The sequence below is a fragment of the Onthophagus taurus genome, chromosome 3, assembly GCF_036711975.1.
Source record: "Onthophagus taurus isolate NC chromosome 3, IU_Otau_3.0, whole genome shotgun sequence".
Lineage (NCBI taxonomy): Eukaryota > Metazoa > Arthropoda > Insecta > Coleoptera > Scarabaeidae > Onthophagus > Onthophagus taurus.
Window position 1 is genome coordinate 10828459 of NC_091968.1, and position 144179 is coordinate 10972637.

Below are 144179 nucleotides of genomic sequence, written 5' to 3' on the forward strand. Positions count from 1 at the left end.
AGGTGCTCTCTGACTATCAGTCTGGGTTTCGAGACGGCCATTCTTGTGAAACTGCATTACAACTGATTATATCCAAATGGAAATATGTATTGGATACACGAAACAAGATTGTATTGGCTGTCTTTTTAGATTTCAAACGAGCCTTCGAAACGGTAGATAGAGAACGTTTGCTACATAAGCTACGATGTATTGGAGTTGGAAGTAGGACAATTATGTGGTTTAGAAGCTACCTTAACGATCGAGTTCAACAGGTAAAATTTGGGGATGTGCTATCTACAGAAATAGAAACAACTTATGGAGTTCCACAAGGAACGGTACTAGGTCCGTTACTGTTTATTATATACATCAACGACATCGTATCCGTCTGTAATGGTGAGGCCCTAATAAATCTTTTTGCTGACGACACACTTATAGCAGTTGAAGACAGCAGCATCGATTCAGCTACAGATAAAATGAATGTGATCTTGCGTAACTTGGAAAAATGGCTAATAGTTAATAAAGTAATTGTGAATACGGATAAAACTAAAGCTATGGTTCTCGGTCAGTGCGAAATTAATTGTTTTAATGAGGTTTCTTTAAATAGTGATGTGATTAAGTATGTAAATATTATAAAATACCTAGGAGTATTTATTGATAAAGATCTCAAATTTAAATACCATATCGCAAATGTTATTGATAATGTTAAAGATAAAGTGAATTACTTTTGTAGAATTTGTAGGTTGTTATCTGTAAACGTTCGAATTGTGGTGTATAAGTCATTAATTAGCCCAATTTTTGAGTGTTATCCTACAATTGTTTATTATGCTGGGGAATCGGAAATGCATAATTTACACATCATACAAAATAGGGCCATGCGAGCGGTTTTGGGTTGTAATATGTTTACTAGAATTAATGATATGTTAGACGCATTATGTTTTTATTCTGTGAAAGAGAGATTGTATATGTTAAATATGTGTTTTGTATATAAATTGGTTAATAATTTGTTACCTCGATATTTGCAAGTGTCAAAAGTATCCGACATACATACCTATAACACAAGATCTCGCAACAGTTTGTATATTAGTCATTCATACTCGCAGGATTGTTTATTTTTTAGGGGGTTTATTTTGTTTAATAATTTAGACAACGAAATTAGAAGTCAAACAACTATTTCAGCATTTAAGCAGAAATTGTTAGAAACCATTAGAAATAAGAGAATAATATTATGATTGTAAACTTTATTTCACGAATTGTTAAATAGTTTTTTATTTTGTTTTATTTTATTTTTGCTTTATAGTTATATATATATATATATATATGTATCTACATATTTAATAAATATATATTCTATTCTATTCTATTCAAGCTATTAAATGATGTCAAAATTATGGCTCATCGTCTAACTTTCTGAGATAGCGGGAATTTTATGTTTTTCTATGGCAGTTATGCCTCCTAGCGGTCGAATTACGAACTTCAAAATAATTTCCAGCTATTTCTCTTGCCCACTTTGTCTCTAAGGATTTTTTCCCAAACCTCTAGGCCTTACCGTTGTCGAGATCCGCACCCTTAACGGGACACCTGTATTTATTTTAGAAAACAATCCTTTTTTTTTCAATTTTTTTAACATCAACGCTAATATATTTAAACATAATAAAGACAGTGAACCTCTGATGATCGAAGATTTATCTTTTATCTGTGTGGTTGTTATAGGTTGATGTTTTGCGGAGCTTATTCCGCCTTTCTTAGGATTTTTAAGTTTAAAACTTAGTTTAGGGTCTTCCTCCAAAAGTTCCGAAACAATACTAACTGTCTTCAACCGAAGTAGTTGGTAATAAAAATTGTTAATTTTTCGATTATCAGCTGGAGATGATGCTAATGTAGTAGTAGTAACTTCTAAGGTTGCAGCTGAAGGTGATGCTAATCAGTGACATGATTATCAACTGGACTGAGCGTTCCGCATAGTTCCCGGGGAAAAATGGGGAAAAAAGTGATACCATGGTGATGCCAATAGGTTAGGCAACCAACAGTGACCATTGCAGGCAAAAGCGACCGGCCACACGGCAAGGTTAATGCTATTGCGGGGCTGATAAATGCGCAAGTAAGAAAAATACCCTTCTACTGACCTGCTGTACCTTTGTCAGTGACAAAGTACCTGTTTATAAACAAGTTCCAAATTTCGACGAAAATCATTTTTTTAATAATATTTTAATAATAATATTTATAACATTACTTTATTCAGCGAACACGCAGTCCAGTTGATAACCATGTTACTGATGCTAATGTAGTAACTTCTATGGTTGTTTCTTCTTCTTCCCCGCTAGCGGACATTGCTACAACCAACAACCCACGCGCCGTGCAGAACTCTATTGGGGTTAGTTTCACTACCCCACCGCTAGGTCCCCGTATTTTTTAAAATTTTTTAGTTACCTTTTTTGAAAAAGTCACCTGATCTAGTTACTTTTTCCATACCAACCAAATTTACACCCCCCCAAGTTTAAGTTGGCACCGCTCCCTATACCTATAACATTGGAGCGTGAAGTCACAGGGGGATTAAGTTCCGGTCCAGAACTCTCGTTTCTATACTACTCATAGGCCAGCAAGGCAACTGAAATTGTGTGTGAGATCCACCTAGAGTCCTAGAGTAACCATCATACATCGAAAGTATTCAGATGGTTTTTGGTTTCCCATCTCTGAACCTGACCTTTTCACTTTGTGACGGTCTTTCAATCAAAGTTTTTTTAAGAAAAGGATATAAGCCTTGTTTATAGATATTTATAGTATATCTATAAACAAGGATATAAGTTTGTCGCTGGTGGATTATTAATTACATCAATAACTGATGAAATCAGATTGTATTTGGCTTTATCATTCTGTACATTAGAAATTGAAAATCTCAGGTTTAGAGACCCAAAAAGGTGGAAGCCGCACTGTGGACAAATTTTGTGTATCGTTTACGTCGTTATCTGGCATTTTGATTGAAATCTTTTTTAATATAGAAGAAGTAATGATTTAAAATTTGAAATATATATTGTCTGATTGATAAGGAATAAAAACATTTGTCACCCACCCAAAAATCAGTTCTTATGATGATTACTAATTGGTTAGTTATAATAGTAGGTTCCTTCTTCTCTTATACGGTAGATTTTTCTTTTATATAAGGCAGAGTTCTTCTTGTCGTATGTGATATATTTGTTATTCTATGTGTAGATTTTTTTATTCTGTATTTGTGGAAGATTTCTTCTTGTCGTTTCTTATTCTGTGTGGTATATTTCTTCTTCGATTGGCGTATAATATTTTCTTTTTAAAAATAGTCGGGGTCACGAATTATAGAGTTTATTTATTAGTAACTCTATATTAATAAATAGTACAAATAAAATTTTAAAATTTATATTGGAGTATTTGATAGACTAATAACGATCGAGTTGTCTGCGAGGTTTTTCTTAATATTCTTTTCTCTCTAATCATCTTGTTAATATTGCGTGGATAATGAATATCCTAGTATAAATTGTAACCTTCTGGGAAACAATAAGAAATATAAAGGAACCTCACTTTTGAAATTATTTAATTGGGTACTCAAAATTGTTTATGATATAGTTAAGATATAACAATTTGATTTGTGGGGATCATTTGTGGAGACAATTTTTTTGTTGTAACTCAAAGCTACTTGGTGAAGATGTTACAACCAGATTATGACCCGTAAAAGGGTTTTACAGGTATCGTCTTTCCGCATAAATTATTTATAAAAATATCTGTTACCATGTTGCTGTTTGTAAAGAAACCAGTTTGCGCGGATAAATCTATTATAATTCACCCACATGGTGTGAGTAAGCAACCTAACTTTGGATAAAAACATCGTTTAAAAAAAATTAAAGAAAAACACAAAACGTTTTAAGGAAACTCAAAAATATTTACTATTTTACCTAAATAGTTAATAATTCGCAATAATAATCTTAATCCATTTTAGACATTCCAATAAAACGGTATATCGTCTCTAAAAATGTAATCCGCGCTTTATTATTATAAGAAACGACCTTGCCGAGATTAAATACGTTTTAAGTAGGTTTTCTTATCTTTATGGTAAAAGTCTAAATTAAACTAATCTTTTTTCGAAAAGATAAAATTTAAATCTCACGATTAATTATTTAAAATAAATTTAAAAGGTACTATTTACAAACTTATTTGATTAAAATCTTACGGTACTTTCATTATTATTTATTTAAGTAAACAATAAAAAAATCGTTGCGTCGTTAACCTTGACAAGATATTTATTAACGATGATACAACGACGTCAACCCACGTTAAATAAAAACCTAACACCTTTTCATTTTCTAAATTCAATAAAACGTGAAAAACGTTATTTAATATTAATTGAAGTTATAAAATTTAATTGTACCCTTGAGTTAGTTCCATTTAAATTTTTACAAAACTTTTAATAAATTTAATGAAGCTGGTAAATTGAATAGAGTTGAAGTTCCGGCATAGTTTGGGTTATTTTGAAAATAGAGACCAGGTCACAACTACAACTGTGTCGAGATAAATTTGAAACACCTCGGAATAAATCCGGGAATGTATTGTGACTAATCAAAGTAAAACTTCTTTTTCAACGTTTTCTTTTGAATCTGATTGTATAAAAAGGCTATGCGAAGAGCGCAACTCTCGTGAATTAGCGATCGACCAAGACAGAGAAGTTTGCGTCATAAAGTTATTAAACCAGATGTGCTCTTAACCGAGATTTTGGGGCGTTTGGTCCGGCGAAATAATTCCGGATTTAAACTGAACATTTCGGTGGGTGTTAAAAAAACGATTTCGTTTCATTTCCGGTTGATAACGAGGCGACGTGCGTCGCGACGCTAACTCTTTTAATGCTGGTAAGGTTGCGGCCTTGCGTAGAATGTTGCCGTTGAGACGGTGTCACTTTCGATTCGGCCCGATTTTCAATGAAATCGAAATTAAAAAAGAATAAGAAAAAAAAAATATCAAAATTATTTGATTTTGAAAAATATTTAACCTAAATTAGAGTTTTAGAACTTTGTACGTTATGATTTAAACAAGAATGATTCTAAAACACCTTTTCGCCAATATCGGAAGTGTTAGGAGAAAAAAAAACAAGCTTATAGACAAATATCTTCGCTGCTGGTAACGACCAAGCTAACACTTCCATGAGCATATAAAAAAAATAGATTTTAGGTTTGATTATCGGATATAATCATATCCATATAATAATTGTGAAGTACCTTGACGTCGTATTTTTGATAGTTTGTGGTCGATAAATGTTCCGTGTTGTTTGTATTGAGGACTGCGTTAAGGATAGAAAAATAAAAGTTGAATACGATGCTGGTAAAATGTTAAATCAGTTAATAATATGTTGCCCCCGGGTTCTGTTATTGGCGTGGTGTTTTGAAATATTGTTTTTAACGGTGTTCTGCAGTTCTGAATACTTACCTTGTGGCTTATAACATTTTGGCACAGGGTTTTAGCAACAATGGAGAAGCTGCATAGTTTCTTCTTCTGCCAATTACATCTAATCTTCTTCAAGTAGTATCTGCTCCATTAGCACGATTTTATATATTTAAAAGTTAACGTTGCTTGTTGAATGTTGCTTGCTGAATTTAGTGTTTTGAAATATTGTTTTTAACGGTGTTCTGCAGTTCTGAATACTTACCTTGTGGCGTATAACATTATTGCACAGGGTTTTAGCAACAATGGAGAAGCTGCTTTGTTTCTTTTTCTACCAATTAATCTAATCTTGCTGTACTAATCCTGTGCCATCAGTATACAGTTATGTACAAGCCGTTTTCAGTCCTCTGCAAGCAGTATTTAATTTTTTGTAGTCTGTATTTAGCCTTGTGCAAGCAGAATTTAGTCTTCTGCAAGAGTCTTTAGTCCTCTGCTAGCAGTATCTGATCTTTTACAGTCAGTATCTACCCTTGTGCAAGCAGTATTAAGTCTTCTGCAACAGTATCTAATCCTCTGCAAGCAAAATTTACCTTGTCTTCTCTAAGTAGTATTAAGTTTTTCTATTTATAGTATTAGGTCTTTTACTAGTAGTATCTAAGCTAATTTAGTCTGTATCTGTCCTTCTGCAGGCAGTAGCTATACCTCTCCCAACTGTATCTAGTTATTTTCTAGTCATACCTTGATGTCGTGTTTTTGACAGTTTGTGGTCGATATATGTTCTGCGTTGTTTGTATTGAAGACTACGAAAGATATAGATGATGCTGGTAAAATGTCAAATCAGTTAATTCTGCAGTTCTGAATACTTACCTTGTGGCTTATAAAATTTCGGTACAGAGTTTTTGCAACAATAGAGAAACTGCATAGTTTTTTTCTGCCAATGGATGACATCTAATCTTCTTCAAGTAGTATCTGCTTCATTAGCACGATTGTATGTATTTAAAAGTTAACGTTGCTATGTTGATAACATTGATAACCATACTATGATACAAACTAATCTAATGTCATTAGATTTTTGGGTAGTAGGCTTCGGTCGATGTTAAATTCTTGTAAAATACAATATGTCAAAGTATAACAAAACTGAATAAAACCTTACAATGAATTTCCGGGATGATTGACAGCTGGAAGCAAAACTGATCGATCCTAATATTCCTTCACGCTATAATTGAGGTTTCTTCAGGGTATAATTAGGGTTAAGAAGAAAACCGACATTCCTTCACGCTATAAGTGGGGTTCAAAAGAAAACTACCTGTCTTGACATTCCTTCACGCTACAATTGGAGTTCAAAATAAAACTGACCTATCTTAACATTCCTGTACTCTATTATTGAGGTTTCTTCACGGTATAATTTGGGTTTCAAACGAAACCTGGCCTATCCCAACATTCTTTCAGGGTATAATTTGGATTTCAAAAGAAAACTGACCTATTCTAACATTCCTTTACGTTATAATTTTGGTTTCAAACGAAAAGTACCTAACTTAACATTCCTTCACGCTACAATTGGGGTTTTAACAGAAACCTGACATATGCTAACATTACCCAAGTGGGAAATCATTGGTCATTTTTTTAATCTTACTTTATTAAAACACATTCTTTGATATTTTGCTTGAATTGCGTAGAACAGGCAAAATAAATTATCATATATGCATCGACTTAAAAACAAAACAGTTTTGTAAATAAAACTAACCTAACTCAACTTTTCTTATCTGGAAGTCATTGCTCATTTTTGTAAATCTTACTATGTTAAAACACATTCTTTGATAATTTGTTGGAATTGCGTAGAGCAGAAAAACAAGAAAAGACATATAAGCTACTTTTTTGTATCTCGTTTAGTTTCAAAGAAAGCCTATGTGGACAACGAATTTTGTACTTTTACTTAATCTTGTATTCGGAGTATCTAGTCTTTCATATGCAATATTTAGCCTTTCAGAAATAGTATTTAGTCTTCTGCAAGTGGGAAATAATCTCTCACAAGCAGCATTTAATCTTCTGGTAGCAGTATTTTATCTTCTATAAGCAGTATCAGTAGTTTTCTGTAAACTGGAAGTAGTCTTCACAAATCTTCGTTTATCAGTATTTAGAATTCTATTTGTAATATTTTCTATTCTACGACCAGTATTTGATCTTCTGCAACAGTGCCTGAATAGTCTTCTCCAAGTAGTATTTAGCATTCTGAAATAATTTCTAGTAGTCTCAAGCAGTATAAAATCTTCTATAACAATGTATGGTCTTATAAAAGCAGTATTTACTCTTCTGCAATAGGGAGATAGGGAAGGATATTGTAGGAGAGTGAGATATTTAATGACTGGGATCGGCAATAGAAGAGTGTAGATAGGTGAAATGTGGAGAGAAATGAGGGATAGAGCCAAGGACATACAGAGGAAGGAGAGAACGTCACAGATACAGGAAGGAAGATATAATGTAAGGTATGGTGAGATAGTGACAGAGGAACTGCCAAAGTATCTGTTGATGGAAGGATACGAGAAAGGAAAGAGATTGGTGGCCAGATTCTTTGATAGTTTGCTGGAATTGCGTAGAGCAGGCAAACAAGAAAAGACATGTAAGCTACTTTTTTGTATCTCTTTTAGTTTCGAAGATAGCCATGCGAACAACGAATTTTGTACTTTTACTTCTTGTATTCGGACTATCTAGTCTTTCATATGCAATATTTAGCCTTTCACAAATAGTATTTAGTCTTCTGCAAGTGGGAAATAATCTCTTACAAGCAGCATTTACTCTTCTATAAGCAGTATCAAGTTTTCTGCAAACTGGAAGTAGTCTTCACCAATCTTCGTTTATCAGTATTTAGTCTTCTATTTGTAATATTTTCTATTCTACGATCAGTATTTGATCTTCTGCAATAGTGCCTAGTCTTCTCCAAGTAGTATTTAGCATTCTGCAATAATTTCTAGTCGTCTTAAGTAGTATGAAATCTTCTATAACACATGTATAGTCTTATAAAAGCAGTATTGACTCCTCTGCAATAGGGAGATAGGGAAGGATATTATAGGAGAGTGCGATATTCAATAACTGGGATCGGCAATAGAAGGGCGTAGAGAGGTGAAATGTGGAGAGAAATGAAGGATAGGGCCAAGGACATACAGAGGAAGGAAAGAACGTCACAGAAACGGGATAGATAGTGATAGAGGAACTGCCAAAGTATCTGTTGATGGAAGGATACGAGGAAGGAAAGAGATTGGTGGCCAGATTCCGCTGTGGCAATGAAGAGAGAGGGAACAGGTATTGGGCGGACGATGTGGTGAGGTGGTGTAGGCTGTGTGGAGAGGACTGGGAGACGCTGGAACATATGCTGAGAGGGTGTAGCGAACTAAGAGAGAGGAGGCGATGGAATGGAGGCAGATTTTGGGAGAGAGGGATGAGGGAGGTGATTGGGACGACGAGGGTGTGGAGATGGAGGAGGCGGGTAGAGGGTGTGTACATGTAGTATATTAAAGAAGAAAATATTGTAAACATAGTAAAGAATAAAGCGCTTATTATTACTCTTCTGCAATAGTATCTAGTCTTCTTCAAGTAGTATTTTGTCTTCTATAAGCAGAATCTAATTTTCTGCAGTCAGTATCTAGTCTTGTCCAAGCAGTATTTAGTCATCTGAAACAATATTCTAGTTCTTGGCCATCTGTACTAATCCTTTGTATTACAAGTAGTATACAGTTATCAGCAAGTCGTTTTTAGTCCTCTGCACCAGTATCTAGTCCTCTGCTAGCAGTATCTAATCTTCTATAGTCAGTATATATCCTTGTGCAAGCAATATTTAGTGTCTAGTTTTCTCTAAACAGTATTTAGTTTTCCATTTATAGTTTCAAGTCCTTTTCTAGCAGTATCTAAGCTGTTGTACTCTGTATCTATCTGTTTTAATTTTTTATTAATTGATTTTAGTCTAGTGTTGTTGGTTATTTAGAATACTTACTAGTTAGAATACCACATGTTTGTAAGTGGTTGGTTGTGGGTATAGCACGTGATTTTTATTTTCTGATGTGCACGGGGTTGCTCTTTTGTTTTTTCATTGACTTATATAAGACTGTAAGTTTACTTTGATTTAATTTAGATTACCATTGTCGGTTATGTTGTAGAACCGTCAGGCCCGGAGGAAGCATTCAAGTAATGCGAAATATCGGCATGATAATACAGTCGTCTTATTCACTTGATGCTACTCCAGGAAGTAAATTAATTTTGTCTTTTAGTACTTTGTATCTACCCTTGTGCAGGCAGTAATTGGTCTTCTGCAACAGAATTTAGTCCTTTGCCAGCAGTATCTAATCTTCTGCAAGCAATATTTAGTCGTCTGTACTAGTAGCTTGTCTCTAAGCAGTGCTTAGTCTTCTGTTTGTAGTATCAAGTCTTTTGCCGGCAGTATCTAAGCTTTTGCAAGCAGTATTTTATCTTCTACAAGCAATATCTACACGTCTGCCAGCTCTATCTAGACATTTTCCACTATTATCTAGTCTTATGCAAACAGTAAATAGTCTTCTGATAGTATAATCTAGCTTCTTATCCATGTCACCCGATGCCAATACCACCATGAATAATAATGTCCATAAAGATTATTTTGACTTACATGTAGACGGTGATCTTTCTTTTGAAGCCATTACTCTCGATTTCTGTGATTAACCCCAAGTTTATAACAGATTATTAATGACCCGATCCTTTATGCATGCCACAACACTAACACTGCTAGACTAACACTTCGATTCTTGTTCTGGGTAGCACGAAATGCTTTGGAGCAAGCGGGTGGGGGGTTATCCCAAAAAGAAAAACTCAACGTTGAGTTCTAGAATATCTCAATTTTATTAATACGATTAAGAATCTTTTAAATCGGTACAAACTCAATGGCGTTATCGTTAAAAACATGGAAGATAGGATTATTACATGATCAATCGTCGATTGTTTGTAAGATTATTTAGAATTAACTTCCGTTATTATACATGGTTATTTTCGTTTCCTACTTGATATAGCTAACCAAATAATTAATATTTTTATTAATTGTTGTGATTCTTTGAAATCGTCTCTACTTAATATTAATACGTTTAATATTGTTTATAAAAAGTACAGTCACTTTTGATTTGTAATGTATATTGAGTAGGTTTTGCGTGTCAGGGTCCGAGAGTTTGAGTACTGTGTAAGGTGGCGCTCGGGTTCTCCTCCACAACAGTCAGGTGCAGTGTTGCCGGCGACTTCGAACGAAAACGACGCGCGTTCTTTTCAAATTTGAATCGTTGCGGAGCGCGCCGATTCTAACTTTATAATACGAAGCTTTTTTTCTCAAAAATCATAAAAAAAGCTTGTGTGTTTTCGAACTATGTGAGTGAATACTTTAATTGTGTTATTTCGGATTTCAAACGTTTTATTTTTTTGGAGATTTTATTAAAAAGAATAAATCTTGTACAAATTTCTGAGAGGGTGAGTTATCTATATTGATAGATTAATATTTTTCGTATTAAATAATTAAAAATATCCTTCGATGTCACTTTTAATTTTAAATAGAAGATTTAAACTGACAATTTTCCAGATAATCGCCTCAACCTAAATGACTAATCACCACAAATTCCCAAACTACCATTTATAACGATTTATCTGGAACGAGAATCTAATTTGTGTCCTCGATTTTAAATTTCACAAAATTTTCGTTTTTATTCAAAATGTAGTCAAGAAATTTAATTGGATTATGTTTAAATCTCAATAAATTAATTTTAAACAATAAAAATGAGTAGTAAATAATAGTTAAAAAAATTTACCGTTAAAAAGAGTGGGTGGCATTGTTTTATTGCTACCTGAGAACAATTATCTATCTTGTAAAACCGATTTATGCGATTATATAATAAACATTATCTGCTCTAATCGTGTACCTCAACCTCAGGTGTGCGCCTACATAAATAAATAAATAAATACAAAAGAATTTTGTGTTTAAATTAAAAATTTAAGGAAAAAACTAATTTATAAATTGAAAGTGCATAAACACGTGTCAATCAAAGTCCAGAAGCATCTCAAAGTTATGTTCACGATTTTACATTTATTTATAAATTGAGAAAACACCTGGTCAATTGAGGATAATTGTTGTAATAAGTTAATTGAAACGTCCGTATGGAGATTTATGCGACTTTTTATGTGTTTTTCTCATTTTTCTTGTCACCAGGTGTGTTTATACAAAGAATTTCATTTCTAATTTATTAAACACACAAATGTTTCGAAAAATAACATTTATACTTACCTGGGTAACTAATTTTTCATCTTCTTAGCTCACAAACAGCTTTTTTAGCAAATTTTTTTACTTAAAAATATATTTTGGCATTACAAATGTTAACTTGACAAGCAATTAATACCAACTTAATTTCGGTAAAAATAAAAATATCCTAAAAGGGATGATTTTGACGTAAGGAATGGTTTTCGTTGGTTCGCAAATTAACATTTAATCTTAGCCGGGTAACTAATTTTCCATCTTTTTAGTTTTTACGCGAAGAACGTAATCACATAAATAATACTTAAAAACGTATTTTGACAGAAAAATTAGCTTGACAATTAATACCAACTTAATTTTGGTTATAATAAACATACCCTAAGAGGGATGATTTCGATATAAAAATAAATAATATTGTTTTAAAAAATAAAAAAGATGGAATTAAGTTTTTATTCAGAAAATATTTAAAATGAACCTCAAAATTATAATTTATTCATCGATTTTAATTCATTAAGTAATTTCGCCAACTTAAATACGTTAAAAAGAAGAAATACCTAGAATTAACGATTTTGACGTTTCATTAACCAACCCAACTCAATCCGATGGAAATTGAAAATGATATTTATTAATAAATGTTATATATTCAACTCGAAACGATTTCATTACGATTTCATCATAATTATTAGATGGATTATGTTCATAATAGTTGTCAAATGTCATTTATTCGTAACTGTCAGTCACTATGACACTTCAAAATGGTTTCAATACATATCTGTCAAGTTAACATTTCAGCACATCGTTTATTTATTTTTTGTAATTCGCGACGGTAATGAAAGCTATAACAGTACTCAAACGGGTGCTGTAATGAGACTCCTTACAGCATCCGATGCTGTAATGAGATTTTAGTAACATTTTACGGAACCAGTTCAAGTTGGTGACATTGGGTCATTAATTTTTCTAGTTGTCAATGTGACAATTTTGGTCTTTGGATGTTTAAACACGCTCTTAGCATCGACTACAAGGTCCACAATGATGAAGACATTGAACTCTGAGCAATTTCTCTTATTTTGGGAGGTATATATAAAAAAATTTTTTCAGGTGAATACAATTTGTTTTGACAATTATTAATTGTCAATTCAAATTTCTATTTTCAAGTGTTACCAACTGCTACATACCTATTTCCCTACATTGTCAAAATTTATTTTATTTTTGTTAAAAAAAGGATAAAGACGCGAATTACAAGAAATAGCATAAAAAATACGTTTCATAAGACTTAAAGCACTCATTCATTAAAAAAATCGTGGCTTCGCCACTCGTTATTCAACTTGAATTCGTGCATTTCAAGCGTGTCTTACGAAACTTCTTTTTTAATATACTATTTCAGTTTAGCATCTTAGTAAGAATTTTGTTAATAACTATCTGTCAAACGTCTCAAAATGTCGTTTAACCCTTCAATTATTATTATTGTTATCGCTGCCGGGCCAAGGAGAGAGGCCTTCTCGTCACTTGGACCTATAAGAGCTATTGTAACTTAAGTCGTCCAAAGGTTTAGGGCTTTATGTCGGTAGGTGTCAGGCGAACTTTACAGAAGACTTTGTGTCTTAGCCGACGCATTCACATGCAGTAACCAGAGTTACGAAACTACTATGCACTGTCCCACATAAAATGCAACATAGCTTAATGGTACAAGCAGTGGGTAGTTTTGCAAAGGAAAAGTTTTGCTTGGAAAAAGGTTTTCGGCCGTCTTAAGAGACCCACGGCTAAACCCGAATGTTTCTGGTTCTAGTGTTAGTTCTACTTTTCGTTCAATAAAAATATGCAACATTAATGATATTTTCTGCTAACTAGCGCTACCTACCACCTACCAGCCGTCTTAAGAGAGGTACGGCTAAACGGAATGTTTCTAGTTCTAGGTCTAGTGTTAGTCTAGTTTTATTTGTTATTCAGCGCTAGATTGTTGTATATTTTTATTGAGCTATAACGGACATTGCGTTCCCCGTATTGATCCGTTATATCGAGGTTTTACTGTAATGTCAAATTATATGAACATGTTGCATTTTATGTGGGATAAAGTAAGTAGGTATGCCCTGGATTCTATGGCAACAAATTTTTGTACACTTGTTCACTTAAGATGCAGTGAAATTCACTGTATGTTCAGCAGTCTCTGACTCATCGTTGCAAAGTCGACAAGTTTGATCCTCAGCTTATCCAATGTGGAAGAGGTGTTACTTTAGGGGCGCCTGGCCGGCCAAGATGTCTGAGGCATAAAACCTCTGGTTTTATTTTGGACGGAATTATCATACGCTTCGCCTGTCAGTAACCTGGAAGGCCTCCCAACTATTGATTATCTGCTTGACGTGGCTTCTTTGTAGTCCACATCTGTTAAGCAAAAAGGGCGTTTTTGCTGCCTCTTTGGTCAGCTTGTCCGCCTTTTCATTGCCCTCAATGTCTTTGTGACCTGGAACCCACCATAGAGTAACATCCCTGCTTCTAAATATGACCTTATACGGCTGTCCGAAATTATATTGTCGGTATAAGATCCGTTTTAAGACATGCTAACCGCTGGATATGTGCCAGCTCTTGTTGTACTGTCTTATGTTTTGATTTTGGACACCAAACCAGTGAGGCATAGGCGACCATAGATCTGATTATTGCTACGTAGGACTAGTGAGCCATTCGTGGTTTAAGACCAAAGTTGCATCCAAGGAGCTTGCGACAGATCTGGTTAGCCATGATGTCCGTTTTCCTCACCGTAACTATGTGGGAGTTTCAGTTCAATTTACTGTCGAGTATTACCCGTTGGTATTTGACTTCTGTTTTAAGGTTAATAATTCTGCCTTCAATGGAGAGTGCTCTCAATTGTAGCTTCCCTGTCCGAGTGAAATCGACTATTTCGACTTTGTTTGGATTAATTCTGAGCCCTTTTGCTTCTGCACCAAGTACCATGTAACCATAAAAGTTGAGTTAAATGTTCCTGGTATAACAGTGTGGGTTTGGTATTTATGCGGGTGGTATCGTCAACTGAATTTCTTTGTTGGAACGGTGAATGCAGAAATGTATCTAGAACTGCTCTAAGTTAATACGTAGCTCTAAGAGCTCACCCGCAATTCTTTCGCAAAACATGCTGGTCCATACAATGCCAATTATGTATTGATGAAGGTGGTACACATAAACTGTTTTGCTCAACATTAAATTACGGTTTTCATCCAGTCATTTGTTTTATTAATGTCGGTTAACTCACTTTTGCTGCATTTTGTACAGTGCATATGACTGATATATATTGTTAATTTCACACTACAAGATTATTTCATCCTATAAGACTAGTTAACAGTAAACACTGACTAGTTTGACAGCAATAGGACATAGTTATAGTGACTTCTTTCAATTCTTCATCTTCTAATATTTAGTTTATTGTAGTTTATGCAAAGGTAATAACTTAAGTTTTCTCTTGATGTTTGTTTAAACATTCTCTGGTATAAATGTGGCACAAAAGTAACTAAAGCACGTTACACGTAGCAGTCGACTGCTATGGCGGCAACTACGGAGGAGCGTGGTTTGACTGTTCCCGTCAAAATTTGCGTGTAACATATCTATTACCATAGTATGGACTGCGAGCAAAGCTACTGCCAAGGCTAGAAAATTTTCTACTTTCGGTATATCACGTAAATTTGACGATTTACACGCCAATTTGATGCTAGCAGTCAAACCACGCCCCTCCGTAATTACCGCCATAGCAGTCAATTGCGACGTGTCACGTCGGCTTAACTAAAAAACTAGTGCTCACTAAATGTCCACTAATATCTACTCTGGATCCAACTGTCTTTGAAGCATCAGTGTACCAAGCAAGGGCTCCTCTTTTAAGTTGAGGCTCACCCTTCTCATATGACGGTATAAGAACCGTTTTAATTTCAATCAAGTGGTTTAGACGTGGATGCTTGAGGATTTCGAGATGTCCTCTGAGGCTAGCCTGCATCCACTTGAGTGAAGAGCATGTTTTCAGTGACAACGTACTTTTTACAAATTATTATAATGTTATTCGTAAGGATAGGGATTTTGCAGTGATTAATCGTGGGAGGGGCGGTGGAGTTTTCCTTGCACTATAACATACCATATCATTTGACATTATCGATACTAGTCATCTTCGTGCAACAGTACATATGATAGATTTAGTAATCTATAGGTGTCTTATTAATGACAAGTCATTAAAGTCATTAACTACTGCTCTTGAGGCTATTATAATTAACCATTTATTTGTATTTGTTGGAGATTTCAATCTTCCTGATTTAATCTTACCTACTAGTCAATATTCAATTAAAACCAGGGCTTTTATTGATTTTTTAAGTGTTCTTAATGCCAAACAGTACAATAACGTTAAGAATGAAGATGGCAGAATGTTGAATTTGTTGATCTCTAATGCTGACCTGAATTTTCACATAATAAAATCTGATAATCCAGTTGTACCAGAAGATTCTTATCAGCCCAGTCTTGAAGTGGAAGTTTACTACTTTACACCTACTAATCAACAGCGGTTCCCATCTTCTGATAATTTACGATATGACTTCCATCGAGCAAATTACCCTGCATCAAGTGGTTGTTAAAAAATGAAATAAACGACAGTTACATTAAGTATCTTAACAACATGCAAGATACCATCAAAACAAATCCGTCCAGTATATGGAATTTTCTCCGAGCTAAGAAACGTACCACAAGAATACCCTGTAATCTGATTGATAATGAGAGCAATGTTCTTGCTGATCTTCAAGATATTGTAAATGCTTTTGCTAACATGTTTTCTGCTGTTCACACTGTATCTACCGACCGAACTTTCACTGAATCTGATTTCAATTCGTTGCCACACTATTTTCATCCCATTACAGAAGAGGAGCTAATTAAATTAATGGCAACGTTTTCTAATAATCATACTGCTGGAGATGATTTCTTGCCAAGTTTTATAGTCAGAGACTGTCGTTATATATTTGCTTGCCCTCTTAAATTTATTATTAACTTGTCCATTACGTTCTGTGAATTTCCTGAACGATGGAAACGATCAAGAATTGTGCCTGTTTATAAAAAGGATATACGTCCCTCTCAAACTATAGACCAATTTCGATAATTTCCAATTTTGCTAAACTATTTGAAATGTTATTATATTTTTTTATGTACATCAGCACACGCCCCTTTGTGTCAGCTTCCCAGCATGGTTTTGTTTCCGGTCGCTCTACAATTACCAACTTGGCTACGATTTCCGAATTTATCTGTAGCACCTTGGAAAGGCGTGGGCAAGTGGATGTTGTATACATCGATCTATCCAAAGCCTTTGATCTGATTGACCATAGAATTCTCTTGCATAAATTGAGCTCTTTCGGATTTGTCTCTTAAGCAATTCAACTGCTGGCCTCTTATTTGCAACATAGAAAATGTTATGTTGCTTACAATGGATATTTTTCTAATGAGTTCACTCTTACCTCAGGGATCAAATATGGGCCCTCTATTATTTGTTCTTTTCATAAATTACTTACTTCTAAAAATTGATTGTCGGATTTTGGGGTATGCTGATGATATCAAGATCTTTGCCGAAGTCTCACTTAACCTTAATATAGATAAATGTTGTGTTCTTACTTATAGCCGATGCTCGTCACCATGCATATATCCTTACAATATTGCTGACAGCACTTTAAGTCGTGTTGAGGAGCACAGGAATTTGAGGGTCCTATTAGATCCAAGTCTTAATTTTAAATCACATATCAATAATGTGTGTTCGGAGGCCTTTAGGTCCCTAGGTTTTGTAATGCGTATGTCTAAATATTTCACAAGTGTCAGCTTATTCAAGACCTTGTATTGTGCTTACGTTCTGAGTAAGTTGAGAATAAGAATAAGTAAGGTAAGAATACGCTTGCCTGATTTGAAGTCCCTTATATGCGTGTGAGTTGTTAAGCCTTGATCGAGTCCATCGTAATTCTTAAAATTTCTGTTTTACAAATCTGATGGAATTTACCCTGAGCGAGGTTACCACAAAATGATTTGCTTGCGCGACACAATATGGTTTCCTTGACGGACAGAAGAAACGCGTTTTATGAAAAGTTTCTACAAAAGCTTATCGAATATAACATCGATTGCCCTTTCATTCTTGAGCGACTAGGGTTTGTTGTTCCAAGGAGTAACTCAAGATATAGCTGCGTATTCGTCATTCCTTTTGCCAGGACAAACATTATGAGACTGGCGCCAACATACACTGCCGCAACAGGATTCCAAACAGTCAGTGTATTTTTATTTTCTTTATAATTTGGTAAATTGTTAATTTCTTGAATTTATGTAATTTCTTTTTTTTTTCTCATATACAGTTACATATTATTGTATTATTACATTATTGAAGATATATTGTTATCCTTTCTTGGGCTATGCCTGTTGTGTAATAAATGAATATTATTATTATTATAAGGCACTTGATGTGATACCGAGTAGAGCTTCAAGAGCAGCCGTTGGGCAAGATTTCATTGCACCCGTTATCTTTGTTCAGTCCTCCCAACATAAATTTCTAATTTTGCACTAACTCCATCTTTTATTAGCTAACTGTTCCAAATGACAATATTTAAATGAATACAAACATTCTAATAAATATTAATATCTCTTTCTTCTTACCATATCTAGTTTGCTGATCTCTATATTTCATATCGAACCTCTTCTAGATTTTGATTTCTTAAATATCAAATGTCAACTTGACATTTCAAAACGTCTTTCATTTATAACTGTCAAGTTGACACTTCAAAACGTCATTTCATAAAACAATTTCTAAAACAATTTAATTTTTAAACTAACAATTAATTTTCTATTGTAACAAACTTCCTGTCCACATAATTCATTTCAATGCAAATTAAAATCTATATCGTTGTAATTAAAAACGGTGCGGAGTGTGATTTACGGTTGCGAGTGATTTAAAGATTTTTGAGACCTCGACTATCTCTGAAAGGTACTTAGGCAATAAATTTTATTTTTGCGCTCTACTCAATTAATAATTAAGAACAATGTACTACAAATAAATAATTTATTGTTGCGATCTCAACTTGGATTATCCGTTAACTAGATAAATCGAAATCTCTTTTTTATTATGTACCACCGATAGGTAATAATAATTATTATAGGTGCGGTAGTAATTTTCTGTGTGCGTGGGATGTTTGGTCATTGATTAAAAAAAGAAATAGAAACCTTTTTTTTTCTGCGAATCGAATTTAAATTTTTAATTCCAAACCATTAATAATAATCAAAGGAAAAGATATCGTTACAGCTTTAAATTTAGCGTTTAAATTAATTTTTTATTTGCACGCAGCAGCTGCGTGGTATCTTTGTATCGCATTTCTAAAATGTACAAACCGTTTTAAACCCTTTTTAGAGACACAAAAGAAACGCAATCTAACCACAAAGGAAAATACCTATCGATTTACTAAACCACAATCGATTCTAATTAATTATCTACATCGGTTTTCAATTAAACCACAATACTTGTCTTAGAACGAAAAGATTAATTATTAAAATTTATACGAACATCATTTTGAGTGCGTAATCGAGATGAAAATAAATACTTTGAAAAGGAACAGATGTTATATTGTATTATTTTGTTTAAGAGAACAAAAAGAGTAGAAGGAAATTGAGCAATTCATAGTGCTATTGAATTACTTCGAGATCAATTTAATCTTAAGAGACGAAGAAAATTAATTTTGAATTGTAATCATTTTTGTGTATTTGACAGCTGTCAATTTCGAAACTAGCAACGCCATCTATAAAAATTTATGTATTATTAATATGACAATTAAAATTAAATTTTTAATTTAAATGAATATAAATAACCTGTTTTATTCGTGTTTTGAAAGCATCAAAGATCCCATTTAATCTTTGTAATTTTGCAATTTATTGAAAGCTTTAATTTGAATGTGAATAAAACGTGAACGTTTCAAGCTCGCGGCGACTTTTCCTTTTTAAATCATTAAGTGGTAGGTTAGACGTCAAAGTGTGTGACTTATTGCAGGTTTGTTTTCCGTATTTGTGTACTCGATTTATGCAAATTTATCGGGTTGTGCACGTTTCTCGCGTTTGAGGTTATTTTAAAACGCTTTCGTTAAATTACAAAATATAGAATTAAAAGATTGCAGGATTAATTAAAGTAATTAGAAATAAGTTTTTTTACATACCTTCACATAAAAGATATTGTTATAAATAAAATTTGATTCGAAAATAAATTTAGTTGTTGATGTGTCAAAGTCATTTCACTTTTATTTATATAAATATTAGTGAAGTTGCAGTTTTAAATAAATTTTAATCAACACAATTTAATTTATTTTATAATTTAATTTACACCTGCAGGATTAACTAAAATAATTAAAATTACGTTTTGTACATACCCCCAAATAAAAGAAATTGTTATAAAATTTGATTCGAAAATAAATTGTCTTGTTGATGTGTCAAAGTCAACTCTCACTTATATAAATATAAGAAGTTCCAGTTTTAAATAAATTTTAATTAATATAATTTAATTTGCTCTTGTAAGTAATTAAAATATTTAAAATTAAGTTTTCGAGATACCCCCTCATAAAAGAAATTGTTATAAATAAAGTTTGATTCAAAAATAAATTGAGTTGTTGATGTGTCAAAATCAACTTCACTCTTATTTATAAAAATATGAGTGAAGTTGCAGTTTTAAATAAATTTTTAATTAACACAATTTAATTTACTTTATAATTTCATTTACACCTGCAGTATTAACTAAAATAATTAAAACTACGTTTTGTACATACCCCCAGATAAAACAAATTGTTATAAAATTTGATTCGAAAATAAATTGACTTGTTCATGTGTCAAAGTCAACCTCACTTATTTATATAAATATAAGTGAAGTTGCCGTTTTAAATAAATTTTAGTTAATATAATTTAATTTGCTCTTGTAAGTAATTAAAATAATTAAAATTAAGTTTTCGAGATAACACCACGTATAGTTTGTTTTTTTACTATAATACTTGTCAATGTAAATTTTTTAGGGTTTCTGTTGGTATTATCTAGGACCCTTATAAAATTTATGTTGTTTTCCTGATTTTTAGTAACATTTTCAGTAACTAAATAGTTGAGGTTAAAATACTAATAAATTTTTAGATAAATACGATTTTAACGAAGTACATATTTGTTGTAAAAACGTGCTAGAAAGTAATTAAATAGAACAAAACATCTTTTCTAGGTGTAATAAATGGCAAATAAACGATTTGCCAAATAAAGAATTTTTGAATAACGAACGCTCAAAAGTCAGTGTGACATATTTATTTCAAAACATGATAAAACAAACTTCCTGTTAATTTTGCCAACTTTACAACAATTTGGCAGGTATTATAGAAAAAAAATGAACTATAAAAGAAATTGTTATAAATACAATTTGATTCGAAAATAAATTGAGTTGTTGATGTCTCAAAATCAACTTCACTATTATTTATAAAAATGAGTGAAGTTGCAGTTTTAAATAAATTTTTAATTAACACAATTTAATTTACTTTATAATTTCATTTACACCTGCAGGATTAACTAAAATAATTAAAATTACGTTTTGTACATACCCCCAGATAAAAGAAATTGTTATAAAATTTCATTCGAAAATAAATTGACTTGTTCATGTGTCAAAGTCAACCTCACTTATTTATATAAATATAAGTGAAGTTGCAGTTTTAAATAAATTTTAATTAATATAATTTATTTGCTCTTGCAAGTAATTAAAATAATTAAAATTAAGTTTTCGAGATAACCCCACGTAAAAGAAATTGTTATAAATAAAATTTGATTCGAAAATAAATTGAGTTGTTGATGGGTCAAAATCAACTTCACTCTTATTTATAAAAATATGAGTGAAGTTGCAGTTTTAAATAAATTTTAATTAACACAATTTAATTTACTTTATAATTTCATTTACACCTGCAGGATTAACTAAAATAATTAAAATTACGTTTTGTACATACCCCTTGATAAAAGAAATTGTTATAAAATTTGATTCGAAAATAAATTGACTTGTTGATGTGTCAAAGTCAACCTCACTCTTATTTATATAAATATGTGACGTTGCAGTTTTAAATAAATTTTAATTAATATAATTTATTTGCTCTTGCAAGTAATTAAAATAATTAAAATTAAGTTTTCGAGATAACCGCACGTAAAAGAAATTGTTATAAATAAAATTTGATTCGAAAATAAATTTAGTTGTTGATGTGTCAAAGTCAACTTCACTTTTATTTATATAAATATTACTGAAGTTGCAGTTTTAAATAAATTTTAATTAACACAATTTAATTTATTTTATAATTTAATTTACACCTGCAGGATTAACCAAAATAATTAAAATTACGTTTTGTACATAACCCCAGATAAAAGAAATTGTTATAAAATTTGATTCGAAAATAAATTGATTTGTTGATGTGTCAAAGTCAGCCTCACTCTTTTTTATATAAATATAAGTGAAGTTGCAGTTTTAAATAAATTTTAATTAATATAATTTATTTGCTCTTGCAAGTAATTAAAATAATTAAAATTAAGTTTTCGAGATAACCCCACGTAAAAGAAATTGTTATAAATAAAATTTGATTCGAAAATAAATTGAGTTGTTGATTTGTCAAAATCAACTTCACTCTTATTTATAAAAATATGAGTGAAGTTGCAGTTTTTAAATACATTTTAATTAATACAATTTAATTTATTTTATAATTGAATTTACTCTTGCAAGATTAATTAAAATAATAAAAAAGTTTTTTACATAATCCCACATAAAAGAAATTATTATAAAATTTAATTCGAAAATAAATTGAATTGTTGATGTGTCAAAATCAACTTCACACTTATTTATATAAATATTAGTGAAGTTGCAGTTTTAAATAAATTTTAATTAATACAATTTAATTTATAAAAAAAGATTAAATTAACAATCATGTTTATTAAAATGAATAAATAATTCAATTAATGATTTCAAAATAAATTATAATGAAATAATTTTGATTTAAGACTATCTTCATTGTATTGTAAATTTGACAATTCTTTGACAGAAAGTTTCTTAACCAAAAAGATTATTATTTATTATATATAAAAAATAAATAATCAAATCGTTATCTAATGATATGTTAATGTTGAAACAAAGTTTTAGCTTTCTAACGGCTCGGGTGTCCACAACCCAACGTGAAATTACGCAACATTTTGACAAAATGGCAGGTGTTTACCGGATTTTACGTGGCATTTCACGAATTAGTCGCATAATCGGGCGAGATATGATCGCTTCGGTGCTTTATTTTCCATCCAATCCCATTCAGAAAATAGAAAATAACATCAAGCATATAACATTCTAAGAAATCCTCTTTCAATTCAATTTTAGCTATCGACGATCAGGTTTTTTCCCTTTCAATTTTCCATTCGAAAACGTAAAGAAGGGAGTGAACAAATAAGAATTAAGAGTATACATTGTTTCGTAGTACAAAGAAAACTACATGGAAGCGTATAAAGAAGTGGAATAAGTGGTTCTTTAAGCATACTCAACCACGTTTAGCATTATCCTTTGGAATTGTGACCTACATCTCTCTGAATATCTTTTCTGGTCGATTTGCAAATACGAGGTTTTATTATAAAGTATCTTTTTTGTATTTATTTCAAAAAATTAATTTTGACAGGTTCAAAATTTTGACATAACCTCAATTTTATTTATTTTTAGGTTATCTTTTTTATTAATCCTTATTAACACGTTATCGTGTTCATCTTAATTACATCTTGTACTTACATACAAGTGAAAGAGAAACTTAAAACAACAACGTCGACGTTTAGTTTTCGTCGTAACGTTTCAAGACATTAATTACAATAAATAATCAAGCTTCGTCGTCGTCGTGTTCAAACGGTAGAATTCATTAATGAAGAAAACGAGCCGTCCTTATCCGGTGTTGACGGTTAGTTGCCTGGCTGATGACTTTATCTTACAAGATTATAAGGCGTGTTCGAAGAGATTGTAACCACTCAATGATGATTAATTGTTAATGGTACCTTTTTAAAACGTAAATTGTTTAATTTCAAATCTTATTCAATAAAACTGATTGTTTTTAAGGAGTTGAAATGAACGTCCGGCGCTAATTCGCTAGATGGACAGTAATCGTTTTCGATTTAATAAATACTTCCTTTTATATTCGTTTTCTTAAATGAATTCAATTAAAATTGATTCAAGTCCATCTAAAATATAAAAGAAAAAAGTTGAAATCGTTTTGAATCGATCTAAGATGTAATTTTAAGATTTACGGCAATTTTCTTATTACAAACCAGCCTTCAATTACCATTCCAAGTTCTTCTTAACCTCTTTCGACCAACCTTTCAAGAAAACTGCACGCAAAGTGGTATTATCTTCCATGACATTTTATCTTTCCACACGATCCAACTCTGGGAAGTTATCAATTATGAGAAAATTATTATACATACAGAAAACTTTGATAATAATAATAATAAAGATTTATTTAAAAACAATTTTTGTTGAGATACTAAGGAAATCACGAAATTGCAATAAACCTCCTTGCTTTAAGCATTCAAATCGTTAGTCCATTTCACTCCCAGCGGTATAAAACACAAATTGGATTATAATTCGTAGACGAAATAGATATATTACGGTGTATTTAGTTCCGTATATCTTTAAAAAAATCGATTCGAGTTGTTAGATTCGACTATTAATAATAATGCATAATAATAAACTAGTTGAAGGTAGCTCAATTCCATTCAGATTCGAAATTTATGGACGCCCTCGTCTCTCTCTTTACCTGCTAAATTATTCTTAACGCCTACGATGTTTCTACTTACTACCTTAGAAAATAACCTTCAACGTCTCAATAATATACGAAATATTTTATTAATTATTTTTACTTTCTCACATCTTTAGGAGTTATTAAGAGGAATTTGACACAATAAATGTCAAATATGACAGCTTAAAACGTCAGATTTGATTACACTAAAAATAAGTAAGGTTATGTACATTCTAATTGTCAATTTAAAAACAAGCGTCTCTAATTAAGATAGCTACGATTTAAAAGTTAAAACTAAGTCTTCTTTTTTTCTTGAATTTTATCGATGATTGATGAGTGAAAAAACTTATTTCTATTCAATAATCTCCACAAGTAATTTGTCAAATTTGATAGACAGTGCTACCACGCACTTATAGCGAAAGTTCTCTTTTTATTGAAATTATCAATTTGTCAATGATAACTGATTTAAAAAAATAAATTATAAATAACAGCGCATCTATCAATGATGAGTTACAGAAAAGATTATACTCAGAATAAAACAATTTATTTTTTTATTTAAACGTCAATTTTAACGATGTCGGTAAAGTAGTATTCTTATCATAGAGTTGTCAATTTAATTTATTTTATAATTTAATTTACTCTTGCAGGATTAATTAAAACAATTAAAACTAAGTTTTTTACTTACCCCCACATAAAAGAAATTGTTATAAAATTTGATTCAAAAATAAATTAAGTTGTTGTTGTGTCAAAGTCAACCTCACTCTTACTTACAATAAATATTATTCAACTTACAATTTAATTTATGAAAAATGATTAAATTAACAATCATGTTTATTAAAATGATTCAATTAATGATTTCAAAATAAATTATAATTAAATAAGTTTTATTTAAAACTATCTTCATTGCATTGTAAATTTGACAATTCTTTAACAGAAAATTTCTTAACCAAAAAGATTATTATATAATCAAATCGTTATTTAATGATATGTTAATGTTGAAACAACGTAAAATGAGTTACAGAAAAGATTATTCTCCGAACAAAATCAAATTATTTTTTATTTAAACGTCAATTTACACGACGTCGGTAAAGTAGTACTCTTATCATAGAGTTGTCACTTGTGACGTTTGAAATAAACTTATTAACTCGATTTAATTTGTTGAATTGTATTCGAATTAACAAAACGGTTCAATGATAAGTTTTCAATCGGTATTCACTAGCTATTATCCTTGGATTTTTCAAAGAATCCCGGCGAAAACCTAATGGACCGAACGGTGTTCGTATCAACAAGCACGATCTCGTTACGCGTTGTCGTTAATTGGAGCTGGAATGTACTGGTTGTTTGTCGTTCAATTGCCCTGTCAAGTTTTCAAATGGTGAAATACGGTTTTACTGATATTACTTAATCAAAAATAGCAAGAAATTTCGATTAACAACAAAAAATTATTAATTTGACCACACATGTTGATTATTTTTTTTTGTTTTAAACCCAAAAAGCGTGTTAAATCATACTACTTAATCCTTCTCAAGCCGTCACACAGTAAGTTTTATGTTGATTTTTTTTAACGCCCGAAATTCAAACTCGTTTCAAAAGAACTTTGCCGACACGAAATGAAACACATGGTAGAAAAAGATGAAAATGAAGAAAAAATGTGAGATGAAGTGAATAGGGGGGATTGTTAATAAGAAAGACCACTTGTTTTTGTAGTCTGAATGAAATGGTTTAAAAAAATAAGTTAAAAGAGATGAAATGTTTTTGATTTTAGAAGATAAAAATGATTACACCAAGAAAATGATTTGCCTGCGAAATATTTGTGTGGGTTTGAAATGTCCCATTGTGGGTTTCGTTTCGTTTCGTACCATCTTGCATAATTTATACGAGTTTAGAAGGTTGTAGTGACAGGTTCCCACTTGAAAATTAATCGCCACCTCAACTAATTATTTGGCGCCAAGAAAATTCTAATCGATAATGATGTTTAATGAGATGACAACGACAAAGATACACAAAGGTGGACGTTATTACGACTTTTAACCTTTCCATTATATCAACAAAAACCAGCAAGCCTCGTCTTAATTTGCTTAATTAACCAGGAGATTTTCTTTCGCTATTTCTAAGATAATGTTTTTTTTCTTACTCTTTAAACAGACTTGATTAAACATTCGGTTCGTTTTAAGTTCATCTCTATTTATTTTATCCGATTTCGTTGCTTACGTTTTCATTTTGTAGGATATAAAAAAATATTCAATGTATTAAGTGAAGGTAATTTATCCATTCCAACCTAAATTTATTATCTTGAATTAATCTCGAAATTCTTACTTAACGCTATTTCATTAATAATAAATAAGTCGATAATAAATTTTTATATTTATAAGCTCGACTCGTGTTAATTGCTACTAATGGATTTTAAAGTATAAATTTACCATTAATTTACTCTCTTTTTATTTAGAGAATGTAAAGTAATCTAGCGCTGAATAACAAATAAAACTAGACTACACTAGCACAAGAACTAACACTAGACCTACAACGAGAAACATTCCGTTTAGCCGTACCTTTTTTAAGACGGCTGTTAGGTGATAGGTAGCACTAGTTAGCATAAAATATCTCTATGTTGCATGTTTTTATTGAACTAAAACTAGATTCAACACTAGACCTTGAACTAGAATTATTCGGGTTTAGCCGTCTTGAGAGACGTGCGGCTAAATCCGAATGTCTCTAGTTCTAGGTTTAGTGTTAATTCTAGTTTTACACTAGCACTATCACTAGAACTAACACAAGACCTAGAAGTAGAAACATTTGGGTTTAGCCGCACGTCCTACCGCAAATGCAGTAGTAGTGGTGGAACGGATAATCGGCAACTATTCGGTATCCGGGGCCTATTCATCATTTTTTTAAATCCGGCCGGATACCGAATAGTTACCAAATATCCGGCTTTGGCCGGATATTAAAAACCAATTACTTAGTACTCCACCATTCACAGGAATTAGTATCTCTTTTAGGTTTTGGAATTTTCATCGATAACTTTCAAAATTCGCTATAAAATTAATTTCTTGAAGGATTCTTGTGGAAATATCACCCATTATTAATTAACTATCCTCTTTTTAATGCAAAAAGCCGTTTTGAAAAGTCACTATTAGTTCTTGAGAAATAATCGTCAATTATTTCGAATTTGACCAACCCGTTTGGAAAAATAACTTTTAGTTTTTGAGAAAACAATATTTGAAGTTTTGATAAAATTTTGGATGTTGCAATTTTCATCGATAATTTTCAAATTTCGCTATAAAATTCATTTCTTGCAGGATCCTTGTGGAAATATCACCAATTATTAATTAAAGTATCCTGTTTTTAATGCAACAAGCCGTTTTGAAAAATCACTTTCAGTCCTTGAGATATAAATTTTAGAAATGAACGACAATTTTTTCGAATTTTGTAATTTTCGCCGATTAAGTTTTAAAAATTTGTATAAAATCGATTTCTTGGAATATAAGTATGAAAATTTCCCAAAATGTTAATAAAAGTGTCCTCTTTCCAATGAACCAACACGTTTCGAAAAATAACTTTTAATTCTTGAGAAAACAATATTTGAAGTTTTGATAAAATTTTCGATGTTGCAATTTTCATCGATAACTTTTAAAATTCGCTATAAAATTAATTTCTTGAAGGATCCTTGTGGAAATATCACCAATTATTAATTAAAGTATCCTCTTTTTAATGTAAAAAGCCGCTTTGAAAAATCACTTTTAGTTCTTGAGAAATAAATTTTTGAAGTAATCGTCAATTATTTCGAATTTTGCAATTTTCGCCGATTAAGTTTTAAAAATTCGTATAAAATCCGATTCTTGGAATATGAGTATGAAGATTTCCCAAAGTGTTAATAAGAGTGTCTTCTTTCCAATGAACCAACCCGTTTTGAAAAATAACTTTTAGTTTTTGAGAAAACAATATTTGAAGTTTTGATAAAATTTTCGATGTTACAATTTTCATCGATAATTTTCAAAACTCGCTAAAAAATTAATTTCTTGAAGGATCCTTGTGGAAATATCACCAATTATTAATTAAAGTATCCTCTTTTTAATGTAAAAAGCCGCTTTGAAAAATCACTTTTAGTTCTTGAGAAATAAATTTTTGAAGTAATCGTCAATTATTTCGAATTTTGCAATTTTCGCCGATTAAGTTTTAAAAATTCGTATAAAATCCGATTCTTGGAATATGAGTATGAAGATTTCCCAAAGTGTTAATAAGAGTGTCTTCTTTCCAATGAACCAACCCGTTTTGAAAAATAACGTTTAGTTTTTGAGAAAACAATATTTGAAGTTTTGATAAAATTTTCGATGTTACAATTTTCATCGATAATTTTCAAAACTCGCTAAAAAATTAATTTCTTGAAGGATCCTTGTGGAAATATCACCAATTATTAATTAAAGTATCCTCTTTTTAATGCAAAAAGTCGTTTTGAAAAATCACTTTTAGTTCTTGAGAAATAAATTTTTTAAGTAATCGTCAATTATTTAGAATTTTCCAATTTTCGCCGATTAAGTTTTAAAAATTCGTGTAAAATCCGATTCTTGGAATATGAGTATGAAGATTTCCCAAAGTGTTAATAAGAGTGTCTTCTTTCCAATGAACCAACCCGTTTTGAAAAATAACTTTTAGTTTTTGAGAAAACAATATTTGAAGTTTTGATAAAATTTTCGATGTTACAATTTTCATCGATAATTTTCAAAACTCGCTAAAAAATTAATTTCTTGAAGGATCCTTGTGGAAATAACAGCAATTATTAATTAAAGTATCCTGTTTTTAATGTAAAAAGCCGCTTTGAAAAATCACTTTTAGTTCTTGAGAAATAAATTTTTGAAGTAATCGTCAATTATTTCAAATTTTGCAATTTTCGCCGATTAAGTTTTAAAAATTCGTATAAAATCGATTTCTTGGAATATGAGTATGACGATTTCCCAAAATGTTAACAAAAGTGTCCTCTTTCCAATGAACCAACACGTTTTGAAAAATAACTTTTAATTTTTGAGAAAACAATATTTGAAGTTTTGATAAAATTTTCGATGTTACAATTTTCATCAATAATTTTCAAAACTCGCTATAAAATTAATTTCTTGAAGGATTCTTGTGGAAATATCACCAATTATTAATTAAAGTATCCTCTTTTTAATGCAACAAGTCGTTTTGAAAAATCACTTTTAGTTCTTGAGAAATACATTTTTGAAATATTAGTAAATTTTTTCGAATTTTGCAATTTTCGCCGATTAAGTTTTAAAAATTCGTATAAAATCGATTTCTTGGAATATGAGTATGAAGATTTCCCAAAGTGTTAATAAGAATGTCTTCTTTCGAATGAACCAAGCCATTTTGAAAAATAACTTTTAGTTTTTGAGAAAACAATATTTGAAGTTTTGATAAAATTTTCGATGTTGCAATTTTCATCCATAATTTTCAAAATTCGCTATAATATTAATTTCTTGAAGGATCCTTGTGGAAATATCACCAATTATTAACTAAAGTATCCTCTTTTTAATGCAAAAAGCCGTTTTGAAAAATCACTTTTAGTTCTAGAGAAATAAATTTTTGAAATAATCGACAATTTTTTCGTATTTTGCAATTTTCGCCGATTAAGTTTCAAAAATTCGTATAAAATCGATTTCTTGGAATATGAGTATGAACATTTTCCAAAATGTTAATAAAAGCAATCTCTTTCCAATGAACCAACACGTTTTGAAAAATAACTTTTAATTTTTGAGAAAACAATATTTGAAGTTTTGATAAAATTTTCGATGTTGCAATTTTCATCGATAACTTTTAAAATTCGCTATAAAATTAATTTCTTGAAGGATCCTTGTGGAAATATCACCAATTATTAATTAAAGTATCCTCTTTTTAATGTAACAAGCCGCTTTGAAAAATCACTTTTAGTTCTTGAGAAATAAGTTTTTGAAATAATCGTCAATTTTTTCGAATTTTGCAATTTTCCCCGATTAAGTTTTAAAAATTCGTGTAACATTGATTTCTTGGAATATGAGTATGAAGATTTCCCAAAGTGTTAATAAGAGTGTCTTCTTTCGAATGAATAAAGCCATTTTGAAAAATAACTTTTAGTTTTTGAGAAAACAATATTTGAAGTTTTGATAAAATTTTCGATGTTGCAATTTTCATCGATAATTTTCAAAATTCGCTATAATATTAATTTCTTGAAGGATCCTTGTGGAAATATCACCAATTATTAACTAAAGTATCCTCTTTTTAATGCAAAAAGCCGTTTTGAAAAATCACTTTTAGTTCTAGAGAAATAAATTTTTGAAATAATCGACAATTTTTTCGAATTTTGCAATTTTCGCCGATTAAGTTTCAAAAATTCGTATAAAATCGATTTCTTGGAATATGAGTATGAAAATTTTCAAAAATGTTAATAAAAGTAATCTCTTTCCAATGAACCAACACGTTTTGAAAAATAACTTTTAATTTTTGAGAAAACAATATTTGAAGTTTTGATAAAATTTTCGATGCTGCAATTTTCATCGATAATTTTCAAATTTCGCTATAAAATTCATTTCTTGAAGGATCCTTGTGGAAATATCACCAATTATTAATTAAAATATCCTCTTTTTAATGCAAAAAGCCGCTTTGAAAAATCACTTTTAGTTCTTGAGAAATAAATTTTTGAAGTAATCAATTATTTCAAATTCTGCAATTTTCGCCGATTAAATTTTAAAAATTCGTATAAAATCGATTGCTTGGAATATGAGTATGACGATTTCCCAAAATGTTAATAAAAGTGTATTCTTTCCAATGAACCGACCCGTTTTGAAAAATAACTTTTAATTTTTGAGAAAACAATATTTAAAGTTTTGATAAAATTTTCGATGCTGCAATTTTCATCGATAATTTTCAAATTTCGCTATAAAATTCATTTCTTGAAGGATCCTTGTGGAAATATCACCAATTATTAATTAAAATATCCTCTTTTTAATGCAAAAAGCCGTTTTGAAAAATCACTTTCAGTTCTTGAGAAATAAATTTTTGAAATGAACGAGAATTTTTTCGAATTTAGCAATTTTCGCCGATTAAGTTTAAAAATTTGTATAAAACCGATTTCTTGGAATATGAATATGAAAATTTCCCAAAATGTTAATAAAAGGGTGCTCTTTCCAATGAACCAACCCGTTTTGAAAAATAACATTTAGTTTTTGAGAAAACAATATTTGAAGTTTTGATAAAATTATCGATGTTGCAATTTTCATCGATAACTTTTAAAATTCGCTATAAAATTAATTTCTTGAAGGATTCTTGTGGATATATCACTAATTATTAATTAAGGTATCCTCTTTTTAATGTAAAAAGCCGTTTTGAAAAATCACTTTTAGTTCTTGAAAAATAAGTTTTTGAAATAATCGTCAATTTTTTCGAATTTTGCAATTTTCGCCGATTAAGTTTTAAAAATTCGTGTAAAATTGATTTCTTGGTATATGAATATGAAAATTTTCCAAAATGTTAATGAAAGTGTCCTCTTTCCAATGAACCAACCCGTTTTGAAAAATAGCTTTTAGTTTTTGAGAAAACAATATTTGATGTTTTGATAAAATTTTCGATCCTGCAATTTTCATCGATAACTTTCAAAATTCGCTATAAAATTAATTTCTTGAAGGATCCTTGTGGAAATATCGCCAATTATTAATTAAAGTATCCTCTTTTTAGAATTGCTTCGTTAGCTAAACCAGCATCAAAAAAGTTCATTTTGTATCTTGGATCCAATAAGTTGATATAGCTATATTCTTATTAATTTCATTTTTATTCAAATATAGCAATAATGTGGCAATAGGGGATGCCGAATATCCGGTATCCGGTTTTTATCACTACATATTACATAGTAGTTTTGTAACAATGGTTACTGCATTCACATAATGCGAGTTATATGAAATTCCCGGTATAATAATATAGATTTAAAAAATTTATAGGTTAAATAAACTGTCACATGTCATTCATGTCAAACACATTTATCTATATATTAATTACTTAGATTTTTTTTAAATTTATTTATTTTTAAAATTTTCTTCGTTTTTATTACTTTTATTATAATCAAATAATAGTATCAGTAATAAATCAAATATTAAATATTAAAATTTAACGAATCGGAGGGAATAGGTAGCGCCATCCATTGATAAAAAAGAAATTGAAATATAACAATATATCAAAAATCTTAATTAATTTATAATTAATTAAATTCTTTTAGTTAATACGTCACAAATATTTTTTTCTTCTTTTAAATCGTTTTTTAATCGAATTTAATTAATTAATAAAGATAAAATAAGTTATTCGTTTTAAAAATAAGTAACTAACTTCGCAGAAACGCTAATTTGACGTTTGAGTTGTCAAATTTGTGCGTGATTTAATTCTTGATGTTTATTTTCGTTTTTTCCAACCTAATTAATTATTAATCGGACTACGAAATTAATCTTATGTAAATTTTTGAAACGTGGGCATCTAGATTAATATCTCAACGATTATCGTCTATTAATAATAAGGTAACTTGCTCAATCGAAAACGTCTATATAGCTCAAAAATTAATGCTAAACAACATCAACCTATAATTTTAGTTTCTAATACAAATCTTGTTATTAATTATCTTTTTTCGTGTTTTAGTATCGACCAAAACCGAAGTAACAAAGAAAAACCATGACATAAGGTACGATTTTTTAATTTATTTTCTTACATAACTAACCATATTATATCATAAGTCAACTTAAGAACCGTTTAGTACTTCACATTGGAATAAAAATCCTTTTAAGCCAACCAACAGTTTTAAGTAGTAATAAGAACCGATTATACGCGCATCTATGCATCTGTTCCCTTTCTAAATGGGACGATTCCCAAGCCTCGCACAGAGTCACTTCTTGTAAGTAAGAAAAGAGAACTCGAGGCGAGCATATTAAACACGGATTGCTTCGTAATAGAATAAGAAAGAAGAAAAAGGAAGGATGATAGCCACCAGTGGAATTGACAATATAAAACTAACGAGTACTTGGTCGTTTTAAGATTTCCTACACGCGTCCGCGCATTTTTCAACCACATTAGAATTTAAATATCATTCATCGTTCCAAATGTGTTTGTTGTTGATTCAAAACACGTTTTGTACATTCGTTTAAACAAAATTGACGCAAAAAAATAAATTAAATAAAAGATTGATCATTTTATAGCGGATAATAAATAAATGGGTTTTAAAGTTTTGTTGTGGAGGAACGAGAATGTAAATCGTGATTTAGGTCAGGCTCGTTTTTGGATTTTTAATCGCTTCGGGGCGATTGTCGTTCGTTTTCTTACTTGACTCTTGTGTTAATGCAGAAAATGCAGTAAGATTTCATGGAATGATAATATTCTTTAATTTCAAATTTTTTTGTTTAGGAAATAATAACCTTCCAAGTCGGTTTTATGGTTCATGGCGTCTTTGACATTTTTTAAAAGAATCTAATAATTAATCCCTACTATTAATTTTGCGATTCTCAAAGTGCAATAATGATTTTGTTAAAAAGAATGCCGCCAACTGGTGCGTTTACCTTGGCAAATTAGTTCAGCAGTACGTCAAGAGCGCGAGAGACTTTTTGATCGCGCAATCCGCTCACCCATACACATGTCACTCAACGTTATACCATTTTTGGAACGTTTAATTACGATTCAGTAGCTTAACAGAAACGGTCATATCGCACCATAATTATTAACCAATAATAATTATTTAACCAATAATAATGCACCAAAGTTGTATCAGCAACATAGCAAAATATATGTTGTTTTATGTGGACACTCACGAAATTAATGATACTATAACCAACAAGAAGATGCGAGATCGAGGCTAGTTTTGCCTAACCAGTCCATTCTTTTACTTCTGACGTTGATTTTAAGGCTTTAAACAACGGCCTACGAGATTTCTAGTGTTTTAGTAGTTTAAAATGCAAGCGACAATGCTTGCAGAATACAATATACTGCGTTTAGAAGATTGAATAGTTCTGGAGAAATGCTAGATACTGTTTACAGATGACTATAAGCTGCTGGAAGAAGACAGTTACAACATGTAACTAGATACTGCTGGTAAATCACTAGATACGACTTGTAAACTTCATATTTTTGATACAAGATGAGATACTGTTGGTAAAAAACTAGATATTCCTAATGGAAGACTAGATATTACTAATAATTGATGGCAGGGTGCAATATAGTGGTCTTAGAAGGCTGGATGTTACTAGAAGAAGACTAGATAATGCTGGCAGAGGATTAGATACTGTTGCCAAAGACTAGATATTGCTTGCACAACACTATTTGCTGCTACTAAAGGCAAGACACTACTTGAAGAAGACTAGATTCTGTTGCAGGAGAGTAAATACTGCTTGTAGAATACAATATATTGGTTTCAGAAGGCTGGATAGTACTGAAATAAGACTAGATAATGCAGATAGAGGATTAGATACTGTTTCCGAAGCTAGATACTGGTTGCGGAATACTGCTTACTGCTTGTAGACGATCAGTTACTCCTGACAGAAAGCAAGATACTACTCGCAGAAGACTGTATATTGCTAGAAAAAGTCTAAGTACTGTTTATGGAGGAATACCACCTTCGTCATCCATCTCCTCCTCTCCGCCTTCCCCCCAGCACTTGCAATAATTATTTAATTATTTAACCAATAATAAATCTCATTTCTTCCCTGAAATTAACTGAAAAACAAAAATAGAACCAAGTTTAATCATATTTTTCTCCAATTAGTAACCACTCAAGTAATAAATTTCGTTTAATCAAGCAATTTGAAAACAAGTTCAAACCGTTTCAAACGATTTTAAATGATCGTTAATAGAGATAGTAAACGTTGAAGGTGTTATAAATGTCTTATTGTAAGAAAACGTTCAAATTAACGAACATAAACATGTCCAATTTCCAATAACAATCAGTTATTGAGATACTATGCGGAAATAAAATAATAAATTTGTGCGAAATTCTTCATAGCAATCCGTGCTATTTAATTATAAGGCTATTTTAAAACGTGATGTGACATTCGAAATGCTTGGTATCGCAAAAAAGAATTTCGTTTCTTTTGAATGAGATATAAATACGAAATGTAAATAAAATAACGAAAGGTTGTTGCGAATTTCTCGGCCGATTTAGTTATCTTAAGTTTTGAGTTAGAGAGAGATTATTGGAATTCGAATTGGAATAATAAATATTGGGAACGAACAAACGGCTTTTCATGATTGGAATGTGCATCAAGACACGAGCCAAACTGAAACCGAAACGTTTATTGTTCGATTATGTAAATATGTTTCTCTCTCCGCGGGCCCCGTTTTCTCTTTCATCGTATTCGAGAGAATATCGCTTCGGGTGTTTTATTCGATAATTAATATAGATTATAAACGTTTCGGGCCATCGATTGTACAAAAACCCGTTTGTTATTAACGTTTATTAGTGACGTTTAAACAATTCTCAATTAATTATTTGATTTTCACACAATTTAGTAATTAATGATTTCTTTTATGAATAAGCTTAATTTTTTTTTGTAATGAAATAAGGTTTAAGAATTAATTCGTTACTAGCTGTCAACGTCAAAAGAATGATGGTTGCGATGAACCAATCGGATTGCTTATTCAGAGTGACGTCACATTCTAGCGGGAAAATAGTCTTATTTAAATTATTTAAAATAAATAAATATAAAAAGTTACAATTGCTTTATTTCGTATTATCTGAATTAAAAATTATAGTATATTCTTAAATAGAATTTTTTTTCTGGTTTAAAATAGGTAGTCCCCAAGTAGATCATTTAGGAGGTGATTTAGGTTTCTATCATTTTATTTTCTGAGTCCTAGACCGAGTCCAAAATAATGGACTAAAAGTTTTCTGTAAGCAGTATTTATTTCTCCGCTTGGTCTCGTGGGACATGTCTGGGAATGGGGTGAGTGGATATTTGGAGGAGATGTGGCAAAAAGGAAAATAATGTTTGAGCGCTTGATAGAAAGCGTTATGATGTTAGGGGTGGAGACATGGGGATAGAAGGAGCAGGGGCTGTTAGAGGATGTATTAGAGGTGGGAGTTGGGGTTGACTAGGGAGTTTCGCGTTATACACTGGAATATGGATGTGGGAATGCCAGAGAGAAGGACAAAGATAAGGAAGAGTAGGTATAACCCAAAATATGGGGAGATTATAGCAGAGGGGCTACCGAAGTACTTGATGGCGGAGAGGGGTGAGTAGGGGAAGGGGTTGGTAGATAGAGTTAGGTATAGTAATGAAGAGAGGGCCAATAGATATTGGATGGAGTATGAGGAGAGAGGGTGCAAACTGTGTGGGAAGGGCTGGGAGTTGACACCATCCGCTGGTGGATTGTGATGAATTGAGGGAGGAAGTGATGGATTGGAAGCAAGTGCTGGGAGGAAGGCGGAGATGGATAAGAAAGTTATGACGCCGTAAATATTCATATATGACAATTATACGCGGTTTTCACAGTTTTTTAGCAGGAATCTAGGTGTAATTATTGGATGTACTAAATATATATACCATTGTATAGGGCGGAAAATTTCCTATTCATTCTACAGTATGTCCCCAGATCGAGTTACAAAGAGGAAAAACATTTATTATTGATTTTTCAAAGTTATCTCAACATAAATAATGCGTCGGATATGTTCAAACCACTAAATCGCACGATTTTTTTTCCTCTTTGTAACTCCATGCGGGGACATACTGTATATAGTCGCGGAGTTTCGTCCGTATCATATAAGAAAGTTATGGCGCCGTAGGACATTAGACTCTGTCTGCATTATCTACTCTTATTACAGTACTATTTAGCCTTCTAAAACCAATATATTGTATTCTACAAGCAGTATATACTCTTCTGCAACAGTATCTAGTCTTCTTCAAGTACTGTTTTGTCTTCTACAAGCGGCAAGTAGTGTTCTGCAAGCAATATGTAGTCTTTGGCAACAGTATCTAATCCTCTGCCAGCATTATCTAGTCTTCTTCCAGTAACATCCTGCCTTCTATATTGTACTTTGTTATCAGTATTTAATCTATTACTAGTATTTAGTCTTCCATTAGTAAGATCTAGTTTTTTGCTAACAGTATCTCGTCTTGTATCAGAATTATGAAGTTTACAAGCCGTATCTAATGATTTGCCAGCAGTAACTAGTTACATGTTGTAACTGTCTTCTACCAACAGCTTGTAGCCATCTGTAAACAGTATCTAGTCGTTTTCCACAAATATTCAGTGTTCTAAACGCGGTATTTATATATTTATTTATTACATATTCGGGATGCATACAGGAAGAATATCCCCAACAGAGCATCCTCATAATAATGAAAATTAATATAAAAAAATTGTAACATAAACTAAAATAAATACAACAATAAAGCGATCAACAAAACATCCGCTATACGTTAGTTAATACACGTTCTCTAAAAGAGCGTAAAGAAATGTCAAATGGTTGAAGCCCTGATTATAGGAATTAAGAATTCGAACTAATGGCGAGTTTTGATGAAGGTTGGTGTTAGCTATGTTAAGACGAAATGTGGCGTTGTAACGTGTAAGCCGTTGTCTTGAAGCTGAATTCAGGCAGAAGATCGGGGGTATCCAGCATGTCATTAACAAGCTTGAAAAGGAAGATCAAGTCGGAAACAATTCGACGTTGCTGCAGAGGCAATAGGTTAAAGACTACGCAACGCTTACCGTAATCGCAGTAAGGTAGATGAAATTTATGTGCCAAATAACGTACAAAGCGTCGCTGTATAGCTTCTATACGATCACGATACACAGCATACATGGGGTTCCATATTACGGAACCATAACATAGCACACTGTTGACAAATGCTGAATAAAGGGTTTTTATACACAAAAAATTCGTGAAATTCTTACTGACCCTGATAACAAACCCCAAGTTACGTAGAGCTTTCCTCACCATTAATTCAATATGAAGATGAAATCGCAACTTGGAATCCAATATGATGCCAAGATGTTTTACAATATCCGTGGACCGGATAGCAGTACCGTCAAAGTTGTAAGGAAAGTTGAGAGGATAACGTTTCCAAGTACATGTAATTTTTTGGCCTTTGTCATAATTTAGGTAAAGTTTGTTGAGGCGACAGTACTCATGCAGGCGGTCAAGATCATCCTGCAGTCTAAGGCAGTCCAGATTAGACCCAATCCTTGTGAATATTTTATTATCGTCGGCATAGAGTAAAAACTTAGAAAATTTAAAACAAAAAGATATATCGTTTATGTACATTACAAATAGGCATACCTCAGGGATATATACCAAATATATCCCTGAGGCATACCGGATGTGATAGGTCTGTAACCAGATACAAAGCTACCAATCCTGACCGACTGACTTTTGTTAGATAAATACGACATAATCCAGTGAACTTTTGAGAAAAGTTTCTGTACAAGAATAGTATGATCGAATTTGTCGAAGGCTTTGGAGTAGTCGGTGTAGATTGCGTCAAGCTGAGTATCCTCGTTTAAAGCAGAATGAATAAAGTATATATAGGACAACAGATTAGACTCCACCGATCGCCCAGACAAGAAACCATGTTGTTCATTGATTATAGAATGAGAAATAGAGAGACTAAGATATTCGTGGATAATTTTCTCAAAGATGTTGGGGATAGCTGAAAGGATAGAAATAGGACGGTAATTGGATACCAACTGTTTATCACCGGATTTAAATATTGGAGTAACGAAAGCCGTTTTCCACAAACTTGGGAAAACACCTTCAAGTAAGAACTTCGAAAAAATACGAAACAGTGGCGTAGATAGCTCAGTAGCAAACTCTTTTAAGAATAAAGTTGGAATACCATCCGGATTAGGACTAGAAGACTGGTCAAGATGCAACAGAACATTATGAATTGAAATAGCGGAAAACCACGGCAAAACCCCAGAGCCATGGGCAACCACTGAGCTATCGATTGTGCCATCTACAAAAACAGACGAGAAGTAATCCAAGAAAGCACAAGAGATCGCAGGACACAAGTCAACTATGGTTCCATTAAAGGAAGTCATTGAGGCTGGCATGCCGAATGAGGAACCCTTTTTGCTATTAACAAACGACCATATCCTCTTTGGTTTCTCCAACACATCTGCCTGACTGGAACTTACATAAGCTCTGTAATCAGCAGCTAAAATTCGTTGCGGAACATATCTATTAATGGCAAAGTTAACATGCGCGTAAAAGACCTCAACCATGCCTTCCACGTCCATTCCGCCAAAGACAGATCCCCAATCATTACCGTTTAAATAGTTCTTTATACCCAAGGAATCTTCGGGCATTCAGTCAAGTAAGTTGACATGACTGATATAACAAATATAAAAGGCGAGTGGTGTCTGTCCGGCGGTATATAAAACATCTTCCATGGATGATGGATGGCGGAGGTGGGTTGAATTGGGTTGCTATTACAAACAAAATGAGTTATATAAGAGATCCATCGACGAGCTCAATTTCAAAATCAGGAATAAGATTGTGGAGCATACTGGTATTCAACTAATTGATACAACTAAATTCCTTAGACCGCCATTCTTTACGAAACGTGGCTAACATTTAAATTCTAAAGGCAAACAACTGCTCGTAAAACACTTGATTCAAAAAATCAATCCTTTATCGGTTCAAAATACTCATATTAATCTTGGTGATCTAGTTTCGATGAAGCCATTGGTATCGGTGGTTTTCTCAAGACATAATTACCCCACCTGAAGGATCTCCAAGTGAATCATCTGTTGCGAATTATCGATGGAACTGCAGCATGGTATGAGGGATCAGAATGCAAACAAACATCAATTTCTGGTGTAGTAACAAATTGTGCGACCGGAATTAAAGTGTCCACGTGTGCTGACGTTGTTCAATCTGACATCGTGGATATTCCTGGTGAGGTTTCTTTTTATAACGAATCCAACTAAATCAGTCACAATTATTTAAGTTAATGTTCAGTTTTTAACAAATTTAATAAACTTGAAATCTTGGTAAAAGAACATGCTCCTGATTTATTATGCATTACGGAGCATTGGGATGATCTTAATGCCTCTTGCGCGGAGAAGAGAAGCATGGAGGTGTCCTAATTCTTGCAACTAATTTTGTAAATATTGTGTTGTACGGAGATTTAAACATAGATCCAGCCTTCTGAAACAAATATATTATGTTCTACAAGCATTATTTACTCTTCTGCAACAGTATTTAGTCTTCTTCAAGTACAAGCAGCAAGTAGTGTTTTTCAAGCAATATTTAGTCTTTGGCAACAGTATTGAATCCTCTGCCAGCATTATCTAATCTTCTTCCAGTAACATCCAGCCTTCTAAAATCACTATATTGTACTCTGCCATCAGCATTTTCTTTGTTCGTGCGCAGTGGATCTCTTTTTTATGTTAATACGTCATGGTTTCCCCTACATTTTGGTCATCATTCATTGTTTGTAAGTTAATTTTCAATCTTTAATTGTTCCGATATACCATTTGCTCACTAATATTCGTTGTTCTTTTTAGAGAATTCTTTTCGTTTTGTTTTTAAGTGTTTTTTTCAATGTTGTCATTTTGTCCTGATACACACCGCTCCGTTCTAATGCTTTCAATTGGTAACATGTGTCTAACACTTAACATTTCTATTCATCATTATTTTTTGACGGTAAATATACAGGGTGTATCAGGTATGAGTAGAAAAAATTTGAAGGGTTAAAATCTCCTCTTTCTGTATAAAAAATTCTTATAACACAATGTCCCATTCTTTGTCCTTCTTAAGATATGATACGAAAAAGTTAAGGGTTCACAAGTTTGAGTACTACTGGTTAATGAATTATACTAAGCAGGTTTTTCTTTGCAATTTGTAATTTGTTTCTCGTTTTGTAATTTTGTTGTTTTTAATACAATACAAGAGTGATAAAACAGAAGTGATAAATTTATTCTTATAAAGTAAACAACCTCTAAAAAATATCTCAAAAATGACTTTTATGTGTAAAATTAAAGCTATATACATAAGCAAAGCCCGCTTAGTATAATTCTTTATACAGCAGTACTTAAAGTTTCAAACCCTTACAATTATCGTATCATATCTTAAGAATGGCAAAGAATGGGACATGGTGTTATAAGAATTTTTACTCATACCTGATACACCCTGTATATACCAGTTTCATACTAGTTTTGTATAATATAATTTTTTTGGTTTTTTTCATACTTTTTGTTTGTTCTTTAGTCGTGCCGGAAGAAGGACACGGTGTTGGTGCCCGAAACAGCTGTAGTACAGAAATATAAAGAGTACTTTTCATCATTACCTGCTTGATTTATTTAATATCAGTATTTAATCTATTACTAGTAGCATCTAGTCTTTCATTAGTAATAGCTAGTTTTCTTTGCTAACAGTATCTCATCTTGTATCAGAAGTATGAAGTTTACAAGTCGTATCTAGTATTTTACCAGCAGTATCTAGTTACATGTTGTAACTGTCTTCTGCCAGAAGCTTGTAGCCATCTGTAAACAGTATCTAGTCTTTTTCCAGAAATATTCAGTCTTCTAAACGCAGTATATTGTATTCTGTAAGCATTATCGCTTGCATTTCAAATTCCTAAAATACTGGAAATCTCGTAAGCCGTTGTTTAAAGCCTTAAAATCAACGTCAGAAGTAAAAGAATGGACAGGTTAGGTAAAAATCGCCTCAATCTCGCATCTTCTTGTTGGTTGTAGTATCATTAATTTTGTGAGTGGCCACATAAAACAACATAGATTTTTTTTTAGATTTTGAAGTTTTTCTAAAACTTTGGTGCAATTCTTCTGTTGCGGGATGATGGAGTAAGAACTGTTATTAAGAGTTTTGATTGATTTCATTCAAATATTGAATGATCAATCAGTTAGCAACTCTTCTAAAATCAAACCATCAACCTCGTCCAATATTGTTGGATCAATTATGATCCATTTGAATACAACACTTAAGTTGAACCCAACCCATTGGTTCTTATTTGGTCTTTATAACCAAATGACCAGAAAATATCGTCTAAACAAAAATTGTAAATCAATAAATTAATGATTGCGAATAAAGATTTTTATCTCCGAATTTAAATGACATTTCCATAATCGAATACATAGTTATTATTACATGTTTAAAAAAATTGTTTTCTATTCTTAAAAATATTCCTTGCATACTTTGAGCATTTGCATTAATTCATCTAAACAACGTACAATTATAAAGCAATTTCCAGCTGTTAACACACTGACGGTTCTCTTAATTATGATTAACGACTTACTTATTCATTATTAACGTTTTGAACAACAAAACAATTTTAATTAATTTAACTTTATTTGATATTAAAACAACAAGAACATAAAATATATTTATGCTGTAAACATTAAAATAAATATTACGCAAATAATAAGGCTTAACTTAAAAGTGTTAATGCTTAAGCAGCAATTTTTTTTTCGAATACCACGAAGTTTTGTTTAATTAAAACGGGAGGCTTCAGTCGACCACGCGAGTTGCTGTAATAATAACAAATAATTGGTTGTATTACGTAACGTTTTCAGTTTTATTTATGAGAGTCGTTTTCAAGAAATCAAGAAACAGCGAGACATCAATAGAATCGCATCTCGTTATGTTTCACTTTGGGCGTATTTCAAATTAATATGATTCATCGCCAAAAAAGGAAAAAATGTGAAGATTTAATTGCGCTCCTTTTTAGAATGGTTTGTCACCTCCAACAGTTCATTCGCACCTCATTGATTGACTTAAAAAGATTTTTTTCACACTTTGCATGCCGAAACGATTATCGCAACGTAAAAGGAAAAGGGAAATGACACACACACATATATACGCCAACAGGAAGGAGACTCCTTTCTTGTGTTGAGTTTGTCTTTCACGCCTATTCTCTTCTTTCGTTTTTGTATGATAATAATAATAATAATACAAGTACGGTTTTGCGAGGTACAGGACTTGGTTTTGCCCACGATGACAACGATTTTTTTGTTTTCTTAAATAACGGAACCATTTCCTTTGGCAAATATGGGTGAAACAAACCCATAATTATTATTATGGGGCACACAAGAGATAGCGTTTGTGGAGAAAGAAAAAGTTAAGATATGTGTAATGTTAGTACGTTTTTGAACAAACTTGGCTATCTGCACAGGAAGTTGTTGTAAAGAAAACTTTAAAGAATCTAAAGTGAACCGGTACTTTGAGAAGGAGATGCATTTTAATTAGATTAAAAGAATTTTCTTTGCGTCAAGTTAAATGACCTGATCATTTTGTGGATGTTTTTCGATTTCGTAATCGAGTTGATTTCGCTTTCGTTCGATTTCATTTCATTGCCATCGTCGTTGTTAACATTGGTAACGTTAACCCAGAAAATTTCTTTAAGTGCTTTTAAGGAATCTTATTTTCAAATAAGTACAAATTTGATACAAAAACTTGTGTGATGATTTCTTTAAAAAAATTCCTTTCTGGTTGTTGTTGAAAAGAACCCGTAAATTTTTGTGTTTGTTGGCCAGACGAAGTCCTCTGACAACCTCGAACGTACATTAACAGATCGCCAAATACGGCCGAATTAGCTCAAGGTGGTCCCCGACGACGCCGTGCGGTGATCTAAGCGTTGAACCGTGAACCAGTCCACGATGGAACCTTCCAGTGTAACCAGAAGGAGAGACGATGGTCGACCAGCTGTGATCGCACCATATGGGCCACAAAATCTTTTGGTTCTTGGCGCCAATAATTATACAATCAATTAAAAACCACCACTTTTATGTACAATTTTTAATGTAGCACAAAATTTTGCACAATTCTAAAATAGTTATGACTCACTTAAAAACGAGCAAAACCAATTCATGATTTTTAATGGTTTTGTAAAAAAAAGAAAACAATAAAAAAGGTTAGGTAATTTAAATTGGTTTAATCGTTAATTTTCGTGAAACCTTATGATAAGGCACGCGCGCTTTAACGTTTTAATCGTTCTTTTTCTTGCATTAAATTCTCTCTTTAGATGTAAATCTTTCGATACCTGTTCGAACAAATTCCGGAGGAATGAGACAGTTTCCTGCGCCATCGAGTCCGGATCGCCCACTTCTATCGCTATATTTGCGAAACCCATTAGTTTGTCAATAAGGCGGGATACGTGTGTTAAAAAATGGCTCAAATCGTGTGTGGAAATCGAGTTTTATACATTTGTAATAAAAAGAAATAAAATAAATTTAAAAAAATTTGTAATCGACTTGAAGGACGAGTCTTCGTCCTTTTAACGATAATTACCAACAAAAAAACAGCACAACTTTAATGTTATTTTTGTAAACGTTTCTTAATTTTTATAAATAAATGCTACAGTATGAAAAATCCGTATGAATTACTCAAGTATGGTAGTAGAAATTTCAAATATTTTTGATGATTTATTATGTATCTTTTACCACCTCTAGTTAAAGTGGTTGTTAACTTTAATTAATGGTTAGCGCAAAAATCGGCTTTTACCACCATATTTACCTTGTTGATAGCGCTAACTGATAGTTATTTTCGGTCTATCCTTAACTATCGGTTTGGGGGTCGGGTTAAATATTTACCTCATTCATAAACTTGGTTCAAGGTATTTTTAACCAGATGGCGTAACATAAATCTAATCTAAAATCATAATAAACGCTTACGTTCGCTCAAAACTCCATAATAGTGAGTAAAACGGTGTTATTGTCGTGTTATAACAGTGTTACACAGCGATAAAATAAAAAATCATGGATTTCGAAAGGTTTGAAATTGATGAGCAAGAAATCTTGGAGAAAATTAATTATCTATTTCCCATTCGGTATTATACAGGGTGATTCAAAAAACCGCTGACAAACTTCTAGGGCAGGTAATACATCAAAAATTAAGATGAAAAGTCTTAATATACATGGGGTCGCAAATGCCTCTTTAACAAGATATAGCGGATCAACATTTCTTGAAAATTAAACATCTGCAATAAAAAGTCCTTTTTTAAAAATATTTTCAACTCCACTGCTAATTTTGTCAAACGGGCAGTATTTTCGTGTAAAGTGATCAATTATCTATCAATTGGTCTCTTACAAAACTTTGATCTAAGCAACAGTTTTTGATTGAATTAACAAATTTTCTACTAATGTGTTTTTTTTAAACTATTGCTTTGATAATGTTTAATTTTAAAGAAACTTTGATCCGCTATATCTCGCCAACGAAGCATTTGCGACCCCTTGTATATTAAGACTATTCATCTTAATTTTTCATGTATTATCTACTCTAGAAGTCTGTCAGCGGTTTTTTGAATCATCCTGTATATGTATAGTAGCTAGTTTTTATCGGTAGAAGAATGAATAATTAATTTTTTTTAGAAATTCTGCAATCCCTGTTTCAAATAGATTGTTGCTTACTTTAAGATTTTTTTGCTACAGGCAACATGTTATTGGATGTACCTGACTTTTGTGGAATCAGCGAATCATTAGCTTCAGGTCAATAATAGAAGATTAGTAGTTATCAATTATTTTCGGAACTTATAAAAAGAAACTTTATTATTATAAAAAATAATAAAAAAAAACGTTATTTACAATAAATATGTACATTATTATTATTTAAACATCATCAACAAGTATTTAAAAAATAGATTAACTGTCTTTTTCTTTTCTTAATTTTTTTATCTCCACTTCTTTTTTCAATTTTATCACTTCCATCTCTTTCCTTCTCATTTTCTAACATTAATGTTGTTAACTCTAATCTTTTCTTTAATAACCCATTATACGTATCATAGACAGCTTTAATGGACACTACACCATATAAAGCAGATTAATTTTTTATAAATACATAGTAGGTTAGTTAGTATTTTGATTGTACTTTTACTTTTCCTTGTTGTTTGCAAAACCCAAACGTTATTTTCCACGTACTAACATGGCTATTTTTATTCTCGAGGACATTTTTATGATCCGCCACCAAGTCAAGTAAAAGTGTTATTTCTTCAGGTTTAAAATTTGCCCCCCGAATACGCTTTTCGGCCTGATTTGCGGTTTTTATTTTTTCGTGATCGTTAATTGCCACTAACAGAACTGACAGGTTTATGAGAATTGCCCACGAATTACCGACCATTACCGACGGACAAAGGAGATAGAAACCTGTAATACCTCTTTTACACGTAGTCATCAACAGACATTATAATATTCCCCTAGATTTTTACGTTAACTACTAGATAGCCTATCCATTAGTTAGATCGAAATGGTAAAAGTCGTTTCGCAGTTAACTAATAGATAAACGTTATCCGATAGTTAGACTAACGACCAGTTTAACTAGAGGTGGTAAAAGCGGGCCTTAGAAGAGTAAAAGCAAAAGTAGATATGTTGAAATTGGATATTGCTAATGAAAAACTAGATAGCGTTTGAAGAAGACTATTTACAGTTTGCATAAGACGAAATATTACTGGTAGAAGACTAGACACTGTTTCTAGAAGACTACAATTAGCAGAAGGCTTAAACCTGATTGTCGATAAATAGATTTTGCTCATAAAAGGTTAAGAACTGCTAATAGAAGACTAAATATTAATTGTAGAAATGGAATATCGCTGAAAAAAGCTAAATTCTGCAAGCAGCGAACTGGATAGTACTAATGGAAAACTAGATAGCGTTTGCAGAAGACTACTTACAGTTTGTACAAGAGAGAATATTGCTGGTAGAAGACTAGAAACTGTTTCTAGAAGACTTGTAGATAATTATATTTTACTCTTAAAAGGTTAAGAACTGCTGATAGAAGAGTAAATATTAATTGGACCGCGTTATACATCACTTGACTAAGCGACAAATGAATAATGTTGAGAAAAACGGGATTTTCGTCTTCATCTCTCTAAAAATATAAGACTTCTCAGAATAGACAGGCTCAAACTATTGAAAATTGTTTGATGCCTGTCCATTTTTATCACAGAACACTGATGACAGCTATCACAAGCACAGAAGCAATACACTCGTTACGTTTTACTATTATGCAGGGTGTTTCTGTATCGTCGTGGCATAAATTTAATCACTAAAACTAGAGACAAAATGATGACGATTCGTGTAAAAATTTTTGAAGAAAATAATCTGAGTTTGATTTTGTACTTTTAAACTGGTTTTTATTTTATATAGAATTTAAGTCTAACCAGTTTCGGCCCTTGGCCATCTTCAGAGACTCTACAAATAGATTAACATCTCTCATCGTATCCATTTTATAAACAAGTATCTTAATATTTCTTTTTTTTTGTTAGAAAAGATCACATATTAAAGTCAAAATCAGATTATTAGTTAGTAATTTACAAAATTAAAGATTAAAAAGTTGTAAAATGAAATTAAGGACGAAGTGTTACAAGTTTACAGGTTAAAATTTAAGAACTCTCTTTGTAACAAAAGAAATATTAAGAAACTTGAAAAAAATTCAACAATCATCATGTGGCTTAAAAATCGACGATTTTTTTTGCAATGTGAAATGACCCAAAACAACACGTTAAAAATAAAAAGAAAGTGCGGAAAAGTGACTAACACTAGATTAACTTCAGTTATAAAACTTTTATTATATGATAACTAATTTCAGGTTTCAAATGTCAACCTCAATTTTGACATATTTGTAATCTTCATTAAAAATCCTTTAAAATCATTACAAACACGACATTTTTATCTTCAATATTAACGAAGTTATTATCAACTTCCGGTTAAGAATGTCAACGTCAATTTTGGCATATTTGTTATCGTCGTGAAAAATCCTTTAAAATGAGTCCAAACATGATACGTTTAATTCCAATATTACTCGAGATATAAGCAACTTCCGGTTTGAAATGTCAATGTCATTTTGAGATATTCTTAATTTTTATAAAATGTCTTAATATTTGTCACAAAACCAAAAATATAATAAAAAAAAATAAAAAATTAAGGTCGGCATTAATATTTAAAAATTAAATTGCTATCTTCATTGTTGCTAACTTCGGGTTTAATGTTTTTTATTCTAACTTTTTTGTTTTTTGAGGTAAATGTTTCATGTTTGGACTCATTGTAAAGGTTTTTTAATAAAGAATACATCATGAAAGAACACCATGAAGTTGTCCATTTGTCTACTATATGATAACTAATTTCAGGTTTAAAATGTCAACCTCAATTTGGACATATTTGTAATCTTCATTAAAAATCCTTTAAAATGAGTACAAACACGACATTTTTATCTTCAATATTAATGAAGTTATGGTCAACTTCCGGTTAAGAATGTCAACGTCAATTTTGATATATTTGTAATCGTCGTGAAAAATCCTTTAAAATGAGTCCAAACATGATACGTTTAATTCCAATATTACTCGAGATATAAGCAACTTCCGGTTTGAAATGTCATTGTCATTTTGACATATTCTTAATTTTTATAAAATGTCTTAATATTTGTCAAAAAACAAATATATAAACAAAAAAAAATAAAAAATTAAGGTTGCTATTAATATTTAAAAATTAAATTGCTCTCTTCATTGTTGATAATTTAGGGTTTTATGTTTTTTATTCTAACTCTTTTGTTTTTTGAGATAAGTGCGTCATCTTTGAACTCATTTTAAAGGTTTTTTAATGAAGCTGACAAATATATCAAAATTGACGTTGACGTTTCAAACCGGAAGTTTCCATTAATATTAAAGTTAAATATGTCGAGTTTGGACTCATTTTAAAGGATTTTTTATGAAGTTGACAAATATGTATGTCAAAATTAAAAGTTGATAGTTCGAACTTTTTGGTTTTTTGAGATAAATCCTTTAAGTTTGGACTCACTTTAAAGGTTATTTTATGAATATAATAATAAAAAATTAAAGTTGACATTGACAACTGAACGTTTTTTTCACGACTAAACCCGAATGTTTTTAGTTCTCGTTCTAGTTTTAGTGCAATAAAAATATGTAACATAGTGATATCTTATGCTAACTAGCGCTACCTTCCGCTGTCGTTTCTAAAATGGATAAGATGAGAGATGTTTATCTACTTGTAGAGTCTCTGAAGCTTTATCTTTTAAAACAAATAGTAATTTAGGTCTTTCGGTATTTTGCATTTCTTCTAAGATAAGTTACACCTTTACCTACCAGACAGCATGAAAATCTCTAAAAACGATAAAATGTCGCTTAGTCAAGTGAAGTATAATGCGGTCCAATTGTAGAAAACGAATATCGCTAAAAGAAGTTAATTCTGCAAACAGCGTAGTAGATAGTACTAATGGAAGACTAGATAGCGTTTGCAGATTACTTACTAGACACTGTTTCTAGAAGACTACTATTAGCAGAAGGCTTAAACCTGTTTGTAGATAATTATATTTGCTCTCAGATATGTTGGGTTGGGTTGCAGTTCGACAATCAAACGGTAAAGGACATTGTAATCACAGTTGGCAGCAAAAACCGTATTCGAACAGTATAACCTTTAATAATAACTAAGAAAATTATACGTTTGGAATAACACTAATACTTTGCTGGATGCCTGTTTGCTTAACAACAGCACTTAGACACCTCGGCATCGATTCCGCTAATTTAGTGGCTAAGTTTCTAAGTCAATTACGGTTCTAATATCGTAATATTTCAGTGTCTTTTTGCACATTGACAATAGGATTAAGATCTGGAGTTTGTGATGGTGTTTTGAGTTGCTCTGAACAGTTGTACACGATCTAAAGTGTAGAATCTAGCGCCGTATGTTTCGAATGATTATCTTAAAAGTCTTCTATCTTTAAAGTTGAAAGATAAAATCTCGTAAAAATCCCAATTTTTCTGCACATTGCTCACATTGATCTATAAAATGAAGATTTCCACCATGTTTGAACGTAGGTAGGTATCAGATTATGTGGATATAGGCTTTTGTGTTTCTCTCGTCAAATTCTTATTCGTCCAGTCAATATTTTTATATTGAGTTTAGTCTCATCTGTGAAAATTACCGTTTTCCAGAATAACCAACCAAATAAATGGGAATATATTTTCGAAATGTTACTGTTTTTAATGTTTAAAGATGTCACCTGCTTTCTGTTCTTAATAACTTACGGTAAATCTTCAATTTTTGCGGCACATTAATTTATTACGGTAAATTCTCGATATGGGAAAACTTCTATACTGTGTATAATGGCTCACGTAAAAGAAAAATGAATCAAATTTGCTGGCACAGAATTAGATACTGCTTTCAGAAGCCTTAATACTGCTGGGAGATAACTAGATAGTACTAATCCAAAACTAGATAGAGATAATTTTGCTGGTAGAAGACTAGACACTGTTTCTAGAAACCTGCTATTAGCAGAAGGCTTAAACCTGATTCTTAGTCAATATTCCATCTATAAAATGAAGATTTCGGACTCCTGTCGCTGAAAAACATCCCCATATCATCATTAAACTTTCACCACATTTGAACATAGGTATCAGATTATATGGATATAGGCTCTTGTTTTTCTTTCGCCAAATTCTTACTCGTCCAGTCGATATTTTTATATTGAGTTTAGTGTTATCTTTAAAAATTACCATTTTTCAGAAGTTAAAATCCTTTTTTGCCATTTTTTGCACATTTTCGTTTATTAATCATATTTATGAATGATTTTCTAACGGCATACCAACTTTTAATATAAAACACAAAGTTTTTAATATAAATTCACGCCGTTGAAGGTTAACACGAACACCAAGACTTGTTCAAGGGCTCCATGTCCCCAGCCCCCCCACCTCAGCATATCTAAAATGTGAAAACGCCATTTGTTTGTGCTACGTTTGTGCTCATTTGTGCCGCAAACTAGACGATTTGTGCTGCTTTGGTTCATGAGATATTTGCGTTTTTTGTAGGTGGGGCTGGAGACATGCCAGCCCCCCCACTATCGAAATTAAAATTTCTTTTCATGGTATTCGTTTGTGCTACGTTTGTGCTGTTTTGTGCCGTAAACAAGGTCGTTTGTGCTGTTTTCGTTCGTGAGATATTCGAGTTTTTTGTAGGTGGGGCTGGAGACATGGCAATTAAAATTGTTCCCTATGCCGCCCCTGTTGTACTGACATAAAAATGCCCTAATAGTTTTCGTTTGTGCTGGTTTGTGCCGCAAACGCCAAGATTTGTGCTATTAAAGTACGCCAGATATTGATTTATTTCGTATTGGGTGTGCGGGGAAATCGCCCCCGTTGTACTGACATAAAAATTTCCTAATAGTTTTCGTTTGTGCTGGTTTGTGCCGCAAACGCCAAGATTTGTGCTATTACGGTACGCCAGATATTAATTTATTTCTTATTGGGGGTGTGGGGAAATCGCCCCCGTTGTACCGACATAAAAATTTCCTTATAGTTTTCGGTTGTGCTTCGTTTATGCTGGTTTGTGCCGTAAACGCCAAGATTTGTGCTATTACGGTACGCCAGATATTAATTTATTTCTTATCAAGGGTGCGCGGAAATCACCTCCGTGGCACTGACATAATATGGCCCACAATTCTTAAGAAGAAACCAGTTTAAAAACTTCCAGTTAAAGAATTCTACTCTAGCATCTGAAGTTTTTAAATAAAATAGGTCAACATCATTAATTAAGAACTGGCGATTTTTTTAAAAATGTTATTGTAGTCGGGTTATTTAATAAGGTCCATTGAAGCGACTGTTTAACAGTGGGTTTTTTTTAAAAACTCATTGATGGTCAAATTTTGTTTTTCTACTTTTTCATACACAATTTTATTACGGTTTGAAATTAAGTGGTCCTTATTTGCCGCAGGTACCTTACATTTTGCAATTAACTTTATTTGACGTATACGATGGTTTGTACGTTGTTACACATTTTCTTTTTAATTGATGAGCTTTTGTTGTTTAAATCATCGTACTTTTGCCAAACACAATTTTTGTGCCAATAAGACACGAAATGTCCAACACTTTTGGCTGATACACCTCCAAAATAGTCTACTAGACCCTTCAAATGGTACCTGATATTTTTCATCACAATAACTTTCGGAAAAATTTCAAAAGAAAGTTGACATGCAGTGAAGGTTTCAAAAATTATATATGGATAAGTTACAACCGGCACTTTCATAATTTTTTCTCCACAGCAACAGTTGACCGCCACAGATTTAAGGGATTCTTGCAGTAATTGCTCCAACTTGTGCTGAGTATAGGTGTCTGACGGTAATAATAATAACGCATTTTGTGTTTCGGTTTTGTTTTCGGGTTTCAATGATTTTGGAAGATAATTGTCAATATTGTCTAATAACTGGGAAAGGGTATACGTGGCGTCATATAAGTAAATTCCCTGGGGTTGAGGTTTGGGGGTTAGCTTTTCAATTAATATTTTTGAACGATAAAGGTAAACTGTCTTGAAAACCTCTTCTTTCACAAGCTTTTGAAGCAACTTCATCAACAAATTATCAGTTTTGTCAAGTAGGGTTTGGAAGGAGGTACTATCACAGTATGAATGGCAAAGTATCTGTATTAAGCTGTCAAATTGCAGTTTTGTCAACTTAATACAGATACAAATCTTGGCGTTTGCGGCACAAACCAGCACAAACGAAAACTATTAGGAAATTTTTATGTCAGTACAACGGGGGCGATTTATCCGCACACCCAATACGAAATAAATCAATATCTGGCGCACTTTAATAGCATAAATCTTGGCGTTTGCGGCACAAACCAGCACAAACGAAAACTATTAGGAAATTTTTATGTCAGTACAACGGGGGCGATTTCCCCGCACACCCAATACGAAATAAATCAATATCTGGCATACTTTAATAGCACAAATCTTGGCGTTTGCGGCACAAACCAGCACAAACGAAGCACAACCGAAAACTATAAGGAAATTTTTATATCGGTACAACGGGGGCGATTTCCCCGCACCCCCAATAAGAAATAAATTAATATCTGGCGTACCGTAATAGCACAAATCTTGGCGTTTGCGGCACAAACCAGCACAAACGAAGCACAAACGAAAACTATTAGGAAATTTTTATGTCAGTACAACGGGGGCAATTTCCCCGCACACCCAATACGAAATAAATCAATATCTGGCATACTTTAATAGCACAAATCTTGGCGTTTGCGGCACAAACCAGCACAAACGAAAACTATTAGGGCATTTTTATGTCAGTACAACAAGGGCGGCATAGGGAACAATTTTAATTTCCATGTCTCCAGCCCCACCTACAAAAAACTCGAATATCTCACGAACGAAAACAGCACAAACGACCTTGTTTACGGCACAAAACAGCACACACGAATACCATGAAAAGAAATTTTAATTTCGATAGTGGGGGGGCTGGCATGTCTCCAGCCCCACCTACAAAAATCGCAAATATCTCACGAACCAAAGCAGCACAAATCGTCTCGTTTGCGGCACAAACGAGCACAAACGTAGCACAAACAAATGGCGTTTTCAAAATTTAGATATGCTGATGTGGGGGGCTGGGGACATGGAGCCTTGTTCAAGACTGTTATAGGCAGTGCCACACCACTTACGGTAGGATCCTTAGGGATTTGACGACGTAGGAATGAATTTCTTCTTGTTAGCATCGATCGATTTACATTTCGTAGTCTTTTGTTAACTTCACCTGTCTTTTTATAATTCCACACCACGTATTGATAGTAATGGTGTTACGCTTCATTATTTTTACGATTTCAAGCAGATTTTTGATTTATATGAAATTTTATTATTATTTTTTTTGTTCATTTGATAGTTCAGTTAATTTTTTACCCTTTTCGAATTTTCGGTAATTTTTATAACAATTCAACTAATTTTGAAGTTTTTTGAAAAAAACAAATTTGATGACGTGAAGTTGATTTATTTTAATTAATTAATAAATTATTTCTTTTTTTTCAGTTAAAATTTATAAATAGTCCATAATGCAAACGATGGACTCTCGGATTGGTTTAGATTTTATCGTGGAAAATCCGGAATACATCCGGAAACTAGCTGCAGCTTTAGACACGAACAACATAACAGTAAAAAAGCAAGTTTTCGAATTGTTATCCGCCCTTTGTGTTTATAACGAAGAGGGTCACAGTCGGGCTTTGGACACGTTAGATCATTACAAGGTAAATTCAATAACGAAATTTGCATAATGTTATTTATCACGGGTTCGGTTAGTTAAGTTTCTCGGTTGGGTTGGTTTCGATTATTTGTTTAACATTTTCCATTGATGGGTTTCGTACTTGAAACGACGGTCACGTTCGGAGTTAAACATTCTTTTTTTGTTTTAAATGTTTCATTCACGATGACCATTTCAAATGCAAATTACCCATTTAACATTTAGTTAAAGTGTTACGTAAAAAGCGCAACAAAAAGAATCGATTTTTCGCTTTTCCTTTTATGGAAAAAGTTTTGCGATTAAAACAATTTAAAAATAAACGGCCCACAAAATAAAATCTCACGTAGACACAGTATATTATAAAAAGAATTATCGATAAGATATTTTATTATTGGGATAAATTCGTTAAACATGACCAGGACAATTTTTTAAAAACTCTCCAAAATAGTCTAAATCTTCTACGTCTGTTTATCTTTTGTAAATACTTACAAAAATATCTAGTGACGTTCACGATATTCGTATTAACATATTTAAACGTACAAATTAAACACCTTATAGGGGATTATATAAGATAACAATGTTATTTTTATTTTAAACCCATTTTTATTCGCCAGTATTTCGCGTAAATTCAAAGCTACACGTTCGTTTCTTAACTTAAATGACCTCATTTCATTAAAAATGATTTTTAGTCCTAATTGTTTCTCGTTAATCACATCACAGGTAATTCAATTAATTTATTTTAATTAACAATTAATTTTTTTTGTTATTTAGAAATTGAAAGGTGAACGATATAGATTGAGTTTGATAGTAAAAGAACTCGATCATGCTACAATTGTTGATTATCAAACTGCTTTAGTGGCGTTTATAAACTGTTTGATCATCTCAACGCATAGATTAACGGACAGGACGAGATTGAGGAATGAATTTATAGGTAAGAAAAATAAATGTGAATGTATTTTCGAAATGTTACTCTTTTTATTGTTTAAGGATGTCATCTGCTTCCTGTTCTTAATAACTTACGGTAAGTCTTTCATTTTTGCAAAGAGAATACTAATCGATTAGAATACGACATCAGCACATTAATTTATTACGGTAAATTCTCAATATGGGAAAACATCTATGTAATGAAATGGCTCAAGTAAGAGAAAAATGAATAAAATTTGCTGGCTGAGAGTTAGATACTGCTTTCAGAACAATTAATACTGCTGGGAGAAGACTAAATAACGTTTCTAGAAGATTATTGCTAGCAGAAGGCTTAAACCTGTTTGTAGATAATTACATTTTGCTCTCAAAAAGGTTAAGAACTGCTAATAGAAAACTAAATATTAATTGCAGAAATGGAATATCGCTGAAGGATGTTAAATTCTGCAAGCAGCGAACTAGATACTGTTAATATAAGACTAGATAGCGTTTGCACAAGACAAAATGTTGCTGATAGAAGACTAGACACTGTTTCTAGAAGACTGCTATTAGCAGAAGGGTTAAACCTGTTTGTAGATCATTTCATTTTGCTCTCAGAAGGTTACGAACTGTTAATAGAAAACTAAATATTAATTGCAGAAATGGAATATCGCTGAAAGGAGCTAAATTCTGCAAGCAGTGAACTAGATACTGCTAATGAAAGACAGATAGCATTTGCACAAGACTACTTACAATTTGCACAAGACAAATATTCCTTGTAGAAGACTAGACACTGTCCCTAGAAGACTACTGTTAGCAGAAGGCTTAAACTTGTTTTTGGATAGTTATATTTTGCTCTCAGAAGATTAGGAACTGCTAATAGAAGATGTAACGCCATCTATTAATTCCATACGGTAGCAAAATGAAAATAACAGATAGACACCGAAAAAGAAGAAATTCGCGCGTGTATTCGAATTAAGCAAAATTTATACAGGTGTCTCACGTAACTGGTTCATTAGAACTTTTTTAGGTTCCGGTATTCGTACAGTTTTGAAATTTTGGTAGTATGGGTTGTTCAATCGGAACTTTCGATCTAAAATATTTTCAAGATGGCTGTCACTTCCGGTCTACCGGAAATAGACCATAACTTCGTTATTTTAAATGGAATGCTATAGTTTTTATTACACCTTTTAATTGTACGTAAAAAAATATGTTGACTTTCATAAAAGTTATTGGTACCTAGCCTTTTTCGTTTTCGAGTTATTTTGGTTTTAAGCTGTTTTTTGGCAAATTTCACCATGCTCTTTAAAACCCTATATCCCAGCTAACGTTCATTCAAAAAAGCTCTAAATTGGCACGATTACTCTTGAGATGCTGTCAAATAGATTGTCATATATTGTATCAGAATATTTTATACAGGATGGTCAAAAATTGGATTACCGTTTCTCCATATTCTATGGGGAGAAAGTCGAAAATTTTAAATGGAACGCCCCATTTTTTATTAGCCTACACGAAAGGGAATTGAATTCTCTACAATTTATCTATAAACATTTCTATACCTATTTATTGTAGTTTCTCTCATATTCGTAAATTTATCAAAACATGCAGGAAACCGTTTGTATTTTTATTAGAAGGCCATGACATTTTGACAGTTTTTTGTTTAATTTATTTATATTATTATTTGTACTATTAACTACGATTGATAATCTTTTAGTTTACTAGCTTTTACTTACCAAAAATAATAAACAGAAGATCAAATAAATGAAACTATTAAAACAAAAAGTTAATGATAAAAATTAGATTTCAATAAAAATATAAATTTATAATACAAATTTGTTATAAAATTGAATTTGAAAATGCAATAAAACATGATAAAATATTTATTTCGTTGTCTTCATCACTGGTGACCGGAAATATGCAATTTCTTTTTGTCTCAGTATATCCAGAACTAAGAAATTCTTTATCAATTTTTTGACATTTTTCCTTGTGATGGGCGTTAGATTTGTTAGGCATCTCTCATTAAGTGTTCGACACGTCCTGTCCAAAAGGTTATTACATTCGCCATCAATACAAAATAAATTTCAAATATCGGCGTTGGAATAATTTACCGTGATGTTCAATGACTTACACCCGTCGTCAAATGTAACTAATGACAACAATAATACAAACATGGAGCAAAAACTGTCAAAATTTCATAGCTTTCTAATAAAAAAACCTGGATTTCGTGCATGTTTTAATAAATTTCGTAATATGAGACAAACTACAATAAATAGGTATGGGAATGTTTATAGATAATTTGTAGAGAATTAAATTCTCTTCCTGATAGGCTAAAAAAATATGGGGCGTTCCATTTAAAATTTTCGCCATTGAATATGGAGAAACAGTAATTCAATTTTTGACCAGCCTGTATAAGATACTCCGATACAACAAATGACAATCTATTTGACAACATCTGAAGAGTAATCGTGCCAACGTAGATCTTTTTTGAATGAACGTTAGCTGAGATATGAAGTTTTAAAAAGCATGTTGAAATTTACCAAAAAAAAGCTTAAAACCAAAATATCTCGAAAACGAAAAACGCTAGGTACCAATAACTTTTATCAAAGTCAACCTATTTTTTTATGTACAATTAAACGGTGTAATAAAAACTATAGCATTCCATTTAAAATAGCGAAGTTATGGTCTACTTCCGGTAGACCGAAAGTGGCGGCCATCTTGAATATATTTTAGATCGAAAGTTCTGAATGAACAACCCATGCTACCAAAATTTCAAATCTCTACGAATAGTGGAACCTGAAAAAGTTCTAACGAACCAGTTACGTGAGACACCTGTATATTAAAGAAAATTACAAATATATTGTAAAAAATAAAAAATGTTAATATAATTGTTATAAGATTGACACCCTATCTTGCGGACACGCTTGGATTTCAAGACACTTTAGTGTGATTTTGTAACTACGAAGCACTGGTTACAACAATAACGAGTTTTTGGAGATTCGAAATTGTGTTTTCAAAGAAACCAATTATTTTACCCTGTCAAATATGGTAAAAACCTCACGGGAGTCTTAATAGTTGCGTCGTTGTAGTACTAACCAGGAAATGGAAGATAAAATGATAACGTTAACTAACGAACAGTTTAAAGAGTTGATTATTAGCGTTCAAAATGCTGGTCAGGGTCAAACAGTACAATTTTCTGGAAATTTTTCGAAATGCTCGTCTAAATTTAATGGATCAAAAGACGCGGACGTTGCAGCGTTTGTAGATGCTATCGAAATGTATAAGACTGTGCAAATGTATCCGATGAGAATACTCTACGAGGATTGTCAATGCTTTAGATGATTTTGCTCTGAGTTACTGGCTCTGAAGTTGGAGATAAAGTTTTGGTTTGACACGCATGTACTTAGTAGTACTGACAAGAAAGTTTCTGGAAAGTTTGTTCCAAAACGTGACGTTACATAGTTACAAAAATTATCAGCCCTACTAGTTATCAGGTTTCAGATCCTCAACAGCCTGAAATTCGTTTATGCAAATACTATTCACCAGCCTTGAAAGCTTGCCAAGATAATAAACCGACGCAACCTCGCGTCTCGTTTCGTAGAAGAGGAAGACCTAAGAAAAATATTGCTGATTCTTCGTCGGGTCGGCGTCAGAGTCAGAGGGGAGCCTGTAACGCAAAATAAAAATTACAGATAGACACCGGGAATCAAGAAATTCGCGTGTGTATTCTAGAAGACTACTACCAGCAGAAGACTTAAACCTGTTTGTCGATAAATACATTTTGCTCTTAGAACTGCTAATAGAAGACTAAATATTAATTGAAGAAATGAAATACCTCCGAAAGAAGCTAAATTCTGCAAGCAGTGAATTAGATACTGCTAATGAAAGTTGCACAACACAAACTATTGCTGGTAGAAGACTAGACACTGTTTCTAGAAAACTACTATTAACAGATGGCTCGAACCTATTTGTAGATAATTATATTTTGCTCTCAGAATGTTAAGAATTGCTAATAGAAGAGTAAATATTAATTGCAGAAATTGGATAACACTTAATACTGCTGGGTGATGACTAGATACTGGTAACGGAAGACAAGGTAGAGTTTGCAGAAGACTATTAGCTACTTGCACATCACTAAATATTGCTGAATTGAAGATAAAATAGAACAGAGTGTAAAATATCATGAACTATATACAGTGCGCGCGTAATGTATGGAAACATGAAAATATCTTTTTAATGGCTTGATCAATATGAACAAACACTTGTGTGTATAGGTTTTTCGTTTTTTGCCTATAACTTCTATATTTTTCGTTTTTTCGTGAATCTGAAAAAACATTCTTAAGGCAACTTTTGTGTCATGGCACAACTAGAATTTTTTTTTTTTTTTTGAATAATTCAATGTTTTTTAAATGAAACACATTGTGTGACATATCATTGAAATCAGAATTAATTATGCTATTTCTTGGTGGCACGGACACCTAGTACCATTGAATAATGAGGAGGGGCTCTATCTTATTGAAACCAAAGCAGTTTGTGCACGAGACGAGGATTCATATCATCTGGGAAGCGTCTGGCTAACTCCAGAATTAATTTTAATTTAAAAATGCCCAGTACTGTTCCCCTGTTAGGGTACCATTGAAAAAATAAGGCCCAATAATTTGATCATTAGAAATTCTTATTAACTCTTTGAGGATACTGTGTATGTGTCTCTTCATCTTCTAATGAGAATTTTCGTCCGACCAATATCTGCAGTTCTGTTGACTGTACCGTTTAAAACGAAAGTTGCCTCGTTAGAAAAAATGTTTTGTTTACAAAATTCTGGGTTATCATTTAATCGATCCAATATTGTCTCGCAAAACTGCATCCTCCCATCTGGATCACCTTCACTCAATTCTTGAACAAATTATACTTTATAAGATGCCATTTTTCAAGCACAGATAATAAAACATTTGGTTTTGTTTCTTCTGGTAATAGGATGGCGACCACTTTTCGGACGATATTATTATTATTATTATTATTATTGTTAAACATTTCGCAAACCTCCTCATGTGTACGAGTTCTACAACCATGAGATGTATATGTTCTCCGGAAGAAATTGATGTTTTTCCAAAATACGAATATACGATATGCGGGGATTGCGCCTTAAAAAACATTGGACCCATTTCCACCTAGCCATTTTGGGTTCGTTGTTAAAATTGTGCTTAATGCCGTTTCTTGCTGCTATTTCGTAGACCAAAATTACGCAAATCTGTGCTGGTTAGACCGAAAAACAATTTCTTTTTCAATATCTTTATAAAAAATGGCTCGTTTTCCTCCAAGCCCCCTGTTTAAGAGCATCTTTATTCGTGGCTAATATTCTCCTTAACGCGGTTTTGGGGACGTTAAAAGTTTGAGTAGCCAGTTTATACCCCAGTTTGTTAGCCTGTATATTCTTGGTGGTTTGTTCCATATTAACGTCATCCCATTGCTATCTTTTAGTGGTCAAATCTGAAAACAATAATAATACATTATGTATTACCCACTGTCTTAAATATAAATTATATAGCATGTATTATTCCTATGATGCCCCCCTAGTCTATCCAAGGAGAGAATTATATGGGGTCATCATAGGCAAAAGTGCATACCGTTTGTTTACATTTCATATCACTTGTTATGTTTACTCTAACCTAAATTTCGATACAAAAACAGTAACACAATATATACACGAAAATGTAATTCTAAATTGCTTGTTTTAAGATAAATATTTACTAATATTTGCAACGAATTTATTAGATCAGGACCTACCTTTTTTTTTATTTTCACACACCGACACCTTCCAATGGCCGATGCACATTTCAGTTTTTGTTGCAAGAACAAGTTTTCGTATCATTTATTTTTCTTTCATGGTTTTATCTAATTCTCTGCCTGCAGATTTTATTCATTTTTCTCCTACTTGAGCGATTTCGCGCACTGTATATGACCCACAGATATGAACCAACAAAAGTCATTGGTCATCTACACAGACATATAGGTTGACGTTTGATCTTTATTCTGGAAAGTTCATTATGGAGCAGAGGGGATAATGCTCAATCTTGCTGCAACTCCTGCTGTCATGGTTTTTATTCTACACTGGTGATATGCAGGACATGTTAAAACATGTTCGTTATATCGAGAATTTACTGTACACGAATTTTATTATTTATCAACGTTTATTATAAAATGTAATTTTTAAATTTAGAAAATGTGCCGAGGCAGAACCGGAATTAGCAGTCCAATTGGATGTTTTCGACGAACAACGAGAAAGCGACGATTCTCAAAGCATGCAAGGTCCCCATGGGGTTGATCTAAATTCGCCTTTAGATGTTTTTTATGCAATTCTCAAACAGGTACGATTAAAATGAATTGAATAATTTAAATTAATTAATACAAATATATTTTAGGTGGCCGAAACCCCCCAAGAAATTCCCTTTTTAAGCATCCTCCAACATCTTCTTCGAATCGACCCAAAAGAAGCTGTAAGCGATATAATTTGGGATACAGCTGAAAGATTAGTGCATAGAGCGACTTTAATTGAAAATCGTGGGGATGCAGCGAAATTATTGAGAACTCCAAGTGTTCAATCGAGTAATAAAGTTTATTTTTGTCATTGCCAACATAATAATAACAATAGAATTGGGGATTTTGGAACGGGGAGTAACCCAGGAAGTCGAAAACAATCTCTTATAACCGGATCACAAAGTAGTATACCATTATTAAGCCCACCCCCGATAACATCGCCACCTCCTCCGCCGCCACCACCGCCAAACATCCCGCCACCACCCCCAAACATACCTCCAGCCCCACCAGCGGAACCTCCAATAATTCCCCCACCTCCAATGATGAAAAATAACACAAATCTAAATTCAAATTTAATGCTAAATAAATCGAATTTAAATAAAAATCAAAAAATAGAAAAATTACCTCAATTGGAAACGCCCCAACCAAAAATCAAAATGAAAACGATTAACTGGAATAAAATTCCGAGTAACAAAGTGGTGGGAAGGAATAATATCTGGAGTCAAGTTGCGTATAGACACCAAAATTCGCCAATGGAAGATATGGATTGGAGCGAAATGGAGGGATTATTTTGCCAACAAGCACAAAATGTTGGTAATCAATCGCCGAAATTAAGCGGTAATCGAGATTCTGGTGGATTTGATAACGAGAGAAGGGTGAGGAAAGAAAATTCAGAGGTCACTTTATTGGATGGAAAAAGAAGTTTAAATGTTAATATTTTTTTGAAACAATTTCGAAGGTAATTTTTTTTTGTTATATTCAAATAAAAAATTTATTTTTCTTTAATACATAGTTCGAACGAAGATATAATTCAATTAATAAAAGACGGCGAACATGACGATATTGGAGCGGAAAAAATTAAAGGATTATTAAAAATCTTACCGGAAGTAGATGAAATGGATATGCTTAAATCTTACGTTGGCGATTTTAATAAATTGGGGAATGCGGAAAAGTTTTTATTACAACTTACTAGTTTATCAAAGTAATTAAATTAAAATAATTGTTTTAATAAAAAATTACATAAATCTTTTTAGTTATAAGTTAAGAATTGAAAGCATGTTGATTAAAGAGGAATTCGCGGCTAATATGGGGTATTTAGAACCGAGTATTGAATCTATGATAGCGGCAGCTAAAGGTAAGTTAATAAATTTAAATGAATTTAATTAATATAATCTTTGTAATAGATCTGATGACCAATAAACCATTACAAGAAGTTTTATACATGATTTTAGTAGCTGGAAACTTTTTAAACTCAGTAAGTATTTAAAACATTAATGTTTTACAATTAATTTGCTTTTTTTTCAAAGGGTGGTTACGCCGGAAATGCAGCTGGAGTAAAACTTTCATCTTTACAGAAGATAACGGACATTAGAGCTAATAAACCTAACATGAACTTAATACATTTCGTTGCTTTAGTAAGTTTAAAAAAAGTGATATTAATTTAATAAAAAACTAATTTTTCAGCAAGCTGAAAAAAGAAATAAGAAGTTATTATCGTTTACCGATAATACAAGTGTTCTGGAAGATGCTGCAAAGTAAATTGTTGTTAATAAAATTTATCTTAATTTAATTAATCTTTATTTTAGAACAACCGTTGAACAATTACAGAACGAAATCAACACTTTGGACTCGAGAATTAAAAAAATTAAGAAACAAATTGAATTGCCCACAACTGAACATGATATTAAGCATCAAATGAGTGAATTTCTTATGGTAATTTTATTTTAAAAGTTTTAACTTACATTACATTTACATAAATTACATATCGGATAGGCGGACCAACCAACCATGTACCGCGATCCTAAGGATCTATTGTACCCCGATAGATAACGTTATCAAATTTCTCTGTGAAAAGTCATTCGCATCCTTTGGGGAGATAAACTGCGACCCAATAATCGAGAATCTGATACGATTAACAGCAGAGCAGTGGCATAAAACATGCTCGTCCTTCGCGCATAGTCGACATTCAACATCGTCGGCTATTAATCGGCAATGCCCCGTAAAGACACCCATTAAAACTTTACTGCTGCTACGAGCAAATCCTAAAACATTCTCGGGTTTGACAGTGGCGACGTTAATAAACAACTTAGCATGTCTCATTCCAGGAGAACTGGTCCATAGTAGTCTCTCTTCAGCCCACAGTCTAATCCTATGTTTGGCCAACGCAAATGATACTCCAACTGCTGGCTCTGGCCCCACAAATACTTTAGCGCTGCCCTATCGTGCTAGCTCATCTGCCGCTTCATTACCAGCAACCCCAGAGTGACCTGGGAACCAGATCAGAGAAACTCTGTTATCGTAACTCAGTGTGTTTAAAGGTGTTTTACAGTCATTGGCCAGAGCCGACACCGTTTCCACGGCCTGCAGCGCCTGTGGAGCGGCTTCACTGTCTGAGAAAAATCGTACTATCATGTTCTTCCCTCCTCTCTCAAGAAGGATTGTAGCACCCATGTCAATAGCAAATACTTCCGCCTGGAATACAGTACAGTGCGTACCCAGACTGTAAAGTTGCTTAATCCGAGACGCCTGGCAGTATACCGAAAACCCCTTCCGGCGTTTTTGATCCATCTGTGAACATGCACATATCTGCCTGAACCACAGAATATTCGTTTTCGATTCAGGACTGCCGTACAATCTGGTATCGAGTGATTAATGAATCACTGATAGTGATCCCCCCAAATCTGCGGCATTGATACCACAATATCAGTGCTTATAATGTCTTCCACAGCCCATTGGTACGACATATCATACTGATCCTTTAAGCAATATTGCTTAAATCTGTAAATGGTACTTTTAGCCACTTTCTCTACATGCAAATGCAAAGCTATAGCTATAGCTATTGATCACAGAGCCTATCTGAATTCCGTTCAGACGGGGGTGTCCGGGAACCCGAGGGAGATCTGGTCCTTCATTAATTCGAAAAAGGGTTCTGCGTCTGGCATGCCAGCATCCATGATTTCTGCTGATGGATCGACTGTGAACTCGGGTCCTGATATCTCATCTGCGTTAGGAGAGTACTTCTCGTCGGTTTTTGTAGATGGCACCATCGATTCCCGGTGTTTCACCTTGGTTTTCTGTGGATGCGGTTCTTAACATTCTGTCACACCTTGACAAGTCATCTAGCCCAGGTCCAGATAGTATTCCTTCGTCCTTCCTAAAGGAGTTTGCTAGTGAACTGTCTTCACCCCTGTTTTTAATTTTTTCGAAGTCATTACTTGAAGGGGCATTTCCGAGCAAGTGGAAGACGGCTTTCGTCGTCCCAATTTTTAAATCCGGCGACAAGCAGTTGGTTTCAAATTACCGCCCGATTTCTATTCTCTCGGCTATTCCCACGGTTTTTGAGAAAATTGTCCAGGAATACTTTAGCCAGTCGATTACTCACTCTTTTATTCATGAACAACACGGTTTCTTGCCCGGACGATCGACTGAGACTAATTTGGTATCCTACGTTAATTTTATTCATTCTGCCCTAAATGAAAACTCTCAAGTCGATGCTATTTACACAGATTATTCTAAAGCTTTCGACAAGATTGACCATACAATTCTTGTTCAAAAACTCTTTTCCTTTAACATCCCAAATGGCATCGTTCACTGGATTATATCATATTTATCAGGCAGGCAGTGGCTTCAAGGTTGGTGGCTTTCTATCCGGTTATAAGTCCATCTCTTCCGGTGTGCCTCAAGTCAGCCATCTTGGACCAACATTATTTTTAATTTATATTAATGATATTGCTTCCTGCTTTAAGTTTTCCAAATTCCTGCTGTATGCAGATGATAATAAAATATTTACAAATATAACATCAAGTCTCGACTGTCTACGGCTTCAGGAAGACCTTGACCGTTTGCATGACTACTGTCTCATCAACAAACTTCATCTTAATTACTACAAATGTCAAAAAATTACGTTTACATGGAAACGATATCCGGTTAACTTTTATTACAGTTTTAACGGCAGAGCTATTGCGTCCACTGACAGAGTGAAGGATCTTGGTGTTACTCTTGATTCCAAACTGCGATTCCACCTTCATATCGACCTTATGGTGAAAAAAGCATTACGTAACTTGGGGTTCGTTATCAGAATAAGCAGAAATTTCACCAATGTTACCTGTATAAAGTCCCTTTATATGGCATTTGTAAACAGTGTATTAAGCTATGGTTCTGTGGTGTGGAGTCCCATGTACGCCGTCTATCGTGATCGCATCGAAGCCATTCAACGTCGCTTTATTCGTCACTTGGCGTATAAATATTATCTTCCGTACTGCGATTACGACAGACGCTGTACGGTTTTCAACCTATTGCCTCTAAGGCAACGGCGGCTCTTGTCTGACCTGGTATTTCTTTTCAAAATTGTTAACGGCATGCTGGATGTCCCTGATCTTCTATCCGAGCTGAATTTTAATATTCCACAGCGCTTCACCCGGAATAATATCACTTTTCGTTTGCACACATCTAATACGAATACTTATTCTAATTCGCCAATCATACGAGTTCTTAATACTTACAACCAGAGCTTCAACCATGTTTCTCTATTTGAGCTGTCATTGCGTTCGTTTAAAGATTTCGTGTTGCGCGATATTGTTTAGTTGCGAACCACTTTAATTCTGTATTAGCTTTGTAAAAACATTGTAACTACTTTTCTTTATATTTAAATTTCTTGCTTATGTTTCTAAGTGTATTGTCTCTTTATGAAATATAATGTTAATTTCGATATTTTGTGAGGATGCTTCACTGGGGATGTTCTCCCTGTTTGCGTCCCAAATTGTAATAAAAAAAAAAAGGAGATAGCACTAGAGATTGCCAATCCAGCTACTCGTTGAATTCGTGAAGGTTTACTGATAACTAAAGTCTGTCGGACGTTTCTATATCAGGCTGCTGCTTCGTATGAGATCATAGGTCTAACCACAGTCACATTGTCCACAAAGACTACGACAAGTCCATGAGGATAGTCTAGCTTTGTGTAAAACTCACTGCAAATGTCCATTCCATGAGAGGGTTTTGTCTAGCATTACCTAGACAAAAACTTGGATAGTTGGGCAGATTAGTTCAGCCAATTTTTGTCTCCTGCTGAAGGGATAACTAAACTAGGTTATAACTAAAATTTGCAGGGTTTTTGCTAAGCTTCAAAAAAATGCCATTACATTAAATTTTTTCTATAAAATCCTGTTACTGCTGAAACAATAACGTTTATATTATCTGAAAGTAGAAGATTTAAGCTTTAGTTTTGTGCAAGAATTGTTTCTTAGCTTTCATATAATCAAGGACGATTTTTTCGGAGTACAAATAAGTTTGTGGAATAACGGTACATTACTTTTTATTCAAAGTATTGTCCATCACTAGCCACTACTTTGGAGGACTTTGGATATCCTCGACAAACAGGTTCCTTTGACCATAACGACAATGTCATCAGCATACACTGTGTATTTCTACACCAACGGCTTCGACTATCGCAATCAGATCATCAACCAGAAGGGACCAAAGGGATAACACCTAACTGCGGACAGCCACCTCCCGGCCTAAACCGTATCGTGACACCGTGGAGTGAACTAGAATGTGGCGGACATCTGAACAACAGAAATCTTTCGCCGGGCTTGTTTCCTAAAACATCGCAAACAACATGTTTGCATGTTTCCCGGGAGCAATAAAGTTTTACAAACTTTATAGAAACAAAAAAGCTCTCTCCGACCATCTGGGCAGCTAATCTTTTTGGTTCAGAGAAAGGATTCCAAGAAAACTTTCGCCGGGAAGTTACTAGACTCAACATCGCAAACATCATCGGCCCGGGGAAGTGAGTTTAGAGTTACAGTTAGAGTTCATCCCTACGTCGTAACTGAAGAGGTTTGGTTCCAGCATTTTTTGATCGACCACTGTTCTTCGAAACGCGTCGAATACTTCTATTGTTATTTTTTTTATTGTAAGTAAAATTTGGTTGTTGAAGACAATTGCTTTTCCTAACAGCATATTGCGGATCCAGCCCACTATAGCTGCTTCCACTCCCCTGTCAAGAGCAGCTCTTTCAAGATATTGCGTTGTTGAACGCATCTTCTATATCTCTTTGTCCTGGAGGGTTCTAGATACTCTAGCAACCAAGTTGTGTAGAGCCAATTCTGCCGACATTCTCGTTTGATAAGCGTACTGGTGAAAACAAGGGTTTTCAACAGAAATGACGTCAAGCTGATGGGTCGAAAAGCATTAGGAGTAGGGACCGAATGATTCGCTTTAGGTATATAAGATACCCTTACCTTAGTCCATTCTGCCGGTACATATTTTCTCGCTCTGAAAATTGTTACCAATAGTGACCTTCCTAAGGGAGGCTTCCCTGCTGTAACAAAGCAGGAAAGATATTGTCTTCTCCGGGCGATTTGAACGGCTTAAACGTTTGAATCACCTGGTCGACGGATATGCAAGTGACGACTTTTCTAGCTACACTCCAATCCGTAATTGAGGGGCGCTTTGCCATGCAGGAATAGCCCGCTCTGACATTATTAGACCCCATCATCAAGCTTCTTGGGAAGTGAGTCTGCATGAGAAGCTCTAACGAGACTCAGTTGAATTTCGTCAGGCAGCTTAAGTGAGTCCGGGGGCAGTGACGGATCTCTAGCGAGAATCTTGTGAATTCTTGCACTGCTGGGTGTGTCTTTCATTCCCTCACAGAACCTCTTCCAAGACTCTCTTTTTGCCTTACGTATGTTTTTGGTGTAATTCGTTAGAGCTTGTTTATATTTCTCCCATTCACCTAATGTCTTGGCCCTCTTAAAAAACCTCCGGACCTCTTGTCTTTCAGAGCTAAGAGATTCGTTCCACCAGGGTGTGCCCCGATTATTACTTTTCACCTTCAGTGGACTGCTACTGTGATAGGTAGAACGAATTGCCACAGGGATCTGGTCCGTCGCTATTTCAATCTGATCACAGTTCCTAACGGTGGCGATGACACTAGGTAGGTTATCTGCAAGTTATCTGCAGTGTTTAAGAGTTGCCTTAAACAGATCCCAATTAGTGCTACGGGGATAACGGTACGTACAGTCCGATTTCATCCCTAGGTCAATTTTAAATTGAATATGTCTATGATCTGAACACGATGGTTTAGAGCAGCGGACGGCAACGCTGTGACCGCGGGCGCACGTGCACCCTCGGGGACTTCCTCATGCGCCCTCCACAAACACAAAAACACGTAACATGTCGTTTCTTGGAATAAGCCTACGCAGCCTGCCGGGCTGCCGCCCACTCGAGTGAGTCAGTACTCAGTACGCTGCGATACTTCGAGTTAAGTTGCCGCATTTTTATCGTCAGTTTTAGCTGCATACTTGTCAAAAAATATCATGAGTAAAGGCCCGTACAGACACGTTTAGTAATTTAGTCGAGTAGCGAGTAATTTATTAACTCGCCACGTGCGGACAGTACAATTTAGTCGAGTAGTTTACTAAAATGATTTAGTCGAGTAGATCCATTTGATTCTATTTTTTCGGTCGAGTAGCGTACCCCCACTACTCACAACTGCCACTGAACACGTGCGAACGCATAAATTTAGTTTAGCGAATTAGCAATTGTATTGCGAGCGATGACGTCGTTTGTTCATCTTGAGTACCACTAAAGTGTCTTGAGCGTATTAAATGTGGACAGTTGCCATCTACTAAACGTTCCAGTGGTAAGTGGCTACTCGCTACTCGACTAAATTACTAAACGTGTCTGTACGAGCCTTAAAAGACCAAGGACTTACTATTTTAATAAAGAGTGGGAAGAACAGTTCTTTTTTATTGAGTTTAACGGAAAAAGTATTTGTTTATTATGCAACGCCAGTGTAACAGTGCCTAAAAAAAGTAACATTGAAAGACACTTCAATACCCTGCATGTGTCGTGTAACAGTAGTTTTTCCCCAAATACTGAAATCCGGAAGAAACGTGTCGGCGAATTGAAGACAAATATAACAAAACAACAAAGTGTTTTCACCAGACCAGTTCAAATTTCGAAAAGTGCTACTGTTGTATCTTTGAAGGTTTCTCATTTGTTGGCTAAGAAGAAAAAGCCTTTTGTAGACGGGGAAATAATAAAGGAAGCCTTCAACTCGACGAGTCTACCGACATTTCCAACACTGCACAGCTATGTATTATTATTAAAATGGTATTTCATGATTTTACCACAAAGGAGGAATTTTTAAAATTGTTGCCGCTGAAGGGTCGCACACAAGGTAAAGATATTTACGATGCGTTTATAAACTTTGCTGAAGAAAGTCAGTTACCATTAAAAAAGTTAGCTGCCATAGTGACTGATGGTGCGCCTGTAATGATAGGTAATAAAAATGGCTTCGTTGCACTTTGTATGGCAAATTATGTGTTTTCTCAATTCGCTCATTACCACTGTATCATCCACCAAGAGGCGTTGTGTGCCAAAACTATTCGTTTTGAACACGTCATGAAGATTGTCGTAAAGATAATCAACTCTATTAGGGCTGCGGCAATGCGACACCGTTTGTTTCGGCAGCTTTTACAAGATGAAGATGCTGAATACGCGGACTTGATATTGCATACAGAAGTTCGATGGCTGAGCAGAGGCAAAGTACTTGTACGCTTTCTCAGTTTGATAAACGAAATCAAACAGTTCTTGTCAACGAGAAACGAAGATTATCCACAGTGCGTGATCCCGCATGCAGGTTTGGGGTTTCTCACTGATATAACAATAAAACTTAATGAACTGAACCTGGAAATGCAAGGAAAAAATCGTCATGTTGCGAAAATGGTTGGATCGGTGAATACATTCAAAGCCAAATTGACACTATGGAAATCCCATTTACTGAGAAATTCAATTTCACACTTCCCAAACTTAAAGAAAATGTTCGATCACATGAATGTATGTGAAAAAGATATTGATACCAGTTTGTTTGCCTCACAATTAAATACACTTTTGGACGAATTTAATTCTCGTTTCCAACAATTTAAGAATCTTGAACCTATCCTGGAGTTCATAATTAACCCATTCGCAGAAGGTGATCGTATCAGGTGATGTTTCAAAGAAGATCAAAAACTATTTTGACATAGAAAATTACGATGAATTAAAGCTGGAAATAATAACCATGAAGAACGACTTGAGCCTGAAATCATACATGAGGGACGAAAACTTTTGGAATATTGTTGATGGAAATAAATATCCTATTTTAAGAGCATTATCTCTTAAGATACACGCGTATAGTGCTTCAACGTACGCATGCGAATCCATGTTTTCAACAATGAAGCACTTGAAATCAAAATATAGAAGCAGAATGACAAATATCAATTTGGACCATTGTTTAAGGACAGGTACATCAAATTATGAGCCAGATTTCAACAAGCTGTCAGAAGAAACGCAAGGTCAAGGATCACACTAATTGTTGAAATTACTAGCAACTGCTACTGACTTATGTATTATCTATGCCTCATGTAGGTGCCTAAGAAACATCTTTTTTATCCTTGTTTAACATTTTATTTGCGTCAACCATTCATGCGCCCTTCAGGAGTAAATTATGTTAGAATGAGCCCTTAGGCTGGATAAGGTTGCCGACCGCTGGTTTAGAGGATACCCTCCAGGAAGTTATCTTTGAGCTGAATGTAATGTCAAGTACATTTGCTCTATTTCTGGTAACAAAGGTTGGTTTGGCGCTTACATTATTAGCAGTAAGCCCCTCTCCTAATAGGTAGTCAAAAAGTAACTCACCTCTTTCATTTATTTGCTTGCCCACATTGTGTGGTGCGCATTGGCCTCGCATCCAACAACTACTTGTAGGTTATTCCTCCGCAAAACTATGTCTCGCACAGCGGCCGGGGGAAGATCATTATCTGTTCGTTCAGGGGAAGTAAGCTTATTGAGGCTTAACTTGTTGAGCTGTCATTGTCAATTATAAATCTTTAAGTGATACCAACCTAAATTACTCAACTGCGTATATTTTTAATCAAATATTTTATTTATACGCTTATTTTTAATTAATTTAGTTTCTTAATTCGCAAATTTATTAAATAACTTAATTTTTATAAATATTAAAGTTTGTAACCCTTGTCACATATTGCCATCTATTATCAGAAACGCGTACTAATTGTCAATGTTATTTTTGCTATTTGGCGGTTATTATTTATTTTATAAATATTTATTAATTATTTTTATTATTTTAGATGGCCGAACGTGAAGTAGAACAACTCCAAGAAAGTCTCATTCAATTAGAAAACGTTCGAATTCAATTAACAGACTTTTTCTGCGAAGACATTAACACATTCAAACTGGAAGAATGTTTCCGGATATTTCACGGATTTTATTGCAAATTTAAACAAGCTGTAACTGAAAACGAACGGAGGCGGTTACAAGAAGAGCAGGCTAACGCAAGAAGGAGGCAAAGAGAGGAATTATTAGCTACGAAAAGACGTCAAAGTAATAATAATAATAATAATACCTTAATTATCGTAATTTATTTTTGTTTGTATTTTAGTGGGATTAGTTGGAAGTCCTGATTCAGAAATTATTGATACTCAGATTTACGATTCAAGATCTGGTTTTCAAATGAAAAAAGTAATAGATTTTGATTTAATTAATTAATTTTAATGAATTAATTTTTGTAGGGAAGAAAACCCGGAAGTGGAAGTAACGTAACATCTGAAGAAGAAATATCGAGTATTCCTGGATCGCCATGTTTAAATCGAAAAAGACTCGGTTCTTTCAACGGCGATAACTCAAACTCCAAAGAGGAAAAATCCCCCGATATAACTCCGAATGGAAGTTTGCGACGCCGAAGAAGTCGGGTTCTCTCCGAAGAAGATGAAGGAACCTTAATGGAATTTTTAAGAAGTTCTTCTCATCACCAATCGAACGGAAATGATGCTTCAAATCGGGAAAGAAAATCTTGGGGGAGTTTAGATCGATCTTGGGCTCGGAGAGCTCGTGGAAGTGGACCATCAAGAAAAAGACCAACTTTGCTATCAGCCGATTTCTCTTCAGATCGAGAACGACCATCATCACCTTCACCTTTAGCAGAAGAAGCAAAAAGTGACGTTTTCGACGAAAAAAATCAATCAACGAAGAAAGAATGGAGACAAAAAATTGAATCTTGGCTACAAGCCAACGAAAACGATCAAGTTGTTGAAGAAAATATAAACAGAAGACAAGACAGAAGAAGAATGATAACAAACACAAACAGAAAATCTTTGGAAATTGATTCAGAAAGCGATCGAAGTAATAATACTTTAGACACTTTACCCGAAGGAAAACAAGTTTACACAGGCGGTCAAAATAGTTATAGAAAAGTTTATCCCGATTGGAAACCTTCCGTTGCGATTGAAAATGCGGATGTTGTTGGAGCAATGGAAGCCGTTGAGGAAGTTCAACCCCAAGTTAAAGATAAATCAGCGTGGAGAAAATCAAATTTAAACGTCGCGAATAGCACTGAAGAAACTAAAGAAGATTCTAGATTTAGATATCACACTTTACCAAGAACCAGAATCGAAATAACCGAAGAAGAAGACGATGATAACAGAAAATCTTTAATTGCTTCTTTAGGAGAGAAACCTGCTCATGATCGATTAACACTATATATTCGAAGACCAAGTGATACCCCATCAAACCCCTCAGAAAAAAGTAACATTTCAAAACACGAAGTTGATGGTGCTCAAGAAGAAATGATCAGTAATAAAGTTGAAATTGATCAAGATAATATCGAAACACCCCCAGCGATCAGAAAAATTTTTACTCCATCACCCGTTGATAAACGAGAACCGATTCAACCAAGTCCTTGTAGAAGACTTTTAGGAAGATCTTCGTTGCCTTCAAAAGAATCTTCATCTCTACACAGTCCCGAAGAAATCGAACCAAAAGAAACGTTAGGAGATGGTCAATTTGATCGATTTTCAGCAACGAGACGTACAAGAAGATTTAAAAGACAATCAGAAATTAATCCAATTGAAACTTCATTAACATCAACATCTTCATTACAATCTTCATCTCCGTCCAGTCCATCATCGGGTCAAACTGAATTGATAGCGGAGAAAGAGATTATAAATGTAAATCAAATGGGCCAAATTGAATCTTCAATTCCAGTGAATATTGGGAAGGCAGATGATAGAGATGCAAGGTTAAAAGCGTGGCAGGAACGATTAAAATGCCAAAATGATGTTGGGGAGGTTAAGGTACATAGAAGGAGTAGAAATCAAACTGGGATTAATCAAGACGATGTTAAAATGGCTTTAAAATTTAAAATTAGTGCTCCTATTGATATTGAACCGGAAAAGAGGGTTTCGAAAAGTTATTTAACTACGGATGAATCTAATGGTAAGAAAGTATTTTTATTTTTAAATTAAAAACTTAAAACAGTAAACCTTAAGTTGCTCTATTCCATGTTTGTAGATAAACTCGGAGTGTTCTCCGATTTATCTATATCATGTATAAATCTAGTACGGTAGTTCTACTTTTAATTGTTGTTCAGGGCTAGATTCTTGTATATTTTTATTGGATGAAAAATTAGAATTAACACTAGACCTAGAACTTGAAGCATTTAGGTTTAGCCCTGCGTCTCTTAAGACGGCTAAACCCAAATGTTTCTAGATATAAGTCTAGTGTTAGTTCTAATGGTAGTGTTAGTTGTTATTCAGCGTTAGATTGTTGTATACTTTATATTAAACTAAAACTAGAACTAACACTAGACCTAGAATCAAAAGGTATCGGGTTTCCTCAGACGCACGGCTAAACCCGAAACTTTCTAGTTCTAGGTCTAGTGTTAGTTCTAGTGATAGTGTAAAACTAGAACTAACACTAGACTGAGAACTAGAAACATTCAGGTTTAGCCGCACGTCTTTCAAGACGGCTACATGATTCTACACTGTGTTAATTAATTATCGTAACCCACGTGACCCTGTGTAATTCTGTTTGTAATCTAGTTTAACACTATCACTATACCTTTTCAAGCTCAAATTGGCACTAATCAGAATCAAAATGACATTAGTCAAAATCAAATTGGCAATGTCAATTTCAAATTGGCATTAGTCAAAATCAAATTGACAATAATCAAAATTAAAATGGCATTAGTCAATATCAAATTGGCAATAAACAATATCATATTGGCATTAATCAACAAATTTAGCACTAATCAAAAGCAAATTGGCATTAAACAAAATCAAAATGATATTAGTCCATATCAGAGACAAGGAAGGATAGAGATGGCCAACTCCAAGGTTTATATATAAGAGGTTGTCTAGATTCATACGCAATCATACTGCGCATTACGTCACATGTGGAAAATAATACCGCCAAGCAATTCAAATTAAACAAATGCACGGAGCACCACATGGCCATGAGGTTGCGTGCGCAATCCGTGATCGCTTATGTCACGAAACACTCCTGCTCTTGCCCCTCGCCCACAAACTAAATCAAAGTATTGCAGCATAGGTACTTAGACAACCTTTAATATATAAACCTTGGGCCAACTCTACCTAATTAAATTGTACATTGCGTACAGCGCCATCCGATGTCACCGCAGAGTACTAATCATAGATTAAAACCAACTTCCACTAGGATAATGGTGTAAAACTGGGCTAACCAACGATCTGGCAACATTGTTCGCTGCGCATCGAAGCGAAGCGAGCGACGTTGCCAGATCGTTGGGGCTAACTTTAACCGCCAAATTTAAAAATAACACAACTAATATTGCTTTGAAAAAAGGAAATAAATATATTTTAAATGAAAGATCTAATTTCAACATAATAATTTATTATTCTCAAAACTAATAAAATTTGGTAACATAAATAGAATATAAGTACGAAGGCTTTCGCGGCCGGTGTAATTAAACTAGAACTATCGAAGACGACTCGAAATCACTTCGAAAATTTCTAGCTAGTGTTAGTTCTAGTGATAGTGCTATTATTAGTTCTAGTTTTAGTTCAATAAATAGAATAATGTTACATTTTGTTTACCCTAACAGTTTTTGTAGCGTCTTCCTGGATGGTAATGAAAAGAAATTTGATAAGAACCGGTATCCTTTACCACTTTGTTTGTAAATGGAAAGAGCCAGCACTTCTTTTTTCTAATTTCGGGACTGGCTGCTAAAGAAATTTCTAGTTTCTTTATTCAAATATTTGAGGTTCACCAATACCTGAGGATTTTTCCTCAATTGTATTAGCTTTTGCCTTATTATTCTGGCATTTTTCTTAGCGCGACACAACGCTTTTTTTACTCCAGTTAGGTTGCAATTGCTGCAGTTCTTTGTAAAAGGTAATTTCCTCCGTTTCTTATCTACAAAAATAAAGATAATTTTAAATAAGAATGATTATTCAGTTTTTATGGTATTTACCAATTATTTCTTTTTCATCAGTTAGGTGGAACCGTTTCCAATTCATTTCTAATGAAATGACAGAATTTTCCTCACAAAATGAGGTTGAAGCAATTTCGCAACCTTATTGTTTACTACATCCAGGATAGACTTGCATAACAGTTGAACTAGTTACACTAGGAAGTTTGTCGGGGCATACATACATATGTGGGGGTATAAATATATATATATGGCATGTCGGGGTATAAACATATATAATATGGTATATAATGAATTATGAAACTAAATAATTAATTTCATACCATGCAGCATACCTGAAGTATCTTCTGTTGGTTGATCTTGTGGAAACAAAAAGCAATTATTTATAGTTTCTTCTTATAAATCTAAATGATTTAAAAAACATATATAGATTAAAAAATAAACTTTTTATCCAAAATTTCATTTACCTAGTAAGCATAATGTAGGTAGCTTTTTCAATTTCTTCTCAACATATTTGCACATTGTTGCAAAATGGTTGGGGCAAACACAATAGTTACTTAGACGCTTATCATTAATAAATTCAAATAATTTTGAATTGTGTATTCCAGAGAGCCAAGCCATTCGAATAATAGGGTCGGTCGGAAAATAATATCTAGAAATACAGAATGAAAGTAATTATGCTGTATTAATTAATAATTTTTATAATTTACCTTTTAATGGCTATCATCACAAGATGGTACACAGCAAGGATTAATAACCGACATTTTTATCATTTAAAAAATTTTAAATGTTTTTTACACTTAATTACAAAATTACACTTATTAAAAAAATTAACTGATTTATCAATATCATTTATATTTGACATCACTTAATTTGACTTAATTAATCAAAGATGAATACAAAAAAAAAAGAAATGAAATATAAGCCACCTTAAAGGTTGTTTAAATTTGAATTTGTGTAGAATTAGTTATGGACGGTGACATCGGATGGCGTTGACGACAGTTACAATTTTCATTCATTTGAGATCCCCCACATGGTCCATATCATATTGGCACCAAACAATATCAAGATGGCATGAAAAATAAATGTATAAATCGGTGTCAAACAATTGTTAACTTATCGGTTATTGTCAAGTTTATGGTAATTTATTGCGAGATTTCAACTATTATATTCACACGAGATGCCTTATTTAAAGAAAAATGCTGCTGCAAATCTGAGGACACAGATTTGCGCTTTGTATAATGCCAATGGTGACTGGCGTAATCTTGCAAACGTACTACAGGTGCCAAAAAGAACCGCGTATCGATGGGTTAACAACCAAGAACAACCGGAAAAGCAGCGAGGAGGTAAACGTAGAGCTAAAATAACTGATGAGCACCGTCAATTCATGGAACGTTCAGTCGAAGAAAATCCTAAAATTACTCTTAAAGGACTGAGTGAAAAAATCCGTGAAGATTTTGCACTCAATGTCTCCAACGAATGCGTTCGACAGCATCTCAATGGATTGATGTTTACTTTGAAGACTGCTCGTAGAGAACCAGAGAACGCGAATAGTATTCAAACGAAAACAAGCAGGAGTATTTATGTAGAAAATTTATTGGATCTTCAAGCACAAAATATACCTATCATATACATGGACGAGACAAACTTTAATTTGTTCATATCGCGGACTCAGGGTCGTTCAAAAAAAGGGACTCGCTACACAACAGTGTCTGCAGGTTGCAGAGGGTCGAATATTCACCTAATAGGATGCATTGGAAACATGGGGCTAATTCATTCCGAACTACGTCGGGGCTCTTTCAAGAAGCCGGAAGCAAATGAATTTGTGAGGCAATGCCTAAGAAGAGCGCAAGGCCTTTACCAAACTGGAGTTGCATTAGTTATTGATAATGCTCCATGCCACTCTACTATTGAAGAGGTTTTTGCAGAAAACGAATTTGAAGACCACACACTTTTACGACTAAGTCCGTACAGCCCTATGTTTAATCCTATTGAACAAGCGTGGTCTGCATTAAAAGCAGGAGTAAAAGCAGATATGGCTGTACAGCTAAATAACATCTTGGCTGGTGCTGACCGGGATCATCTATAAAGATATAAATTTTTAAGAGTGTTATTTAAAACATAACGTTACCTACTTTCTTAAGTAATATAATTGTTATCTACTGTGTTTGTAAGTCAATAAAATGTTTTTGCCCATTTCATTTTATTTAATGCTGATATATAATTTTATTTCCATGTCAATTTAAAATTCATAAGTGCCAATATGATATGGACTAATGTCATTTTGATTTTGTTTAATGCCGATTTGCTTTTGATTAGTGCTAAATTTGTTGATTAATGCTAATATGATATTGTTTATTGCCAATTTGATATTGACTAATGCCATTTTAATTTTGATTATTGTCAATTTGATTTTGACCAATGCCAATTTGAAATTGATATTGCCAATATGATTTTGACTAATGTCATTTTGATTCTGATTAGTGCCAATTTGTGTTTGAAAAGGTATAGACCTAGAACTAGAAAGTTTCGGGAAGCCCGAATGTCACAAAACGTGACGTCACATCGAAACTTTAATGTGATTTTTCGGTATGTTTTACAATTTTCCGCACTTTCTTTTTATTTTTATCGTGTCGTTTGAGTCATTTCACATTGATTTAAAAAAAGTTATCGATTTTTAAGCCACATGATGATTCTTGAACATTTCCACCGAATTCTTCCTACTGTTGTAGCATCTAAGACATCCAATTCTCCAATTCCATCTCCAATTTTTATTTTCTTTGCAGATTCCAATCTTGCCATTTCTACAAATTGTTCTATCTGACAACACACGTGATCTTTTGCACCACTGTCCAATATCCAATCTGTCTTATTTATTGTCTAATTTATTACGGCTGTGCTTATGAATGCATTAACTTTATTGTTGTTATTAGGTTTCTCATTCTGTTTGTTGTTTTTTTTTATCTTTAAACAATTTTTTGCTCTATCCTCTTTTTCTTCTTACAATTTTGTTTAATATTTCCAAATTTTCCGCATTAAAAGCATTTTATTATTTTCTTCTCATCTTTTCTTTCTGACAAAAAAACGGTTTCCGTTTTTTTCGTTTGTTGTTATTCTTTGCTCCTCAATCAACAACCGTGATGTTAATTCACATATTGATTGATTGTTCGATGGAACTGACTCTTATACAGATACAAAATGTTTGTACGGTTCTGGCAACGACATGGTTATCTTTTGGTCGAAAATTGGTTCCCCTATCTGTTTTAATTAGCTAGCAATTTCCTCCAATTTCGCTAGAAAAACTGACATGCTTTCGCCTACGTATTTCAGTATCACTTCACATTTATATTCGTAAATTGAGAATAATTTTTTCCTACATTTCATGTGCATTTCCACAGCTTAAGATGTGTGTCATTGAAGCTTCCTCCATCCTTTCCATTAGCATTGTGCTTTTATGTCTTTGATTATCTATTTTTTTTTTAATTTTCTTCTTATTTCTCTGTACTTTGAACTGGCTTCCTTTCATCTTTTGTTACTACATCAAAAACATCCTTCGTTTTTAACTGATTGTTTGGAACTTCCACAAACTGCAATTATCTTTATTTTTCAATTTTATACAACAGGTATTTCCTTCCATTTTACTTTACGGTTATTTCTTTAGCAACTCTGGGCCATTAACCTGTCAGATGTGGTGGTCGTAATCTTTTAATTAAAAACCAGCGGTGTAACTTGAACAGCTTTTAATATTATTTATATTGAAAACAATACTTTTTACTTTACTTTTTGGTTGCTATAACAAAACTATCAACGCTATCTCTACAACTTTTTAAACTAACTCTAACGCCATCTATTATATGTATGATGTTACTAATTGTTGCTTTACAGAGTTTTTCAGTGATTATGATGAGGTAGAGAATGAAAGTGATGGTGAATTACCTAGAGTTAATCCTTTGTGACTATGTACACTAAATAATAATGTTGACGTTTCGAACATAACCTAACTCAACTTAATTGAATTTTTTTAAATTTTAGCCGAAACTAAAAATAACCCAACTCGGAAAACCAAAGAAGACGATGAAGGTTTCGAAGAAAATTTGAGTTTAATGTCGGAAAGTCCGAGCCAAGGCGCCTCTTCCTCAGCTAATTACGACCCGGATACTGTTAGCGATGAAAAAGAGGCTGTTTTAACATCAACAAGGGAATCAAAACATAATCAAAAAGGCAATGTTATTAAACCAAAAGAAAAATTAAAAAATATCCCGATAAAACCAATATCAAATAAAATTGAGCCGAAAAGACCAATTTTTGATCGAAATAATTCTTTGAGGCACTCAACGGTTGTTTTGAGTCAAGATTCAAAGAAAAGTGTTATTCCAAGGAGGACAAATAGTTTAAGAAAACCCGACTCTCAAAGTAATAACATCAAAAAAAATATTAATCTGAGCGGAAATAAAATTTTGAATGAAGTTCAAAGATCTTCATCGAGAAATAGTATCGGTAGCTCGAGAACTTCGATTAATAGTTCAACATCGACGAATACAGTTAAAAAGTTACCGTTAAAATCTGGATTAAATAATAAAAATTTTCACTCGGGAAAAATTCAGGGAAACTTAAATGGAAATAAATTGATGGGAAATAATAATAATAATAAAACTTCTTCGGTGGTGAATTTAAAGAGAAGTTCGAGTGTTAATCAACAAAAACCGCCGATGAAGCCGTTTATTTCTTCGTCTTCTTCAAATCGAGATTTTATGAAACCAACTACTTCGAGTACTACTAAAATTAATAATAACACGAATAGTGGTGGTTCTTTAGGCAGATTTGGTTCTTTTAGAGGTGGAAAATTTTAAATTTAAAAAAATTATGAGGAGAATACTCAAATTTATTTTTCTGTAAGAATCTCAAAAAGAAAAAGAAAAATTAATAGTCACAATAAATAGGTTACCAAGTGATGTTATTTTTGAAAAATTAGGAGAGAAAGAACAACTTGTAACTAGTCAAGATGTATTTAAAGCGAGATATCGTTTTAAATTGGAGTTTTTGTCGAAAAGGTACTTATTTTTTAAGAAATAATTATATTTATAGAATTTTAATCAATTCACTCTCTAATTAAAAAAGATATCTTTAAAATTTGTTTTAAAATATTTTTTTTATATTAAATTAGTTAATTAATTTAATCGATCGTATAGAATTACACAGTATTAGTCTCAAATAAAAATAAAAACTAACACTTTACTTATTATTAATTTAAATTTATTTTCTTTATATATTATTCAGTTTTAAACGAAATCTAAAAATCTATATCTTTAAATTCTAATCGATTAATGGACTAATTCTGTTTTTTACGTACTATTTATTTGTTACCAAAAGAAAATGTGTAAACTATTGCACAAAAAAAATAAATTGTATAAAGATTTCACATTTTATTTTCTTATTTCTTTCCACATCCATACATGATATTAACTTTATTAACATCGATCTCACTCATTCCGTATCTTTGCCCGATTTCAGCTTCTGGATCTAAAGTGATGATAGTTTTTTCTCCGTTTTTCGAAAACGCGTAAGCACCATAATGTAAAACGCTACCATAATCGTAAGGTTCCCCGAAATTGGTGATGACATCAGCCGCGTGTTTGGCAAAATTGTTTTCGGTTCCAGATTGAATGTTTTCCCAAACGATTTCAACGTAATCGTCACGTTCGGTTGCACTTTGTTGATGGTAAAATCCGGCTGCGTGTAAAAATTCGTGCACGATCGTTCCAGTTCTAAAACAACCTTCCCCGAGTTTGCCACGTTGAAGATTTAAAGTTTGGCGATTTCCTCGACGTCCCACAGACGACCAACAACCGCTGTCTTCTCCCTTAAATGATTTTAATACAATAAAAAGAATAATAACATTTTTTTAGTTATTTACAGTAACATAAACATAATCGGTGTCACCGGCTTGGAATTTTCTAACTGTTAAACAAGTTTTTTCTTGATACTCTTCCAAAGCTTTGTCAATCCATGCAACTTCATCATCATCTAAATAAAAATAAATTAATTTAAAAATGAACTAAAATATAAAGGAGTGATTCTTACCAAATTTAGAATCCAAAACGTATGGAATTTCATTATTACTCCAACGATATCTTTCATTGATTAACCCATTTCTTTGATCAACATCCAACACCATATCCCCTTCGGTTTGGCCACTTAATTCCCAAATATTTTGTTTATCATCTTCAGTCCAATTTTTTAACCTTTCAACTAATTTAAAAAAAAATTAATACAATAAAATTATATTTAAATATAAATGTGAGCCCCTATAGAGAGAATCCAACCGGGTTGATGTTAATGTTAGCAAACGGGAATCGGAAAAAGTTACAAAAAAACTTTTAGTACAAAAGTTGTAGGTAATTTTATTTCTAATAATATTAGTTTCTTGCATTTTTGCTCCCAGATGCATAGATATCAAGGAAAATACGAAAATATGAAAATTTGATGAATTTCGTTATTTTATTAGTACTCAATGGTAATATTCGAGAAACGGAGCATGTCATAAAAAAACTTTGAGAACAAAAGTTGTAGCAAATTCTAATCTTAACAGTATTGCTCTCTTGCCTTTTTACTCTCAGATGCGTCAATATGGAGAAAAACACGAAAATATGAAAATTTGATGAATTTCGTTATTTTATTAGTACTCAATGGTAATATTCGAGAAACGGAGCATGTCATAAAAAAACTTTGAGAACAAAAGTTGTAGCAAATTCTAATCTTAACAGTAGTGCTCTCTTGCCTTTTTACTCTCAGATGCGTCAATATGGAGAAAAACACGAAAATATGAAAATTTGATGAATTTCGTTATTTTACTAGTGCTCAATGGTAACACTCGTGTAATGGAGTGTGTCATAAAAAACTTTTAGAACAAAGGTTGTAGCAAATATTATTCTTAACAATATTGCTCTCTTGTATTTTTGCTGTCAGATGCGTCAATATCGAGAAAAATACGAAAATATGAAAATTTGATGAATTTCGCTATTTTACTAGTTCTCAATGGTAACACTCGGGGAACGGAGCGCGTCATAAAAGCTTTTAGAACAAAGGCTGTAGCAAATATTATTCTTAACAATATTGCTCTCTTGTACATTTGCTCTCAGATGCGTCAATATTGACAAAAATACGAAAATATTAAAATTTGATGAATTTCGTTATTTTATTAGTACTCAATGGTAATATTCGAGAAACGGAGCATGTCATAAAAAAACTTTGAGAACAAAAGTTGTAGCAAATGCTAATCTTAACAGTATTGCTCTCTTGCCTTTTTACTCTCAGATGCGTCAATATTGAGAAAAATACGAAAATTTGATGAATTTCGTTATTTTACTAGTGCTCAATGGTAACACTCGTGTAATGGAGTGTGTCATAAAAAACTTTTAGAACAAAGGTTGTAGCAAGTATTATTCTTAACAATTGCTCTCTTGTATATTTGCTCTCAGATGCGTCAATATTGACAAAAATACGAAAATATAAAAATTTTATGAATTTCGCTATTTTACTAGTTCTCAACAGTAACATTCGGGAAATGGAGTATATCATAAAAAAACTTTTAGAACAAAAGTTCTAGCAAATTGTATTCTTAACAATATTGCTCTCTTTCACTTTTGCGCTCAGATGCGTCAATATCGAGAAAAATACGAAAATATGAAAATTTGATGAATTTCGTAACTTTAGTTCTCAATGGTAACACTCGGGAAACGGTGCACGTCATAAAAAAACTTATAGAACAATAGTTGTAGTAAATTTCATTCTTAACAGTATTGCTCTCTTGTACTTTTGCTCAAAGATGCATGAATGTCAAGAAATATATAAAAATTTGATTCATGTCGTTATTATACTAGTTCTCAATGGTAACACTGGGGGAACCAAGCATGTCATAAAAAAACTTTTAGAACAAAAGTTGTAGCAAATTTTGTCTTTAACAACGTTGCTCTCTAGTACTTCTGCTCTCAGATGCGTCAATATCGAGAAAAATACGAAAATATGAAAATTTGATGAATTTCGTTATTTTACTTGTACTCAGTAGTAACATTCGGGAAACGAAGCATGTCATAAAAAACCTTTTAGAACAAGAGTTGTAGAAAATTTTATTCCTAACAGTATTGCTCTCTTGCATGCTTGCTCTCAGATGCGTCAATATCGAGAAAAATGCGAAAATATGAAAACTTGATCAATTTCGTTATTTTATTAGTGCCAATGCTAACACTCGAGTAACGGGGCATGCCATAAAAAAAAACTTTTAGAACAAAAGTTGTAGCAAATTTTATTCTTAACAATATTGCTATCTTGCACTTCTGCTCTCAGATGCGTCAATATCGAGAAAAATACGAAAATATTAAAATTTCATGAATTTCGTTATTTTACTAGTTCTCAACAGTAACATTCGGGAAACGGAATATGTCATAAAAAAACTTTTAGAACAAAAGTTGTAGCAAACTGTATTCCTAACAGTATTGCTCTCTTGCATTTTTGCTGTCAGATACGTGAATATTTAGAAAAATACGAAAATATGGAAATTTGATGAATTTCGTTATTTTATTAGTACTCAGTGGTAACAATTGGAGAACGGAGCATATCATAAAAGAACTTTTAGAACGAAACTTGTAGCAAATTTTATTCTTAACAATATTGATCTGTTGTACTTTCGTTCTCAGATGCATCAATATCGAGAAAAATACGAAAATATTAAATTTTGATGAATTTTTTTATTTTACTAGTTCTCAACAGTAACATTCGGGAAATGGAGTATGTCATAAAAGAACTTTTAGAACAAAAGTTGTAGCAAATTGTATTCCTAACAGTATTGCTCTCTTGCATTTTTGCTCTCAGATGCGTCAATATCGAGAAAAATACGAAAATATTAAAATTTGATCAAATTCGTTATTTTACTAGTTCTCAACAGCAACATTCGGGAAATGGAGTATGTCATAAAAAAACTTTTAGAAAAAAAGTTATAGCAAATTGTATTCTTAACAATATTGCTCTCTTGTACTTTTGCTCTCAGATGCGTCAATATCGAGAAAAATACGAAAATATTAAAATTTCATGAATTTCGTTATTTTACTAGTTCTCAACAGTAACATTCAGGAAACGGAATATGTCATAAAAAAACTTTTAGAACAAAAGTTGTAGCAAACTGTATTCCTAACAGTATTGCTCTCTTGCATTTTTGCTGTCAGATACGTGAATATTTAGAAAAATACGAAAATATGGAAATTTGATGAATTTCGTTATTTTATTAGTACTCAGTGGTAACAATTGGAGAACGGAGCATGTCATAAAAGAACTTTTAGAACGAAACTTGTAGCAAATTTTATTCTTAACAATATTGATCTGTTGTACTTTCGTTCTCAGATGCATCAATATCGAGAAAAATACGAAAATATTAAATTTTGATGAATTTTTTTATTTTACTAGTTCTCAACAGTAACATTCGGGAAATGGAGTATGTCATAAAAGAACTTTTAGAACAAAAGTTGTAGCAAATTGTATTCCTAACAGTATTGCTCTCTTGCATTTTTGCTCTCAGATGCGTCAATATCGAGAAAAATACGAAAATACTAAAATTTGATCAATTTCGTTATTTTACTAGTTCTCAACAGTAACATTCGGGAAATGGCGTATGTGATAAAAAACTTTTAGAACAAAAGTTATAGCAAATTGTATTCTTAACAATATTGCTCTCTTGTACTTTTCCTCTCAGATGCGTTAATATCGAAGAAAACACGAAAATATGAGAATTTGATGAATTTCGTTACTTTACTAATTCACAATGGAAACACTCGGGAAACGGAGCATGTCATAAAAAAACTTTTAGAACAAAAGTTGTAGCAAATTTTATTCTAAACAATATTCCTATGTTTCACTTTTGCTCTCAGATGCGTCAATATCGAGAAAAACACGAAAATATGAAAATTGGATAAATTTGTTGCTTTTTCAAGTTGTTAATGGTAACACTCGGGAAACGGAGCATATTACAAAAAAAAATTTAATATAAATAATTAAAACTTACCTTGTTCGGGTGTTAAAGGTTTTAAATTGGGTGCCCCCAAAATAGCTGGGATACAAAATAAAGCGATCACCAAAAACATCTTAATAGAAGTTAAATGAATTTTTTTTTAATTTAACGGTTTATATAAGCTATTATCGACAAAAAAAAACAATTCAAATTATTGATTTTCATCATGATAAAGAATATTTTTGTTAATCTAAGGTACTTTTTATTCGCGATTTTAATCGTTAACACGTATTAATGTCAAGAGTCTCTTACATCAATTATTTAAACATTTATTTTTGGCCCTAAAAGATCTTATCAACAACAATAACACCGTGACAACTCCTCGGAATATTCATGGACGTCTCCAATAAAATCCATTTATCATCTTTTGGAGCATAAACTTCAACGGAAGACAAATCTTTATCTCCATCTGATCCCCCAATAACATAAATCAATCCATTTATAGTAGCAACCCCACAATTTCTTCTTGCAACATTCAAATCAGCTGCTTTAACAAATTTATCTTCATCACTTGAAAAATATTCAACTGAATTAATACATTTTTTTCCATCAAAACCACCGATAACGAACATTCGATTGTCTAAAACAACAACTGAGGCTCCTCCTCGAGGATAAATTAATTCACACCCTTTCTTCCAAACGTCTATTTTAGAATCGTAATATTCAACTGATTTAATCGGGAGATTATGTTCCCCAAAACCACCAATTGCGCATAAAAATTCGTTAAAAACTCCAATTGATACGCAAGATCTTCGATTAGACATTGTTGCAATTGAAACCCATTTTTTTGCTTTAACATCAAATTTTTCGGCTGAGTTTAATCTCCCTTCACTGTTACAACCCCCGACGGCGTAAACAAAATTGTTTAAAACCCCGATTCCATAATAAGTTCTGGAAGTTATCATCGCAATCGAATCCAGCCATGAATTCGTAACGAAATCGAATTCAGTTATAACATTTATAGGGCGAGTTACATCACAACGACCGATTACATAAACTTTGTTATTAACAAGAACGCAATGCGTTCCTCTTTTTCTTAAGGGCATCATAAAAAGTTTAGACCAAGACTGCTTTTTGATATCGTAATATTCAAAGGTTCCTTCAGCCTCCAAAGAATATCCACCCATTATTAAAAGAACCTCGGATGTATTACCGCGGGGTTTCGGTGTTGATTTAATAGTTTTAATTGTCCCGGGAAGATTTTCGCATATCAAAGCTTCGATTATTAAGTCTTTACATTTTAAATCAGCTTTTAAAATCGGTTCGTTTATAACGTTATTAGCCAAATATTCTTTTGATAATAAATTTAAACGGACCTGGCTCATCAGAACGCTTATATGTTGAGTTCGGGACTCAAGATCGTGTTTTAACCAAAATAAAACAGATTCGTAGATCTTTTCTTCTGAAGAAACTACGATTGAATCCCTTCCAATTAAATCAGTTAATTGTTCGAAAGACATTTTTAAAAATTCATCACTCACAGAAATTGTACTGAAACGAATTAATTATTTATTAAGTTAATAATAATTATTTAAATAATTATTTAAAAATGTACTCATTTTTAATAAATAAATTAAATGGTTACTTATGCAACCCAAATAGCGCAATATTGAGAGTTTAAATAAATTTAAATTATAATTATTAATTAATTATGGTGAATATTAATTTATTTAAATATTAATTAGTGTTGTTTTTTTCTTATTTAATTATTCATTGATAAATTTCAATTCATTTGAAGTTATAAAATAATTTTTTTTAATGTTATTCGCCCCATCTAGCGATATTTCATTCAATCGTATTTTAACATATTAATTGTAATGTGCTTAATTAAATTTTGTAAATAAACCAAAAAAGACACGTTAAATACGTTTTTTAAAATAATATATTATTATTTATATTTAAAATTAATAAATTTATATTTTTAATAAATGATTGCTCGCCCCATCTAGTGGTGTATATCCATATTAAAGCGTATTTTGACGTTTTAAAACAACCAGTCTATAATTTATCGAATTTTCCCAAAAAATCTATAATTAAAGCGAAAATGAATCGTCAAAATATTTTTTTAAGTGTACAAATTATTTATTTAACGTAATTTGAGGTTCTGCAAAAAGATTTTTTTCCCTAACTGAATAAGTGAAGTTTTAATCGAAATATAACCTAACTTCGGGAAAATCGGGATAATTTATCAAAACAAAAAGTAAGTAGTTTTTAACTGTTTTAAATTATATAGTGATTAATTTATTTTAAGATTTATAAGTTGTTTAAATTAAAAAGTTTAATTGTTCATTACATGGTTGCGCGCTCTATCTAGCGGCAACTATCCATATTAAGTCGCGTTTTAAAACTGTCACTTGCATATCTGTATAAATTATCAAATTTGCCAAAGAATGTGTTATTAAACCAAAAGAGATACCTTTTTGATCGTGCTAACTATTAATTTGATGTGTTTTTCGGTTCAGAAAAGTGCTTTTCCCTTCTAAATGAATGTCTGAAGTTTAACGGAAATTATTGTCTCATCAAAACTAAGTGTTTTGACCACAAATGATAAATTCAATTTGTACTTAAACACTTTAATTTAATATCTATTGTAGTTAACAGAATATAATTTCGACCAGCCGTATAAGGTCATATTCTGAAGCAGGGATGATTGGACGAAGGGTGAGCCTCAACTTAAAAGAGGAGCCCCTTGCCTAGTACACCGATGTTTCGAACACAGTTGGATCCGGAGTAGGTATGGGCATTAGTGGACCAAATAGCCGCATTAAATTGCCCCTCAGCTCGGACATAACCATTTTTCATATTAAAGATATTGAGGGCAATGAAAAGGCGGAAAAGCTGATCAAAGAGGCAGCGAAAACGCTCTTTATTGTTGACCCCAGAAAAGGACTACAAAAAAGCCACTTAAAACTGGTAATCAATAGTTGGAAGGTCTCAAAGTGCCTCCCAACGGCCACGCTGGAAAGAACTTCCAGGTCACAGACAAATGAAGAGTATGATAACTCCGTCGCAAAACAAAAAAAAGAGGTTTTATACAAAAGAAATAGATATCAAAAAAGTCTTCATTGCAGGGGACTTCAACATTAATGTATAAGCCACTAAAAATCAAGAGTTATATTACTGCAAGATTTATTACAGAGTTATAATTTACATTGCGTTTTCTATGAAATATCAAGAGAAATGGCAAGAACTACATCTTGCACATTATTACTAATTGAAGTGATGAACAGTGTACAAAAAAACACTTAATTTACACGTGTCAGATCATTACACACAGCAGCTAAAGTTGTATAACAAAGAAAAGGAAGCTGAAACAAAACAAGTTATTAAACGAAGGGTTATACAAGATTCGAATGAGTGTTATTTCTCCGAAAGTACTGGAAATACACCAACAGCAGTTTGACAAGTGAAAAGTACCTTTGACAAGTGCTGCCCTGATAAAGAAACCTTTGTTTCGAGTAGAAAAGGAAAAGAAGTAAAATTATATACAACTACAGAAAACAACTTTAACACCGTACAAATTCTGTGAATTATTGCACAACAAACTAGAACGGAAGAAGCATACCAAATATACAATAATAATAGAGAATTAAAACGACAAGTAATGTATGAACAAAAACTACATAATGAAAGAACGATATGTCAAGCTGAAAACAGACAAAAAAAAATATGGCAAATAATAAATAAGGAAATAAAAAGAGGTAGAAGTAACTGCGATACAACCATCACGGCTGAGGTATACAGCAACTATCTGCAGAAAAACGGGAGCAAAGTTAATATCCGTAAAGGAAACGATTATATGAATGGATTACAAATATTACAAATATGCAACGAAAGTTCCTGTTTGCTAAAACTGACTGATATATAGTGAAAAGTTTTAAATCAAAAATAACTGAAGACATTTATGGAATGCCAGTTGCTTTTTTGAAAACAACTATAGAAGGTCTATCTACACAATTAGTGTATTTTATTAACATGTGCCTTAAACATGGAATATTTCCAAACGAATTGAAGTTAGCAAAAATCATTCCCATCCACAAAAAAGGAATGTAGAAAAGCCAGACAACTACAGTGCCATTTCTATTCTCCCAGTAACTTCGAAAGTATTCGAATGGCTATTACCCATTTAGATAGAATTTCTACTTTTTTTGAAAAGAGAAAGCTTTTCACTAAATATCAACACGGCTATCGTAAAGAAAAATCTCTAGACGCAGCATAGAGGTATCATACCGTAAACAAAATACTGGAAGCAATAGATAAAAGAAAATTTGTAGAGTTGGTAGGACTTGATCTATCAAAAGCGTTTGATAATGTAAACCATGCCCTACTCCTAGATAAGCTGTATTACTACGTTATTCGGGGTGTTGCACACGACATTCTGAAGTCATACTTGAATGCTAGGATGCAAATCGTGGTGGTGAGTGGAGCAAGATCTAGTGCTGCAGAGGTTTCAGTGGGTGTTCCTCATGGTTCGGTATTGGGTCTTTTGCTATTTATCATATACATAAATGACATGCGGAGCATTATACCACATGGAGACCTTTGCCTCTATGCAGACGACACAACTATCGTTTCAACGGGCGAATAAAAATAACTTCAGCAAATCCATGCACGCTGCAAAAGAATGGTTTAATGATAACGGTTTAACGGTAAACGAAGAAAAGACGCAATGTATTACCTTCAACAACGGACATAGCAATACCGAAAATAAATCCCTAAAATTCTTAGATCTGTATCTAGACGAGGAATTCAAATGGTACACCCATATATAAGGTATCTCAATAAGAATGTCCGATTTAATTTAGCAATAAAACGCATAGTTTTGATATTTTTACTGCATTATAAAGCACACATGTTCCGATTAAGCATGAAATAAAATATCCGGTAAATGACTCCCGCGGCTTTGCACACAGATCCTTGCTCTTTTCATGAAATGTTCGATGATGTTTCTGCAGAGTTGCGGTTCTAACTCACCAATGACGCGTTTTATCTTGCCCTTGAGCTCAGGAATAATCCGTGGCGCATTGACATAGACGTGAGATTTCATAAAACCCCAGAGGAAGAAGTCGCACGGTGTCAAATCGCACGATCTCGGTGGCCAGTTGAAGATGATTTTTTTCATAAAATCGGCATCCAGTTCATTTTGCTCCATCAACCATTGAACAAATTGGCGGCGCTGTGAGTGGTCTGTTGGTTTGAGCTCCTGGGTCAGCTGAACCTTGTAGGGATGAAGATGGAGGTTCTTCGTGAGAATTCGCTGCGTGGTGCTTCTCGAAATTTGAAGTTGTTGTAAACGATGCCGAATTGATGTTCCCGGATTTTCGACGACACTTTCGTTTACAGCAGCGATGTTTTCGTGAGATGGGCCGAAAAGAAAATTAATTGATTACTCTTCGAATTGTTGACACATTTGGTGCACTTCTGCACTTCCAGTAATGGGTTTTCACAATGATAACGCGTTGTTCCTTTGTATAGCGCCCCATTATTAATAATTGGAGCAATCGTAGATGACAGCTGTCAAATTTCAGGGCTGCCACTTGCACAGAAAAAAATGGCACCAAATTTAAATCGGGCACTCTTATTGAGACACCTTTAGATAGTAGTGCCAAAAAGCTAAATGGCGCAATTTACTGTGAACGGAGAATGAGAGGTATCAGTACCATAAATGCGGCTAAACTCACATATTATGCGAGTTTCCACAGCATAGCAACGTATGGCATTCTTTTCTGGGGCATGTCTTCAGCAGCAGAGCAAATGTTTCTATTGCAAAAGAGGGCAATTCGTGCACTTCTCAATTTAAAGAGTAGAGATAGTCGTAGAGAACATTTTGCAATACACAAAATTCTCACCATACCGTCTGTGTATATCTTCAGCTGCATTAAAGCAACTAAGAAGAAACGTATCAAACCTCACGAAGAATTCAGATATCCACAATTATCCGATAAGACGGTGGTACGAATTGCGAGTTCCACGCCACCGTCTAGTAAAGACTCAAAACAACTCCGAATATTGGGGCACAAATTTCTACAATCACTTACCACAGTCAGTTAGACAATTGCCTTCTAGAAGAATGAACTCATTCGTTAAGAATTACCTAGCGCAAAACCCAATATACAGGATAAATTAATTTCTGGAAAGATGTATAGAATGAATTATTCTGTTTTCTTTTCTTTTCTTTTTTCTTGTTTTTGTTTTGTATGTCAATATCACATTCTAATTAGATGACATTGTGACATGTTGTAATTTCTTATGTATTTGCATCGAATAAAGATTATTATTATTATACCTCAGGAAAGGGGATCTAAGGTCGCTCTCAGGCTTCCTGGCCGGCCATGCGCCCCTAAAGTACCACCTCCATATTATTACAAGCGATATTAAAAAACAATCTTAGTACCTTTCATCTTTGGAACCATCGAGCGAACAATCAGATCTTATCTAAGAGATCGTATAAAGATCGCTTGAAATATCATCTAAAGTCTATAGAGGTTCCAAAAAAGTGTATTATAATAAGTTATGTTTAAAAGCCGACAATAAGTCGAAGTCACATTCCTTCGTTAAAACAGACGCAACGATGAATACCTTTGTTGATGAAAATGGTTCTGAGGTCACAGATCCTACTGATATTGCTGAACATTTCAATATTTTTTTTATCAATTCTGTTGAAAAGTTGGTACACTGCTCGGTTATAAATGTTTCTGATGCACTGAACAACATAGGAAATAACGATCGCTCACTTTTCATGACTCTCGTTACACTACTAGAAGTCGCTACCATAATTAAATCTATATCTGTCAAGCATTCGAGCGGCTACGATGAAATACCTTGTTCCTTACTAGACAAAGTGTCCCACGTTGTGACTGATACGTTAATAGTTTTGATTGGGTTTTGAATCGTTTATAAGTGGGGAGTTCCCATGCGAACTTAAGATAGCCTCCGTAATCCCCCTTTTCAAAAAGGGCGACCCATCACTAATAACCAGTTACAAACCTGCCGCCGTTCTTCCTTCCATATCCAAAATTTTCGAAATAGCGTTTTTTAAACGGCCAGATGTGTTTGTGAGTAAGTGTAACTTAATTAACAATCATCAATTTGGATTCAGGACTAATAAGTCCACGCAGGACGCCATTTTGGATTTCTAAACATCGGTTGTAGAGGGCCTCGATGCTTGCTTTGCCTGCTGTGGTCTGTTTTTCACTTACCTTGGGCATTCGACACATTATGTCACCAACTACTTTTATAAAAATTAAATCGGTGCGGTATTAGAGGCCCTCCCTTGGCCTGAATTCAAAGTTACCTGAGTAGCATACAACAATTAGTAAAATGGTCAGAAAACAATAGTACAATGATTTCATCCCTTCTCCCTTTTAGATATGGAGTCCCACTAGAAAGCATATTGGGGCCATTGCTGTTTATCTTGTATATAAATAATGTGCCATTATCTTGTGAAAATTGTAATCAATTATTTGCTGACGATCGCTCTGTTGTAACAACGGCTGATTCAGTCCAGCAGTCAATGATAATCACTAGCGTTGCGAATGAAATGTTGAATTGGTGAGAAGCTAACGGATTAATATTAAATTGTAAGAAAACGCAATTTAAACTAATGCATTTTTCCAGCAAACTTAATAAACCAGATTTTAGTGTGTTGGGCAGATTTGAGGGATAATCTGTTGGATCTGTGGGTAGTATTAAATTTCTCGGTATCCGGTGGGATGCTCACTTTAGCTGGAATGATCACATAAAAGTACTATCTAATAAACTATCTTCGTTTTCCTTCTTATTCTCCAAACTTCGGAGAGAAATACTGAAATTGTCAAGACTGTATATTACGGTATAGTTTACTCCTACTTTAATTATGGCATTGTATGTTGGGTAACTGGCAACTGGGCTTTTGTAGCGCAGAAAAAAGTCACTAGATCGATGTTTAACTTACCCTACAACGAATCATGTAGAGAAACATTTCGGAATAATCGCTTACAGCCTAGTATTTATACAGAGTGTTTCGGTGACTCGGGGAACAAATTTAACCACATATACTAGAGTGAAAATGATGACGATTCATGTAAAAAAATTAGTAAAAGTCTTCAAATTCCAAAGATACAGGCCATCAAAGTTAGGAAATTTTAACACATTTAATTTATTTTTTATGCACGGAAAGTGCGACAAAGTTCTTAGTAGAACTTGCAGAATGTTTAATGAAAACTATCCACATTTACCTTCGACGACAAAAGGTTAAGTCAAAAGAATAGAAGCAATTTTTTTGCATTTTGGACGAATTAATCCCGTGTTAAACCGACCAAGATATGTAGTAGATAATGAAGCGAATACTTTGGCTTATTTCGAGGCTAATCCTAACGCCTCCACTCGAGCTGCCAAAGAAGATCTGCGAATCAGTAGGTGTTCAGTGCAGAGTGTCTTGAAGATTACGTACTGTGGTAGAAGATTTTCTTGACAGTACGGTTTTATACCATTGGCGAGTAAGCACATGTTTCTTTGTGCTCCGCTTATTGGCGTTTAAAATCATCGTACTTCGTTATCGCTTATTAGATTTTTGTTTTCTCTTCGTAAGGGGTATGTACACAGGAAAAAATTGTGTCGTGTAAAAATTTTAGAGTAGTTGGTAAAAAGAATTAGAGTAAAAATTGTAATATCACATGGTAAAAATAACTCTAATGTACACTATATTTAATATTAATATAGAGTTCATATATTATTCACTTAATAGAGTAGTTTTTACAGTTCCCTGAAGGAGAGTTCTTTTTTACTTATGTTAGTGAAGTTATGTAATATATAAAACATTAAATTTTACACTAGACGTGTACTTTTCCTTCGGGTACTTCGTAGGCACCGCACGATTTTGCTCGGGATTACTCGTTGATACCACGTGATCAACATGTGGTGTGATACAGCTAAAATTTAACGGTCATCTACTAAACGAGTCGGAACTCGATAGCGTCTCGAGACCTGATTTACGCGAAATAGACAGAAAGAACGATTATTTTTATTTTAATTATGTTTGCCAAAATAAAACATTCATGATGTGAAATTAGTGGAACTTCCGGAAGATTTTACAGACAAGTTCCTTGTGAAGATTGGTAAAAATGTGCAACTTGGTGTAACTATACAAATAGGAAACTTATAGAAGACTCATTAGATGCAGTTTTGATGGTGACTCGGTGGAAACTTTAAAATGAATTAAGTATTATATATGTTATATGTATATAAACAGAATTTAATTTTTTTAAATTTAAGTTATAACAATATATTACAAGTAAAAATAAAAACAAATATTTTATAATTTTGATTTTTATTACAAACGTAAAACTTCCCTAAAAATACTCCACTTCCTATTAAAAATTAACACTAATAAGTGTAAGATACACACTATTTAGTGATATTTCATCAATTAATAGAGTAAAATTAGAGCGAATTTTTAATAATTTACACTGATTAGATTAGAAATGTATCTAATTAGAGTCACGACAACATCTAGTTAGATTACATATAATACACTGTTATAGAGTAACGATTTTACACTATTTAATAAACACCATCTTCTCACTATTTAGTGTAAATTTTTAATCTATTCACCTACACTATATAGTGCAAAAAAATAACTCTAAATAAATTGGACCGATCTGAACCATGTTTTAGAGTTGATTTTTACTCTATATTTTTTCCTGTGTATCCTTATGTATCACAACGAGTAAGTGGCTTGAGGTAATTTTTATTTTGCTTCTGTATAAGTTTGTCTTGCTATTTATTATTGGGATTTTTCCGCTCTTTTCGCGACACACCATTGAACGCCGACTGGTCTGGCACGCTTTCGGACCGGTTGGCAGGGACGTTCTGTCCTCATAACTCCTACGCCTCTACGGCTGTCCATGTTGCTCGATGATGAGTAGAGCTCGGATTCTTCGGTACCTAAGTCCAGTCGACCAGTTGACGAATGTTGCGTTATTAACGAGCGACGCATAGCCAAGGTCCCGAGTTCTCTGGTTTGCAGCGTTGTCATGGTAATCCATAGGCGCGCGTTAGCAAGGGTCTGTATTAACGTTAAATAAGCAAGTAATTATATATTTTATCATAATTTTTCTCGACACTCAGTTCCTATTTGGTGAAATGATTGAATAATAATGACTTTTTCTAAATTTACTTCAGAAAATGACGACCGTTTGGGTGTTAAAATGTCTTTAAATCTAGAAAATATTCTTTCGACATCACAACTGGTAACTGGCGCAAATTTAAATGCTGGAACTAACGGGCCATATTTAGAAGATATTTCTTGGTTGGAAAATGAATTGGTTGCAATTTCTTTTAAAATATTATAATCGGGATTGCGTGAAATTACTGCATGAATTTTATGCTGCAATTTTGTAGTAAAATCCGCATCTACATTTTTTAATTGGTTCAAAAGTCTCTCAATTTTAAAAATCGACGTAGCAAGTTCAATATTCTGTCTTTCTAAAAACTGTAGCGTTTCTGGTATTTGTTTAAAATTTTCGTAAATAAACTTGAGATCATTGTGTAAGGTTTCCCATCCGTGGGATAAACATGTTAAATGTAATGCATTGGAAAACAGTTGCTGTAAAAGCTTTCCGGTTTTGAGCATCACAGCTGCAGCATCAGATACAAAAAGTAATACTTTTTCCGGAGAATTGGACACTTTCAAAATAGCTTTTTTAATAATCTCAAATATGACCTCTGCGTTTACGGTATTTCTGAATTCCGTCGACACTAAATAGGGCCGATAATGTCTCTGAGGATCCAAAATACCTACCACTACGTTGACCACACATCTACCTTTAATATCTGTTGTCTCGTTTACCCATATGTAAGTATCAGATATATTATCTTTTATTGTTGCAATGGTTTTATCATATTCAGGTAAAAGGTACAGTTTTCTAATTGTGGATTCATCAGGAAGTTCTCGCCCGGATTATTGAGCTTTGAAAGAGTCGATACAAAAGCTTGGCAAATGTCTTCAAAAAATTCTTTGCTCGATGGTCCCTTCATGTTTTGCTGATGTTTTTTGGTATCTATATGCACCTGCAATTTCTGCCGCTTTGCAAGAAACACGATATTTTCCGAACAGCAGTTGCAAAATTCTACATTATCGTCAATTAATGTGAACGTATCGCCAAAAGTCGCTATTAAGTGTGCCATTGAAATAAATTATAAGAACTAAAACAATAGGGCTGAATATGGTAATTCAGTTAATGAAAATCAAAAAATTAACTCTTAATAGAAGTAGTTTTAAACTACAAAACCTAAAACAACAAGGCACTTCTAATTAACAAAAATCAAGAAAATATTTGATGATAATTAAATAAAATAATCAATCGGTTTGAAATTATAAAAACTGAAACATTCGTACAATTCTAATTCATAAAAATAAATGGCTTTAACGAAGATAACAAGGATATTAAATGAATACTCGGAACGCAAAACGGATAAATGCAGGCCTAGCGTGCTTGTAGATGTGTGAGCGATCGGAACGGTATATCGGGTGGTCGGAGTGCATTTACAATCGTGCCCCATAGGTTCTGCGCTGTCGACGCTACTGAGACGGTACCGAAATATCCGAGCTTTGATGATGTGTGACGCTATGTCCTCCGTAGTTGCCGAATCTCAGGATGCTTTCGTTCCGGAAGGCACTCCTGCAGATGTCGACTTAAACAGATCAGTTACCGATTTGCCAAATAATGGTTCTATTGCCAATGTTCAATCTTTTGCTAACGTTATAAAGACTAAACCCTATAGTTTTCCTTCAAGAGAGCAAGGTTTATTGTTTGATTCGGTTGATGAGTTTCAAAAAAACGATTACGTTATTAGTTTGGGGGATTTAATTGGGCCAAAAAACATCATTTTTACTTCTAGAGTATCAAACAACCGTATATGTATTTATCTATCCACTACAGAAATTGTGGAGAAATTTATTACATCTCACAGCGGTATTATTTATCACAGTAACATTTCCAATACTTGCTCTGACATTTCAGAAGAAAAAATTTATGAATTACCTTTCAGAATTACACAGTAACCTGAATGGTTCGGTTCATGTGTTGGGTAACTGGATTAACAACAATAGAATGATTTTAGCGGAACAAAAATCTGCAATGATCTATTTTGCAAGACACAGAAATTTGGCCTTGGGAAGTATAAGGCTTGGTTCTTTTAGTTATCCAATCCACAATTGCGTCCGTTACCTGGGTGTAAAAATGTGAAAGGTTTTTGAATGTTTTTCGGGTATTTGTGAAAGTTAAATGGTGGGCTGATATTCACGTGGCACGCGGCTTTTATAGAAACTGTATTAGATCACATTTGGATTTTGGTTGTAGTATATTTGGTAATGCAAAAGAGTAAAGCTTTGCGTATAGTTTTGGGCGCCATGAATTCCAGTCCGGTGGAAGCTTTGAATGTTGTGGCGGTCGAACTACTTCTTTTTTTACGAAGAAAAGTACTGGCATTTAAATAACTCCTTAAACTAAATGTTTCATCGAATAGTGTTCTCCCGAGGAACATCCATAGACTTACAGTATTACCGTATTACTTACAGTATAGTGACCGCTCGGTTTTGTAGAAGGAAATCTTTACCTCCCCTTGTTGTTGCTTACAAACAGTTCTTCCCAAACCTGCACAGGGTACTGCGTCGATCTACCGATTGGTAACTTTAATTTTAGGAGATACACCCAACACGGACGTACGTATAAGTATACGTGTGTGTGTATATTCGGTGTCGTTAAGTGGGGGATAAACAAGCGTAGGGGTAATGCACAAATTGAATCGTTCATAGATTGTTGAGAGGCGAAGTTGGTCGCATCGCTTTGCAGTTAACCCTAGCAAAAAAAAACTAAGATGTTGTTTACTGTAGCGGAAAAGGTACAGATTATAAAATGGTTTTATGGTGGCAATTCTGTAGCCCAAATAATTAATTTGTTTCCTGTGGCCTATGAAAACAGATCAATTCCTAGTCGCCGAACAATTTCAAATATTATTAAAAACTTTGAGCGACATGGATGTGTGTCTCCACAGAAACACAAATTACGAAGGGGTAAAAGAGATGAGTTACGTGATACGATGATATGTGCTGATGTTGAACGCAATAAAAATCAGTCAAGCAGACAAGTTGCGGAGACGTTTGCTATCAGCCATGTTGCCGTCCTAAAAACATTAAAGAAACTCGGGTACAGGTCGTACAAGGTACAAAAAAGTCAGGAACTCTGCGAGAACGATAATATTACAAGGGCGGAATTTTGCTTTACTATGATGGAAATGGCCAACGGAAATGTTGATTTTATAAAAAACATTTTATTTACCGATGAATTTACATTTCCTTTGCATGGTCGGCATAATCCCAGCGTTGCTCGATATTGGAGTCGTGACAATGAACACAAAGTTTATGCGGCTCGTACACAATATCCCCAAAAATTAAATGTTTGGGCTGGCTTAGTAGGTGACCATATTATCGGTCCTTTTTTCATAGAAGGAAATTTAAATGGTCATTAGTATTTAAACATTTTGCAAAATGACGTAATCCCATCGCTTCAACAATTAGACAATGTTGAATTTTGAAGTATCTGGTTCCAACAAGATGGTTGCCCGGCTCACAACAGCCGGCAAGTTAAAGAGTATCTTAACGCACAATTTCCAAATCGTGTAATATCTATTTGCGGAACGTTAACTTGGCCGCCTAGATCACCAGATTTAGCCCCCAATGATTTTTTTCTATGGGGATATTTAAAATCGAAAATTTATGGTTTTGATGAAGAAAGGACAACCAATCTGGATGACTTACAAACAAAAATTCGCAATTGTATACAGGATATTAGTCCCGATATACTAGCGAATGTAAGGCGAACTTTTTACGATAGATTGGGCTATTGTTTAGCACAGAATGGTGGTTTATTTGTTGTTTTACAAAGTTTATTTCAGTTACTTACGAATTGTTTTTATTTTTAGAATTAAGAATTTGCTTTGTCTTATTTGAATTTCATTTATTATATTAGTTATTATTTTTATAATATTTCTTATCATTGAACGATGTCAAACGACTGACTGCTCTCCGATCCACTACTCTTGCGATTCCCCTCCCACAAACATACTCCGCGCGCATATTCACACACACAAGTATACTTATACGTACGTCCGTGTTGGGTGTATCTCCTAAAATTAAAGTTACCAATCGGTATACTCCCAGCCATTCGATATTTTGATTATATTCAACCGATACATGTTATACTCCCTCATTTTAGTGATAACACATTACACAATAAAGGAATATTCAATTAGTTAATGAGTGAAATTAAAGATAGCTTGATTATTTACACAGATACGTCTACGACATCGGACTGTTGCGGTTGTGCCCTCTTAGTACCTAGCAGTGGGTAAATAAAATTAAAGTTGGATCCTCATAGTAGCATTTTCTCTGCGGAAGCATATGCAATCCTTGAGGCCCTGCAGTATGTTTTGTCAGTCCGTTGCTCTGTCGTGTCAATATTCTCCGATTCTCAAAGTGTGTTGATGGCTTTAAAACACAAAAAACATTATACTACTCCACCCTTGCGTATTGGACATTGTATCCACTCTTGTGACATTGTCAGAACAAGAAATTTCATGCACATTTATATGGGTGAAAGCACATAGCGGTATAACTCACAACGAACTAGTTGACGTATTAGCTAAGGAGGCGATACAGGATGGTGAGCGCATTGACGTGGGACTCCACCCTGGAGAAGTTCTTTCCCTCTACAGAAATAAAGAAGAGAGAGAGGGATGGATTTCACACTGGAGAGCATACTATAATAAAAGAATAACACAATATGCCGTTATACATCCTACTGTCTTGTTCCGGCAGTGGTACATGGGTGTTGAGGTGTCTCGCAGGTTTTCAGCTACTATCGCACGACTGAAATTTGGCCATGGTCGTTTTCAATCTCACTTGTATAAGATTAAGATTTTGTCATCTTCGACCTGTGAATGTGGAGCAGAATTTGCGGATCTGAATCACATATTGTTGAGTTGCAATGATTCATGAGAAATACCGCCCAAGATTTATTAATGCGTTGCTTGCCAGTGGTTTTGTTTTGCCTATTAACATCGTTCATGTATTGAGTTGTAACCTGTTCAATGCCTTTTAGGTGATTCTTTAGCGAATTTTAAGGGTACTTTGATATATGAACCATGGGCGACTTCGGCTCCCCTAAGGAGCTACACCCCTCCAAAAATGGCGGAAAATTTTTGTTTAATTTTTTTTCTCAAAAACCATAAACGCTAGGAAAATGAAATTTGGGGAATATGTTTAACTCATAATAGGGCACGTTTTGACCCTATTTGCACTTTCAATCTACCCTTCTAAACTATTAAACGTAACCACCCCCGTTCAATTTATGCCTAGATTTTTTTTATGAAGATGATAAATACATTGGAAAAATTTCAGTTAGATAGATAAAACTATTCTAAAACTTTTTTGTCTCTCTGATGTTCTTCTAAAAATTAATAATTTCTGCGAAAAAAAAATAATTAAGCAAACACTGACTGTTAAACTGTAGGGTTGTTAATCGAAAGTTGGAATGAATTTTTAATGAAAAAATCTTGGTAGGCTTTGCAATCTTTGTCAGAAATATTTTTGACGTTTAAATATCAGTGGTTTTCTTACTTTATTATTGTTTTATTTAAAATTTTGAAACGTCGAGTGAGCGAGTGTAAATGCGATAGAACTTTATTCAAAAATTAATTTGAAAAACAATAATAATAGTAAGAAAAACTGACATTTAAACGTCAAAATATTTTTGACAAAGATTGCAAAGCCTACTAACATTTTTTCATTCAAAATTAATTCCAACTCTTGATCGACAACCCCGTTGTTTAACGGGCAGTGTTTGCTTTACTATTTTTTTTTCTCAAAAATTAGTCGTTTTTGGAAAAATTTCAGAGAGACAAAAAAGTTTTAGAATACTTTCATCTATCTATGTAAAATTTTTCTAATGTATTTATCATCTGCATAAAAAAAAATTTCGCAAAAATGCAAAGGGGGTGGTTACGTTTAGTAGTTTAGAAGAGTAGGTTGAAAGTACAAATAGGGTCAAAACGTGCCCTATTATGAGTTAAACATATTCCCCAAATATCATTTTCCTAGCGTTTATGGTTTTTGAGAAAACAAAATTAAAGCAAAATTTTCCGCCATTTTTGGAGGGGTGTAGCTCCTTAGGGAAGCCGACACCCTGTATATGAATTTTTGGCGAGGTCTAATCTTGCGATCTGATGTATTGGTGAATATTACATAACTATAATATAGAGGCTGATGAGCTAGGATCCCGCAAAGCCATAAATAAATTTAAAAAAAAAGATTTTCTTAACAACCTGTATTTGATCTTGAGAAGAAGCTGTTGGTTGAACTGGATGGAGCTCCGGCCTATTGCACCCAGGAAGTATCCCAAGAGCTCACCTCAATGTTCGAAAACAGGTGGATAAGGTGATTTTGACCATGGAACTGGCCGGCAAGATCTCCATATTTGACGCCTGTGGACTTCTACCTTTGGGGACGTATAAATGATCAGGTCTACCAGACACCGGTAAACACGAGGGAGGAATTACAAGCACGCGTGCGAGCAGCATTCGACAGTCTCTCTCCTCAAGAAGTACGAAGAGCAACACTTGAGGGTGTTTGTTCACGTATAACACACTGCTTGAATGCGAACGGAATTTCGCGCATGTATTGTATCTTGTTTCTAGCTTTTTATACTAATTTTTTGTCATCTGAAGTAAATGTTAATAGCTTTTGTTAAATATTCCGCAAGTTCTACTACGAACTTTGTCGTGCTTTCCATGTATAAAAAATAAATTAAGAATTTCTTGATTTGTGTAAATATTATTTTCGTTATTGTTATCAATTTTAACTCTTTCTAGTACTAATATTAAGCATTCAATTACAATTCAATATACTTAAATCTGAATTTTCAAATTTTTATTTTGGCCAGTTTATGTGGTTAAAAGTCTAATGAATGGTCTCGCTGCGACATCACGTATAATACCGAAGGTTTTCTGTTCTCTAAGTTACCGTACCCGACGTCATCGTTGCCAGTATGCAACCTATATCATAGTATTGATATTGCAATACGCCAGTTGCGTATTCATATATATTCAGTGTGATATTGGTTGCATACTTAGAAATAAAATTATTTAAGCTGAGGTTCAAACTTGTCGATTTTGCAACGACGAGTCAGAGACTGCTTAACATATACTGTGTGATGTGTAGCCAGAAACCGAAATAGCATAGTATATTAACATTAATAAAAGAAAAATTGATAAATTTTAAATTGATAGATTTAAATTTGCTTGTTTAGGCAACCAATCAAACATAAAATGAGTACATTTAAATAATTTTGAAACGAAAAATTAATTACTTGAAATTTTTATCAATAAAGTCCTCGCTCTTCTTAAATAATTCTTTACAATCTTGAATACGAGCTATGGATAATATTAAAAGCGCGGTTTCCGGGTGGAGATGTTTTTCTAAGAGTTTACAACAAATATTTTTGATGGTTTTTAGTTCTAAAATGTTAGCCCCAATTAACACATTCTAAAAAAATCATTTTTTTAGTGAAACTAAGAGTACTGAGACAATAATAACATTACTTGCACATTTGTGAGTGTAATTTCGATTTGGGATGTGTAAATGAAGTTGATTAATAATAATAAAGCCTCTGGGTCGATGTCTTCTAATTTTAAGCGATTATTTTGACCCATTTTAATAAAGGCTTTATAGAAAAACTCGGAACAAGAAGCCAAAATGACTTTGTGGGCTTGAATTTCAACGTTTTTACTTATTAAAGTTACATCACAAAATAATTTTTTTCTAAAAAAAAATGATTTAAAATAATTAATATTAAAAAAAAATTACTTACTTCCTCATCGAATCCATAACAATAAAAGATTCTTTTGAATGATCGTTTTTGTTAACCATCTTTTCGGGTTAAACGCAAAAATTGAACTGTTCTTTTAAACTAACCTCCGGAAATTTAAATAATTTTTTATCTTTTTTATCAAAAAATTTATAATCAAACAGGTGTTTTAACTATAATAGACGAAATTGGCATTGAAATAGTTTAGATAATTACCTTAACACATGGACGGAAATGATTTGACCGGGCAATATGCCCAAAAAATCTAAAAATATCATAAAGAAACCCCTCCAACGCTTTTAGTTACAAACACAAAACAAATTAAAACATGAACTCAACGTTTATTCTCAACGTTCTTTGTTGACAAAAATCTTATTGTGATAATGTCGCCGAAAAACGAAGTAAACCCACTTTCATTTTTGTGTTTAAAATTCGTTTCAAACGTGTTAATCCATTCATTGTGCGATGATGAAGGTAAAAATTATAAACTTGTTAAGAATTATTTGCAAGATACAACATACGAAGTTATCCAAGATTTACTTAAAGTGATTTTAAGCACAGAAAATTTAGATGCAGCAACTAGGTTTAGTTGTTTAGAAGTTTTATTGCGCGAAGATGTACGAAGAATCGACACCGGCGTATTTCCGGGTACTTATTACGAAAAAATTCTGCGTGTTTTAACGAAAAGTTGTGGAAATTTACATCATTTAAATTTAAAAGGCGTTTGGGTTAAAGAACATACAAATTTATTGTGCGAATTGTTAAAAAAATTAAAAAATTTAAGAGTATTAATAATTCCTCATATTCCCGATGATAACGTTTTAAGAACAATCGTAAATTGTAATAAATTAAGTGTTGTCGATATTTCCGGGGAATGTTTATTCACCGAGGAAGGTTTACGCGATTTAAAAAGTGATTCAATAAAAATTCTTCATATTGGAATGTATGGAAAAAAAGAAATTTGCCAAGAAAATGATTCATCGGAATTAATCGCAACGGTTATTAAACAATTACCAAATTTAAACGTTTTTAAAGTTTATTCGTTCACCGGTGCAGCTTTACTTAAAATTTACGAAAATGAACCATCATTTAAAACAAAACTAACGTACATTCACGATACGGATACAACTTTAGAAAGTTTAGAAGCCATCATTCATTTATGCCCAAAATTAGAAAGTGCTAATTTTAACAGTCCTTCATCGGGGGTTTTAAACAATTTCAAAAACTTACATCAATTAAATTGTTTAAAACTATCACGTCCTAATTACGATGATTTTAATAAATATTTAATTGAAAGCGGAGATCGGCTTCAAATCCTAAAATTAAATATGATTAAAGATCAACGAATAGATGTTAGTAAAATATGTTCGTACGCACCTGATTTGCAAACATTTGAATGTTTTAAATTAAAATTATCCTGTACATTACCGGATACTTATTTTATGAATTTACAAACGATTGAAATTCTTTATTGTGACATCACAACTTGTGTTCTAAAATATCTCTTAATGAATACACCGTTTTTAAAAAGAATCGTTGTGGGGGATGTAATAACAATTACAGATGGAGATGTGTTTAGATTGTGCGCGGAATGTGGATTTCATAATTTAGAAGAATTATGGTTTTCATCTGCAAGGGGTTTAACAATTGTTTCCGTTGAATTACTTATGGGGCATTGTCAGAATTTAAAGGTTTTAGGGCAGTTGAGTGGTTGGAATATAAGTGCTGATGATATGGATTATTTAAGAGCGATTATTTTGTCGAGTAATATGGATTTGATATTATTACCCGTTGGTGTATTCCCATAATTTTTAATTAATTAATAAATAAAATAAATTTAATAATCAGACTAAATTTTTCACAAACCCCCTAATTACTCTTTTTAAGTGATGGGCGTTGGGTAAATACCCGGCGGGTAGGTATTTATAAAACAGACAGTAAAACAAACAGTACATATAAAAGTGATAAAAGTAAAAATATAACAAATTCGGAAAAAAATGAAGAGGAAGATGATGAAATGGACTTGAAGACGATTCATTCGATTGTCAACGATCAAAGACGTATTATCATCAATCGAATCTGTCGTAATTTAGTAATAATAATAATAACTAGTGGTGGAACGAATATTCGGCAGCTACCCGGTATCCGGCCACTTTTTAAAATCCGGCCAGATACCGGATAGTTACCGAATATCCGGTTTTCGCCGAATATTAAAAACCTATTACTTAGTACTCCACCATTCACAGGAATTAATATCTCTTTTAGGTGTTGGACACTGCAGATAATAATCAAGTTCAACCCCAATAAGACTTTTTTCATTGAATACAACTTTATTTATATCAAGTTTGTCATTAGCAACCTCATCGTAACAATCCCAATACGATATATAAAATCTCTTGCTGCAGTTTTGTCCAGTTTTTTTTCTCTTTGCTTGCAATTCATCATCACATGCATTACTAACAGAACTGCTGCTGTTATCACTTTCGATTATTAATTAAAGTATCCTGTTTTTAATGCAAAAAGCCGTTTTGAAAAATCACTTTCAGTTTTTTAGAAATAAATTTTTGAAATGATCGACAATTTTTTCGAGCATTGCAGTTTTCGCCGATTAAACTTTAAAAATTCATATAAAATCCAATTCTTGGAATATGAGTATGAAACTTTCCCAAAGTGTTAATAAGAGTGTCCTCTTTCCAATGAACTAACCCGTTTTGAAAAATAACTTTTAGTTTTTGAGAAAGCAATATTTGAAGTTTTGATAAAATTTTCGATGTTGCAATTTTCATCGATAACTTTCAAAATTCGCTATTAAATTCATTTCTTGAAGGATCCATGTGGAAATATCAACAATAAATTATTAACTAAAGTATCCTCTTTTTAATGCAACAAGCCGTCTTGAAAAATCGCTTTTAGTTTTTGCGAAATAAATTTTTGAAGTTTTGATAAAATTTTCAATGTTGCAATTTTCATCGATAACTTTCAAAATTCGCTGTAAAATTCATTTCTTGAAGGATCCTTGTAGAAATATCACCAATTATTAATTAAAGTATCCTCTTTTTAATGCAACAAGGCGTTTTGAAAAATCGCTTTTAGTTTTTGAGAAAAAATTTTTTGAAATGGTTGACAATTTTTTGAATTTTGCAGTTTTCGCCGAATAAGTTTTAAAAATTCGTATAAAATCCAGTTCTTGGAATATGAGTATGAAAGTTTCCCAAAGTGTTAATAAGAGTGTCCTCTTTCCAATGGACCAACCCGTTTTGAAAAATAGATTTTAGTTTTTAAAAAAACAATATTTGAAGTTTTGATAAAATTTTCGATGTTGCAATTTTCATCGATAATTTTCAAATATCGCTATAAAATTCATTTCTTGAAGGATCCTTGTGGAAATATCACCAATTATTAACTAAAGTATCCTCTTTTTAATGTAACAAGCGCTTTTTAAAAATCGCTTTTAGTTTTTGAGAAATAAATTTTTGAAATGATCGACAATTTTTTCGAATTTTGCAATTTTCGCCGAGTAAGTTTTAAAAATTCGTATAAAATCCAGTTCTTGGAATATGAGTATGGAAATTTCCCAAAGTGTTATTAAGAGTGTCCTCTTTCCAATGAACAAACCGCTTTTAAAAAATAACTTTTAGTTTTTGAGAAAACAATATTTGAAGTTTTGATAAAATTTTCGATGTTGCAATTTTCATCGATCATTTTCAAAATTCGTTATAAAATTAATTTCTTGAAGGATCCTCGCGAAAATATCACCAATTATTAATTAAATTTTCCTCTTTTTAATGCAAAAAGCCGTATTGAAAGATCACTTTCAGTTCTTGAGACTGAAAAAAAAAATTGTTGATTTTGGAAAATTACCTCAATTATAACTCAAAAACTAAAAGCGTTGGGGAAATACTTTTTATACAGAAAACCTTAGTAATGGGCCATAAAGACTAAATCCATAACAAGGTTGAACCCAATTATTACCATTTTTTATTCATATAACCTCTAAATCGGTTAAACATCAAAATTGTTGATTTTCGAAAATTAACTCAATCATAACTCATAAACTAAAAGCGATGGGGAATAGTATATTACAGTACAAGTGAGGAAACTATGATTTTTCATTAACGCGTATGTCGGATGGAAAGACATACAAGTTAGTGGGAAATATTAGTTTCACGCGTGTGCTGTATAGCGTTTTGTTGAATCCTACCATTTACAGAAAACCCGTCTTAATATTCGATAATTCCTGAGTAATTTCATGTTGACATGTCGACAACGACAGCAGTTCTTGACATTGTCATCCTCTTAATTGATATTATGTAAACAACCATTTGTGTCAAATTGTTAATTGTCATCATTATTCATAAAATTAATAAGTTGATTAAAATTAATAATTTATACAAGTGAAACAGTCGTAGATAAATTATATTTATACAGGGTAATTAAACAGTGCGTCAGGCATCCATAGCACCTATACCAATTAAGTTAGGAATTTCCTTTAACCGCAGACTTGTACTATACAGGGTGTCTCACGTAACTGGTTCGTTAGAACTTTTTTAGGTTTCAGTATTCGTACAGTTTTGAAATTTTGGTAGTATGGGTTGTTCAGTCGGACCTTTCGATCTAAAATATTTTCAAGATGGCTGCCACTTCCGGTCTACCGGAAGTAGACCATAACTTCGTTATTTTAAATGGGATGCTATAGTTTTTATTGCACCTTTTAATTGTACGTAACAAAATATGTTGACTTTCATAAAAGTTATTGGTACCTAGCGTTTTTCGTTTTCGAGTTATTTTGATTTTAAGGTTTTTTTGACAAATTTTACCATGCTCTTTTAAACCCTATATCCCAGCCAACGTTCATTCAAAGAAGCTCTAAATTGGCGATTACTCTGCAGATGTTCTCAAATAGATTGTCATATATTGTATCAGAGTATCTTCTACAGGATGGTCAAAAATTGAATTTTCGTTTCTCCATATTCAATGGGGAAAAAGAAAATTTCAAATGGAACGCCCCATATATTATTAGCCTACAAGAAAGGGAATTTAATTCTCTACAATTTATCTATAAAGATTCCTATACCTATTTATTGTAGTTTCTTTCATATTCGTAAATTTATCAAAACATGCAGGAAATGCAGGAAACCGTTTCTATTTTTTATTAGACCATGACATTTTGACAGGTTTTTGTTTAATCTATTTCTATTATTATTTGTACTATTAACTACGATTGATAATCTTTTAGTTTACTAGCTTTTACTTACCAAAAATAACAAATAGAAGATCAAATAAATGAATCTATTAAAACAAAAAGTTAATGACAAAATTAGATTTGAATAAAAATATAAATGTATAATATAAATGTTATTAAATTGAATTTGGAAATGCAATAAAATACGATAAAATATTTACTTCGTTGTCTTCATCACTGGTGACCGGAAATATGCGATTTCTTTTGGTCTCGATATATCCAGAACTAAGAAATTCATTATCAATTTTTTGAAATTTTTCCTTGTGATGGTCGTTAGGTTTGTTAGGCATCTCTCATTAAATTTTCGACACATCCTGTCCAAAAGTTTATTACACATTCGCCATCAATACAAAATAAATTTCAAATATCGGCGTTGGAATAATTTACCATGATGTTTAATAACTTACACCCGTCGTCTAATGTAACTAACACATATACAAACATGGATCAAAAACTGTCCAAATTCCATAGTTTTCTAAAAAAAAACCTGCATTTCGTGCATGTTTTAATAAATTTCGCAATATGAAACAAACTACAATAAACAGGTATGGGAATGTTTATAAATAATTTGAAGAGAATTAAATTCTCTTTCTGATAGGCTAAAAAAATATGGGACGTTTCATTTAAAGTTTTCGACTTTCTCGCCATTGAATATGGAGAAACAGTAATTCAATTTTTGACCACCTGTATAAGATACTCCGATACAACAAATGACACTCTATTTGACAACATCTGAAGAGTAATCGTGCCAACGTAGATCTTTTTTTAATGAACGTTGGCTGAGATATGGAATTTTAAAGAACATGTTGAAATTTACCAAAAAAAAATTAAAACCAAAATAACTCGAAAACGAAAAACACTAGGTACCAATAACTTTTATCAAAGTCAACCTATTTTTTTACGTACAATTAAAGGGTGTAATAAAAGCTATAGCATTCCATTTAAAATAGCGAAGTTATGGTCTACTTTCATATCTTTTAAGAAACGTGCATATGTTAGCATACGCGGATGACATCGTGGTCATGGCGAGAGAAGCGGCGGAGATGAAAGATATGATAAAGACATTGGAAAGATATTTTAGGGGGAAAGGGCTGGAAGTGAATGTGGGGAAGACAAGGATGATGAAGTTTTGTAAGGGTGGGAGAAAAAGAACAGAAAACTGGAGATGGGAGGGAAAAGAGATCGAGGAGGTTAGGTAGTATACTTACTTGGGGTATGTGTTCAGCGAGGACAACAGAGAGGGGTCGCATGTGATAGCTATGGCAAAAAAGGCGAATAAGGTGATGGGACAAGTATGGGGTTGGGGGAAGAGAGTCTTTGGAAGGAATGTGGCAGTGAGGAAGATTATGTTTGAAGGTCTGGATAGCAGTGTGATGATGTATGGGGCAGAGGTATGGGGATGGAGAGAGCAGGCAATGCTGGAGGACGTGCAAGCTAGATACTGGAGATGGGTGCTTGGGGTGGCGAGAGAAACACCGGGGTATATAGTGAGGGAAGAGGTAAAGGTGGATAAGGTCAGAGTGGAGGCCGACAGGAGAGCAGTGAAATATGAAGAAAGAATAGAAGGGAGGCCAAACTGCGGAATCTTGGGGGAGTGTTGGAGGGAAATTAGAAAGGGAAAGATCAGATATGGGAAAGGAGACGGAGACAACTATTATAGACGAGCGGGCTACTCGGTAACTGAGATAAATAGTAGACGAAGGGTGGGTAGGGAGATGTGGAGGTAGTTAAGAGATAGGGACCGAGATGTGCAGAGACAGGAAAGAAGGACACAAATAAAAGAGGGAAGGTATAACGAAAGGTACAGGGACATAATTACGGAGGGGCTGCCTAGATACTTGTTATTGGAAGGAGATGAGGAAGGGAAGAAGTTGGTGGCTAGCTTCCGTTGTGGAAACGAGGAGAGAGCTAACAGATACTGGATGGCCGATGAGGAGAGGTGGTGTAGACTATGCAGGGAGGAATGGGAAACGTTGGAACATATGTTGAATGGGTGCAGTGAGTTGAGGGAGGAGGAGTTGGACCGAGGGCAGATCTTAGGAGAGGGAGGAGAGGGGAAACGATGGATGAGAATGGTTGTAGGGGTGAGGAGACAAAGGGATGGATGAGGGGATGATTGGGCCGAGGAGCCGAGGGTATGGAAATGGAGGAAGAGGGTAGAGGGTGAAAATTATATATTAATAATATATATTAGAATGTATTAAGGGGAAAATTGGAAGTATCAAAAACAATAAAATGCTTATTATTGGTCTACCTTCGGTAGACCGGAAGTGGCGGTCATCTTGAAAATATTTTAGATCGAAAGTTCCGAATGAACAACCCATGCTAACAAAATTTCAAATTTCTACGAATAGTGGAACCTGAAAAAGTTCTAACGAACCAGTTACGTGAGACACCTGTATACAGGATGTATCTGAATGACGTCCCAAACATCATGGGGTGATTCTTTAGGCAATTTTAAGGGTACTTTGATATATGAACTATGGGCGACTTGGGCTCCCCTAGGGAGCTACACCCCTCCAAAAATGGCGGAAAATTTTGGTTTAATTCTTTTTTCTCAAAAACCATAAACGCTAGGAAAACGAAATGTTTAACTAATAGTAGGGCACGTTTTCACCCTATTTGTACTTTCAACTTATCCTTCTAAACTACTAAACGTAACCACCCCCTTTACATTTTTGCAAAAATTTTTTTATACATTAAAAAAAATTTACATAGGTAGATGAAAGTATCCTAAAACTTTTTTGTCTCTCTAAAATTTTTTCAAAAACGACTAATTTTTGAGATAGAAAATAATAAAGCAAACACCGCCCGTTAAACAACGGGGTTATCTATCAAAAGTTGAAATGAATTTTTAATGAAAAAATCTTAGAAGGCTTTGCAATCTTTGTCAGAAATATTTTTGACGTTTAAATGTCAGTGTTTTTCTTACTATTATTATTGTTTCTCAAATTAATTTTTGAATAAAGTTCTACCGTATTTACACTCGTTCACTCGATTTTTCAAAATTTCTGAAAAATATTTTGGCATATACGGAATGGTCCAAAAAAGTGTGACGACACAAAATGGTTTTTTTTTAATGGAGCAGCCTGTATATTTTTACATATTTGGATTTGTCTGTTTTCAAGGTTTATGAATAACTTTACTTTTTGCAATTTGATTCGGCCGTTCACACGTTATTCGAATTTTTCTAGAAAAATCTGCTCCAGCAGATTTTTGTTCAAAAAATCAGAGTACAGGTGTCCAAATTTCGATGGGTTTGCAGGGTATCTCAGTTATTATGAAACATAGAAAGTTGCGGACCTGAGCTACTTTTTTGTGAAACTTACAATGGCGCAAACCAAATTTTCATAGCCCTCTTCGTTTTTGATATACAGGGAGTGTTTGAAATTTACGATTTTCAGACACCTCTTGTATCTCGGCTACCCGGAAACTTAGCGAAAATATTTTCCAGAAATACACTCATATATCTACTACAAGTCTGCGTTTGAAAGAAATTCCTAACTTAATTCGTATAGGAGCTATGGATGCCAGACGCACTCTTGCAGGACCCTGTATATATTTTTTTGTTTCTGCTCAAATAATTTTGTATCTTGTTTTTGTTATCATTATTTCGGGCTCAATAAACAGTTTATTATTATTATAGTTTATTAAAATCGCATACTTGAAGAAACCACTATCACTAGGGATATGCTCCTTACAATTTGAACATTTGTTATAAAAATCGTAATAAACTTTTATTTTCCCATTTGGCAGTCAACCCCTCATAATTCTGTAATGTACTGGTGTGAAGTTATCCATAAATCCCAGCAATAAACTTAAAACATTAATAATTCCGTAACTAATACGATTTGGGTAACCAAATTTCACACAGAGGTCACTCTTACCCTCAAGAACAGCTTACCACCCCCATTTGGTAAAAAAAATTTGTTTCAACCCCCACCCCCGAAAAAGGGATGTTTTCGCCCTGATGGGCACCTTCGAATTAAACCAAATTTAACGGAAAGTTTCCGAGAAAAAAAATTTGTTATTAGACTATAGGTATACAGCGCGGCGCGGACTTTGGGGGTGAATTTGACCCCGTTGGGCACCTCCAAAATTGATGAAATTTTAGGATGATTTAGAGGATGCCTTTGGCGATTTAAATCGACCATCCAAACACCGTAAGGTATAACGGTTTCCGAGAAAAAAAATTTGTTATTAGACTATAGGTATACAGCGCGGCGGTGACTTTGGGGGTGAATGTGACCCCGTTGGGCACCTCCAAAACTGATGAAATTTTAGGATGATTTAGAGGATGCCTTTAGCGATTTAAATCGACCATCCAAACACCGTAAGGTCTAACGGTTTCCGAGAAAAAAATTTGTTATTAGACACTATAGGTATACAGCGCGGCGCGGACTTTGGGGGTGAATTTGACCCCGTTGGGCACCTCCAAAATTGATGAAATTTTAGGATGATTTAGAGGATGCCTTTGGCGATTTAAATCGACCATCCAAACACCGTATATAACGGTTTCCGAGAAAAAAAATTTGTCATTAGACACTATAGGTATGAAATTGTCTGAAATTTTAGGATGATTTGGAGGGTGGATTTTTGATAGAAAAAAAAAACTTTTGATAGAGAATGAAATTTATTATATTAATGGTCTGTTTTACTTATAATTAAATTGTGTAATGGATTGAGAATATTATTATAATTACTTGCTACCGCGTTCCAGACCGCTTCCAATCCTTGTTCATTTAAGTGAATGCCATCCCTGTGTAGAAATTTGTATTAAATACATAAGAAAAGAAAAATTTTCACGTTGTGTTACCCTTCCATCATGTTTCTGTTAACAATTGCTTCAATGTCGGTACAATTGATTTGCTTTTCAGCACAAAACCGTCGAATGTCATGATTGATTTCCTATAAAGGCATGGAGAGTATTTATTTATAGCATGACATAGAAATTATAATATCTTACGTTCACAGACTCGAAGTTTTTGCAGGGAGGAATTGTGCAAATTTGTATTCCTTTAGGATTTAAGGAAAGAAGGAAGCGGAAGAGGTGAGAATATTGGGACTTCAGTTGGGATGGTGATGTTTTGTGGAGTATATCGTTAGTTCCTATCATTATAACGATATGTCGTTCAACAATATCTCCACAAAACCAAGGGGAACATGTTTTTGGAATACACTTTGCGCGCCGCAAAAGTTTTAGTATTGTCTATGTACTGCTAAGTCGAGGAAATATTTTCCGTTGCTTGTCCGTTTTGATTGTCGTCCTAAAAATATATACCATTAGTAGGAATTAACTTCACATCTGTTAAAACAAATACTTACTTTGTATAGTACGTAGCATTCGGCAAAAATTACTATCGCCCAAAAACAGTAATTTCGTCGGCATCTTCACTGGTCACTGGTTTTAACAAGAGATAAGCAGAACAACTGATCTCTGCAATAGCTGAGGAACCTTTATATATTATTAAGTTCTTACCTGTGTTACAGTAATATCCATGGCTATGATTGGTCAAAGCCGGTGTAAGTGTACTTACAATGCACTAATTCGTAAGCCACGTACCTGCTTAAGTGACCTTTTTACTGAAAAGAAGTTAAAAAGGAATTCCCTGTACATTTATTAACATCAAAAATAAGTTTCTGAATATCACTATTTCTTTATTAACTTCGCGCTTCTAAATGAAGACGTCGTTACCTCGGCAAAATATTAATATATATATATATTATATATTTAATTAAATATAACTATATTTGTAATTTATAATTTATATTATATATAAATATAATAACTTATTTATACACAATATATTATATACACAAAAATATTAACGAAAATATCGAAGTAGATTGATTCTAAAAAGAACCGATAAAATATCCATAAAGCGCGAACTACAGCAAAATATATCAACTACTTAGTGATCTCCGTCCCCAATAGAATAGTTTAAGCATATTTATAAGTTTATTCCTCACCCTTCTGGCAAAATCTAAAAAATGTGTATAACGCTCTAAAACAACGCCGAATCAGTCGGCAACTATTTTCCCGGAATGCACTTATAATGCAAAAAATATGGACATATTTTTTCCTTAATACCTGCGCCTTTTGTAACTGCACGTGGCGGAGTTCTTACCCTTTGTCAGTAACGACTAAAAGCTCATAAAACTACAAAATGCCTTTCTTAACAAAATTTATTTTTTCCATGAAATATTAAGAGTTTCGCAGTTTTCATAATCTATTAAAATCGCTAAAGGCACCTGCTATCTGGTCTACATACGTGTACAATTTAATAACAAATTTTTTTCTCTGAAGCCGTTAAGGGTTACGGTGTCTTGACGGTCGATTTAAATCGCTAAAGGCATCCTCTAAATCATCCTAAAATTTCATCAGTTTTGGAGGTGCCCAACGGGGTCAAATTCACCCCCAAAGTCACCGCCGCGCTGTATACCTATAGTCTAATAACAAATTTTTTTTCTCGGAAACCGTTATACCTTACGGTGTTTGGATGGTCGATTTAAATCGCCAAAGGCATCCTCTAAATCATCCTAAAATTTCATCAGTTTTGGAGGTGCCCAACGGGGTCAAATTCACCCCTAAAGTCCCATCCGCGGTTTATAAAAATGATTTTTTTTCTCGAAAACCGTTAGGGCTTACGGTGTTTTGAAAATTGATAAAAATACTTAGAACTGTGTTCTATTATGTGGTAGAATTTGGTTTAATTCGAAGGTGCCCATCAGGGCGAAAACATCCCTTTTTCGGGGGTGGGGGTTAAAACAAATTTTTTTTACTAAATGGGGGTGGTAAGCTGTTCTTGAGGGTAAGAGTGGCCTCTGTGTGAAATTTGGTTACCCAAATCGTATTAGTTACGGAATTATTAATATTTTAAGTTTATTGCTGGGATTTATGGATAACTTCACACCAGTCTGTAATGTAACTGTAATACAATTGAAAAATAATAATAGTATCGAACTACAACCGAGAACATCATTATACTCAAACTAAAATTAGAACTAAAACTAGAACTGACACTAGAAACTTTCGGGTTTGCCGTGCGTCTTTTAATAAAAAGTTTGACGTTTCCGATTGCAACCTGTTGCAACCTTCTTCAGAAACTGGTTCGAAGTCAGTTCGAACGAAGTCACTTCGAACCAGTTTCTGAAGAAGGTTGCAACATGGCATCCGAAACGTCAAACCTTTTATTAAAAGACGCACGGCAAAAACCCGAAAGTTTCTAGAGTTAGTTCTAGTTTTAGTTCTAATTTTAGTTTAATTCACACCGGCCGTGAAAGCCTTCGTACTTATATCATTATACTCTGTACCAACCCGTCGCCTGGACAAAATAAAGATAGTTAAGTAAGAGAAAATTGTGTTTATCTTCCTACTACGACGTTCAACCGGACGACATCTTGAGACTCAGCCGTACAATACAAACAAAAATTGGTGTCGGAAGTGGGATATCACCTGATCAACAGTTCCAGTTCGCAAAACTTGAAGGAAGAAAAATCAATCAACCTCCAAGAACCTACCGCAGAACCAAGGAAATCAGGAAGCCCAAAAGAAAAATGCGTCTGATTATTTCATTGTAAGTGTCGCCAACTATTTTCATAATATTGCGTTTACGAGCAATTTCTTAAATCTACCTAAATCTAAATTAAACTTAAAATTATCAAAATGGTAAACACAGACTTAGCAAGTTCATCAAACTCCTCAACCTCTTCAAATCGGTCATACGTTTCAATCGAAATTTCAATCGCAAAAGATATGTTAACACGTTTTGATGGATCAAAACATAAATTTCATGAATTTATCGATAATTGTGACAAAGCTAATCAATATGTTAAACCCGAATTAAAAACTATTTTATTCGCTATTATAGAAACACGAATTACTGATAATGCTAGGGCCGTAATAAGAAACCGTTAATTTAATAATTGGCAGGAATTAAAACAACATTTGTTAGATTTATATTCCGAAAAACGAACCATGAGCCAATGGCAATTGGAATTAAATTCTTGTCGTCAAAATGTGGGCGAAAACGTTTTATCCTTTTCAAATAAAATAGAACACTGTTATGTAAAATTAATTAACTCTATAGACGAGGACCTTACTAGAGAAGCTCGTACAGCGTGCACAGATTTATTGAAAAACGAAGCATTAAGAATTTTTATAAGTGGTCTAAATAAAGATCTCGCGTTAATTGTAAAGTCACAAAAACCAGATTCTCTAGAAAGCACAATCGCTTTGGCGTTAGTCGAAGAACAAGAATTAAAATCAAAAGCAGACATATTCAAATACCAAAATGTTAATAATTCATATGCAAAATTATGTAATATTTGTAACAAATCGGGTCACACCACATTCAATTGTAGATATAAAAATCAACAACCACCCAATAACAAAAATCAGTTCCAAAATAATAAAAGATAATTCCATATCAATCAGATTCAAGGGTCAAGTTAAAATTCACATCGCAGTTCAAATCATAACCCAAACTCAAATCAGAATGACTCTAATAATTATAATAGTAATTACAATTCGAAATTTTGCAATTATTGTAAAAAGAATGGACATGTGATCAGTGAATGCAGTAAACGCGAGCACAACAATAATAAACGAGAAAACAAACAGTTTCACAATTCCGACACCCCTCAATCTTATAATTCACATTTAAACTCCCAGCGTGCTCAGCCAAATTCGGCCAAGCCGAGAAACGCAAATTTTGTTCAGGCCGAATGTCAACAGTTCCAGATTAGTTAGATGGAGATTGTTACTAGAAGAGTATGAATACGAAATCCAATAAAAACCTGGAAAAATAAATTCTAATGCTGACGCACTCAGCAGGATTGCCGTCACGACGAAAAACGAAGAAACCTACTCAGACTTTCTTAAAACTCTGAATTCCAGACCTATTATCAATAATAATATCGTAGAATCCAATTCAGAACTCAAAATTTCCAAACAACCGATCATAATACCAATCGCCGCAGACTGAACAGAATAAAAATATTGAAGACGAAGATAGACATCATAAAGGTTGAAGGAAAACAATCCAAATATTATCTAATTTACAAAGAACATCATTGGCAAGCAACAGACTACAAAAGTATATACGATATCCTATTAAATTAGAAGAAACCCTAGAAACGGAAAAATTAACAGAAATTAGTATGCCAAAATTTGGTGACCAATAAGATAAAATCAAGTGGAGCAAAGTCAGAACCATGATTAGGTATATATTCCATAGAAGTAAATTAAGAATTAATATTTGTTATGGAAATTTGCAAGAACCAACGATCAATGAAATACCCGAAATTTTAGAATGATATCATTCAAGTGTAACAGCAGGTCATTAAGTATTTCACAGAACCTACAACAAAACTTTAAATGGTCTTCAATGAAGAAAGACATCCAGAATTTTATAAAGAAATGCGAATCCTGTCACTGAAACAAATTAGTTCGCAAGAAAACTAAACAACCCATGGAAATAACCACCACCAGTTCCAAACCATTCGAAAAAATTTTCATGGATGTTGTAGGACCCCTTCCTTTAACAGAAAAAGGCAATCGATTTATTATCACTCTCCAAGATGATCTTTCCAAATTCTCACAAGCATTCCCAGCACCCAATCATGAAGCTATCACAATTGCTAACCTTTTTGTCCAAAATTTTATTTGCAAATTAGGTATTCCATAAATTTTTGTCACCGATCAAGGTAGAGATTGCACCTCTAAATTATTCAATCAAACATCAAAACTTTTCAAAATAAAGCACATAAATTGCTCAGCATATTATATATATCATCCACAAAGCAACAGAGCATTAGAACGTAGTCATGCAACGTTAGCTGATTACTTAAAACATTACATTAACAAAGATCAATCTAATTGGGATGATTGGATAGAACATGCTATGTTTTCATACAACACTAACATCCATTCATCAACAAAATTTTCACCATTCGAACTTCTATTCGGAATTAAAGCTCGTCTCCCTTCAAATATTACATCAAGTCCCGAATTCAAGTATTCGTACGATAATTATCTAGATGATTTGAAATTCAAAATGCAAAAATCCAAATTTAACAATAAGACAATTTACGATAAGAAAATTAAACAAATAAAATTTGAAGTAGGCGATAATGTATTTCTTCTAAATGAAAATAGTAGAAAATTAGCCCCAAAATATAGTGGTCCTTATAAAATAATAGGAAATAAATTCATCAGTCAACTGTAGCATTCTAATAAAAAATAAAAAAGTAACAGTCCATACTAACAGGTTGAAACATGCGTTTGTTCCAGATCCATAATAGTTCTCGTTTATTCCACCAACACAACGATTAACATAGTTCCTATTAGTCAATCATCAGGATTATACTTTGAGAAGTTAGGAAAAGTCCAATATTTCGACCAAACATGGGATATGGTCACCCACATAAATTTGGATACCTTTGCTCAAAAATTAAACATGGTAGAAAATGCTTATGGAGACACCAGACAGCTATGCTCGTCTTATAACCACACTATCCTTACAAATTGCAACATAACACTAACAAGGGAAGTATCAGAACTGTCCCTCACCGATTTTGTTGAAATTTGGTACAGCGATAGTATGGCCAAAAATAACGTTTACGTATTTTTTTATACGTGTTAATAAAGCCCCTGGGGCGAGTTATAAGGGTTGGAAATCGGGGCGAAATATATATATTCGCTTATAGGCTGAAAACGAAAATAGCTATCGAAATGTGGTAAACGTAAACTGATATTCATTTTCAAAGAGCTTTCCATTGATATATCACACATATATCTGAGGACTTCACAGGGTAAACTACCCCTAGTTTTTTGGAATATTTTAAAAACTACCCTGTCGATTTTGGCGATATTATGTATCCTTATAGTACGTTTAAAAATATTAATTACGTGTTTTTTTTTATATGTCTCTGACCATCCCCTGCAAAGTTACGGGGTATGATAGATAACCCCTTTCCTTAAGAAAAATGTGATAAACTGTTACACTTTTGCACAATATTTTGAAGAAAATCATTTATTAGATGTAAATTACGATGTACGCAGTAAAATAAACCCTTTACGACATTAAGGGGTGGCTGGGATTAACTACCCTAACAACACCAAAAATTAATTTTTTTTGCGAAAATTGTTTGTCGATTTTGGTGCAGTTTACCACGATGATTTTTTTATACGTTAGGTAATACTATTGTAAGAACTTACAAGGATTAGAAGTTTGGGGTAGAAAATATATTTTCCCTAATAACTTTCACACTCCTACAGAAAAAGCTTTTTTATCCTTATTCTATTTAAATAACACAAAAGTTAGGATAATTGTATAAATATTTATTAATAATGAGTTAAATAGCAACTGAAAAAAAGTGGTTAAGTATCACAAATTGTATTCTACATTATTAGAATCCTCTGGTACGTTTGGACCGAGGGTAATAAATACAATGTTCAAAGCAAATAACATATTCGTTTTGACATCAATGTCTGGTAAACTGAATTCTGCTCATATGAAAAATTGGCTACAAAATGTCTATTTCCCAAACACCAGACCCAAATCGTTACTATTACTGGATTCTTGGAGTGGCCACTGCTCTGAAATTATTAGTGAAGTAACTCCATCGGATGTTAAGTTTAAATATTTGTCTATACCTACAGGGACAACAGGTCAAATTCAACCCCTGGATGTATTTGGTTTTAGTATATGAAAAAATTTCATTAGATACATTATATTTTAAAATTGCAATCCTTAACGCATAACCAGTTGTTTTCCCCACGACTTATTAATGTTTTTAAATACGCCTGGTTTGCATATGGATATATAGAGGAGAGGGGAAACGATGGATGAGAATGGTTGTGGGGGTGAGGAGACAAAGGGATGGATGAAGGGATGATTGAGCCGAGGGTATGGAAATGGAGGAAGAGGGTAGAGGGTGAAAATAATATATTTATGAGATATATTAGAATGTATTAAGGGGAAAATTGTAAATATCAAAAACAATAAAATGCTTATATATATAGAGGAGAGACCAGTTTGAAAATCCCGTAGAGGTATGCTTTTCCAGTGAAAAACCTACGTGCGATATCTGTGGAGATATAGGTGTTATAACTTGTGCATGGTGTAAACGATCGTTGTGTCTAAAACATTTTTTCCATGATTTTCATTATTGCCAACAATATATTGAATACAAAAAAGTAAAAAAAAGAAATTAAATTACCTAATAATGTAGAATACAATTTGTGATACTTAACCATTTTTTTGCAGTTGCTTTTTAACTCATTATTAATAAATATTTATATAATTATCCTAACTTTTGTGTTATTTAAATAGAATAAGGATAAAAAATATTTTTCTGTAGGAGTATGAAAGTTATTAGCGAAGATATATTTTCTACCCCAAACTTCTAATCCTTGTAAGTTCTTACATTAGTAATACCTAACGTATAAAAAAATCATCGTGGTAAATTGCACCAAAATCGACAAACAATTTTCGCAAAAAAAATTAATTTTTGGGGTGGTTAGGGTAGTTAACCCCAGCCACCCCTTAATGTCGTATAGGGTTTATTTTACTGCGTAAATCGTAATTTACATCTAATTAATGGTTTTCTTAAAAATATTGTGCAAAAGTGTAACAGTTTATCACATTATTCTTAAGGAAAGGGGTTATCTATCATACCCCGTAACTTTGCAGGGAATGGTCAGAGGCAAATAAGAAAAAACACGCCATTAATATTTTTAAACGTACTATAAGGACACATAATATCGCCAAAATTGACAGGGTAGTTTTTAAAATATTCCAAAAAACTAAGGGTAGTTTACCCCCTGAAGCCCTCAGATATATGTGTGATATATCAATGGAAAGCTCTTTGAAAATGAATATCAGTTTACATTTACCACATTTCGATAGCTATTTTCGTTTTCAGCCTATAAGCGAATATACAGTGTGACCCGTTTGAAAGCGGAACACCCTCGTAAAATTTGTATTTATTATCCGATTTCGATAATTTTTTTTTTAATTGTAGAGCGTAAAAAACTGTATCTTGGGACAAAGAGTGATATTTTTCTTAAAAAAAACAAGGCCTACTATTTCACTTTTGAGGTGCTAAAAATGAAGAAATCATATTAGGAAATTTTTTACAAAAAATCTGAGTACACCACTGTATTAAGCGCCTTTTGAAATGGGCATATACCAAATCTCATCAAAAATGGTTACAAATCAACGCCGTTACAGATAATTGAAAAATACAATATTTTATGAATTTATTTGATCAGATGGAGTAAACCATGACAAAAAAGGAAATAAAATACAGAGAATAATACAAAACTATTTAACAATATTTAACAGAAATTCAAAAAATTAAAAAAAAAAACAACATTCAAGGTATTAATAGAAAATAAAAACTAGTTAAATGTCTGTTGCTTCCACCAATCCACCGTTAAGTTCGATACATTTATTGTATCTTCTTCGTGCATTCATTGTTACATTCCTCAGTTGCTCTGGGGTAATGTCTGCACATGCCTGAACTATTCTAGCACGCAGTTCATCTAGCGACTGTGTCCTTGACCTGTAAACTTTCTGTTTAAGGATTCCCCAAAGAAAAAAGTCGAGTGGTGTCAAATCAGGAGATCTTGGCGGCCATTCAATAAGATGACTATTTCTTCCTATCCATCGATTTTCAAAATTTTCATTTAACCAACGCTTTACCACTACTGCGTTATGCACGGGAGACCCATCTAATTGAAATTTTATATTCGCACATACCAGAGGTGGTAAATTGTTTAGCGCATTCGAAAACTCATTTCTTAAGAAATACAAAAATTTTGTTGAATTTAAATTGCCCTCAAAGAAAAATGGACCAATAATTCTGTTGTCAAGTATTCCGCACCACACATTTATTTTATGCGAATACTGTCGCCTTGCGTTGATGATCCACTCTGGATTTTCTGTGCACCAATACCTTGAATTTTGCGATGACACCACGCCATTTGTTGTAAACGTGGCCTCATCGCTAAACAAAATTTCCCTTAAAAAGTTTCTGTTTTCCAAGTATTCACCTTGAGCCCATAAACAGAATTCTAGTCTTCTCTCTTCGTCTCTTGGTTCAAGAGTGTGTAGAAATTTTGGTTTATAGGGTTTAATTTTATTTTTTGTAAGGCACCTTCTAATACATTCTCTTGGAATATTTAAATCTATGGCAGCCGTTCTCAAACTCGAATGAGGGTTATTATGAAAATCTAACACTTAGTCGTTCCATAATTACACCACTAAATTGCACACTTTTTATACAATTTTTATAAGCACAAAACTGACAGAAGTAATGCTTTAAATCACTTTCATAGAATTCAATTCTTTTTTTTTTATTTCCATGGTTTACTAGATAACTATTTTTTTATTTCCATGGTTACAAATGTAAATAGTTTTTGTATTATTGGCTGTATTTTATTTCCTTTTTTGTCATGGTTTACTCCATCTGATCAAATAAATTCATAAAATATTGTATTTTTCAATTATCTGTAACGGTGTTAATTTGTAACCATTTTTGATGAAATTTGGTATATGCCCATTTCAAAAGGTGCTTAATGCAGTGGTGTACTCAGATTTTTTGTAAAAAATTTCCTAATATGATTTCTTCATTTTTAGCACCTAAAAAGTGAAATAGTAGGCATTGGTTTTTTTAAGAAAAATATCACTCTTTGTCCTAAGGTACAGTTATTTACGCTCTGCAATTAAAAAAAAAATTATCGAAATCGGATAATAAATACAAATTTTACGAGGGTGTTCCGCTTTCAAACGGGTCACACTGTATACAGGGTGATTCACATAAGAACCGACACCTCGACCGACACAGAGCAGGGACATGTAGAGGACAATAAATTAAAATGATTTAACGTAACTTACCTCTATACTAAGTTGTACACCTGAGGAGTTATAGGTCTTCAAAGTTGGCTCTTAAATTTTTAAAAAGTTCAATATCTTCGTAATACATTAAGCTAGAAAAACCAAATTTGGTATACGTTATGAGTGTACCAAGGGTATTAATTGGTAGCAAATTGAACTCAATTGAAGCATTTCAAAGGGTTGATTAAAGGTGATGGTACCCTAAATTTTGACAGATTCTTTTAATCTTTTGGCGGATTTAATACATTACTACTTCATTTCATGTGGAATTTAATTCTAAAACTTTTCTTACTCTTATTATTTTTTAAAAAACTTTGTCGTTTTCATAGAAAACTTAAATAATTAAACCCACGTATTTCGTAATGTTGCTTAAAATAAGCGAAAATTCAGTAGTCGGCTATGAAATTGTACGTCAAACTTGACAAATAGGTTATAAAGTTATTTGACGACAAGGTTTTATAACCTATTTTTCAAGTTTGACGTACAATTTCACAGCCGACTACTGAATTTTCGATGATTTTAAGTAGCATTAACGAAATTCGTGTCTTTAGTTATTTGAGTTTTTTATGAAAACGACAATATTTTTTAAAAATAATAAGAGTAGAAAAAGTTTTAGAATTAAATTCCACGTGAAATCAGGTAATAATCTGTTAAATCCACCAAAAGGTTAAAAAAATCTGTCAAAATTTAGGGGACCATCACCCGTAATCAACCCTTTCAAATGCCTCAATTGGTCTCAACTTGCTACCAATTAATACCCTCGGTACACTCATAACGTATACCAAATTTGGTTTTTCTAACTTAATGTATTACGAAGATATTCAATGTTTTAAATATTTAAGACCCAACTTTGAAGGCCTATAACTCCTCAGGGGTACAACTTAGTATAGAGATAAGTTGTGTTAAATCGTCTGAATTTATTGTCCTGTTCTGTGTCGGTTCTTATGTGAATCACCTTGTATATTTCGCCCCGATTTCTAACCCTTATAACTCGCCCCGGGGGCTTTATTAGCACGTATAAAAAAATACGTAAACCTTATTTTTGGCCATACTATCTCTGTACCAAATTTAACAAAATCGGTGAGGGACAGTTCTGATACTTCCCTTGTAAGAGCAATTGGAGAGATTTTGCCAAAAATTAAACAATTACAGCTTTCAATCACTTCAATGTTAGAACGACCTCGATTTAAACGCGGTCTTGTCAATGGTGTAGGTTTAATATTTAAAGAATTATTTGGTACATTAGATAGCCGTGATGCAGAATTTTATGAGAATAACATTAACAAAATTCAAAAAGACGAAAGTCATCTCGCAGGATTCTTAAAAGAACAAATTCAAGTTGTAAGTAGTACCATTCGAAATTTTAATTCGTCACTTACCAACGTTAATATAAACAATAAAATATTTAAGGAAAACTTTGAAAACTTTAAAAAATCACTTTCGGATCAAGAATTTAAATATTTTAACATGGAATTGAGACAACAAATAGATGAACATCTTTCTCGACTATCATTAATAATCAATGAACTGAACACCGAGTATTCTATAATAATAAACGCATACCTATTTTCCAAGTCAGACATAATCCACCCTTCTATAATCTCCGTTGAACAATATATTCACGAACTATCCAAGGCGCTAATCCATCCGAACTTCACAACGTTAAAGACCTTATGTCAGTGTCATCAATCAAAAGTTATGCCACTTCTAATTTATTCATTTTCAAGATATCCAACCCTTTGGTTACCCAAGATTCATTTGAATTACTCAAATTAATTCCACTACCGATGAAAAACAACCTCAATGAGTTTTTTTTATATTACCATTGGTAAAATATTTATCAGTGACAAATTGTAAAACAAACTACGTCACGATTAGTCATCGAATTAGAACATCTGTTATATCTGTTTTCAAACAAATCCTACAAAATTCACAAGAACATAAAATCTCTGTTCAGTGCAATTACTATACCATTCCAATCAAATACCCGAATCCTGTGACATAAGAAAGACAAAATTTAAAAACCCGTGCGACGATAGCAACAAACCTCCCAGCAACAAACTTTTACCCGTAATTTCCTATCTACTTTCTTAGTTGATATCTTCCTTATAATTAGGGATAGCGAAAAACTAAATGCACCACTTGAAAGCTTGAATCTTTCTCTATCTAAAACCGGGTTTTCGTCTGCCGATAAGTTGATATTAAGATCAATAAAAAATGAAGAACACCGCGCTGTACTTAAAATAGCTCAAAATTACCAAACTTCAAGGCCTTGTGCAATTGTTACGAAACCGAATTTTAAAAAACTGTTATCACAGTCGGAAAGGGCGCTCCTTCAGCTATCTTAATCCGGGTTTTCGTCGGTCAATATCTATCGGCGTCATGCTTAAATCACCCTTAATGTCCATCCCTACACGCAGAAACGCTTAAATACTCTTCCTCTAAACAACTTTCTTATTTGATAGGGAGAAAACTATAGAAACATATCTATCTTATTGAAAATTTTCTGCTCTTTCTAGTGGTGTATAACACGCGACGATCACACGTTTGCACACGTACATTTTTGGCCAAAAACTGCCAAATTCACATTTTAGCCATTCTTAAACCTTGTTCGGGTCGATAACTTTCTTATATGAGCAGGAGAAAACTCTAGAACTATATCTATCTTATCGGAAATTTCCTGCTCTTTCTAGTGATGCATAACACGCGGCGATCACGTGCTTGCACACGTACATTTTTGGCCAAAAACTGCTAAATTCACACGTTTTAGCCATTCTTAAACCCTGTTGGGGTCGATAACTTTCTTATATAAGCAGGAGAAAACTCTGGAACCATATCTATCTTATCGAAAATTTCTTGCTCTTTCTAATGGTGTCTTTTAATAACAATTATACACTTTAATTTAACAACAATTATTAATTAAAGTTATACAGGATGGTCAGAAATGTGCGTCAAATTTCCGTATCTCAAAAAGGTTATTTTTTTAAATGGCAACTCTACTTTCTTCCCTCACCACCGTATTATATGCTGAAAAATCAGGAGACTTTGTGATTACATCCCATACTAGTAGAGTTACTAGTAAACATACTAGTAGACTTTAAATTTAGTTACTTTACTGTAGACTTTAAAATGCGCACACCCAATATCCGCAAAAGATTTGAGGAAACCTTAACTGGAAAGACATGTTTAAATTTTTTAAAAACTGTGCCATTCCTTCCATCCCGCTAATTTTGACCCAACTCAATTCCAACGGCAGTTATTCCAACAAGATGGCGCGCCACCACACCTCAAGAAACTACTATATCAGTTTTTGACACTCAGGGAATTGTTTAAAATAATTATATGTATAAATTTGAAGTAACTAAAATTTAAACTAATTTTTCTCGAAAATTTTCTTATGTAACCAATATTAATATTGAATGTATAATAAAAATGGGGGATTGCCATTTGAAAAAAATATCGATTGCGTCATAACTCGTTCAACCGTTTAACGGGTAAATTATTTTTTCGTTTTTAGAAACGATTTAGTTATGGTAATGCAACTATTTGACCTTATTGACAAGTGGTCTCTATAAAAGCCGCTAACTGTTAAAGGGTTAAAAATGAGGGAACAATTTTGAAATCTATACAAAAAAATTGCACAAAAGTTAAATCTTTAGACCGATTTCAGGGATTTTTCCATAAATCGTTTATAATGATTTTCACTCAGGTCGTCGTGACAGACTCTGTCACAAATGGGAGTTAACTAGAAACAAAAATCCACAACGTTAGTAGTTTTTGGCGCAAAACGTGTTTGTTGAAGCGCGTGATCGTCGCGTGTTATACATCACTAGAAAGAGCAGGAAATTTCCGATAAGATAGATATGGTTCTAGAGTTTTTGCCTGCTCATATAAGAAAGTTATCGACCCGAACAAGGTTTAAGAATGGCTAAAATGTGTGAATTTAGCAGTTCTTGGCCAAAAATGTACGTGTGCAAACGTGTGATTGCCGCGTGTTATACATCACTAGAAAGAGCAGGAAATTTCCGATAAGATAGATATGGTTCTAGAGTTTTCTCCTGCTCATATAAGAAAGTTATCGACCCCAACAGGGTTTAAGAATGGCTAAAATGTGTGAATTTAGCAGTTCTTGGCCAAAAATGTACGTTATACACCACTAGAAAGAGCAGAAAATTTTCAATAAGATGGATATGTTTCTATAGTTTTCTCCCTATCAAATAAGAAAGTTGTTTAGAGGAAGAGTATTTAAACGTTTCTGCGTGTAGGGATGGACATTAAGGGTGATTTAAGCATGACGCCGATAGATATTGACCGACGAAAACCCGGATTAAGATAGCTGAAGGAGCGCCCTTTCGGACTGTGATAACAGTTTTTTAAACTTCGGTTTCGTAACAATTGCACAAGGCCTTGAAGTTTGGTAATTTTGAGCTATTTTAAGTACAGCGCGGTGTTCTTCATTTTTTATTGATCTTAATATCAACTTATCGGCAGACGAAAACCCGGTTTTATATAGAGAAAGATTCAAGCTTTCAAGTGGTGCATTTAGTTTTTCGCTATCCCAAATTATAAGGAAGATATCAGCTAAGAAAGTAGATAGGAAATTACGGGTAAAAGTTTGTTGCTGGGAGGTTTGTTGCTATCGTCGCACGGGTAATTTAAAAGCGAGATATTCCACCCTCTACATACGCAGAATAGTTGGTTATTTGTAACGCCTAACCGAATTGATGCAACTTTAAATTGCAAAACTGAATCTTACCACCAAAGTGTCGACTCTTTACGAATTCAGCAGTTTTAAAACCCATTAACAAAAATTTAACTTCCGGAACTACCCTTGATATAACATTCCCAAGCTTTAATATTTTAGAAGATCACTATTCAAAACAAAATATTAAAAACACATCCCCAGAAATTACACCCCTACATATCGGTAACTTAGATATAGAAAGTTTAGATATCGTAAACCACAAACTCTTCCAAATATCAGATAAAATTGACGATGTCGAATCATTTAATATCTTACAAAATTCATATTTTGTTTATTTCTTATTGACAACGTTAAAATTTATAGGACTGTATGTTCTATACAAAATTTACAAACATATCAAATCTAATTGTAAGTATAGAAACCGTAAAGGAAAACCCATATTGCCATGTATAACTGCTAAACAACATAGCGAAGTGATTGACCATGACCCTGAAGATATCTAATTACCCGAAACAAGCCAATCCCCGCTACGTAGAAGCACCAGAATTGTAAAACTAAAAAGTTAAAGAATATTTAATAATTTTGCGTATATATATATCTAAATTTAATTACATGTAAAACCGTTTTACTATGATAGGTTAAGAATTTTATTTTTATACAAAAAATATATAAGTATATATTTTTCTCTAAGGGAGAAGGTGTAATGTAACTGTAATACAATTGAAAAATATTAATAGTATCGAACTACAACCGAGAACATCATTATACTCTGTACCAACCCTTCGCCTGGAGAAAATAAAGATAGTTAAGTAAGAGAAAATTGTGTTTATCTTTCTACTACGACGTTGAACCGGACGACATCTTGAGACTCAGCCGTACATTACAATTCTTGAAAGAATTAAAATATCGGGTTTTGGTTTATGGGGTTTTCTTTTTTCATTACCTTTAAAATAAGGTAAAGCTCAACAGGGGATGTACCGGGAGTTTTGGGAAGCCCTGTATAAACATTCAATGTTCCTTTAATTATTTTTTATTAAAAAAATACCCCAATATAATAATAGTCATTTAGCTGCTGAGTTCAAGACACTAATTAAACAGATCATTCATGAATTTATCACTATAATTAATTCCGTATTGTCTCTCTACAAATGGGACAGATTCTAGATGATTTCTCAAACCACTCCTGTAAACAAAAATAGTGGTATTTATGCTGACAGTTCAAAGTAATAACACTTTGAGAATCTTCTTCAAATTTATCGAAACATATAACACAGACGGTGGTTGGCTCCTGTTGGCTTCTTCTACAAAAATAAATAATGTGTATACAATAAATCAAATAAATTATTCGAGCTTACCTCCTATTGCGGGCATTATTGCTTGAAGTACGATTATTACTGTTTCTACGAGGACTAGGAGCTCGGAAACGAGGTGGAGACCGATCATAATTGTACGTTTGTGCTTGAGAACTTTGATTAAGATAATACAAAATACCTCCGATTATTACACCAGCCGCTACAACCACAGCTACAGCTGGATAAGGCATTTTTACGCCTTTAATAATAAAATATGCGATGTAAAGAGCAAAAATAAACACATAAATAGAATGAAGTAGAACTTCAATTAATCGGTACTACCAACTGTAAAAACAGCTGATTATTTTAAAAATTTTTAATTATGCATTAATGAATTTTTAATAAAAATTGATTTTTTATATCAAAATTAATTATGTATCAAATAATTATTTATTAAATCAAATAAAACTTTAAATTTTATTATTACTTATAGAATTTTTAGTTATTTTAAAATTTAGGTTGGTGACCTTGCCAAGCGGTAAATTTAAAAAATAAAAAATTTAATTCTATCTACATTATATAATTTATTGAAGACCGAGTTACTTACAGTTTGTAAAAAGTAAACTTACGGTTTATTACATACGATTTTCTTTATAATAGATATCTTATATGAAAAGAAGGAAATTAAATTTGTCACAGATATGCTTCGGTTATCCTTGAAACACTTTTTTTTTAATTCAACTACCCTGTAGAAATTCGACGAAAATTAAAGTTATTAATTAAAGTTAAGGAAGACGAGATAGTCAAACATTATTCAGGTTTTCAGATGCCCAAACGTTATTTTAAAAGGTTAGAAACAAAGTGACAAATTAATTTTTAGGTTATGTTTATACTTTTAGGTTATGTTTCGACTAATTTATCTCTATTTTTAGATTGTTTCTAAACTTTTAAACGAACCCGCACATTTTATAATATATATGATTGAATATTTTCTATGATTTTATACAGTACAATTAGAGTTAATCCTATTCCATCGTTTAATATCGATATATTATAAAGAACTACTTTGGAAGTTGCTTTTAACGATTACTCAGAATATAAAGAAACAATTACAACATAAATAAGGAGATTAATTGTAGTGGAAGAAACGTAAATCTTACTCCCTAACAAAAACGAATTCATTGTAATGATTCCATTTATTTTCTTCGGTATCAACACCCGGTTTTGGTTCAGCTGCAGTCCCAGCCGTTCCAGAACCGCAACTTCCAACCAATTTAAAACCTTGCTCTGTTAACATATCGAAAGCTTGCTCCAAAAATGAATGTTTCAAGAAGAATCTTGAAGTGTATCTTTCAACGATACCATGATCTGGGTCACGGCTTTCATTTAAAGTTTCTCCAAATACTTCTCTACACAAAGAAACTCTCCCGCAAACCAAAATCCTCGACAATTTTCTAAACTTAACGTCCGCCAATCCATCCTTTCCAAATTGAAAACTCCCTCGATATCCAACCGTTATAACTCCAGGTTGTTGATGTTGAAGGTTTACAGTTAATGATTCAATTAACGCAGGTAATTGATAATATTCAGCTTCACGTTTTAAACGTTCTTTTTCCCGAAACGTTTCTGGTAACGATAAAGTCCCATCTCGCAAGAAATCTATGATATATCGAAACAAAACTCCATCTCTATCGATGAAAATTCGTCCTTTTGAGTCTCTTAAAGCGTTTTCTTTGTTGTTAAATAATATGGTGAGTTTTGAATCGGGTTGAGTTGTTAAGGTGCGCGATGTTGTTGTATAAAAAACACCACCAACGTTTAATTCAACGATTTCCGATGACATCTTGGTTGTTTCTTTTTCGTTTTTTTTTAAGTTCGATATTTTTTGATTGCCAAACAGTTGATTTAACACAGCGAAAACTTACCGTTGCATACGTTGTTTTAAGGAAAACTTTTCGGGGATATATAAATATAGCATATTTATTGTTATTGGCTCGTTTTAGTGTTTATAGAAAAGGTTCAACTGGTGCGTCGCGGCGCCTGAGCATAACAATACTTCCAGCCCCGATTTTATGGAAATCAATAACTCGGGGGGGTGTTTTACGTAAGAATTCAGTTGGGGTTGGATTTAATTTAAAAATTATTGTTATTTTTTTAAAAAACAATCATTTATCTTTTTCATTTGTGAATGATTAGCAAAGAAATTAAGATTTAAATTCGTTTTATTAGATGTAAATGTAGATGTTTAAAAAAACAACCAAAAAAAAGTGTTAATTTGGAGGCATCAGGCCACGAGGAGTTTGCTCTTCCGCTTAACAACGAAATTAATGATGTTTATTAATTAAATATTGCTAAAAAGTCGTATGATGATGTATGATGTATTGAGATTTAGAATGTTCTAGGAAGTGTTTATTAAAGAATTCTTCACCTATTTTTTTCTTTACTAATTGTTGAAAATTGCTTCTTGACGTCTTCGGAGCCGAAAATCGAAGAGAATCGCGCAAAGGTTGCTTTAAAAACAAAGCAATTTTTCACTTATTCTTAATTTTAATGGCAAATTCAACGGAGAGTTGTTTTTAAGAGTTTTTAATGAATAACACTTAAACGAAATTAAATAAGAAAGTATGGTAAAACATCTATACCAGGGATGGCGAACTTTTACGTATCAACGTGCCATTTTTCTAAAGAAATGTTTAATGTGGTCATAGACGTGCCATAAAAAATTTTGACTTTGTGATTATTGGGAATATAATAGTAATAAATACTATTAATTCAAAACTCTTTATTTACTACAAAAAATAGGAACATTTTGAAATTTGGTGATAGTTGACTCAATATTCATCGTGGGTTGTAAGCGATAAATAAAAGCTCCTTGGGAACGATGAAAAATTATTTATTCTTAATATGATTTCGAGCGAGCCCTTAACAATTTCGGTGATAAGATCAAGCAAGTCGATGCGTTGGTCGCTGTAAATTCTAAACTTAAGGCTGATCTAGCTGTTGCGGAGTGTCGCCTTGATCACCTCGAGCAGTATTCGCGGCTCAATAATCTGATCATCGCGGGAGTTCCCGAACATGTAGGAGAAAATCTTCCCGAAGTTGTGTCCAACATTGCGGAAGCTATCAAATCTCCTATTGTGGCTTCCGATATAGATGCAGTTCATCGCTTGCCTCAAAGACCATCTCCAGGAAAAGATAAGTCGCGCGCTAAGGCCATTATAGTAAAGTTCACCTCCAGAATAACACGTGACCGTATTTTTAGCGCGGCCAAATTATATCGTCGCAGTGCCAATGGCCGCTGTCTGTCGATTCCCGACGTTACGGATAATCTTTACATTAATGAACATCTTACGGCTCGTAACATGGACCTCTTCAGTAAGGTGCGAGAAATCGCGAGAAATAAAAACTACAAGTATATCTGGACGAAGAGCTGCGTGATCCATGTGCGGAAAGATGATAGAGCGAAGATTTTGGTGATCAAATCGTCGTCTGACTTGAATAAATTGTAAGATGGCCCTCGTCGTTTTTATTGTTGATCCTATCACTTTTTAACGGTTTATGGGTATCAGCTTCTATTATCAGAACGTCCGTGGTTTACGATCCAAGAGTAATACTTGTTCAATCAATTCACATGCCTTATTGGCGGATTTTATCTGCCTTACTGAAACATTTCTTAATGATAGCATATCCGACAAGGAGCTACTCAACTCATCTTATACCGTATATCGTCGCGATAGAAATTCAACGGCTTCCACCAAGCGCGATGGTGGCGGAGTCCTTATAGCTGCGAAGCATGGCTTTCATACCGTTCCCATGCCGAGTCTGCAAAGTGGTGCGGAGGACTTGTGGTTGAAAGTTCAGTGCGGTCAACTAATTTTTCTCTTGTGCTGTGTTTATCTTCCTCCTTCTGCTGATGAAGCGCTGAATCTGTTTTTGTCCAGTGTGTCTGCTGTGCGCGATGCCTACCCGGAAATTATGATTGTTATTATAGGTGATTTCAATATGCCAACTATCTCTTGGTCTATGTCTGAAGATGATGTATTAATTCCCACAGGGAATTTCGACCGTCGCGCGATTGATTTTCTTAACATTTATTCATATTGTAATTTTAGTCAATTTAATAATGTATCGAATATTAATAATAGAATTCTTGATCTTGTTCTATGCGCTAACGGTCGAGTCGAAAGCATACACCTCTGCAACGATCCACTTGTGGATCCTGACTGCCACCATCCACCGTTTGAATTCTTATTATCAGGCATGTTCACTTGTCTGAGTGATGGTCCGAATGTTCGCTTTCTTTTTAAGAACGTGAATTCCGGAGCTATCAAGTGTTTCTTAAATAGTATCGATTGGCAGACTGTTTTTGCTGGGATGGGCGTGGAGAGCATGGTTGAAGTTTTCTATGACCGCGTTAATTATGTAATTAACAGAGACGTTCCTAAGCGCTTTCTGCCTAAGCAACGTTTTCTTTACTGGTACAAACGTTCAACTATTCGTGTCATTAAAGAAAAGCTACTTTACCATAAAAAATGGAAATCTACTCGCCATAATAGTGATTACTTGGCTTTCTCTATCTTGCGCTCCAGGTCTAAGAGGCTTATTGCGGCTGATTATAGAGATTACTTAAACTCGATTCAGGCGGGGGTTATGGAAAATCCCAAAGGAATCTGGTCCTTTGTTAAGTCCAGGAAAGGGGATGTGTCTGGCTTGCCAGCCGCTATGTTTTCTGTTGATGGGTCAATGGTAACCTCAGGTCCTGATATCTCTTGTGCATTTGCAGAGTATTTCGCCTCGGTTTTCGTAGATGGTAGTATTGACCGCTCAATGGTCTTCGGTGGCCAGGGTGTTTCACCTTGGTTCTCTGCTGACGCAGTCCTCAATGTTTTGACCCATCTTGACAAGTCCTCTGGCTGTGATCCGGATGGTATTCCATCTTCCTTTTTGAGGGAGTTTGCTGCCGAACTGTCGACCCCACTTTTTCTTATTTTTTCAAAATCCTTACTCGAAGGTACTTTTCCGCGCGCGTGGAAGACAGCTTTTGTCGTTCCAATATTTAAATCAGGGAATAGATAGTTGGTATCTAATTACCGTCCAATTTCTATTATCTCGTCTATTCCCAAGGTTTTTGAAAAAATTGTTTGCGATTACTTTAACCACTCTATTGCTCACTCTCTCATTACTGAACAACATGGATTCTTGTCTGGCCGATCGGTTGAGTCTAACTTAGTGTCTTATGTTAATTTTATTCATTCTACCTTAAATGAGGACTCACAGGTTGACGCAATTTATACCGATTTCTCTAAAGCCTTCGACAAGATTGACCATGGAATTCTTATACAAAAGCTGTCCTCCTTTAACATTCCTGCCGGCATTGTGCGCTGGATAATGTCATATCTTTCTGACAGAAGTCAGGCAGTTAGGATGAGTAGCTTTTTGTCGGACTACAAACCCATCTCATCTGGCGTGCCTCAGGGAAGTCACCTTGGGCCCACATTATTTCTAATTTACATAAACGACATTTCTTCTTGCTTTAAATTTTCCAAATTCCTGCTCTATGCGGATGATAATAAAATATTTACTAGAGTCAGCTCTAGTCATGACTGCCTAAGGCTCCAGGAGGACCTTGATCGTCTACATGATTACTGTCGCGTTAACAAACTTTATTTGAACTATGACAAATGCCAAAAAATAACGTTTACATGGAAACGCTATCCTATTAATTTTAATTACAACTTTAATGGTAGACCTATTATCTCTACTGACAGAGTGAAGGATCTTGGCATTATACTTGATGCCAAATTGGGATATCACCTTCACATCGAAGTCATGGGGGCGAAAGCCCTGCGTAACCTAGGGTTTGTTATCAGAATAAGTAGACAGTTTACCAATTTTACAAGCATTAAATCTCTTTATATGGCATTTGTTAATAGCGTATTATCCTATGGTTCCATAGTGTGGAATCCTATGTACGCGGTCTATCGTGATCGCATCGAAGCGGTTCAACGACGCTTTGTACGCTATCTGGCTTACAAATATCATCTTCCCTATTGCGATTACGATAGACGCTGTGTGGTTTTTAACTTATTATCCCTGCGGCAGCGTCGGCTAGTCTCAGACTTAATTTTTCTTTTCAAACTGGTCAATGGCTTGCTGGACGCACCTGATCTTCTGTCTGTGTTGAACTTTAATGTACCTCAGCGTTTCACGCGGCGGAATACTACATTCCTTTTAGGCACATCGAACACGAACGCTCATCTAAACTCGCGTATCGTTCGGCTTTTGAATACTTACAATCAGGACTTCAACCATGTTACTCTATTTGGACTCTCGTTGCGCTCATTTAGAGAATTACTATTACGTAACGTTTAGTTGTTAACTTCTGTATTGTAGTACATATAATATTCTTCGCTTTTTTTTGTAATTTTTTTTTAAATTAGCAACTATCAATGCTGTTATTATTATTTTCATAGTTAATGTTATAATTATTGTTATTTTTTTTTTCTCGTTTTTTTGCTTAGTATGTAGTTAAGTGCTTTGTTTTTATGAGGATGCTTCACTGGGGATATCCTCCCTGTTTGTGTCCCAATAATAAATAAATAAATAAGATCAGTGCAACATGTTTCGAGATTCAAAATCTCTTCATCAGGCACGATTGAAAAACATAAAATTGAAGTAAGAAATTTGTTATACATATTTTTAATTTTGTTTATTTACCGTCAATTACTTATGGAGCACGAAATTGAACATCTGACAAACGTGGTGAAATTTCGTAGGTGATTGGAAGAAACAAAAGGCATTAACAAATTTTTTAAAAACCTTAAGGGCAAGTTAGTTGGTTAAAAATATTCTAAAACAAGATAGAGACACGTGTTATGTTAAAGGAATTGAGAAAAATGGCCACTTACTCTTCATCGTTAAAAAAACTGGTTTTTAAGAAATTGAAAATTAATAGAACTGTTTAAAATCTGAAAGGGGAAAGTTTATTTAGTGAATTTGAAAAAATTAATTAAATTAAGAATTGCATAACTTACAAGAAAAATTTTTTTATAAAAATTATCGTAAAAATTAAAGTTTTATTCTTAGGAGTCCATCTGCGACGTGAAGGACATAAAATTTGGGGAAAAAGTCTTGCACCGGAAAAGCAAAAAGGTAGTGGAGGGGAGAGGATAATTTTAAATGAATTTTAAAAATTGGCGGGTATTATTAAGTTGTGTTGTGTCATTTAAAAGTTTGTTATTATAATTGTTTAAATTAATATGCAATTCTTCGAGAAGGTCCATTTCTCTCGATTTCCCCACGTTTAAAAGTAATTTAACATTGTTAAATTCTATTTTATGTTTATGTTCGTTGATATGTTTAAAAACTGCAGATGAGGGTTTGATTAGGTGTTCTTTGAAACGTTTTTTAATGCTGCGTTCAGTCTGACCAATATAAATTTTATAGCAATCAGGACATTTGATTTCATAAATACCACTCAGCTCTCCTTTGTTAAACTGATGTTTATTATTAAAAAGGTGTTTATGAATTTTGTTTTGAGAGACAAAGGCAGGGGCAAGGCCAAATTTCAACAAATTTTGTTTAACGGGGTTAACAATAGATGGGTGGTAAGGTAAGGCAATATATTTGGTTTTGGACTTAGTGTGAGGATAGATTAATTTAGTGATTTGTGAGTTGTGCATTTTATAGTAAATGTTTTGTAAATCTTTTATAGAAAAACCATTATTGAGTCCTATTTTTACAATCTTTTTTATTTCAAGGTTGAGGTTATCATTATTTAAAGGAACGTTATAAATTCTATTGAAAAAGAAACGAAAACTGGCAAATTTATGTTGATCACAAGAATAGGAACTTTTTGGTATAATACAATCTGTGGTAGTGGGTTTTCTAAAGATATTGAAGTTGATTATTATTATTATTATTATTGCCCTCCAAAGGTTTAGGGCAAATGTAGGTCCTTAATGAACCTTAGTATTGTCCTGAGGTCTTGAACCTTTATGTCGGTAGGTAACAGGGGAGTTTTACCGAAGACGTTGTGCCTTAGACGGCCTCTGGCGACGCAATTGCACAGTATATGTTCAGCAGTTTCTGACTCGTCGTTGCATAATCGACAAGTTTAATCCTCAGCTTGTCCAATGTGGAAGAGGTGGTATTTTAGGGGCACATGGCCGGTTAGGTAGTCTGAGAGCGTTCTTAGCTCCCCTTTGCTGAGGCATAAAACCTCTTGGGTTTTGTTTTGCGACGGAGTTATCATACTCTTCGCTTGTCTGTGACCTGGAAGTTCTTTCCAGCGTAAGGCTATCTTTGAAGCCTCCCAGTTGTTGATTATTTGTTTTAGGTGGCTTTTTTGTAGTCCACATCCAGGTTGGGGTCCAATGAAGGGCGTGTTTACTGCCTCTTTGGCCAGCTTGTCGGCCTTCTCATTGCCCTCAATGTTGCTGTGACCTGGAACCCACCATAGGGTAACATCATTGCCCCTAGCGAGTTCTCTCAGGTTGTTGGTACACTCTCTGATCACTTTGCGGAGCCACACGTGTAGGCCTGAATTGCCTTTAAGGCGGCCCGACTGTCTGTGAAAATGTTTATGGATGCACCTTTTTGTCCCTTCTGTAGGTTCAAAGCGGTGCAGAAGTTTATAGCAAGAACTTCTGCTTGGAAAATTGTTAAGTCCGAGCTGAGGGGCAATTTGATGTGGCTGTTTGGTCCACTGATGCCCATGCCTACTCCAGATCTTACCGTCTTTGAAGCATTGGTGTACCAGGCTAGGGCTCCTCTTTTTAGTTGAGGCCCTCCTTTCGCCCAATCATCCCTGCTACTAAATATGACCTTATACGGTTGATTGAAATTGTATTCCGTTGGTATGAGGTCCGTTTTAATTTCAATCAGGTGATTTAGACATGGGTCTTTGAGGATCTCGAGGTGTCCTCTGAGGTTACCCTGCATCAACTTGAGTGAAGAAACTGTTTTCAGTGATAAGGCACTTAAGGCTGCCTCCTTTTGTATATATATGTGGAGCGGTGTGAGACCGAGTAGGGCTTCCAAAGCAGCCGTCGGACAGGATCTCATTGCACCCGTTATGTTAAGACATGCTAACCGCTGGATTTGTGCCAGCTGTTGTTGAGCTGTCTTATGGTTTGTTTTTGGCCACCAAACCAATGAGGCGTAGGCGACCATGGGTCTGATTATTGCTACGTAGGCCCAATGAGCCATTCGTGGTTTGAGACCCCAGTTCCTTCCTAGGAGCCTGCGGCAGATCTGGTTTGCCATGATGGCCTTTTTCCTCACCTTATCTAAGTGTGAGTTCCAGTTTAGTTTACTGTTAAGTATTAACCCTAGGTATTTAGTTTCTGTTTTGAGGTTAATAGTTCTGCTTTCAATGGAGGGTGCTTTTATTTGTAGCTTCCTTCTCCGAGTGAAAGGGACTATTTCGATTTTATTGGGATTGATGCTGAGCCCATTGCTTCTGCACCAAGTACTGGTGAGTAGTAGGGCTTTCTGCATTAGCTGAGTTATGATTGAATCATATTTACCTCGGATTGTGATTACCAGGTCATCAGTGTACCCTTGTATCTTAAATCCATTTTTAGTTAGGGTGTTCATCAAGTCATCAACTACCAGGCACCATAATAGAGGTGATAGCACTCCCCCTTGGGGACATCCTCTTAGCGCCTTTATAGTCAGCGACTCGCCCCCAGACTGGCTGTGATCTGCCGACTTTTCAACATGGCTATACACCACTTGATTGTCGACGGATGTATGTCTTTTACGTTTAGAGCCTTCTCTATGGATTCATATGAGGTGTTATCAAACGCATCCTCTATATCTATGAAAGCAAAAAGGGCTACCTCTTTGGTTGCAATTGCCTCCTCTCAGGTGCTAGTCAAAGCATGGAGAGCGGTAATTGTTGATTTTGCTTTCTGGTAAGCATGTTGGCTAGGGTGGAGTGGATTTGTGACAAGCACTCCATTCCTTAGGTATTGATCGATTACCTTTTCCATCCCTTTGAGGAGAAATGAAGTTAGGCTAATTGGTCTGTACGCCTTGGGGTCCGCGTTTGAATGCCTACCACCTTTAGGTATGAAGACCACCTTACTTTCCTCCATAGAGTGGGTATATAGCTAAAGCTGTAGCTAACTATATATAGGGATATTATTACTGGGAGAAGGTCTTCTAAGATTCCTTAGCATCCTCTGTATATTTACCATCTTGTTTGCATAGGTGGCCTAGATCAGTGTTGTGATCTTTTGCCAAGATCTTATGCAGACGAGCAACTGTAGGCGTATTGTCTATGTCTTCACAGAAGCTGCGCCAGGTTTTTCTTTTGGCTTTGCGGATAGCCAAGTTATATTCCGTTAGGGCTTTTCTATAGAGATCCCATGTTTGCTCGAGTTTGGAATTCCTGACTTTATTATATAGTCTTCTAACCACGACTCGCTGGTTTTCAAGGTCCTTATTCCACCAAGGCACATTGGATTGTGCTCTTTTGTGTTTTATTGGACAGCTTGATTCATACGCACAATGTATGAGATTGTTTAGTTGAAAAGAGGCTATTTCGAGATCCTCTCTGCTTTCAATCTTTGTTTTGATTTCATCAACCTCTTCGCTGATGTGTCTACAAAAAGAGCACCAATCAGTGAGTGAGGGGATTCTGAATTCTGTTTGTTTTGTCATGTCTGCTACAATGACAAAGCGAATATGCTTGTGATCCGCTAAAGTGATTTCACGTGAAACATGCCAGTTTGCGATTTGCGAACTAAGGCGAGGCGTGGCTAGGCTTATGTCTAGCACCTCTTGTCGGCTCTTGGTAACAAAAGTCGGTTCGTTACCTCTGTTGAGGATATCTCAATTTTAGTTTGAAGGTATTGGTAAAGATACTCACCCCTTTTGTTTGTGTCTGAGCTGTTCCATGCGAGATGATGTGCGTTCGCATCGCAGCCCAGGAGGAGTTGTTTCCCCCTCTTATTGCAATAGTCGATGAGGTCTTTCACTTCTTGTGGCGGTGGATCGTCAGATTCACCGGGGAAGTATGCCGAGGCTATAATCGCCTCTTGCTTACCTCCCGGCGTCGGCAGTACCGCTGACATTGCAACCAGGTCCCTAGAGATAAACTGGGTTAAAGGTAGGCAGTTTAAAGAGGATTTAGCGAGTATCGCTGCTCTCGCAGGGCACTCTCCTCTGTGATAAAATAACTTACCTGCTTTTGTTGATAGTCTTCTGACTATTCCTCCATATACATATGGCTCCTGAATCAGCGCAACATGTATGTTGGGGCTGTGGAAGCCTTTGACCAGCACGTCGGAGGCATATTTACAGTGCTGGATGTTGGCCTGGATGAAGCCTACTCCCGCCATTATTGTTTGGCGGGTGCAATTTTGGGAGCGGCAGTTTTGCCCTTACCCTTTTTTTCCTATTGAAGTTGATAATATTTTCTTTAATGTTTCTAGTTAACTCTAAATCTAGGAAATTTATTTTGTAATTGTTTTCTATTTCGAGGGTGAATTCTAAATTGCAAATGCTGTTTATCAGATTGAAAAGACCACCAAGTTTAGCATGACTTTCTTCATAGACAACAAGGATATCATCTACGTATCTGGCATAGAAAGCAATATTCTTATTGACAAAATGATTTTTATCTGAAAATAGTTCTTTTTCAAATTCATTAACATAGATATCTGATAGAATGCCCGAAATAGGTGAGCCCATAGGCAAACCGTCCTTCATTTTGTAAAATCTATTATTAAAGGTAAAAAAGTTCTGACTACATACAATCTCCAAAAGACCAATGAAACTATTAATTTCTAATATGTTTAATTTATTAATATCTTGTGAACTGATCAAGTATTTTTTGATGATAGATAATGTTTTATCGATTGGAACGTTAGAGTATAAGTTTTTTATGTCGAAAGAAATTAGTTTACTAAGGTTTTTAATTTTGAAGGTCTTTAGTTTATTTATTAGATCAGTAGAATTTTTGATTGTGTGTGTGAAGTTGTTGTGAAAAAGTTTATAAAGGAATTATAAAAATTGTGACATCATTCCCTCCTTTATTTCTAAAACTCCAATTATAACGACGTTTCGGGAAATGTTCCCATCATCAGGTTAATAATACTCTTATCTAAGACTATTCATCAATTTTTATCATTAATTGTTTCTTAAATTTATTCTATATTTTATATTTACTCTAAGAGAAATTTCTCTTAGACTTGATTCGTAAGCATGATAAGATGTTAAACTAAGATTAGAACTAAGTTTAATTCACACCGGCCGTGAAAGCCTTCGTACTTATATGATAAGATGTATCGGAATAAATTTAAGAAACAATTAATGATAAAAATTGATGAATAGTCTTAGATAAGAGTATTATTAACCTGATGATGGGAACATTTCCCGAAACGTCGTTATAATTGGAGTTTAGAAATAAAGGAGGGAATGATGTCACAATTTTTATAATAAAATATACCAAAGCCTCCATAAACTAAAAATTATTTATAAAGGAAGTTTTGAATTAGTTTTGAAATTCTATTGGTTGGAGTGTTATGATTACTAATAATTGGTCTTATGCTTTTTTCAGGTTTATGCAATTTAATTAGACTTTTCAAAGTCTTTCAAGAGTGGGTTCATTTCTAGAGCGTTATATGAATTAATGTTGAATTTAGACAAAAAAGTTGAATTTTCTCTTAAGTATTTTCTAAGTTTGTTACTAAAAGCATTGATGGGATTATTTTTGATTTCGATGATGCTGTTGTCCATGAAGAAGTCTAGAGTTTTGTCAATGTAAGTCATTTTATCTAAAATGACCGTGCCCGCGCCCTCTCTTACGGTTAAAATTAAATTGTTGTTTTCAACTTTTTCTTTAAATTTTTTGTTATGATTAAGAATAACGGTTTTTTAACGATGAAGAGTAAGTGGCCATTTTTCTCGATTCCTTTAACATAAGACGTGTCTATATCTTGTTTTAGAATATTTTTAACCAACTAACTTGCCCTTAAGGTTTTTAAAAAATTTGTTAATTCCTTTTGTTTCTTTCAATCACCTACAAAATTTCACCACGTTTGTCAGATGTTCAATTTCGTGCTCCATAAGTAATTGACGGTAAATAAACAAAATTAAAAATATGTATAACAAATTTCTTACTTCAATTTTATGTTTTTTAATCGTGCCTGATGAAGAGATTTTGAATGTCGAAACATGTTGCACTGATCTTATATTAAGAATAAATAATTTTTCATCGTTCCCAAGGAGCTTTTACTTATCACTTACATTTTGAAATGTTTCAATTATACGCGTAATTTAAATTAAAGTAAAATTAGTGTACTTCTGTTGTTGCAGATTAGATGACAAATAACATATGTTAGGGTTGTAAGATGTGATTTTTAGCAGAATGCATGCTGAACTGGAGTCATCTGTCAAACGGTTTCTAACCGAGTCTTTAATGTTATTTAAATACCCGGGTATTTATTTTCAAGGGAAAATTCCCTGGATATATACCCGGAGGTATTTACCCAAGATGGGTATTTAGAGGTATTTATAAAATTTGATTTAAATTGAGTTGATGGCAGTTTTGCAAGTACTTCAAGAATGCAGAGTCCATTATCGATACACCAAACTTATTTATTACATTTACAAGAATGCTACAATGACGGTAAAATTGCATGAAAGTACTGACCGAATACTCATTGGGCGTGGGGTAAGACAAGGCAATATAATATTGAACCCAAATAAATTGTTCATCACAGTCCTGGAGAGTGCATTTAAAAAACTGGATTGGACCCAAAAAGTTATAAACATTGATGGCAATACCTAAGTAATTTGCGCTACGCGGACGATATAGTCCTTATTTCGGATAGTCTTGGAGAGATGAAACTGATGCTGAACGTATACAGGAGGCGTGTGCAAGAGTCGGGCTAAATATCAACAAAATTTAGGACAAATCTTGTTCCAAGCTCTAACATCAATATTGGTTATAATGAATACTTCTATCTTGAATACTTTCGATTATGTCATTAATCCCTGATGCCTTTCCATGTTTTGACG

General features: G+C 33.5%; 5 protein-coding genes and 1 long non-coding RNA gene across 7 annotated transcripts; 2 read left to right on the top strand and 4 right to left on the bottom strand.

Moving 5' to 3' along the window:
* The first annotated feature begins 10601 nt into the window (after positions 1 to 10601).
* Positions 10602 to 81459, top strand: LOC111418977 (formin 3). Of its 2 annotated transcripts, none has more exons than XM_023051706.2 (17): positions 10602 to 10851; positions 33049 to 33091; positions 54154 to 54368; positions 55133 to 55292; positions 55349 to 55382; positions 61476 to 61623; positions 61678 to 62531; positions 62586 to 62774; positions 62827 to 62927; positions 62977 to 63047; positions 63100 to 63207; positions 63257 to 63327; positions 63379 to 63505; positions 71926 to 72178; positions 72237 to 72316; positions 72367 to 74068; positions 80073 to 81459. In XM_023051706.2, the coding sequence occupies exons 3-17, from the start codon at positions 54177 to 54179 to the stop codon at positions 80888 to 80890; spliced, it is 4908 nt and encodes a 1635-aa protein (XP_022907474.2). In that variant the 5' UTR covers positions 10602 to 10851; positions 33049 to 33091; positions 54154 to 54176; the 3' UTR covers positions 80891 to 81459. The 2 variants fall into 2 exon arrangements, with proteins under 2 accessions (XP_022907474.2, XP_022907475.2); XM_023051707.2 differs by lacking the exon at positions 10602 to 10851 and adding an exon at positions 32765 to 32930.
* Positions 81453 to 86247, bottom strand: LOC111418980 (zinc metalloproteinase nas-13-like). The gene is made up of 4 exons (XM_023051712.2): positions 86092 to 86247; positions 82122 to 82289; positions 81955 to 82064; positions 81453 to 81900 (listed from the first exon to the last, which is right to left on the bottom strand). The coding sequence occupies exons 1-4, from the start codon at positions 86168 to 86170 to the stop codon at positions 81472 to 81474; spliced, it is 786 nt and encodes a 261-aa protein (XP_022907480.1). The 5' UTR covers positions 86171 to 86247; the 3' UTR covers positions 81453 to 81471.
* Positions 86248 to 86293: 46 nt separating this feature from the next.
* Positions 86294 to 104299, bottom strand: LOC111418978 (ring canal kelch homolog). The gene is made up of 4 exons (XM_023051709.2): positions 104004 to 104299; positions 103735 to 103954; positions 103503 to 103678; positions 86294 to 87588 (listed from the first exon to the last, which is right to left on the bottom strand). Exons 1-4 carry the CDS (start codon positions 104060 to 104062, stop codon positions 86379 to 86381), a joined length of 1665 nt encoding a protein of 554 aa, XP_022907477.2. The 5' UTR covers positions 104063 to 104299; the 3' UTR covers positions 86294 to 86378.
* A 14-nt stretch (positions 104300 to 104313) lies between these two features.
* On the top strand, positions 104314 to 105844 carry LOC111418979 (uncharacterized). Its single transcript, XM_023051711.2, has one exon. The coding sequence runs from the start codon at positions 104384 to 104386 to the stop codon at positions 105806 to 105808; it is 1425 nt and encodes a 474-aa protein (XP_022907479.1). The 5' UTR covers positions 104314 to 104383; the 3' UTR covers positions 105809 to 105844.
* Positions 105845 to 129867: 24023 nt separating this feature from the next.
* On the bottom strand, positions 129868 to 130487 carry LOC111418983 (uncharacterized). Its single transcript, XR_011639982.1, has 2 exons — positions 130209 to 130487; positions 129868 to 130154 (listed from the first exon to the last, which is right to left on the bottom strand). It is a non-coding gene; the product is annotated as an uncharacterized lncRNA (long non-coding RNA).
* Positions 130488 to 130704: 217 nt separating this feature from the next.
* LOC111418984 (BTB/POZ domain-containing protein Ktl) lies at positions 130705 to 132194 on the bottom strand. Its single transcript, XM_023051716.2, has one exon. The coding sequence runs from the start codon at positions 131986 to 131988 to the stop codon at positions 131302 to 131304; it is 687 nt and encodes a 228-aa protein (XP_022907484.1). The 5' UTR covers positions 131989 to 132194; the 3' UTR covers positions 130705 to 131301.
* Positions 132195 to 144179: the final 11985 nt, after the last annotated feature.

Excerpts from the sequence above, each read along its gene's own strand:
- LOC111418977 (XM_023051706.2), top strand. The coding sequence starts at position 54,177 with ATGCAAACGATGGACTCTCGGATTGGTTTAGATTTTATCGTGGAAAAT. Across the intron at positions 55,293-55,348 it reads ATTGAGGAATGAATTTATAG|GATGTCATCTGCTTCCTGTT; the intron begins GTAAGAAAAATA and ends TTATTGTTTAAG. Across the intron at positions 62,532-62,585 it reads TTTTTGAAACAATTTCGAAG|TTCGAACGAAGATATAATTC; the intron begins GTAATTTTTTTT and ends TTTAATACATAG.
- LOC111418980 (XM_023051712.2), bottom strand. The coding sequence starts at position 86,170 with ATGTTTTTGGTGATCGCTTTATTTTGTATCCCAGCTATTTTGGGGGCA. Across the intron at positions 82,065-82,121 it reads CGTTTTGGATTCTAAATTTG|ATGATGATGAAGTTGCATGG; the intron begins GTAAGAATCACT and ends ATTTTTATTTAG. Across the intron at positions 81,901-81,954 it reads CCGATTATGTTTATGTTACT|GGAGAAGACAGCGGTTGTTG; the intron begins GTAAATAACTAA and ends AAATCATTTAAG.
- LOC111418979 (XM_023051711.2), top strand. The coding sequence starts at position 104,384 with ATGTCGCCGAAAAACGAAGTAAACCCACTTTCATTTTTGTGTTTAAAA.
- LOC111418978 (XM_023051709.2), bottom strand. The coding sequence starts at position 104,062 with ATGGTTAACAAAAACGATCATTCAAAAGAATCTTTTATTGTTATGGAT. Across the intron at positions 103,955-104,003 it reads GTTATGGATTCGATGAGGAA|AAAAAAATTATTTTGTGATG; the intron begins GTAAGTAATTTT and ends ATTTTTTTTTAG. Across the intron at positions 87,589-103,502 it reads TTTATTGATAAAAATTTCAA|TACAATTTCTGTGAGTGATG; the intron begins GTAATTAATTTT and ends AATTCGTTTCAG.
- LOC111418984 (XM_023051716.2), bottom strand. The coding sequence starts at position 131,988 with ATGTCATCGGAAATCGTTGAATTAAACGTTGGTGGTGTTTTTTATACA.